General features: G+C 37.0%; 1 protein-coding gene across 1 annotated transcript; it reads left to right on the top strand.

Annotated features, from left to right (window-relative positions):
• The first annotated feature begins 37,456 nt into the window (after positions 1-37,456).
• Positions 37,457-131,741, top strand: ETV1 (ETS variant transcription factor 1). Its single transcript, XM_052638758.1, has 13 exons — positions 37,457-37,494; positions 37,629-37,760; positions 38,618-38,705; positions 40,061-40,108; positions 49,317-49,370; positions 88,743-88,872; positions 91,980-92,168; positions 96,527-96,774; positions 114,623-114,689; positions 116,238-116,308; positions 120,492-120,661; positions 126,526-126,627; positions 131,520-131,741. The coding sequence occupies exons 2-13, from the start codon at positions 37,716-37,718 to the stop codon at positions 131,739-131,741; spliced, it is 1,434 nt and encodes a 477-aa protein (XP_052494718.1). The 5' UTR covers positions 37,457-37,494; positions 37,629-37,715.
• The last annotated feature ends 12,438 nt before the right edge of the window (positions 131,742-144,179 follow it).

The raw sequence follows: 144,179 nt of genomic DNA, 5'->3' as shown, positions 1-144,179 counted from the left end.
CATTTAAAGAATATAAATTGTTGCCAGAAAACGAGGCAAACATTGGAAATAGAAAGCCATTTCATGAAAAAGGAAATTCACTTGTTTATTTTTGTAGGAAAAATCTAATTCAGATATTGAGTGGAATTGTGCTACATTTCTAGGATTCACTTGGAATGGATCAACATCTTTGGAGGAGGTGGTGGTATACTTGCTAAGTCATGTCCGGCTCTTGTGACCTCATGGACTGCAGCCTGCCAGACTCCCCTGTCCATAGGATTCTTCAAGCAAGAATGCCAGAATGGGTTGCTATTTCCTTCTCAGGGGATTTTTCCGACCCAGGAATCGAACCTAGTTCTCCTGCTTTGCAGGCAGATTCCTTACCAACTGAGCTACAAGGGAGGCTTGTATCAACATCTCTTCAATAGAGAATATTCACATCTGCTGTGTTTTCATTTCTACAAATGCTATATAAAAAGGTATTAATTTTCTAGTGATTTTTCTGTCTGTTTTTTAGGCTTACTAACTGGTATTTTAGGATTTATGCTTGCTAATTGGTATTTTATTTTTTGGTAGAAGTGGGGTATACTTTTTAGTCTCAATGTGTTTTTTAATTAAGAATATTTTTGATTTAGATGTATGTATTTAGTAACTTCTGTATTGATACATTTACATTGGCTTTAAATAGTTTCAGTTGATTCTCTTTGGTTTTCTAATAAATACTCATATCCTAAGTAAATAATTTTGCACCCTGCTGTCAGTCATCCATTTCTCAGGCTCTCTTCACATTATCAAGCAACGCAAAAATTTATACTGAAGTATAGACTAGAGGGGAGAAGGCAATGGCAACCCACTCCAGTACTCTTGCCTGGAAAATCTCATGGGAGAAGCTTGGTAGGCTGCAGTCCATGGGGTCACTAAGAGTCGGACATGACTGAGCAACTTCACTTTCATTTTTCACTTTCATGCATTGGAGAAGGAAATGGCAACCCACTCCAGTGTTCTTGCCTGGAGAATCCCAGAGATGAGGGAGCCTGGTGGGCTGCCGTCTGTGGGGTCGCACAGAGTTGGACACGACTGAAGTGACTTAGCAGCAGCAGCAGCATAGACTAGAGGACATATGCCAAATGGGATCTTGAAAGGCTGTCTGATACATCTTCAGTTCAGTTCAGTTCAGTCACTCAGTCATGTCTGACTCTGCAACCCCATGAATTGCAGCACGCCAGGCCTCCCTGTCCATCACCAACTCCCAGAGTCCACCCAAACCCATGTCCATTGAGTTGGTGATGCCATCCAACCATCTCATCCTCCATCGCCCCCTTCTCCTGCCTTCAACCTTTCCTAGAATCAGGGTCTTTTCAAATGAGTCCATTCTTTGCATCAGGTGGCCAAAGTATTGGAGTTTCAGCTTCAGCATCAATCCTTCCAAAGAATATTCAGGACTGATTTCCATTAGGATTGACTCGTTGGATCTCCTTGCAGTCCAAGGGACTCTCAAGAGTCTTCTCCGACACCATGGTTCAAAAGCATCAATTATTTGGCATTCAGCTTTCTTTACAGGCCAACTCTCACATCCATATATGACTACTGGAAAAACCATAGCTTTGACTAGACGGACCTTTGTTGGAAAAGTTAATGTCTCTGCTTTTTAATATGCTGTCTAGGTGGATCATAGCTTTTCTTTCAAGGAGCAAGCTTCTTTTAATTTCATGGCTGCAGTCACCATCTGCAGTGATTCTGGGGCCCAAGAAAATAAAGTCTGTCACTTCCTCCATCGTTTCCCCATCTATTTGCCATGAAGTGATGGGACCAGATGCCATGATCTTAGGTTTTTGAATTGACTATACTCCTATATAAAATAAGAAGCTTAAAGACAAGGCCCAGGAAAAATGATGAAAACTTTATAAATGGGCCTTGATTACTTAATCTGAAATTAAAAGGAACTTTTTTTTTAAACACTGTGCTCTACCCTTCCAGAGCAAAGGAACCACCAGAAAGAATATCACTGATAAGAAAAGCAAATAAAAATTCTGTTATCTGCTTAAAGTGACAACATATTGCCACTACCTTTTCTTAGTCACCATCTTCACAAACAAATAACAGTGAGCAGTTTTGGGGTTTAAAACTGGAAAATTACAACTGATGACAGATAACAGTTGCTTCTCCAACTCTGGAAATTTTTTGCATTCGTTTCTCCTTAATCTTTAGGAGGAAAAAATTAGCAATTCCATCTTTAGGCCTATTTCTCAGAGTGGGTTTGCAATATCTGTTCTGGGTTGGTTAGATTTTGAATAGTGGAGCATAGCATATTTAACTTATTTCCTTTTCTTCATGCATTGTAAGTTACTACTGCTTTCATAATCATAAGAAATGTGGATAAATGGCTGGCCCTTCAGTCTTAATAGAGGTTTGAGCCTACAGTGAAGAAGAATAAAGCTAAATCTGACATTCAGCATGTTTTATAGAGTACCATTCCTTTCAACAGTCAATGCATCAACTTCTAGATGATGAATTAATTTTGTGCTGTCAGTTTTAAGATAGTGAGAGAAAAATGTTCAAGGCAATGATAACGTCCCACTTTAAAGTTCTCGTGTGTCTGCTTAAATAGTTACAATAACACATGCTGTAGAAATTTCCTATATTTATTTTAGAATTACTGCTATGTGCATATGTATTATTCTTGGTAGGATGGGCATCTTCATATCTAGGGCATCCCACTATGATGACTGATTATGTTCCAGCTGGTCTTTCTCTACTTGGGAGTGAAAATTTTTACTGGAGTAAATTTAATCAGACAACCTTGTTAAATGTGGCACTCGTCCCAATCAGTTGAACGTGTCAAAAAGAGAAAGTACAAGAAGAAAGACAAAAGCTACAGTGTTTAATAACATGAACTTACCCAATGTGAGTTCTAAATTTGGACAGTCTTTGACTCACTTTCTGAATTCCTGGATAGCTCAGTTGGTAAAGAATCCACCTGCAATGCAGGACACCCTGGTTTGATTCCTGGGCAGGGAAGATCCCCTGGAGAAGGGATAGGCTACCCACTCCAGTCTTCTTGGGCTTCCTTTGTGGCTCAGCTGGTAAAGAATCGCCTGCAGTGTGGGAGACCTGGGTTCAATCCCTAGGTTGGGAAGATTCACTGGAGAAGGGAAAGGCTATCCACTCCAGTATTCTGGTCTGGAGAATTCCATGGACTGTGTAGTCCATGGGGTTGCAAAGAGCTGGATGTGACTGAGCAACTTTCACTTTGCCTCACTTCTCAATTTATGAGTTAGCTATATGATTTTCAAAGTGCTGTAAATCCCTCTTATTCTCCATTTTCAGTAACTTGGAGAAATATTATTAATAGCTAATTTTAGGCTTACAAAACAGTAAAATGAGATACTGTATGCCTGTATCTAGCCAAGTTGGCAATAAGTGTTTCCTTTTATTGTTACTATTATATTCTGAGAAGTGTCAAAGAATGATTTGCAATCACCTGCATTTTTATCAATTGAGATACTTATTAAACTGCAAACGTTGAGTTTCTCTCAGTACCAACTGTTTCAAGATCTCTAGGGCTGATGCTCAGAAATCTGTATTTTCCACAAGAACCCCAGGTGATTTTCATGTATATTAAAACTTTTTTTCCCATTCTTAATCATCTTTTTTTTTTAATTGAAATATAGCTGATTTACAATGTCATGTTAGTTTCAGGTGTAGACCCTAGTGACTCAATTATACATGCATACATACATTTATGGGCTTCCCGAGTGGCTTAGTGGTAAAGAATCTGCCTGGAATTCAAGAGATGTGAGTTCTATCCCTGAGCTCCCTGAGATCCCCTGGAGAAGGAAATGGCAACTCACTGCAGTTTTCTTGCCTGGGAAATTCCATGGACAGAGGAGCCTGGCAGGCTAGAGTCCAAGGGGTGGCAAAAGAGTCAGACACGACTTAGTGACTAAACAAGAACACACACAGACACAGATATACATACATATACTTATTTATTTACTTATTTATGCATCCCCCCTTTTCCCTTTAGGTAATTATAATTATTTTTTCTATGTTGGTTAGTGTATTTCTATTTTGTAAATAAGTTGATTCGTATCTTTTTTTTTTCCAGTTTCCACATACAAGTGGTATCATATTTGTCTTTCTCTGTTTGACTTACTTCACTTAGTATCATAATCTCTAGGTCCACTCATGTTGCTTCAAATGGCATTATTTCATTATTTTTATGGATGATTAATATCAATAACCTCAGATATGCAGATGACACCACCCTTATGGCAGAAAGTGAAGAGGAACTAAAAAGCCTCTTGATGAAAGTGAAAGAGGAGAGCGAAAAGGTTGGCTTAAAGCTCAGCATTCAGAAAACAAAGATCATGGCATCTGCTCCCATCACTTCGTGGGAAATAGATGGGGAAACAGTGGAAACAGTGTCAGACTTTATTTTTTGGGCTCCCAAATCACTGCAGATGGTGATTGCAGCCATGAAATTAAAAGATGCTTACTCCTTGGAAAGAAACTTATGATCAACCTAGATAGCATATTGAAAAGCAAAGACATTACTTTGCCAACAAAGGTCCATCTAGTCAAGGCTACGGCTTTTCCAGTAGTCATGTATGGATGTGAGAGTTGGATTGTGAACAAAGTGCTGAAGAATTGATGCTTTTGAACTGTGGTGTTGGAGAAGACTCTTGAGAGTCCCTTGGACTGCAAGGAGATCCAACCAGTCCATTCTAAAAGTGATCAGCCCTGGGTGTTCTTTGGAAGGAATGATGCTAAAGCTGAAACTCCAGTACTTTGGCCACCTCATGCGAAGAGTTGACTCATTGGAAAAGACTCTGATGCTGGGAGGGATTGGGCGCAGGAGGAGAAGGGGACAACAGAGGATGAGATGGCTGGATGGCATCACTGACTCGATGGACGTGAGTCTGAGTGAACTCTGGGAGTTGGTGATGGACAGGGAGGCCTGGCGTGCTGCGATTCATGTGGTCGCAAAGAGTCGGACACTACTGAGCGACTGAACTGAACTGAACTGCAAAAACCATAGCTTTTACTATCTAGACCTTTGTCAGCAAAGAGATGTCTCCATTTTTTAATATGCTGTCGAGGTTTGTCATAAGTTTTCTTCCAAAGAGCGAGTGTCTTTTAATTTCACGGCTTGAGCTCATGTCCCTTATGTCTCCTGCTTTGGTAGGTAGGTTCTTTACCACTATTGCCACCTGGGAGGCCCTCTCCATATCTTGGCTTTGTAAATGGTGCTGTTTTGCTGCTATGAACATTGAAGCACGTGTATCTTTTCTTCTTTTTTTAGAGTTTTATTGTAGTGTAGTTGATTTACAAACGTGTTAGATTTAGGTACAAGACAAAGTAATTCAGTTATACATATATTCATTCTTTTTCAGATTATTTTCCTTTATAGGTTATTATAGAATATTGAGTAGAGTTCCCTGTGCTATACAGTAGGTCCTTTTTTTTACATGTTATATATAAGAAAAAGGATATATGTATATATATAGAGAGAGTAGTGTGCATATATTAATCTCAAACCCCTTTGGGAATTATTAGTTTGTTTTCAGAATCTATGAGTCTATTTCTGTTTGTAAATAAGTTCAGTTCAGTTCAGTTGCTCAGTCGTGTCCGACTCTTTGCAACCCCATGAACCGCAGCACGCCAGGCCTCCCTGTCCATCACCAACTCCCAGAGTTTACTCAAACTCATGTTCATTGAGTTGGTGATGCCATCTAACCATCTCATCCTCTGTTGTCCCCTTCTCCTGCCTTCAATCTTTCCCAACATCAGGGTCTTTTAAAATCAGTCAGCACTTTGCCCGAAGTGGCCAAAATATTAGAGGTTCAGCTTCAACATCAGTCCTTCCAATGAACACCCAGGACTGATCTCCTTTAGAATGGACTGGTTGGATCTCCTTGCAGTCCAAGGGACTCTCAAGAGTTTTCTCCAACACCACAGTTCAAAAGCATCAATTCTTCTGCACTCTGCTTTCTTTATAGTCCAACTCTCACATCCATACATGACTACTGGAAAAGCCATAGCCTTGACTAGACAGACCTTTGTTGACAAAGTAATGTCTCTGCTTTTTAATATGCTATCCAGGTTGGTCAGAACTTTCCTTCCAAGGAGTCAGTGTCTTTTAATTTCATGGCTGCACTCACCATCTGCAGTGATTTTGGAGCCCAAAAAAATAAAGTCAGCAACTGTTTCCACCGTTTCCCCATCTATTTGCCATGAAGTGATGTAAGTTCATTATTTTTTAAATTAGATTCCACACATAAGTGATACATAGTATTTTTCTTTCTCTGTCAGACTTATTTCACTTAGTATGACAATCTCTGGGTCCTAGGTTCATCCACTTAACTACAACTGATTCAAATTAGGCTCTTTTTATGGTTGAGTAATAGTCCCTTGTATATATGTAGCAGATCTTTATCCAATGTTCTCTTGATGGACATTGAGCTTGCTTCCATGTCCTAGCTGTTGTAAATAGTGCTTCAATGAGCATTGGGGTGCATATATCTTTTTGAATTATGATTTCCTCTGGATATTGTCCATTAACAGGATTGCTGGATACTATGGTAGGTTTTTATTAGTTTTTAAAGTAACCTTCAAAAAAATATAAAGTAACCTTCATACTTTTCTCAATAGTGGTTGTACCAAATTACATTCCCAGCAATAGAGTTGGAGGGTTTTCTTTGCTCCACACCATTTCCACCAATTATTCTTTGTATACTTTTTGATGGTGGTCATTCTGACTGGTATGAGGTAATACCTCATTTCAGTTTTGATTTGCATTTTTCTACTAAGCAGTGATGTGGGACATCTTTTCATGTGTTTTTGATTACCCTGTATGTCCTCTTTGGAGAAATGTTTATTTTGATCTTTTGCCATTTTTCTGATTGGGTTGTTTGTTGTTTGTATATTTTGGAGATTAATACCTTGCATGGCTAATCAGTTCAGTTCAGTTCAGTCATTCAGTCATGTTCAACTCTTTGTGACCCCATGAACCGCAGCACGCCAGACCCCTCTTCTATCATCAACTCCCAGAGTCCACCCAAACCCAAGTCCATTGAGTTGGTGATGCCATCCAACCATCTCATCCTCTGTCGTCCCCTTCTCCTCCTGCCTTCAATCTTTCCCAACATCAGGGTCTTTTCAAATGAGTCAGCTCTTCTCATCAGGTGGACAAAGTATTGGAGTTTCAGCTTCAACATCAGTCCTTCCAATGAACACCCAGGACTGATCTCCCTTAGGATGGACTGGTTGGATCTCCTTGCAGTCCAAGGGACTCTCAAGAGTCTTCTCCAACACCATAGTTCAAAAGCATCAATTCTTCGGCACTCAGCTTTCTTTATAGTTCAACTCTCACATTCATACATGACTACTGGATAAACCATAGCCTTGACTAGATGGACCATTGTTGACAAAGTAATGTCTCTGCTTTTTAATATAGAGAACAAACAGGTGGTTGCCAGGTGTGAGGGAGGCTGGGGGAGGAGGCATAAATTTGAGCAAATTAACAGGTACAAACTTTCAGTTATAAAACAAATGAGTGATATGAAATGTGCAATGTTGGAAATATAGTCATTAATTTTGTAATATCATTGTATAATGACATATGATTACTACATTTATCATGGAGATCATTTTGCAAGTATAGAAATATCAAATCAATATAGTATGCACTAGGAACTAACAGTGTTGTAGGTCAATTGCACTTCAAAAACAAACACATAGAAAAAGTGATCAGATTTGTATTTACCAAAGGCTAGGGTTGTGGGTAATAGAGAAGGAAATGGCAACCCACTCCAGTGTTCTTGCCTGGAAAATCCCAGGGATGGCGGAGCCTGGTGGGCTGCCGTCTATGGGGTCGCACAGAGTCAGCCATGACTGAAGCGACTTAGTAGCAGCAGCAGGGTTGTAGGGAAGGGGAACTGGAGGAAGGAAGGTACCAACTCTCAGTTATAAGATAAATAAGTACTGGGGATGTAATGTACAACATAACAAAGATAATTAAGACTGCTGTATGTTATATATGAAAGTTTTCAAGAGAGTAAATCCTTGGAGCTCTTATGACAAGGAAATTTTTTAATATTTATTTAATATTTTATCCACATAAAATGATGGATGTTTACTAAATTTACTGTGGTAACCATTTTGTGATGTATGTAAGTTAGACCACTATGCTGTACCCCTTAAACTTACACAGAGCTGTAGACAATTATATCTCAATGAAAGTGTAAGAAAAAAATAAAAATGAAATGTCTGCTCTCTCCCCAACTCACTTTAGCTCAGGGGCATTGAAAACTGCTTCCAGCTCCCCCTTGGGTCTTCCTCAGCTCTTTTCTTCCTACTTATAACCAGCTGGAACTTTCTAGCACTAACCATGCATCTTCAAAACTTTTGGTTGTTAGCCATCTTCTATATTATAAAGTCTAAACTTCTGAACATAGAAATCGAAATCATCAAAATATGGCCCCTACCTCTTTTCAGCCATGTATCTACCCTATCCCTGACCTAGTATATTTTCCTGAAGGAAAAAAAAAATCTCAACATTTCACATAACTAGTTTTGCCCCATTTCAATGCCCTTCCATCAATCAACAATTGAATTTAAATTTCTTCCCATTGAAATCATCTCCTTCAAGATCCAGTGTGAATGCCACTTCCTCCCAAGAGCTTTTCCTAACCTTTCAGCTGCAAGAGATTGATGTCTTAAAGTCAGTAGCACTCTTAAAACACTTAGATTTTTTCTTGTTTTCTATTATGTCCCCCTATTAGATTTTTCATTTCTTACAGACAAAAATAACACATCATCTTCTCTTTCTATTCATCTCATGTTGTACTTGGCATAAGCTTTTGGACTCAGGATGGTTGTTTCAAAGGAACCACTGATGAATTAATGATAGCAACCTGTAAATTTAAATAATAGTTTTCTAGAGACATTCAAATTATGAAATATTTATCTTTGGCATTTTTAATTGTTCTTCAAATACAAAGGTGTCCTTGCTTTATTGACTATATATGAACTTTAAAAACTAACCCATCCAACACTAGAACTACAGTGGGGGATGCAAATAACACAATGACTTGCCCAAGTCATACTATTAAGGATGATACTGTGTCCAAAAGTGTGTTGGGCTAATTCTCTGTTCAAACATATTATATGTTAATTTCATTTGAATATATGTACACTTATATTTTTTGCCTTTTCATACTGTTCATGAGGTTCTTGAGACAAGAATACTGAAGTGGTTTGCCATTCCTTTCTCCAGTGGACCACGTTTTGTCCACTGGAGAAAGAAAGCGTTCCTCAGTGATCAATGCAAAGAAATAGAGGAAACAATAGAATGAGAAAGACTAGAGATCTCTTAAAAAAAAATTAGAGCTACCAAGGGAACATTTCATGCAAAGATAGGCACAATAAAGGACAGAAATGGTATGGACCTGACAGAAGCAGAAGAGATTAAGAAGAGATGGCAAGCATACACAGAAGAGCTATACCAAAAAAGATCTTCACAACCCAGATAACCATGATGGTGTGATCACTCACCTAGAGCCAGACATCCTGGAATGCAAAGTCAAGTGAGCCTTAGGAAGCATCACTATGAACAAAGCTAGTGGAGGCAATGGAATTCGAGTTGAACTATTTCAAATCCTAAAATATGATGCTGTGAAAGTAATGCACTCAATATGCCAGCTAGGGATGGTACAGGGAGGGAGGTGGGAGAGGGGGTTCAGGATGGGGAACATGTGTACATTAGTGGCAGATTCATGTTGATGTATGGCAAAACCAATACAATATTGTAAAGTAAAAATAAATAAATAAATAAAAGATACAACCAGGAAAAAAAAAATGCCAGTAAATTTGGAAAACTCAGCAGTGGCCACAGGACTGGAAAAGGTCAGTTTTCATTCCAATCCCAAAGAAGAGCAATGCCAAAGAATGTTCAAACTACTGCACAATTGCACTCATCTCACACACTAGCAAAGTAATGCTCAAAATTCTCCAAGCCAGGCTTCAACAGTACTTGAACCATGAACTTCCAGATTTTCAATCTGGATTAAAAAAAAGCAGAGGAACCAGAGGTCAAATTGCCAACATCCACTGGATCGTAGAAAAAGCAAGAGAATATATATATATATATTTCAGCTTTATTGATTACACCAAAGCCTTTGACTGCGCAGATCACAACAAACTGTGGAAAATTCTTCAAGAGATGGGAATACCAGACCATCTTACCTGCCTCCTGAGAAATCTATATGCAGGTCAAGAAGCAACAGTTAGAATTGAACAGGGAACAACAGATTGGTTCCAAATCAGGAAAGGAGTATGTAAAGGCTGTATATTGTCACCCTGCCAATTTAACTTATATGCAGAGTACATCATGCGAAATGCCAAGCTGGATGAAGCACAAACTGGAATCAAGGTTGTGGGAGAAATATCAAATAACCTCAGATATGCAGACGATTCCACCCTTATGGCAGAAAGTGAAGAGGAACTAAACAGCCTCTTGATGAAAGTGAAAGAGGAGAGTGAAAAAGCTGACTTAAAACTCAACATTCAAAAAAAAAAAGATCATGGCATCTGGTCCCATCATTTCACAGGAAAAAGATTGGACAACAATGGAAACAGTGACAGACTTTATTTTCTTGGGCTACAGAATCACTGCAGTCGATGAATGCAGCCAGGAAATTAAAAGAAGCTTGTTCCTTGGAAGTAAAACTATGACTAACCTGCTGCTAAGTCGCTTCAGTCGTGTCCGACTGTGTGACCCCATGGACTGCAGCCTACCAGGCTCCTCAGTCCCTGGGATTCTCCAGGCAAGAACACTGGAGTGGGTTGTCATTTCCTTCTCCAATGCATGAAAGTGAAAAGTGAAAAGTGAAAGTGAAGTCGCTCAGTCGTGTCTGACTCTTAGCGACCCCATGGACCGCAGCCTACCAGGCTTCTCCGTCCATGGGATTTTCCAGGCAAGAGTATTGGAGTGGGTTGCCATTGCCTTCTCCGATGACTAACCTAGACAACATATTAAAAAGCAGAGACATTACTCTGCCAACAAAGTTCCATCTAGTCAAAGCTATGGTTTTTCCAATAGTCATGTATGGATGTGATAGTTGGACTGTAAAGAAGTTGAGCACCGAAGAATTGTTGCTTTGAACTGTGGTGTTGGAGAAGACTCTTGAGAGTCCCTTGCATTGCAAGGAGATCAAAACAATCAATCCTAAAGGAAATCAGTCCTGAATATTCATTGGAAGGACTGATGCTGAAGCTGAAACTCCAGTACTTTGATCACCTGATGCAATGAACTGACTCGTTTGAAAAGACCCTGATGTTGGGAAAGACTGAAGGCAGGAGAAAAAGGGGGTGACAGAGGATGAGATCGTTAGATGGCATCACTGATTCAATGGGCATGAGTCTGAGCAATCTCTGGGAGTTGGTGACAGACAGGGAAACCGGGCATGCCACAGACCATGGGGCCACAAAGAGTTGGGCACGACTGAGCGACTGAACTGAACTGAACACTTATGTATTAGCATATTTATGTTTCACATTTGTCGAAGTTTCCTGCATAAACTTATTCTCTCGCTTCAACAATCCTGTATAATCATCAGAGTTCCATTGACAAGCAAGAAACATCAATCCTCATGTTAAGGAGACTGACATCCACAGTTTTTCAGCTGAAGTACGCTGATTTCTGGAATAAGCTACAGTTCAGCTGGGCTTAGCTACAGATTGATGACTGGGTTCAGGTTTTATCCATGTGTTTTTTTTTTCTGATATCCAAGCTAAAGGGGCAGCAGCTATCCAGGGCATACTGGTTTTTGCTTTTTTCTAAATTCTCACACGATCATTTCTGCCTACATTCCATTGGCCAAAGGAAATAATTTTTATTATGTTTCCATTTATATTTAATATCTGAAATATGAATGTATGTCAAAAAGGTTTATTTCTAAAGATACTATTATGTTCCTTGTAACAAGTTCAACATGTAAGAAAATAAATGAAAATTAACCCATGTGAAAGTTTAATTTCTCTGTCTCCATTATTTAACTGGAAATATGTATATATGTACTAGGTTTTGTCTCCATACTTGACAAAATATTTAATGACTGGTCCATACTTATTATTCTTTATTTGGTAATATTTCTACTATATGAAAAATTATAGCGATTTCATTTAAATGTTAGCAATTTAAATGAGTAAAGCTATGTTTTAAAATATCACACCACTATATCTAACATGGATAACCACCAAGGACCTACTGTATAGTACAGGGAACTCTGCTCAATGTTATGTGGCAGCCTGGATGGGAGAGGAGTTTGGGGCAGAATGGATACATGTATACATATGGTTGTGTCCCTTCGCTGTCCATCTGAAATGATCAAAACATTATTAATCAGCCATACTCCAATACAAAATAAAGAGCTTAATAAGAAAACAAAATCACTCAAAAATATTGAGGGACTTGTGTTTTCTGTTTGCATCAAATAGAACAATTAAAAGGTACAATTTTTAGTGGACAAAAATGAAATTCATGAGAAAATTGGTTAAGATCTGAATTTTCAGGATTTACTCTGGTTGATTCTGATACATGTTACCCCAAATCAGTTTCAGTCAACACTTCCTTAAAAGGGAAACATCATGGATCATGTTGATATAGATACACTGCAGAATCTTTTACACATTGAAATGGACTTCCTTGTGAAAATGATGTCATTAAACAAAATATTCAGCATTTTTTACTTTTTACTAAATCTCTGCCACCCTGAGTGATTACTAGTGATCCCCTATTGTCTAAATAATATATTATATATTATGCAATTTTATTTAAAAAATCCCACTACTTTGCCATGATACTTAGTATTATCTATCAATATGCATTTAGTTAAATTTTTTATTAATAATACTGAGATGGTCAGTAATACTGAAATTCCTTTATGTACTGAATGAGACAGTTTTAGACATCTCAAATTAATGATAATTTGGGGATTCAGTTCAGTTCAGTTCAGTCGCTCAGTCGTGTCTGACTCTTTGCAACCCCGTGAATTGCAGCACGCCAGGCCTCCCTGTCCATCACCAACTCCCAGAGTTCACTCAAACTCATGTCCATCGAGTCAGTGATGCCATCCAGCCATTTTATCATCTGTCGTCCACTTCTCCTGCCCTCAATCCCTCCCAGCATCAGGGTCTTTTCCAATGAGTCAACTCTTTGCATGAGGTGGCCAAAGTACTGGAGTTTCAGCTTTAGCATCAGTCCTTCCAATGAACACCCAGGACTCATCTCCTTTAGAATGGTTGGATCTCCTTGCAGTCCAAGGGACTCTCAAGAGTCCTCTCCAACACCACAGTTCAAAAGCATCAATTCTTTGGCGCTCAGCCTTCTTCACAGTCCAACTCTTACATCCATACATGACTACTGGAAAAGCCATAGCCTTGACTAGATGGACCTTTGTTGGCAAAGTAATGTCTCTGCTTTTCAATATGCTTTCTTCCAAGGAGTAAGCATCTTTTAATTTCATGACTGCAGTCACCATCTGCAGTGATTTTGGAGCCCCCAAAATAAAGTCTGACACTGTTTCACTGTTTCCCCATCTATTTCCCCATCTATTTCCCATGAACTGATGGGACCAGATGCCATGATCTTCGTTTTCTGAATGTTGAGCTTTCAGCCAACTTTTTCACTCTCCTGTTTCACTTTCATCAAGAAGCTTTTTAGTTCTTCTCCACTTTGTGCCATAAGGATGATGTTATCTGCATATCTGAGGTTATTGATATTTCTCCCAGCAATCTTGATTCCAGCTTGTGCTTCTTCCAGTCCAGTGTTTCTCATGATGTACTCTGCATAGAAGTTAAATAAGCAGGGTAACAGTATACTGCCTTGACGTACTCCTTTTCCTATTTGGAACCTGTCTATTGTTCCATGTCCAGTTCTGTTGCTTCCTGACCTGCATATAGGTTTCTCAAGAGGCAGGTCAGGTGGTCTGGTATTTCCATCTCTTTCAGAATTTTCCACAGTTTATTGTGATCCACACAGTCAAAGGCTTTGGCACAGTCAATAAAGCAGAAATAGATGATTTTCTGGAACTTTCTTGCTTTTTCCGTGATCCAGCGGATGTTGGCAATTTGATCTTTGGTTTCTCTGCCTTTTCCTTAGTTAACTGTTTTTTCCCTTTGGAAATTAATATGCAACTAGGAACTATTGTTCAACACTCATACTGAAGACCTTGGATATGAAAATTGAAGGTAAAAAGTTGTGTAAATGATGTTACTGTAGCAAATTTAAAGATTCAATACTGAAATCTCTCTAACTCTGTTATTTTATATTTGTTTGGGTTGACTATCTAACCCAAAACCCACTGGCCCAGTTTTATTAGAATTTCCATGTCAAAATAGGCCTAACAATTCTGAATTTTTCTCCCACAAACTGTTAAATAATTGTTATTCTCATTCTCTTTAGGAATTCTGAAAAGGGCAACCCCTCAGGTATGTTATTTGCGTCCAGTTGCCAGTTAGAGATCAGGTAAGACAGATTTCATAAGCAAGTGGGTCCCTAAACTATCATTACATCATTCCATCATAAATAAAAAATCATTTATTCCTGCCTAAACATTTTGATTTTCTGCTGTCTTGTAAGGTGGAGTGGAGAGGCAGGAAGAATGTTCTAATCTGAAACAATTTGTAATGAAATGAATTGTCCATTTCTATGCATTTACTGTTTTATTGATTGACTTCAACTAGGGTTTGTATCAGCCAAGACATATGTGCAAATTGCTCTGAAACTATAGTCATGTTTGGCAATGTTGGTGTTTTAAGAAATTCTTTGGTTTTCATTGGAATCATTTTCCCTACTCATAAGGTAAAGTGTTTGAATTTCTCTAACACAAAGTTCCTGGATTGGGAGTTAACACTAACTTTACCATAGTACATGATGGTAAGAATGAGGATGTCTCGCTCTGGATCTTATTTTCATTTCTATAAAATAAGGAATTGGTGCTGTCATGAGCTTCCAGGTCCCTTCTGATGATAGGATACTGGAGTAATAGACAGCTGTGCTTAGCCATTATTTTTATTTATCAGTATTTGTAATGATAAAAATACAATGTACATTGAAGGCAGAATGTGTGATAGGATAATTTATTGAAATATCAATTTGTGTGTTTTGTTTTCATTGTTATGGATAAATAATGTTGGCAAGGATGTGAGAAAAAGAGAACCATGTGCGTTGTTGTTGGAAATGTAAAGTGGCACAGCCACTAGGGAAAAACAGTGTGGAAGCTTCTAAAAAAGTTAGAAATAGAACTGCTGTATGATTCAGCAGTTGCACTGCTGGCATTTATTTAAAGAAAACAAAAACCCTACTTCTGAAAGATATATAGAGGCTCATGTTCACTGAAGTATTATTTACAATAGCTCAGATATGGAAAAAACTTACATGTCTATCAATGGATGAATGAATAAAAAGATACACACACACAATGTAATATTACTAATCCATAAAGTAAAATGAAATCATGCTATTTGCAACAATACGGATGGAACTCAAGGGCCTTATGCTAACTGAAATAAGTCAGAGAAAGACAAATACTGTATAGGTAGGTGTGTGTGTGTATACATTAAAAATATATCTATAAAACTAAGTTTAGAGGTACAAAGAAAAGAAGTGATTACCAGGGATAAATGGGAGAACCATTTTGTTTTAGTTTAAATAAATTGAGTAAAAAATTAAATTAAAATATGATTTTTTTTAAAAAATGTGAGGGATATTAAGCATATCATTAAAATCATGCTTGACTAAAGAACTGAGACCTTCTCCCATTATCCAGTTTTTCTGTAGAACTTGTGGATTTCTGTGTGGTCCTAGAAAGGCAGATGGATGTTGCCAAAATCATTGAATTTGGATCTCTTATCAACCAAACAAGAAGAGGCTTGGAGTCAGATTCAATTAGATTTAATGACAAGAAAGATAATGTTACATTTCTTGCTTGTGAGTTTTAGAAACTCAAAATTATGACAGCAAATATTGAGAAATAAAAATTCCTTTGAAAATTAACTATAACATAACTTCAGATAATTAAATTAGATTTACTTTCCTCTGTTACAAACATTGAAAGGCAAAGTTCAAACTATATATATCAAAGAGACATATATGTTCCAAGACAGTAATGGTTGTTAGAATGTATCATCATAGGTAAAACTTTCTAAGACCTTTTTTATGGAATAAAAGTGTATAATTTCAGCAATTGTAGATATGACTTACAGAGAAGCCAGTGCTTTAATATTTGTACTTAAAGCATGTCTTACACAATATAGAGAGGAATGATAAAACTAATGATAATTTAAAATGTTAATTTTTGTTTACTTAGAACAGCATTCTATAATATATGTACATATAAACACCATGGCAAATTGAGACAATAGATGAAATTTAAAAACTTTATATTTTAGTACCTTTAGTACTTTTTCCTGCTTTTTTAATTAAGCTTTTTATTTTGTACTGGAATATAGCCTATTAACGATATTGTGATAGTTTCAGGTGGAGAGCAAAGGGTCTCAGTCATACATAAACACGTATCCATTCTTCCCCAAACTTCCCTCCTATCTAGGCTACCACACAACATTGAGCAGAGTTCCCTGTGCTATACCATAGGTCCTTGTTGGCTATCCGTTTTAAATATAGCAGTGTGTACCTATCCATCCCAAACTCCCTAATTATCCCCCACTCACATCCTTCACCCCTGACAACCATAACTTCATTCTCTATTCTGTGAGTCTATTTCTGTTTCTAGGACTTTTCAATGCACAGAAAAATTTAAAGCTTTCAAATTTGTTTTTACAAACCCAAGGGGTGAAGCCTAACATAAAAAAATACAGCATTCTTTAGTCCTTATCTTTGTACATTACTATGCATTCAAGAGATTTGCCTCTACAAAGCTTAGTTATTTTGAGAGACAGCCCGGTGAACTTGTCACCATTCATGAAGCAGTGGTGGGAAAAAAAACTGTACTGTGTGTCAAGTATCCTAATTCTAGTCCTAGTTTCTAATTTGACATCTGTGTACTTGGTTAAATTGCTTAACTCTTTTCTCAAAAGTATTGTCTCTAGGTCATAATGAGATACTCCAAAGCTTCAGCCAGCTTGAGTTTGCTATTACAATGATTATTTTTTCCAAATACTTTATTTCCCTAGCCTTTAGCCAAATATGCAAAGAACTGCCATCTTGACTGCCATTCATGTATTAACGTTTACAGTTAAAGGAGTCACTACAAAGATTCTCTCATCAGCTAATACTTTTAGAATTTCGTTTTCTTATATCTTCAGAGTCCATCTGAGTTACACAACAAAGTGAATCTCACTACTGGTATGTATTGATGCTTTTGAACCGTCGTGTTGGAGAAGACTCTTGAGAGTCCCTTGGACTGCAAGGAGATCCAACCAGTCCATTCTGAAGGAGATCAGCCCTGGGATTTCTTTGGAAGGAATGATGCTAAAGCTGAAACTCCAGTACTTTGGCCACCTCATGAGAAGAATTGACTCATTGGAAAAGACTCTGATGCTGGGAGGGATTGGGGGCAGGAGGAGAAGGGGACAACAGAGGATGAGATGGCTGGATGGCATCACGGACTCGATGGACATGAGTCTGAGTGAACTCTGGGAGATGGTGATGGACAGAGAGGCCTGGCGTGCTGTGATTCATGGGGTCGCAAAGAGTCAGACATGACTGAGCGACTGAACTGAACTGAACTGAACTGAAACTCACAGCAGTGTTAGAAGAAAAGCAACATTATCAACTTTGTTTTAATCACAAGATGCCCTCCAAAAGATATAAGTTGTTTCAAAGAAAATCCACAATCTAAGACTCCCCTATATTAAAATTATTCAACAAGAATATGTTGCAGGCATTGATGCCAGCTACAAAGGATGAGATCTAAAAGTGTTTTAGGTGATAGCAATTATCTTTGAAATAAACAACATCCTTTAGTCTATATATTATATTTAATTCACTAAATATAAGGCCTGTATGTTTGCTTTATTTACTATTTTCTTCTAGAAATGTCCTTTTCTAGAGGCATCTGTTATGTCATGTGCCTACCACTAATAGAGAGCTGAAATATCAGGGCTCCAGCATTCTTTTGAATGGAAAGATCTAGAATGGTTGTTGGAACTCAGTTTGATAATAATACACTCAGAATGGGCACACTTTTTTTTTTTTGGCACATTAGCCTTTATCAAAGGGCTATTTGCAATACTTCAATGAGACTAAAATCAAAGGCATTCATTTGAAACTCTGAATACTCAGGTACACAGGATTTTAGGGCAGGAAAGAAAAACTATTGGTTCCATTTTATAGCTAGGTGGAGCAGAGACATAATTTGAAATCCAAAAGTTATGGAGGAGGCAATGTTAAATCTAGAGCATAATGAATTTTTTTTTAAGACATAGAGTCAGCTACAAACTGGCACTTGCCATCTACCTCTGCAAGGATTAAATCATGTGCTGCTGCAGCTGCTGACCTTTAACATTCCCTGAAGGAGTTCAGGGTGGAGAGCAGAAATGTGGCACTCTGTGCTCAGGGATGTGGGGGAGGGGCAAGAAACTAGCAGGACAGGTCTTCAGATAGTTAGATATATTCAGGAGCCAAATTAATGAGCCCAATTTTTACATCTCCCCATATCTAGAATGGCACTAAAATCTTTCATTGTAATGACTGTTCCTTGTGACTAAAACAGAAAGCTTCATGAGACTGGTAGAAACCTTCTGGAAAAATATGTGCTTGATTGCATGTATTCCTTCTCCCGAAAACTACATATATACTGACCTTGCACCCTGGCTCTTCAGAACAGTTTCTCAGAGCTATCTGAGGCATTGTCTCCCAGACTGCAGTCCTCATTTTGCCCCAAATTAAGTTTAACTCGCAATTCTCATGATGTACAGTTTTTTAAGTCAACATCAGTTTTATTCAGAAGAACCCTGCATGCATTTATCACTTATACTACCTTAACAGGTAGCCAGCAAGTCTTTTTTTTTTTTGAAAAATTGATAACTATCAAAGACACTTAAATTAATATAATATTGACAATGGCCTTCCTTTTCTTGTCTTTCTATTTGACTTGAAGATTGATGTCCCAATTCACCCTAAATAAAATCCATATAAGAACATTATGCTTGTGAGGCAAAAGCACTACATGTTCCACTGCCCTTCCTCTCAGTCAGAAGAGACTGTGGAATGATTGTCATCTAAAGTCCTCCCATTAAGACATTCTGGAGCCCTATTCATGTGTTAGAACCAAGATAGAAGTCTAGAAGGAAAAAAGAACAATCAATGCAGACTTCAGTTAACATGCAACATCAATAGAATTGGTGAAAATTTCCATGGCAACACCCCTGAAAATGTTGTATAGTAACTATATTGTTGTATAGCAACTATATACTTAAACATTTATCTTCCATTGGATGAAAAGAAAGTCGGATGGGTTAATTCTGTCGGTGAAGCATTCTGGCTGTCCTTTATATTTACCAAAGTACAAGAATATTTAGCAAATAAAGTTTGTGTCTACTTCTTAAAGACAAAGAATAAGAATAACTGACATGAAGTAGGTAATACAGGAGGTGGGAGGAATGCAGTCTGCATTGTGAAGTGTCTATGAAATTTTTACATCTAAACAGCAAAGAAATCTTATCTTTAGTTTCTTTAACCCACAGAAGATAAGCTAAGCACTCAAATTGTAAAAATTCATGTGATTAGACAAATATGACATAAATATTTTCCCCCATATTTATTTTATTTTTTAATATTTACTTAGTTATTTGGCTATGCCAGGTCTTAGTTGAGAGACATGGAATCTTAAGTTGAGTCATGTAAAGTCTTAGTTGCAGAATGTGGGATCTAGTTACCTGGCCAGGGATCAAACCAGGCCCCCTGCATTAAGAGCTCAGAGTCTTAGCCACCAGGGAAGTCCCTCATCCCATATTAAAAAATATATATATATATATATATATATATATATATATATATATATATATACACGTGTGTGTATGTGTGTGGCCACTCAGTTGTGTTTGACTCTTTGTGACTCCATGGACTGTATCCTGCAAGGCTCCTCTGTTCATGGGATTTTCCAGGCAGAACTAAAATGGGTTGCCATTCTCTTCTCGAGGGGATCTTCCTGACCCAGAAATCAAACCTGTGTCTCTTATGGTTCCTACATTGGCAGGAGGATTCTTTACCACTGAGCCACCTGGGAAGCTCCTATACACACATACTTACTTTAAATTACCCATATTTTCAAACCCTGATTTAAAATTCTCAACTTTTTCCTTTCTAGACTTAAGAATTATGCATGTATATATGACATCTTTTTGCCTTTTCACACTGTTCATGGGGTTCTCAAGGCAAGAATACTGAAGTGGTTTGCCATTCCTTCTCCAGTAGACCACGTTTTATCAGAACTCTCCACCATGACCCATCTGTCTTGGGTGGCCCTACGTGGCATGGCTCATAGCTTCATTGAGTTAGACAAGGCTGTGATCCTTGTGATCAGTTTGGTTAGTTTTCTGTGATTCCAGTTTTCATTCTGTCTGCCCTCTGATGGATAAGGATAAGAGGCTTGTGGAAGCTTCCTGATGGGAGGGACTGGCCTGGGGGAATCTGGGTCTTGTTCTGATGGGTGGGGGTGTACTCAGTAAATCTTTATTCCAATTTTCTGTTGATGAGCAGGGCTGTGTTCCCTCCCTGTTGTTTGGCCTGAAGCCAAACTATGGTAGAGATAATGGTGACCTCCTTCACAAGGGCTTATGCCAGCACTGTTGTATTCAGTACCCCGACCTTGCAGCAGGCCATTGTCAACCCACACCTCTGCCCAAGACTTCTGGACACTCACAGGCAAATCTAGCTCAGTCTCTTGTGGGGTCACTGATGCTTTCTCCTGGGTCCTGGTGTACCCAAGGTTTTATTTGTGCCCTCAAAGAGTCCTGTTTCCCCAGTCCTGTGGAAGTTCTGTAATCAAATCCCACTGGCCTCCAGAGTCAAATTCCCTCGGGGTTCTCAGTCCCTTCGCTGGATCCCCAGGTTGGGAAATCTGTTGTGGGTCCTAGAATTTGTGTAACAGTGCAAGAACTTCCTTGGTATAATTGCTGTCTAGTTTGTGGGTCATCTGCGGGGTGGGCTCTAAGGCGGGGCTCACATACTGTGACTCGCAGCTCTGCTGCAGCCAGAGGCCCTGTCCCTGTGTCAGGCCACTGCTGACCAGTGCCTCCACAGGAGACACTCAAACACTCAACAGCAGGTCTGGCTCAGTCTTTGTGGGGTCTCTGTGTCCTGGTGTGCACATGGTTTCGTTTGAGCCCTCCAAGCATCTCTGGTGCATATGGGGTTTGATTCTAGATGTGATTTCGCCTGTCCTACCATCTTGTTGGGACTTCTCCTTTGTTCTTGGACGTGGGGTATCTTTCCTTGGTGGGATCCAATATTCTCCTGTGGATGGTTGTTCAGGAGTGAGTTGCAATTTTGGAGTTCTTGCAGGAGAAGATGAGTGCATGTCCTTCTACTCTGTGTCTTATTCTCTCTCAAGTTGGGAAAGGAGTACATCAAGACTGTCTATTGTCACCCTGCTTATTTAACTTATATGCAGAGTACATATGCGAAATGCCAAGCTGGATGAAGCACACGCTGGAATCAATAATCTTAGATATGCAGATGACATCACCCTTATGGCAGAAAGTGAAGATGAACTAAAAAACTTCTTGATGAAAGTGAAAGAGCTGGCTTAAAATTCCACATTCAAAAAACAGATCATGGCATCCAGTCCCTTCACTTCATGGCAAAAAGTTGGGGAAACAATGGAAACAGTGACAGACTTTATTTTCATGGGCTCCACAGTAACTGCCGATGGTGATTGTAGCCATGAAATTAAAAGACACTTGCTCCTTGGAAGAAAAGCTATGACAAACCTAGATAGCATATTAAAAGTGAAAGTGAAAGTTGTTCAGTCATGTACGACTCTTGTGACCCCCTGAACCATACAGTCCATGGAATTCTCCAGGCCAAAATACTGGAGTGGGTAACCTTTCCCTTCTCCAGGGGATCTTCCCAACCCAGGGATCAAAACCCAAGTCTCCCACATTGCAGGCAGATTCTTTACCAGTTGAACCATAAGGGAAGCCCAGCATATTAAAAAGTAGAGACATTACTTTGCCGACAAAGGTCCGTCTAGTCAAAACTATGGTTTTTCCAGTAGTCATGTATGGATGTGAGAGTTGGACCATAATCAAAGCTGAGCACTGTAAAATTGATGCTTTCGAACTGTGGTGTTGGAGAAGACTCTTGAGAGTCCCTTGAACTGCAAGGAGTTCCAACCAGTCCATCCTAAAGGAAATTATTCCTGAATATTCATTTTAAGGACTGATGCTGAAGTTGAATCTCCAGTACTTCAGTATACTCCAATATTGATGTAAAGAACTGATTCATTAGAAAAGACCCTGATTCTTGGAAAGGTTGAAGGCAGGAGGAGAAGGTGATAACAGGGAATGAGATGGTTGGATGGTATCACTGACTTGATGGACAAGAGTTTGAGCACTCTCTGGGAAAGGAAGCCTGGTGTGCTGCTGTCCATGGGGTCACAAGGAGTCAGACATGACTGAACAATTGAACTGAACTGAACTATGATATCAGTTGGAAAAAAAACTCTCATAATAGCTTATAACTAACTCCTGACAATTATAGCAGTCATTTCCTAAATTCTATATATGTTATTCACTTTAGCAAAAAGGAAATGCCATTATCCTTCTTTATTATTCTTGCATTAAAGATACGCCACTTCACTGAGTTATAGAATTACGTTGAACATAAGTCAACCATTAGAATGAGATTATGAATACCAAATATACATATGTATGTTATCCTTTTCATTCTTAAAACTTTAGGAGAATATAAGGGAAATGTATGCATGCTTAGTTGCTCAGGCATGTCCGACTCTTTGCAACCCTATAGACTGCAGCCAGCCAGGCACCTCTGTCATTGGGGATTCTCCAGGAGAGAATACTGGAGTGGGTTGCCAAGCTCTCCTCCAGAGGATCTTTCTGATCCAGGGATTGAACCCATGACTACCGGATTGCAGGTGGATTCTTTAACACCTGAACCACCAGGGAAGCACAAATATACATATCTCTCCTACCCTTTTCATTCTTGAAAGTGTGGGAGAATAGAAGGTAATAGGAGAGACTTATAATGCCTCCAAGTAGTCCTGTCCTAGACAAGGGGCTCAGCATTTAACAAGGATCCATATACTTAAATAGACATTAACTTGTATTTTTGTCCCTAAATTTTATTTTGCCCTGAAAAGACTGATTGATTTGCATTTAAACATCATTTCAGTTGCTCTTAGTAATGATCTTTTATCAGAGATTCTTCTTTAGAACCAACAGTATAGACAGCAAATGTTGTTAGAAGTTACCCTTAATACTTCTCATTGCCTACACCCCAACATTTTATTATTTTAGTCACAGCTAAATTGATAATACAAATTAAGAAGGGATTTGTGCTTGTGGAGGTTAATGAGAAAATGGAGAGAAAGAATGTTTTTAATGATAAAATTATATTTATACTGTAGGATTTCCTTAGTTTCATAGTTCCTTATACAGTTTGGATCAGAGGATGAAGCAGAGGCCATTATGGTTTCCCCATCTATAGCTACATCTGTCACTCCATTGGAGCTGAGGCCAACATTCTCAGTGTCCACCTCTTCTCCCTTCTCTATGTTGAATGCAACCTATTTCCTTTTTTTGCTAATGTTTATTTATTAATTTGTCTGTACCAGGCCTTAGTTGTGGCATGTGAACTGCTAGTTGAAGCATGTGGGGTCTAGTTCTCTGACCAGGGATTGAACCCAGGTCCTCTGCATTGAGAGTGTGGAGTCTAAGCCACTGGGCCATCAGGGAAGTCCCAACATATTATTATTTGGCTTCCTAGGTAAGTGGAAGCCTATTTCCATTCAGAAGAACTTCAACTGTAATATCAGTTATTTTTAAGATGATAAAATAAATTGGTATAATCTGCTAGAAAATGAATGCGCCAAGCATTGATCTAGATAAGAGATAATTCCTTTTACCCTTTTATCATCTCTGTGGTGGAGGTATCTAATTATCCCAATTTTTCAAAAGAACAGATAAAGGTACAGAAAAGTAAAATAACTTGCCCAAGGTCACACAGATGCTAATTAGAGAAGCTAGGATTTGCAGCAAGTCAATCTGGCTCAAGATCTTATGTTCCTGAGTGAGCTGATTTCTCTATTAGGCACATAGACACAATGCCAAGGGCCTGCTGTATTTTAGAAATCATAAACATGCTTTAATCTGAGTTCCTTTTAAAATAAAAAATGGAAATAAAAATGAATTTAATAATATCAAGTATAGTAAGTATAATATCAAAATATAATACATATAATTAATGGTTTCCCAGGTGACTCAGTGTAAAGAATCTGCCTGTCAAGCAAGAGACCCAGGTTTGATCCCTGGGTCAGGAAGATCCCCTGGAAAAGGAAATGGCAACCCACTATAGTATTCTTGCCTGGGAAATCCCATGGACACAAGCCTGGTGGGCTATAGTCTATGGAGTTGAAAAGAGTTGGACATGGCTTAACAACTAAACAAAAACAACCCAACAATAATGCAGTAATTCTGAATATATAATAATGATTTCTTATGCCAACACAATCTTAAAATATAACAATATAATTATATATTTTATTAATAATATTTAAAGGAGGAAGGAGCCCATGAAAGCAAAGATGTTCAGGATCCACAGAAGTCAAATTTAGCCATGTTCTTAACCACTGTGCTATGATGCTTCTCATTATAAATAAAGTTCACAGTCAAACACTCTTCAGTTTATTTGTGGAAATAACTTTCCCCAGTAGTTATCTGCCTATTATTTAACATCCTTCATATTCATCAGGCAATGATATGTCATTATCTCTTCCCAACTAACACAAAATAAGAAATAAAAATCATCCTTTTCATGCAAATATCAGTCTTTCTAAACTACATACTGAAATCATTTTTAAAAAGCAGACACAGTTAAAGGTAGCTGAGGTCAATTTCACAAAGCCTAGGAGTAAAGTCAAACAAATCATTTTACTAGGTCTCATTAATTTAATGGAGATCCAGTTTTTTTTCGTTTGAGGGTGGATAGGTGATATAGGTTTGAAAATGTTCTGAAAACTAAAAAGTAGTTTATTAATATTATTTTTAAACTTTTCTTGAAGTATAGTTGATTTACAATGTTGTGTTAATTTCTACTGTAAAGCAAAGTGATTCAGTTGTCCATATCTATATTGTGCTTGTATTCTGGCTTTACAGCTTAAAAAGCTAAGAGGACTCAGTATCAGTTCAGTTCAGTTACTCAGTCGTGTCCGACCCTTTGAGACCCCATGGACTGCAGCACGCCAGGCCTCCCTGTCCTTCACCAACTCCTGGAGTTTACTCAGATTCATAGAGGATAGAAATCAGTGATCAGAATGCTGAAAGGTCAGAACTTAAGTGAAAGCATAAATAAAGGAAGTAGAATTTTAGGCCTTGTTATGGACAATATGTGAGAGAATTTATAGAAAAGCATAACAGATCTCATCTTGCCTTGAGCGTGCTTCTAGTTAACTATTTATTCAGTGTGTATCTGGTGAAGGCTCAGTGTGGGCCAAGTCCATTTCCAGGCAGACTTGTACATAAAATAATGAACAAGAACACCAGAACCCTCCCTACTCCAGGAAACTACTAAGCCCACCGACCACAACTAAGACCTAATGTAGCTAAATAAATAAATATTAAAAAAAACAGTCCATACTGCTTTCCTGGAGCTTGCGTCTTGGAGTGGGGAAGGAGGAATCAGGAAACAAATAAAAACTTGGGCATATATGTAAACAAGTGGGAACATCTTAGACAAGCTAAATGCTATGATGAATAAAGCAGATGAATATGCTGGAGAGATGAGGTAGGGGAAACACAGGGTGAGTCATGGAGGGCCCTTCTAAAAGGCTGTTTTACTGTGCTGTCTCTACTTCCAGCTTATGCTTTCCGTCTGGCGGGGGTGCTGTGTGATTTGTGTCTTCCTCATATAACACAGCGCCTGGCACACTGTGATGATGAGTGCTGAGACCTGCTGGTAGCAGCTGCACTTCTCCATTTGCTAAATAGAGAATTAACAAGAGGAAATAAGTTTTCACTTCAGCATGAGGGATTTAGTTTAGTTATTACTAAGCATATCCCAGTCCTGAAGTGTTAAATCCCTAAATGGTGTTGTAATTTGCACTTCTCAATTTCCTCTGGGTCTTAGCTTGCTCAGGCTGCCACAACAAAATACCACAGACTGGCTTAACAATGGAGACTCACTGTCTCACCATTGCGAAGACTGGAAATACAAGATGTGGGTGCCAACCTGGCTTCTCACTGTGCACTCGAGTGAAGTACCGTAAGTCCCCTACCCACAAATAAGCTTCATTCCAAAAGTGCATTTGTAAGTCCAATTTGTTCTTAAGTCCAACAAAGTTAGCCTACGTACCCAGTTAACACAGTCAGCTATGTAGAACTGTACTATCATAGGTTTATAATACTTTTCACATACAAAATAAAACATTTTTAATCTTACAGTACCTTGGGAAGTACAGTAGTACAGTACAACAGTTGACATACAGGGGCTGCCATTAACAGTCAAGAAGAGTTACTGATGAGCAGAAGAGGAGGTGGGAAATGACAAAGCTGAAGGATTGTCAGCAACAGGACACAGGGCAAACTACACTGTCATTCTGCCTGACATTGATGGCACAGGTTCTGGCTCCCTGGTGGAACCAGATGCACATTTCCATCTTTGAAATTTTGCAACTTGAATATTCGTCTGTAGGGCACTTATTGTAAAGAAAGTGGGAACGGGTAGGGGAGAGACAGAATGAGAGAGAATCCCTCTTTCTTGCCCTTCTTACTTTTTTTTACAAGGCCACTAAACTCATGCTCAGGAATCATCTAATCCTAATTACATCCTGATAACCATCAGATGGGGCTTCCCAGGTGGCGCTAGTGGTAAAGAATCTGCCTGCCAATGCAGGAGACTCAAGAGACGAGGGTTTGATCGCTGGAGGGGAAGATCCCCTGGAGGAGGGTATGGCAACCCACTCCAGCATTCTTGCCTGGAGCATCACCATGGACAAAGGAGCCTGACAGGCTACTGTCCATGAGATCTCAAAGAGTTGGACACGACTGAGCAATTTAGCATGCGCACATGCAGCATCAGATTAGGGGTTAGAGTTTCAACATACAAATTTTTTTTTCTTTTGGAAGGGGTGAACACAGATATTCAGTCCATATGCTTTGTTTTAGCATCTTTAACAATAGGATGTGTTTAGTAATTCCCTTAAGAGTCATTCCACAGCTAGGTGACAGGAATACAACCATGAGTAAGAGGAATTCCTGTCTCCTGGAGCCTTGCGTCTAATTGTGGCACAAATTTGAATGGCAAATAAATGGATTCAGTCTGTGATGGACTGGGCATCTGAAAAGAGAGAAGTTCTTACAGTCACCCGCTAAGATAGCCTCCAATGATCCCACCCTCCTGTTATTCTGCCACCTTCTGTATCATCCCTCTCTCACGAGCTATTAGTCTGTATGACCAGTAGCCTGTGGCAGAACTGTTGGTTAGTCACTTTCAAGATTAGATTGTAAAAGACAGATTTCCGTCTTGAGCTACCTCTCTTGGATTATTTGCACTGGGAAGCCATGTCATCAGCAGCTCTGGGGAGAGGAACACATGGTGAAAATCTGAGCTATGTGGCCAATAGTCCCAAGGAACTGAAATGGCCAGCCACCATATGAGTGGACTTAGATGCAAATTTCCTAGCTCCACATGTCTGCAGCTTGAATCTCAAGAGGGACCCTGAGCCAGAAACACTCGGCAAGTTTCCTCCCAGATTCCTGACTCACAGAAACTGTGAGATAATAAATGTGGATTAACTTAAGCCACTACATTTGGGATAGTTTGTAACTGTGTGATAGATAACTAATGCAGATCTTTCAGTGCAGATGATTTGAGAGACAATGACCTAGAGTGTTCTTGATCAATGGTCAGATATGGAAAGCTTAAGTGAGAATTGATAAGCTCTCAATAAGCTAGAAAAATAAGAAGAGTAGCAATGGCATTGATACCAAAATTGATGCACTACTGATGCCTGTTTGAGCTGTAAGGTTGAGTTACCCAGAATCCAAGCATTGATATCTCACATTTATGTCACGAATGAGTCAAGTAACAAGAGCTATTTATAATGAATGTCATGGCCTTTTCCTCTGTTTTAACTGATAACACTTATTATTTTAAGAATTCTGAGTTATCAGGAGTAGGTGTCAGAATGTGTATATGTAGAAGAAAGAATATCTTTGTCTCAACTCTAAATCCAAAATTATTTTAAATTCTCATTCATATATATACCTGCTTTCTGAATGTCTTTCTGATAATGCCTTCCTTTATGGACTCAAATGATATCTAGAGCAGCAGATACAAATCTTTCCTAACAAACGTAAGGCTCTCATCATAAAAAAACTTATTTTTTAGGGTAGACTATGTTGCTCCAAAATACATTTGATAAACCTATGAGCACTGATATTATTTGACACCAGAGAAACAGGTAGTAATTTCAATTTAGAACATAAAAATGAACCAAGAATAAAAACCCAAGTTGTATTTAGAGTGTGTCTTACAGATACAAAGAAGATTTGCAGCTTTCTTTGATGTGCTCACATGAAATGCCTGTAGTCAAAGGGCTATTTTTAAACTTGAGAAGAAATTCGGGACAAAAGGAACATTTTAAATATAAAAGAGAACTCTTGGGAAGATCACAGAGAAGTGAAATCACTATTACAAAGTTCAAAGACACATTGTTCTTCAAATACCAAGAAGCTGACTTAAGGATCATTGGTGACCCTCATTCTGGGACGGTTTTTCTAGGTTTTAAGGAAGTGATGGCCATGAAGCTGTTCTTTTGCCCCTTTTCAGAAATTGCTCTGTTTTGGACCACTTTTCCGCTTTACTTTTTTGAGACTAATCCCACTGTTGTCAGGCAACATTTTCTGTCTCCTTCAACTCCCAGGCTAGAGTTTTTGAACTCAGTGAGGAGATCCGAATTGCAGGTAATTAGCATGTCGTGCCAGGCATCAAGTTGGCTGATCACAAGAGGCTAGGGAAAGGAATCTGAGGTGTCAGTCCCTGGTTGGAGCAGGAAAAATATCAGAGACCAGGAGTTGCTCCCAAGCAGATAGGAAGCTGGAAAATTATTTTAAAACATGGGCAGGAAGCCAGGCGGACCAGTCCCATGTATTAAGGGCCATTCTAAAAGTCAGCCAGAAGGTCATAGGGATAGATCTGTGACCTCAGGCCAAGGAGGACTGACCCAGAGAGGCGGGATCTATTGTTTGATGTCAGAGAGAAGCTCTAACAAACAGGACGAGAAAGGCAACTTCTATGAGTACCAACTCTGAGAGGCAATTTAAATACATTAGCTCATTTCTTCCTCACAGCAATTTTGGAAGATAGGTTTTATATCCATTACGTAGATGTGGCAACTGAGACTCAGAGAGATGAAGCAACTTGGCCTTTGGAGCCACCATTCATGTCCATGACTGTCTGATGCCAAATCCTCTCTCACTACACCACTTTTTATCTTCCTATGAGTGATTTTATTTAACACAGTCATTGACTAAAAATAATAAACTTAGGGGACTTCTTTCATAAGGGATCTCAAGAGCATCAAGTACAAACCCTTCATTTAATGTGCTTAAAAATGAAAGAAAGGTCACAGTGGTACAGGTTATGATTCTGAATTATATAATTCAGATACTTTGCTGTTGGTCACATATTGGATCCTTAGAAATCACAAAGAATGTTTATCTGTGTCAAAAATGAAAGAAACCAATACATAGGAGAAATATATTTAGCTCAGTGCATCTTTTAATTTTCTTTTTGATGATAATTTTAAGAATTTTTATCTAAAAGCCATTTGTACGCAGGTAGTCAGTCCGTTTCAACTATCCAGTAAATTTTGGTTTGTTTTCAGAACAGTCACTGCCTACAACACTGCTTATGGAATATCTGAAATGCATTTATATTTGTAGAATAAGGTAATTCAGTAGCATGGTGTCCACTCACTGGTTCATTCATCCTAAAACACTTTCTATATGCCAATAGCTGAGAACGCAATTGTAGTCACAGTACTAAGGAGTTTATTGAATGAAGGATGGCAGTTAACATTTACACAGAATTTAGAGCTATCAAAAAATGCCAGCGCTGAGAGGCCACAGGAAGGAATGCTCCTAATTCTACCTCGGAGTGAAAAACAAGTTATACTTCCAGGAAGTACTTTGGAAAGCCTGTCTTGAAAGAGTCCTCCCAAGGTGTAATACATTGATAATAAAATGATTAACTTGTTAGTCATTCAGTTCAGTTCAGTCGCTCAGTCGTGTCCGACTCTTTGCAACCCCATGAATTGCAGCACGCCAGGCCTCCCTGTCCATCACCAACTCCCAGAGTTCACTCAAACTCATGTCCATCGAGTTGGTGATGCCATCCAGCCACCTCATCCTCTGTTGTCCCCTTCTCCTCCTGCCCCAATCTCTCCCAGCATCAGGGTCTTTTCCAATGAGTCAACTCTTCGCATGAGGTGGCCAAAGTACTGAAGTTTCAGCTTTAGCATCAGTCCTTCCAATGAACACCCAGAACTGATCTCCTTTAGAATGGACTGGTTGGATCTCCTTGCAGTCCAAGGGACTCTCAAGAGTCTTCTCCAACACCACAGTTCAAAAGCATCAATTCTTCGGCACTCAGCTTTCTTCACAGTCCAACTCTCACATCCATACATGACCACAGGAAAACCATAGCCTTGACTAGACGGACCTTTGTTGGTATTAGATTGTTCTAAATCAAGTTGTGTCCCAGGAGAATAAAATTCCATTTCTAAAATGGACCTTGAGAATCCCTTTTTCCCTTTTTCACTAACTTGTCTTTTATATTTGAGGAAAGCACCTCCACCACACCTGCATCTCCCACCATGGTCCAGAAAACATCTATGAAGATAGAGACTGGTGACCTCTGTTGACGTTTTACTGTTTAAAATTATCAGTGCCATGCCTTCAAATCTAGAGGAAATGCCAGTGGTCCTCTTTCTAAAGAAAGGTAAAAGATTTATGTTTTGCTCTTTGTTCATTATTTATTCCAAAATTTACAAGTCACTCAAAGTTAAGATTCATGACTATCTAGATATATTGTTATTCTATATGAAAAGTTCTGTGGTTCTTACAAAACTAACTATAAACTGCTAATGTGTTCATCCCTTAAATGGACTAAAAATGACCATGATATGTGCATTTTGTATTAAACCATTCCACTTGCTAAAAGAAAAATGTAATGATCTTTTATGTCACAACTCTAATCAGACTTCCTGTACGTACATGTAACTAATAGTAAGAGATAGGGTGTGTATTCTTTTAGATGATAAAAATCAGTATTTCTGGGTAAATTCAATACTTATAGAAAGAGAAAAATATAGGTATATACACTATACATTATACATTCGCAGTGGGGTTGATATTGCCCCAAGTGTTGAAAATTGGTTCTTGGAAGGATGGATGCTAGTATTACACTAATTTGTGATCTTACAAAGGACTACAGGATATAAACAGATAAACAGTGTATCCATAATATCAAAATTTAATAGGAAGGAAATTAGGAATAAAAAATGTCCACAAAGGCTCTTTGCGGGGTTAAAAAAAAATGTTGAGTAACACTGGTGTGTAAGTATATAAACACATATGTCTCATATATGTATATATAGGCATCTTTATGCTATTTTTCTTTTAGAACAAAACAGAATATATGATATTCTGTATCTGTCCCTTGCTTTTATTTTTCAATATGCTATATCACATATGACAAAGGATTGATGCTTTTGAACTGTGGTGTTGGAGAGGACTCTTGAGAGTCCTTTGGAATGCAAGGAGATCAAAGCAGTCAATCCTAAAGGAAATCAGTCCTGAATATTCATTGGAAGGACTGACGCTGAAGCTGAAGCTCCAATACTTTGGCCACCTGATATGAAGAGCCGACTCCTTAGAAAAGACCCTTACTCTGGGAGAGGTTGAAGGCACGAGGAGAAGGGGACAGCACAGGATGAGATGGTTGGGTGGCATCACACCTCAATGAATGTGAGTTTGAGCAAGCTCCGGGAGATGGTGAAGGACAGGGAGGAAAGCCTGGCTTGCTGCAGTCCATGGGGTCGCAAAGAGTTGGACACTGCTGAGCGACTAAACGACAACAGCATGTCACATGTGAAGCAGGATTTACACAGGCCAATACTTGCAGGGATCAGGTATGTAACATAAATAAGAAAAACAAGAATTAGGGAAGAGGTGTGGACAGCAGCAAAACTGATACCCATGCTCCTGTACACAAGGGGGAAGTGGGATTCACCTCCAGTTGATGGTTGCTATGTGGGAATTTGGTCTCAGTGTTATCATATCCTCTGATTTGCCAAGCAATAGTGGAAATACAAACTTTACATGTTGACACTGAATTTTCCAAGTGTGTCAACATTTTGTGGGTCAAGTGAAACATGTCCAAACTAGTAAACATCGCAGGTCTCCCTTTGGACTTCTGGTAGGGGTACAACCTGGGGTTTCCCCAGAATGATTCAGAAGCTAACTACAACAAAATTCCTTGCACAGAATTTTCATGTGATGTGCTTGCTGGGCTTCAGTTCAGGTCTACTGAAGTAGAAACTCTATGGATCCATCTAGGAATATGAATTTTTAACAAGGTATTTCTTATGTAATCTCAAGTTTGAGAACCAAGAGCACAGCATACTTTTTAACAGCTCTATTACCTCCATAATTGGATGCTAAAGTAAGAAATGATCATACTGTTTAACAACCACGTCCTTATTGGTGGGTATTGAAGTTGCTTCTACATTCCCCCCTCTATACATAATACTTCAGTAAATGTCCTTTTGCACATTGCTTTAATTTTTATAGATTTCTTAAATCAGGATTACTGGGTCTAATTAAGGTCTAATAGATATTGTACATTTTAGGGTCTAGTAGATACTGCAAGTTTACTTTAAAAAGGGTTCAGAAAGTTACATTCCAACCAGAAATATATACGAGTGTCCTAATCCCAACAGTAACATCACTGGACATTAGAATTGTTTTTCTTCTTGAATAAAGATTTAAAAATTTTCTTTTTGTAAATGAAAAATGTATGCAGTTAAGAATTTTTTTAGAAATAACGTTTACATTTTCTCTATTTGAGGAGTTTGGAGATATTTCCTTGTTGAGAATGGCAGGTTAGAGTGGAAGCTAACACCTTGTATACGGTGTCAATTTTATTGACACCTTTACCTGCTTCCTAGGGTCTACCCTTCTCTCAAATCGCTGCTTCTCTTCCCACAGGGAGTCCACTATAGCCACTAACTGTCTTTCACCATTCTGGTATATGTTTCTGAGTTTTACGTTTACTTGCTCATTCCTATCTCCACTTGGAGGCTAAAATAGGTAAGACTATTTTAATAGTCTATCTTTTCCTTATTTATTTGATGTAGCTCTGTGCAAACTAGGCCATTAGCAATTTACTATAAAAAGTATTTAAAGAATTATATAGGTTACTGTTTTACTTAATAATCAACCCAATTTGAACAAAATTTTACTTAATTTCAACTATATTAACCCATTGAATCAATCAGTACCCTTAGTTTCTCTTTTTGCTTTTAGAAATGTGCTCTATTTATGCATTTTCAGTATAATGCTATAATAAATCAACTCCAGAATAATAGTGATTGTTATTTTATTAAATAACAGCAGAGGAGCTATAAAGATTTAAATAGCTTTATATGCATGTTAAAAACTTTCCAACCTCAGAAATGGATTTTTATGGGGAGAGGAGGGAGAGAAATGGGCTTTCTCTCAAGAGTTTTAATTTCAAAACCCAAATGGAATTTCAAAATAGAAGTAAATAAATGTCAAAGCCTCTTGGCCTCTGCTCTGCCATTCTATGCCTGAAATCCTGCCAAAATGAAATTTTCCATTCAAGAAGAACTGGCATTTACTAAGCTGATTTTTAAAGACTCACTTTTAAAAGTAGTGGAAACTTTGTGCAACTTTGGACGTTTCTCTGTGAATAGAACAGTTGCCTCTGTAGACATTTTCCACAATGATAATGTTTTCTGAAAAACGAATTTTTAGCCCTTTCAATGTCTTCAGCCACTGGGTCTACTGGTTTTTCCCAGTGCCAAGCATAGAAGATAAACAGTAATCAAACTACAAGCTAGTGTCTCACTAAGTACCACGGCACAAAAAGGACAGGGAGAAAAAGGACAGAAGAGAAAGAGAGAGGAGGGAGAATAGTCTGATAGTCCATTTGCTATACAGAAAGATTTATCTCAAAACTGTGTGCTCTTTCAACAAAACTGAGCTGTAGACTGGCTTGAATATGTATCATCATATTCAATTGCTGTTAAGATCACACAGTTAAAAGCTGAGTTCGTTTAAAGAATCCATAGAGGGAATATGGAGCCCCTGCAATACGTAATCAAATCCGAGGATTAAGTCTCCGATTCTGTTTGTCAATCCAGCCAAGGTGGGGAGAAGCGGCAGTGCTTTGGGGTGCCTATGAAAGAGTGAAGTTTTGGGAAATGGAAACTAAAACTGTCAGCCAGTGAAAACCTGCAGTGTTCGTAAAGGAAGCTTTAAAAAAAATTAATAAACTATGGGATGCGTATAAGGTAGAAACGAACATTACAGAATGTTGTGAAAAAACTGAAATCCATTTTACTGTTTGTTAGTCTAAAAGCAGTGACTTGTAGCAGCAAGCAAAAGTTCCTAGTTTTTGTTTTTAACGCTTTCTCGCACCTCTCCTTAAATTCTCTTCCTTTCCTCTTTTGCAGCTCTTCTCATACGCAGTGTACCCTGGAATTAACCCTGTCTTCCTTTGATTTCTAACTCCCGCCCCCACCCCCACCTCCACCCCCGCCCTTTATGCTCCCAGACCCAAGCCTACTTTTCTTCATCTTCTAATATTTGCTGGTTGATGGGGCTTGGAGGAGGTAGCGAGGCAGAAAAAAGTTTTGTGGTTTGGAAAACTTGGGCCTTTGTTGTGTCATTTCCCCTACCGCTCCCCGCCCCCACCACGTGACCAAGACAGGACGGAATTTTGTGAATGGAGCTGAAAGGTGGGTGCAAGGGAGGGAGAGGCTCCGCCTCCTTCTCCGAAGAGGCCAATCTCCTAGCGGAGCGCTGCGGGGTCAGCAATAAACAACAATGGGCTGGGAACAGACGGTACGTTATTGGCTGCGGAGAGAACCTCGCGGGGCCTGAGTCCGAAGCTCCGCCCCCTCCTGTTACCCTGGTTACCCGTCCGGCTCCAGCCACCGAGAAGGTTTTTGGAAACTGTTGCCCAGATTAGAGCGGCTGGGCTATCCCGGGAGTGTTGGGCGGCGGGGTACGCTTGCCGCCTGATTGCACCCTCGGAAAATACCCGAGAGCCTCACCGTGCCGGCCTTGAAGCCAGGCTGCCCCCAGACCTGTCCCCGGCCGGGGTAACTGTGCGGTTCCTGCTTAAAATACTCTCAGGTGCGCGCCTTAGGACCGGCTAACTCTGATTTACTGCTTTTAAAGAACTCGCGGCGTGTGCCCTTGCTGTCCACAGTTATTGTGTCTCCCCAGTATTAAGGTTTTTAATATTATTAATAAAAAAATTGACACTTCCATGGGTCCGAAATTGAGTCTTGTTCGCTCATACTGCAGTTTAATATGGCTCCATAATGTTCCATTTAAGGAAAAACTTTCGATTAGAAATTGAGAATTGTAGCACGTTTCCCAACAGGCTGAACAGCTGCCGAAAACTTCCTTTGGTCTTTAGCTCTGGTCGCCACCAGGATCACAAATGAATTTTAACACCGCTGAGTCCCCGGTGCCATTCCGAGGCCTCTCAGCCCCGGTTGGGCCGAGGCTTTCTTAAGTGACTCTTTACAGCTCTAAGCCCAGTTGGAGGGTCAGGCAAGTGGTTTCAGAATTGCAGCCCTCCCTTTTTAACGTCCTAGTCATTGTCCTTGAAACCCGACTCCCCTTCTCCCCTCGCCACCAACTCCTGGCTCTAGCAGTTTAAAAACTGGAGAGGAAGTGAAAGCGTCAAGTACAGTAAGTGACACCCTCCGCCTCCGTGTATACATAACAAAAGCTCAGGAAACGTGCGAGTCCCTAGGATATCCGAGCCACCTCAACCCATCCCTGCCCCTCCCCACTTGCACCGGGGACTCGAAACACCTAGTTGCAGTGCACACGTGGGACACGTTTTTATTTTATACTTTTCCTCACTTAGATAGCTCTGTAGTTCTCTCAGTTCCCTCTCCCAACGCAACCCCTTCTAAAAAGCAATTCCTCTGCTTCTTCCAAGGGCTTTCTCCACAGATCTTACTGTCTCATGAAAGACTGACTTGAGGATGACGTTTAAAAAAAATGTTTTTGATACACCACAACGGTGATGATGGGCGTTGAAAAACGGGAAGAGAACTTGGGCCAAAAGCTTAGTAGGAACGAGGCTGTATTGCCAGGTGGGTTCCTTATCAGGTTCAAAGTGGAGGGACTGGAGATCTCGAGGGAGGTGAGGTAGGAGACTAAGGACGCGCGGTCTTGGAAGATCGCGTTTCAGAATATATATCTGACGCGAACGAAAGTGCTTTAGGAAAGTGCTTCAGCCGGATAGTGGACCAAACACACCAGTTAGGACAACTGGTGACTCGATACACATGGCTTCAGTGTCCCCAGGCGCCTTAACAATAAGCAGCGGGTTAGGACGGCAGCCGATTTGCTCTGTGGAGTTTCCAGGCTGCGGTCACAGCGCCGGCAGGCACAGCACCAGCTTGGGCAGAGGGGCGCGGGAGATTCACGAGAAGGGGCAACGAGCCTCCTGATTGACAGCCCGAAATCTGATCTTGTGAAAGAGACGTGGAGCCAATGGGAGGCAGCGATCCATCAGTTTGGATTGGAGGCCCCTGGAGGAGAAGTAGAGGAAAAACCACCGAATTGAGCTCTGTCAGAGGCGCTTTCGGCTTCCAAGGGGGAAGTGCTGGGCAATAATTAATGTTTTTATTAAAATTGGAGGGAATTTTTTGCAGCCGTTCGCCTAGCGTGGCTTTCAGGTGGGTCTTTCCTACAACTTTTTATGTCTCTCCAGATAATTGCATGGTTGTGGGTTGCAAAAACTATCCTTACGAAAGAGGTGTCTCCGTCTCTTTAGTCCCGTTAGGTGCAAAGCAAGTCTCGCTGATCGCCATTGCTAGTTTTGCACACGTTTGCGAATCAGAGCTGCCCGGGGTACACCGACCGCGCAGGGAAACATCGAGAGTGAAAATAAATACATCGACTCTTGTTCGAATTTTTGCTACTAAGGAAAATATGTAAATTGTGAACTCTCTTGGCTCTCTTTGGATCCAGGTGAAGGAGGCTGTGTAGGGAGGGTTATTTTTGTGAATGGGACTGTCGGAGGATAATTAGCTATGCAAATTCAAGAGCTTCATTCATGATTTTTTTTTTTTTTTAAGCCTAAAAGCCATCTTGTTCCCCTCTAGGTTGATAGAAGTCCAGATCCCGAGGAAATCTCCAGCTAAATGCTTAAAATATAAAACACTGAGCTGAGATTTGCGAAGAGCAGCAGAATGGATGGATTTTATGACCAGCAAGTGCCTTACATGGTCACCAATGTGAGTGATCAGTTCGAAAGTTGCTGTTTATAAACTTGACTCCGACGGAGGGGCGGGGGGGGGGGGAGGGGGGGGAAGAGGGCGAGTGAGAAGGGGGGGGAGCAAGGGGGTTGGGACTGCAGATACTTTATCTGCTTTGTTGCCACTGTAGGGCGACTCTGCTTCTAGAAGCCCAGTCTTCAAAATGAGCTTACCTTTCAGTGATTTGGATAAGGCATAGTTTTGTTTTTAAGACCCCCCCCCCTTTTTTTTTCTGTTTAAAGTGCTCAAGATGAGTGGAAGAGGAGAAGGAGGGCAGCAGCAGCTGCTGCACTCAAAGTTTTTGGCTGGGTTTGTCTGCCACATTGAAAAGAATGAAGTTGAGACAAATGCTGACACTTTTTTGTTTACATGGGTTTTGTTTCCTTTTTTTTTCTTTTCTTCTTTCTCATTGTCTCTCATATTTTCATTTCATCACTCTCTTTTTGTTCTTTTTTTACGGGATTATCTGAGAGAATAAACTTCAACTGTGTTTTAATCTAGCTTCGATCTAGCCTAAAAACGACTTTAAGTGTAATTGCTTAATGTTTTGATACATGAATCTATGACTGATACACAGTGTATTCAGATCGCACAGGGAAACAACTCTCCCTGGCTGTTGAATTCTCAGCATACGCTTTCACTGTCAAATGAATACAGAAAATGGATATTGGGATTGATACCATGGACTTTTATTTTTCTGTTTAAGGAGAGCATCCAGTAGACTTATGTATGCCTGTGTGTATGTGTGTGTGTATGTGTGTGTGTGTGTGTGTGTGTGTGTGTTTGACATCTGAGGTTTACATTCTTTTAAAAGAATTTTATCTTTCCCTTTGTAGAATCAGCGTGGGAGAAATTGTAACGAGAAACCAACAAATGTCAGGAAAAGAAAATTCATTAACAGAGATCTGGCTCATGATTCAGAAGGTGAGGTTTGATTTAGAGCTGAATTCCCCCTCTTTACCTGTACTTCCCACCCTCATAAAGAAGAGAAGCATTCAGTCTTACATTAAGAATAATAAACTTTCAAATGATTGCATTTAAGCCAAACTTGTATTTGGAGCAATTAATGTGATGTGACAGTTTGCTGTTTTATGGCCCTGTCACAAACTAATGAAAGAAGGAAATAATAACTTAAAAGTGACATCCTTCTTTTAACCATTTTGTGTTTAAATATGTTTGTCCATATGGCATATAAGTAATCCCATACACTAAGGTAACAATTTGAAAATATCCAACACAGAGGAACAAATTAGACAGCTTAATTACTCTTTTCTCCTGCGTTAGAAGTTGAGCAATATAAGTGACTGTTTGGTTTCCCATCTCCTTACACTAAACCATATCCTGTTACCAAACTTTTCAGAGATGGTTTTGATGACCGTATGGTGTGGTCATAATATCTTGTTTATAGGCCTTTTAAGTGGTCAGTGAATCATAATTAAGGCCTAATTAATAATTGTAATACATATTTAGGGAATTAAGTTGAAGATTCTTTCTATGAACTGTTGATAGGAGGTCAATATGTTATCAATTATTCCAGCCATATGGGGGCATTCATAATAAACTTAGATTTAATTATCAAAGTTCAGTTTGCCATTTAGATTAGGTATATTGAATTCTCGAACTTCTTCAGATCTTCATATAAATAGGAATAAGTTACACATACCTCTCCCTCCCCAGTGACAGAATACACAATTTCGGACTTGATAATAAGCAGGTGCCAGGGAGTTATCTATTTACTTTTGTAAACCTATTAGTGTAGAAATTTTCTTCTAAAATCTTGTATTTAATAGTTGTCCCTTTGAGTTCTGAAGCATTGAACCTCAAAACATATAGTGCTTTGAGAATTATACCATGTACTGTTAAATCTTTGATAGAAGATTTGGAAGACAGAAATAAAGTGTTATTTAGTCTTTCTGATTTTTCCCCTACCACTATTTTAGCAAGAATTGAATATGTTTAAAAAAAGTTTCTGAGGATAAGCACACCTTTATCTCAACATTTTTTGACTTCTACTGTAAGTGTGTTGTTTGAGGTCTCTAGGCTTATTTATTAAGCTGTGTGTTAAAAGGGGGTAAAAAAGATACTGAGAAGCATTGCTTAGTAGGCATCAAAATGGGCAGGATTATTGGTATAATTATGTTATGAACCCTCATTTCTTTATTGATGCCCCTCCCCAAATTAAATTGATCTATAGGACTAATTTCATGACAAACATTTCTATTTAATGTCGCCTAAAAGGTTTTCAAATCTTTTGTTTATGTCTTTGACTTGTTTTTTAGAACTCTTTCAAGATCTAAGTCAATTACAGGAAACATGGCTTGCAGAAGGTAAGGCAAAAAATTGCTTTCAAAGGAGGGGAAAAGCAACTCTAGAAGGGAAAGATTAAAAAAAAAAAAAAGTCCTGAACTTGCTGTCTTAATGTTCAGCCCAATTAATTGAGCTCTAAAAGAGCCACCTCATGTGTCATGCATACATTAGAGCCTCTGATGAGTTTGTCTTTGGGGAATCTGGGACTGCACTATCCAGTGTCATCACAAATTACCAGGAGAAATTGCTTCCAGCTCACAATCACATCTGCTTTTGGCAAGAACTAATGCACCAAGACTTCAAGTTCTAAGCCTCTGTTCAGATTTTAATTGCAATTGATCAGGTTTATATTATTGTACCTCGAGAGACCTCCTAGAGCCAGAACCCGGCTTGCTGTTTCCTTTAGAGCAGCGCATATCATTATTTGGTATTCTGGTGGAGGACTTTTCTGATGGCAGAAATTAGTTTCACTGGGTTCATCGGGACGGGATGCTTCAAGATTTAAGTGCAAGTGTCTTCTTTCCACCTTGCTCGCAACACAGAACGTTAGGTGTGTATCCAATGCTAAGGATATCTATGGCTTTAAAATAAACCTTAGGGGGATTGGAAGATTTTTAAAATGTTTTCTGTGTGTTACTATGATGTGATGTTTGTTGAAATTGACTTTTGCCATTTTATTGCTTGTATTAGGATTTATTTAATGTACAAGGAGACATTTAAAGGCATTGCTTTTAATTTTGATTGCTTTTTGATAACATTTTGTGTTGCCATCTATTGTATCTTTTATTGTGTGAAACTTTATTTTATAGGAACAAGGAAATACTGCTTCAGTACAGCTTTGTGCAACTTGAGATATGTCTAATGTTGAGGGACTTTTGTTGGTGTCTGTAATTTGAAATTTTTCCTTTGGATTTGTTATGCTAAATGTGAAATAATAGTTTTATTATATTATGTGTCTTGTGGGAAACACGAAGAGAAAATTATAGATATTTAAGCATTGAGTATAGTTGTATTATTTCTATCTTTACATTATATGGGAAACATGCAATTTTTGGGACAGATTTTTTTAAAGATGGTTCAAAGAAGAGAGAGGGTCTTTGAAATGGAATTGAGCATTGCTGTTGCTACTTTGAGGCAGACTGCTGTGTTTTTTCGGGTGGTCTTGCTTGTAGTTGATCAAATTGCTGTTAGCATGTAAAATAAGTTTCTTTGTGTTGCTGATATCCTAGTTTTTCCAAAGAGCTCTTACAATCTTTATGAAGCTTTTAAGTTAAATAATAGCTTTTCCAGAAGTCCTTTGAAAGAGTGATTGTACTTGTATGTTAATGAAAGTTTTAGTTATATTTAAAGGTCATTTTGCTTGTCTCTGTAAATGAAACTTACTGCAATAGATTACTTATTATTGCAACATAAACCATACATTCAAACATAACTTTCTCAACAAAAATCTGCACAGAGGCTCGTGCATGAACTTTAGTCTGTTAAGTTTTGCAGAGTTGAAGGTTGTAAGGACATTACATTTATGAGGGAATTTATTCGCTTTTCCAAAATACCTTCTAATATCTATTTTAATTGTTCTAAAAGGTTTGTTGGTTCTTAAGATGTTTGAGTCTCACTGATTCCAAATCAGTGCACTTGCTGGCAGATTTTGAATGTGCATAGCAACTCTGTTCCTGGAATTTAAAAATGTGGAACTGTGACAGACTCTTACCATTTTTAATCACTTTCAGTGCAGTGTTTCACTTTTGACTTGTTTTGTTTCTTTGTTACTCAGATAAGTGATTTGGTAATTTATCTGAGTTTATTTTAAAACTCGGCGCTGAATATTCTTACCTGTGATAATTAACCTGACCTATAAATTGGATCTGAAGATTTAGTTTTCTATAAAATAAACCTAGAAAGTGATTGATGTATTTGAAAGAACATGGACTTTTACTTGGAAAAGAATTTATAAGCTTAAATAAGTTCAGGGATTAATCCCTGGAGTGTTTTATTGAATAACCAGGTGGGCTCCTTTTACAAACCATGAATAAGACTGTATTTTAGAATAATTTAATTCTATGATGATATAAGCATTAACAGTAACTTGATTTTTAAAAAATCTAATAGTAAGAAGAAAGGTGAATTTTTCTTTTTATTATTTGTTAATGAGCTGCACATTTATTTTTATTTTTAGCAATTTTACATAATTATGATATTTGCATTAGCATTTTAACTTATTCTACATCTTGATCAACATTAGCTGAGATCTCAAAGTTACATTAGTTTATTCGTTTCTAGCTAGATCTGTTCATTTATGTCCTTCTGGACATCCAGAAATCAAACATTGCCAAGCTGTCAGACTGTGAACGGTTTACTTATTTCTTTTCATAATGTTTTATCTCTAAGAAGGATACCATAGAATTTAAGGCATCTTGACCCTTTAAAAAAAAGATCATTAGCAATTAACCAAGTTTCTCCCCTGAGTAAGAATCCCATTGGAAAGTTAAACAGGTCTAAAATTTATTAGACAGGAAAGTCAAGTTAGTTCTGATGTGTCATAGAAATTTTTAAAAAAATAATCAGAGTCCCTGAATACTTGGGAAATAATACATTATCTCAGGTTTAATTTGTTTTTTTCCTATAAGACTTTTTATAAAGTAGACCCAAAGTGCACCATGAATTAGTCATAAGTAAATTATTATACATTATGAAATGTGTTGTATGTCCAAGGAAAAATTTGGGGTAGATAAAGCAAGATTTGTATGAGGGTGAGGTTGGAACCATTCTTTTTGGTTCACTAAAGTGTTCTCCAAAAAATATACTTCCATTCCCTCCCACTCCCCCACCGCAATTTCTGAACAGGAATCAAAAATATGTTTTTGAAGAATATAACTTTATATTAGTATCACTTTTGAAGTACTAACATTGCAATTTCAAGGTTTATATTTTTTTTTAACATATATGCCACACTTTAATCACATCTCATTCTGAAGAAAATTGTAAAGGTAATGTCTTCATTACCACAGTAGCAGTTAAAAAATGGAGAATGTGCTTATTTAAAATTTTGCCAAAGCCACTTTCTTATGTTGTCATTTTCCATGTACAATACTTTATTGATTCTTTGACTTTTGAATTAGATTGCCATTGACAGAAAGGCAATTCCAATTATTTGATCCATGAAATAATGAGTTCAAATGTCCATTCTAATAACATCTTGGTAACATGCTTTTTTAGTGGTGCTTTAAGGAAAGATATCCTAGTAATTCATCATTAAAATGGAACCTTTTGTATGTGGAGGACAGAAATAGAAGGATGTAGAAGTGAGTTAAGAGGCTCACATTTTTAAAAGTTACTCATTAAAGCTTACCTGCTAACACAACTTAGAGCGAAATGATACATTTCATATGTAGCTGATATAAATTTATAGCAACTTTTGAGTGTTATTTTTGATATTGGTTTAGATGTCCGTGAGGTTTCCTTTCGTCAGTAGTTTTAAGGATAAATGTCAACAGTGATTGGCTCCTATCAGGGCAGATGTTTTTCAGTTGTGATGTAAGTTAAATTTCATGCTGCCATGACACTTGAGTCGAAGTTGTATCTCTAAAAATAACTTTTCTACACTAAAGGTTATTATTACCTCATGCCCTTGTGCAGATAAGCTTTTTCCTTTTGTCTTCTGTGACCTTCCATTAATAATCAGGTTTGCTGAAAAACAGAGATATCATCGTATCTCCTCAACTTTAGTGGTTGATACTAAATTTATATTCAAAATCATTTATCATGAATTTCCTTAAATGATATGTTGTTACTCAGTATGCATAGTGTCACCCACAATACAAAGCTATTACAATGCATTCATTTTTATTTTTCAAAAATTAGACTTTCTTTTTGAAATCGAACATAAATTGAATATGTACTCATAGATTTTTTTTTCCCTCCATGTCATGCAGTTAAGAGAAAAGGCTTAAAAACTTCATTATTTTGTGTGGTTTAAAAAAAAAAGAGGAATTGAGAATCAGACATTAAATTACAGAAGTCCATACTATTTCTTAGTGTTGAGTAAGAGTCATTGTGAGGGGGCAAGAGGGAGCTACTGCCCATCTTTTTCTCGTACCATGAAATACTCTAAACTATGAAACAAAGACTTCTTGTTTGGACCTGATTAAGGGATAGCAGTTGGAATAAACACATTCTATTTATCAGCATTTATTGACAATATATAAACGCATTTCATCTAGAATCTATTTGCAAAATAGAAATATTGGTTAAAAATAAAATTTGGATTTCGTATAGCCTAGATATAGTTTTTCCAGAAGGTCTTAATATATGCTAATGAAATTACTAAGCTAATTCAGTTACAGAAAATTGTACTTTCTTAAATTTCATAGGAAAACTTTATTCCCTTTGACTGGTGTGCAACATTGTAATTAAAATAATAATAATAACAATAATAATAGAAGTCAGCTCTCAGTACCTTACAGAAAATGTTTTGCTAACAGCAACAGCTCTGAGCTACGCTTAAGTTTTCAAACCTCTATAGAAGTTAAAGTTAGGAAACTGAAGTTGATTCGAGGCTAAAAACAACTGAAAGTTACTGTGTTCTTTCTCTTTGAGCATACAGAAAGCATGACTTTATCAATATTAAAGATTTTTCTGCCATGGAGGAATAGCCCCTTTTTTGTGCTGTTTAAATATATTTATACTTCTGCATTAATTAATGCTTATACATTGGTACAATCATTTTAATGTTAAAAGCGGATGTGGTGTAAAACCTGGCTTAGAGGTTTCATGATTATTTCGTTCCATGGCCTGAAGCTTCATTGTAGGATTAAGCAAAATACAACCGTGTGAAGGTTGATTTTCTTGTTGTTTTATTTAAAAGAAAATTTAAATTTCTTCAGAGAAACTTGTTTCTTACCCTGTGAGAGGGAAATGCTATGAAGTTAAGCAATAGACTATTATAATCTTAAAATAAAAAGAGCATTTGAAGAATAAGGAAGGAAAAAAAAGGCATTTCTTTAATGCTTTGTCATTTTTTCCCCTTTCTCTTTCCTTCCATTCTTCCTTCATCCATCCATCCATTCGTCTTTCCATCTTCTTAGTTTTATACATTCAAATTTCTGTGACAAGTTACCCTATAAAGCAGGATGGATTAAATATATGTAAATGTATATATGGATTTCATTTTGTCATTTATTTAAACATATACATTAATGGATCTGAACTGTATTTGAGATAGAGCAGTAAAATTGGTGTGTTTATATTGCAAGTTCAAGTTGACTTGCCTTAACTCTCTGGAAGGGTGTGACATGAAAAGATTGCGGTTGAGCCACATGGCTCATGCTGGACTGTGTTTTTGTGAATGGAGGCAGAACTCCAGTTCTGCCTGCTTGTCTGGAGGAATTGCCGAGGAGATCAGCTGTCTCATTCACGGGCAGAAAGAGTGACTCATACATCTTCCGCCTTGTTTGGCTCCAGGTCATTGTTACAGTGGATAGAACTGGTTTTAATTAAATATTAACCCCTTTTCAACTTGACATTTGTGTCATTTGTAAGTTTTCCACTTTTCCCCTAGCTTTAAAAGAAAACCCAACAGGCACCTAGTTTGTAAGAATAAGACGGTTTTTGCTTGTCTGCAGCCAAACTTGGAAAATATTTCAACATTCACCTTTTCTTAAGTAATGATTACTGCTTTATTTGAACGTTAAAAGCAAGCACAAAAGAGAGACAAACTGTTTAAAAATTGTCTGCTCTCCATCTCACCCCCCTGCCTAGGCAATGTTAGTTAAGAAAGTATATATTAAAATTCAAAATAAGGATTAATGATTCTGTGACATCAAGATTGTCGTTAATATTTTCATGATTTTCTTTCTCATAATATATATTGCAGTGTAATAAGAAAGACAAGGAGAGCGGGGGGAAGGAAAAAAACAACTTTCGATGATAATCTAGGTAAAGCAAATAGCTGAGAGTGCACATACTACGCTTTTAAAGCCGAAGTCCTGAGACTTGATGGCAGCTTGTCTATTAATGTGCAATGAACTGACAGAAGCGCTCCAGCTATTACCAATAAAATCCACATGCTTCATCTTCTTGAAAGCCTTTTATTGGTCTTTTGGTATATACTTTCTCTTCCCCTTTCTTATTCTTCCCCTTCCTCTTTAATTACAGTGTGGGAAAACATTTTCATTCCCCAAAGGTGATTATTCCAAGCATAGTTTATAATAGATAGTAGTAAAATAACTATATATATATATATGTATACATTTAGTTTGGCCTCTATTGTTAATTTTCCTCTTTGGAGTGGGTATGGCTTGCCACAAATTTTTAGGCAGCTGTAGTTTGCTACTTCATAGCATTTTCGTGAATGGAGGCAAAAAAGGAAATGTATAATATGAGTGTGGCAATACTTTGTCATATTTTCCTTGCCCAGATCCAACTTGTGTTTTTCGTTAACTGCTTTCCTTTGACTCTAACTTGAAGTTAGAGATAGACTGAAGCCTTTGTCTATTTAAGTGGCATGCTGCTTCATTTGGTCTATTCGGTTTCTTAAGATTAGCTTCTGTGAAAATGTGAGTCATATGTTTTTTGTTAAAATTCTGTAATATGTTCAGGCACAAGTGTGAAGTATTTATTCAGTATGTTAAGGAGTTAGACTAGAAATAGCAATTCTTATTCTTTTTACAAAATTGTTAGTATGTAGCTATTTTCTGTCTCTGTGAGGTATAACTTCTGACTCCTTCTCTTCCCAAAGTTTTGCCTCTGCCCCCCACCACTGTCAACAACCTTCCCCTCACCCGCACCCCACACATATGCCAACATACACTACTTACCCATCAGTTATTTTCATACCTTTCTTGTAGTGATATATATCATGGAGTTGCAAATTTGTCTTATGAAAGTAGAAAAAAAAAAAAAGTCTGGCCTTTAGGACATTCATACCAGCATATTCTGTTACAAATATATTTGTTACTCACTTGCTATTTTTAACTATTCCTGTAAAGGGGTATTACGTTTTTATTAGATTCTTGTAAATGTTGGCTTTTTAAAAGCATAGTAATCGCTGTGGTTGATAATTTTCCATCTCAATGGTTATCTCTGTTTAGCTATTAATTTAGAGCAAAAACCAAAACGTGTAGATACGATAGAAAAAGTGTATAGGATTTGATTCTGTCTGCCCACTGTCATTTATTAAATAAATATTTAAAACATTTTTGTGCTTTTTTTGGTGAAAACACTTTAAAGGACATTTGTCTACATAATTTGTGAGTCTTTGAGAAAAATGAGGCTTACTGCAATGTCAAAAAATGATTATAACTAAGCAAATACTAATGTACAAATTTTAGCTGTGATTTTTTTTCCATCTCCAATCTAATTCATTAGAAGTGAAAATACTAAACTTGCATTGTAGTAATTTTAGTAGTACTTGTGTATGAAAGGAAAAAAATGGTGGGTGGTGGAGTTTTGGAAAGAAGAAAATATGTAACATTTTTTGAGTATCTGGTATTGTGACTGGCATTGTGTTCAGACTATTTCATTTAGTCTTCATGAAAAATATGTATTATCACTGTTAAACTGATGACTAAAATGGAGTTCCAACACTGTTGCACAGTTTACACAGCAGAGCACAGAAAAATGATTTGAAAGTTGCTTGATTTGGTTAACCTTGGTATCAGATGTTAGTGGAACCTGAAGCAAATACACCTTTTCCTCCAGTACCGGCTGGTGAAATAGGCATCAGTTCTAATTTGGAAAAAAAGTTATTAATTTCTCTCATTTCCTTTAGTGGCAGGGAATGTAATTTATCTGTAATAAACTTAAGTATTGGTAAACAGAAGAAAGTTGTTAGAAAATAGTTGAATGTCCTGCTGCATATATTTTGGCAATTTGCAAGATTATCATTTATTCTGCTCTTGATATATAACAAATTTTTTTCAACAAATGTTTTTTTAAATCCTATTAAATAAGCTGACACACCAGACATTTAAATTGTGTGTATGTTGTGTTTCTTTCTTATATAGAACTTTTAAAATATCAAATTTCTCTTTATATGGATTTTTTCTTAACTCTATTACCAACCCCAAACTTTTTCAACAAAGACTGATTATTTTCATAAGAATTGCTCATACAGAATAGATACTTAAAAAAAATTACATCTGTTTTAATATGACTTGATTAGATAAGTTTCAGGATTAGGTAATATTAGTGAAATAATACTAGCCAATCAGATTATACCTAAAGTTAATTAGGATGGTAACTCATTATATTTTTGCCAAATTAAAAGTGACCCCACTTTTATGTAGTTTGTATGTGTGTAATTGTGCATATTTTTGTGTGTATATGGAAACTTGTTTTTGTGATATTATGTCAATTTGGAATAGGTTATTTTGATGCCTGAATTAACTGTGATAAAAATATTCTAGAAGTAAAAAATATACTTCTGTTTTGATTGCTGAATACATTAAGTTCTTGCTATTCATTGTTTTATTCCTTTACTAAAGACAGGGAAGTCATGTGACATTATGACTGATGAAATAGTGATATTCTTTTTGTTAGTCTTGAGTGGTCAGCTGGAAAATATTGTGAATGAAAATATGAGGTTTATTTTTATTAATTATTATTTTTATGATTGTAACCATGATCACTGAGATATAATATTTTATTCCATATGACCAAAATCAATGACTGTCTTTCATGTAAAAAACTTCATCACATATTTTGGCCAAATTTCGGGCAAATGTTAATTATGGTAGTCTAGCAGTAGGCCAAACACATCAAAAACAGACATTTCTAAAAGGCAGAGGGGTTTGTGTAATAACTACACATCGTTTGAAAGAATTCTGTGATAAATTTAAATGGGCTGCTTAAACATCGGCAATAGGCGAATTAAAATATTTCTTACTCCATTCTTGCCAAAAATACTGCAGCTAATAGAATTCCTATAGCTGCTTTTATTTTCATGTTTCTTTTATTTCCATGTGGCAAGTAAAATGCCGAGGAACTACAACTGCCACCATTTTATTTCTGATATATGTGTTTTCTGGTTGACATTGATGATTGCTTCTATTTCCCTTCTTGAATTTTGCTGTCAATACCATTTGAAATAGGAGCTCACTGGCAAATAATCGTAGGTTTGGTCTCAACCTAAAAAAAAATCTCCCATGAGAGATTTTACTTGACATTCTTTACACTTTGGCAGTTTCTCTCTTAATTTCTTTTTTCTTTTTTCTTTTTTTTCCCCTTCAGCTCAGGTACCTGACAATGATGAGCAGTTTGTGCCAGACTACCAGGCTGAAAGTTGTAAGTACCATGTGACTCATCGCTTGAATTTGTCTTTGTTTCCTCCTCTTATTCTTTCTCTGGGCTTGGTCTCCTCTTCCAGTGTCTGGTCTTGATTCTGTGTCCGTGCCTTTTCAGCTTACAATCATGAGGTAACTGTATTTGTCCGGTTGTGACCACAGAATTCCTCTGTGATCTGAACAGAGCTTGGGAAAACTGGCTGGGCTTAAAAGAGGATCCTGTTCCCTATTTGGTTAATATCCTTGGAGGAGAAGCAGGGTGCGAACCATGAATGCTCAGGTGTTTACTTTCAGCTTTTCAGTGGGTCCACCAGGAAAAGTCGGAATACTGATGGGAGACAGTCAGTAGTTAAAATCCTGACGAGATTTGTTGTATGACGTAAAAATCTTGGAACAAGCATTCTTTGGCTTACTGTATTATTTTACATTAATGAATATTCACTTGCTTGGATTTCATTTTTATCTTCATTATTTGCTTCCTGGACACAGTGACACAAATGAAAGTTGCCATTGGCTTCCCTTAGAATCCCTTCGGTGCTTCTTTCCCTGAGCCTCACTCCAGGGCCTTTCAGAGGATACAAGAGAAGTGATTCAGGGGTTCTACCCCTCTAATAGCCCAATGAGCATTTTGCCTGTGTAAACATGGTTGCCTCGGAGTTTACTTCTGATATTTATGGTTTGCCTCTATTAGCAAACTGCAGCTATTGGCCTGAGATATGAATAGTAAAGAAAAGGGTATAAATGCCATTCTGATTTTAAAACTGATCTAATATATTTTGTTCTCATTAATTTTTTATTAAAAAATTTTTTTAAATGAACATGGCGTACCCTGCCTTAGTTTTATTTATTTTACTTTTTATTTTTTTATCGTTTTTGGCTGTGCTGTGCCTCATGTGGGATTTTAGCTCCCTGACCAGGGATTGAACCCATATCCGTTGCATTGGAAACAGGAAGTCTTAACTGCTCGACTGCCACAAAAGTGTCATTTTTGTTCTTTTAGCACCATTTAAAGCTCTAACTTGTTTCCTTTTTCCAGACCATTGACAGTTTCACAGGAGGCAGTAGCAAGAGCAACAACAGATGCTTAATACCTTATAACTTATCAAACTCGTATTTTCACACCTAATATCATAAATCTAATACAAATACCGACGTTTCTTTGAGTAACAGATGTTTGTGTGCAGTGTTTTCAACTTTTATGTTTGAAATCTTCTGTTTCCCAGGTGTCAAGGGTTGTAAGAGGTTTCTTCCAGATTCTCTCCCATTTTACATAGTTTAGTTCAGCATCATTAAAGTTCTTTTTCATTTGTGGTAAAATATACGTATTCCAGAAAATTTCCCTTTTGAACCATTTTTAAGTGTGCAGTGTGGGGCTTCCCTGGTGGCTCAGATGGTAAAGAATCTGCCTGCATTGTGGGAGATGTGGGTTCAGTCCCTGGGTCAGGAAGATTCCCCTGGAGAAGGGCATGGCAACCCACTCCAGTACTCTTGCCTGGAGAATCCCATGGACAGAGGAGCCTGGTGGGCTGCAGTCCATGGGGTTGCAAAGAAGTGAACACAACTGAGTGAGTAACACTTGGGGGCAGTCACACTGTTGTGCAAACACGAACACTATTCATCTGAACTTTCTCATGATCTCTACTGAAACTCTCTACTGTACTTACTAAAAATTAACTCCCTACTTACCCTACCCCTAGCCCCTGATACCTGCTAGTCTATCAATTTAACTTCTAATCTGAGAAAATAATGTTATGTACTGCTTGGTGTCTGAACATAGTTATTAGACATAGGATTTCCAGAAATCTGTTCAGCTAAGATACAGACCTTTGTTAAAGACTCTCAGAAATTCCCAGAAAGATGATGGCTAAGGATAGCAGCCTAGCAAGGCTTCCCCTTCTTTGATAAAGTGTAGGGAGAGAATAGTCACATTTCTGCATGTCCTTTCCTGTTAGGAACCAGAGTTCTTTCTAAATACTCTACCTGTCATCTGAGAGGGAGAGTTAGTCTCATGGAGTCACTTTACATCTGAAAAAACTGGTAATTTTAATACTCTGCTCCCTGGTGGTTCAAACTGTAAAGAATCTGCCTGCAATACAGGAGACCCGGGTTCAATCCCTGGGTCAGGAAGATCCCCTGGAGAAGGGAATGGCAACCCACTCCAGTATTCTTGCCTGGAGAATTCCATGGACAGAGGAATCTGGTGGGCTACAGTCCATGGGGGTCGCAAAGAGTCAGATAGAGCAGAGCGATTAACCTTTCACCTTTCACAAATGCCTAAAGATAGCTGTTTACACCGTTTTTGCCCTCTCTGAGTTTTTCATATTCTTGGTTAATTCATCTTCTTGAACTCAGTTCTCTTGGTTCACAGCATATGATTATTTTTCTTTCTCTATTTACTCCTCTGATTACTCCTCGGAGAAGGCAATGGCACCCCACTCCAGCACTCTTGCCTGGAAAATCCCATGAACGGAGGAGCCTGGTGGACTGCAATCCATGGGGTCGCTAAAAGTTGGACCCGACTGAGCGACTTCACTTTTCACTCCTCACATCACGTATCTACCTTCTCTCTCTTGCCCAGGGTTTTGTCTGCAAGCCTTTCCTCTTCTTTTTCATATGCCGTGCCTGCACAGTTCCATAGACCAAGGGTCTATATCTGTACCATACAGTATAGTAACCACCCACCAAATTCGTTACTGAGCACTTGAAATGTGGCTAATGAGTCTGAAGAAATTAATATTTAGTTTATTTAATTTCTGTGATTTTAAATTTATGTGAACACGTGGCTATCGGCTACTGTAGTGGTCAGCACGGTTCTGTTGAAATAGGTCTCCTACAATGCTTATTGTAGGGTTGGTCTCCAGTCTGCTTCTGTCTATTGAATATCTGCCCCTGATCCCCCACTGGGGTCCTTGTGCAAATTAGAACTACGCAGCACCTCTGGACTCATCCCTTCCACCCTCAGCTGAGCATCAGCATAAAACACCGTTTATGCAACACCCCCTGTTTTCACTGTGAGGCTTCACTGCGAGTTCACATTCACTAAGGCCAACAGTGAAATCTTTCATTTTTTTCTGCCCAGCATCTCTCTTCAACTTCTGTTGCCTAAGTTGATGACATCACCAATCCAAGCGGAAAACCTTTAATTTATCTTCAGTCTCTCCCAGTTCTTTATCATCACTCCCTTTGGTTACCAAGTTGTTAATTCTACCTCTCCTCTCAGGAGTATCTTAATTTCATGGTCTCATTTCCATTTCTCTTTCACTACCTTAATTCACACCCATATTCTGCCCCCACTGAACTTGTGCATCAGCCTTTCTATGGGGGTCCTTGCCTTCAGATTTCCTTCCATTCTGCTCTCTGCAGTGATACTGATGCACAGCCATCTGACTCTGTTAATTTTCTTTGAACTTCTTTCAGCACAAAATTCTAATTTAGCTGTACAGAACATTATTCCATGTCCTGGGCCTTGGCTACCTTTTCGGTTTTAACTGTTGCTTTCCCAGTACCCTGTCCTTCCCCATTCTCTAAACTTGAAGCTTTCTAATTTTTCAGTTCCCTCAAAGAGTGAGCCCTTTTATGCCTCTTTACCTTTGCACATGTTCATTTTGTTTAAAATTTTTAAGACCTTTCTTTGCAGTCTCTGGCATCTCCAGCTTCAGATTCAGTGGAGACTTCATCATACTGAGATCTTTCTTGACCTTTCTTTGCATCTTTAGCCTGCAGAGTTAAGACTCATGACATCTTGTATGTTTCATTTATTATTATATCTTAGATACATGTCAGTAAGACTGTGAACTTCTTGAGGATTAGGAGCATGTCATATTTCGTATGCCTGGCCTGTTTTAGAAGCACAGGAAGTAAAATTGTCATAACCATGATCAGCGTCTTAGTGCTTATTTTCATTTAAGTATTTTCAAAGTCCCAATTCCTTTCTTAAGGTATAAACATATGATCATGCCTTAAAGAATATATATAGCTTTCATCTGGAAAACATGCCGAAACCATGAATGTGTATCCAGGCATTTTCAGAATGCTGAAATTTTCCTTCAATTAGTGAATATTTACAGTTTAACAAATATGGCTCTGGGACTTCTGAATAAAGAACGTCATTATAAAGGGAAACCTATAAACACGAGTAAAAATAAATCTGAAAGAGTCTACTAAAAAGAAAGTAGAAGTGCAATTTATTCAAGTTTCATTGAAATAAAGGACTATTGTTCTGATGATGGTGACCAGCTAATTTCAGTCTTTGCTGAGGATGGAATAAGAGGGATATAATTTTAAAAGAGGAATAAGGCATATGGATTAGATTCTAAAGAAGATTTCTGGGTGGAGAAGTTTATCAAATATTGGAACTGAAAGGCTATATTGTCTTCTAAATGCCCTTTATAAATGTTTGATACTTGTCTGTCTGGAGATTAGTGGGGCAGAGGGACCCTATCTCTAGGAGCAGAAAGAAGCTACATCCTCTCTGTGTGGCCCATCTATTAATTCTATGGAGCTATTTTTTTCCATTGTGAATAATCAGATTTCCTTACATACCTCAATCAAATAAAATGCTTCTGTTTTTGCTTTTATTGCTTTAGCTGTTTGGTAAATGTAGGCTAGATGAATGAAAGGCAAATTTCTGCCCAACTTTGTATTATAGAACATACGTTTGACTGTAACACATATAAACATATGTAGAAGAGTAGTGACCAGAGCATTCAAAAAATCTGAAAAATGAAATTCAACTGTAATACTTGGGTATTTTTCTAAAAATTTTCCTGAACGTTCCTTATTTTTGTTTATAAAGCATTTCACTCAGAAACCTGGAATTTTAATGATGTCATGCTATAGTCTGGTAACCTTTCAAGGATGCTGACTTTCGAATCATATATAGACATGAAAACAAGTGAAAACAAACAAAAAACCGCCTACAAGCCCATCCTAGGAAATGAATGGATGCTAAGAAAAACAATTACGTGGCTTGAACAAATTGTTTCTTAGAAATGAGTCCAGAATTCAGACATTGCTGACAAAAACAGAGTAACTATAGGATATACTTTCATCCAGATGAAGTGGAATTATACTCTTTAGAAAAGAGAATTGAAAGGGTATTTAGAATATAGATCAACCTTATGTTTCCGAAGTAGATACAAGTTTGTGTACACCTTGAATTTTTGTAAATCATGTGTTTTAAATATAATACATTGATAACCTTATATTTTAAATAAAATATTTTTATATAGCTAATCCTTTAAAATCTACCACCCCTCATTTTCTTCCTTTACAAAGTTGTGCTATTATTTTTCTAACCAGCTTGTTTCCATTTGATGACATTAGTTCTTTTTGTGCTTCTTCTACAGTGATTCACACAATAGATGATGTTCACATTTACATTTTACATTCTTCCAGAACATTCCCATGGGTATAGCCAGGATTAGGCACAATTCCCAGTAGCACAATTCCTTGTAACTATACTTCTTTCCTTTATATCCAAGAAAAAACACTGGAATGCAAGTCAATTAGAAGGATGTCATTAAAGGAATAATATTGCCTAGATTCTTCTCTGGTTTATTTATGAAAGTAAATATAAAAAGGTTGCAATTTTCTTTACTTTAACTGAAATTTGTAACACAATAGTACTAGTGACCTATTCAGAAAATGAAGACAAACCAGTGTGTGGGGACTTAACTTTAAAGTTATTATTATATGGGTGATACTTTGTGTATGTAAATTAAATTCATAGCTGCACTTCATTTTCTTAGAATTTTTTTTTTTAAGAATAGTACTTTGGATCCCTTTTGCAGTGAAGTAGAGATAAAAATACCTTAACAGATTCTTGTATAAATCTGCTTCTGAAAAAAGCTGAAGTTAGACAGGTCTATGCAGACCCTAACTGAATAATTCCTTTCATATTAACATGTATTTCCTAGATTGGAAAGTTCCATTTATGGTTTGTGTTTCTTAATTTTCTTTTCTACTAAGCTACCTTCCTGCATTCTGTTTCTTTCTATATAGACAGTGAGTACTTTATAAAGTTTACTTTTTGTGACGACTTTGGAAACCTTTCTTACCCAATCATTTTTTGGATGTGACTTGACAGGACGGTTTTGTCTTTCATTTCTCTTTTTCACCAGAGGTGCGTACATGTTCAGGCTTCCTGGTGGCTCAGTGGTAAGAACCCGCCTGCTGTTGTATGAGACAAGGGTTTTATACCCTGGGTTGGGAAGATCCCCTGGAGGAGGAAATGGCAGCCCACTCCAGTATTCTTGCCTGGAGAATCCCATGGACAGGAGAGGAGTCTGGCAGGCTACATCCATGGGGTCCCAAAGAGGTGAACATGCCTGAGCCACTGAACAGCAAGAACATGCACTCCCAGAGGAATTCCATTTCTGGGATCGGAGTGCATGATTTTGCAACTGTGTCTTGTCTTCTTTTTAAACATTTTCTGAGGAAAATTTGAGTATGTTGCTGTCATCAGACTCAAACTGTCCATTTGAAGGGTGAATCGTCTCCTGCTTTTTCATCTAAGATCATCTGTGCGCCTAAGATCTCGGCCGTCTCCAGCCCTTGAAGGCTGTTTGCTTTGTGTGTCCTTTTTGTTGTGGGTTTGGCTGTTCTTGGTCTGTTTGTTGCTTTGTTTTATGTCTTTTGCTTTTTTTATTTTAACAGTTTAAATATTTTATCAAAGCAGTATATTGATAGAGGAGGAGAAAAAGCACAAGTCAGATCATTCCCCGTTTTCACAGTCCTCTTCTGTAGAGGCAACCATTTTTTTTTTCCTTTGTAGTTAGCTCACATACTAAGTGATGTAATTGTACTGCAACTTATTGATTTATCAGCTTTATATTTTTTCCTTTTGCCCTGTTCAGATAGATGATTATTTGGGGTAAATTCTAAGTTATTTTCCTGAAAGTCATGTTATATAATTTTATATGAGTACAGTAATCTTATTCTCATTTTGAGTATAAACATGAATTACTTGGGAAGCTTGTTCAAATACAGCATCATGGTCCCAGTCCTGTGAGAGTTTGACCTTTTAAGTCTGGAACTGAGCCCTGGAATTTCTAATGAGCTGTTAGGTGATTCTGATACAGGCCTTCTATGGAAATAAGGTTAGACAATTTTTTATTCTGTCATTTACTTATTTGTAAAATAAAGGCAGCAACATCATTTTTTTTTGCAATTAAATTGTAAGGTGAACACAATTCATTATGTAATAGATATAGTTTCTGAAAATGTTAACAAGTAATATTTTACCATATTATTACTGAAAATACTAGGCAATTAAGTCTATATAAAAATGATATTATTGAAGTGGTTTCTTCATTTTTGCTTGAGTTATTTGTGTTTTCTATTTCCAAAGACTATTTTCTACTTATTTTCTCTTACCTTTAGCTGTAAGAGAGTCATTGCTGATTATTCATCCCTGTCATCCTAGAATCAATTCAATTAGAAGGCTACCTAGTGAACTTGGAATCTTCCCAATCTGGTTAGAAAAAAAACAAACACTGGGGGCCCTGTCCTGTTCCAAGCACCTCCATTAAGGTTTCTTACCAGAGAGCTCACTCTGACATTCGTAGTGCACATCTACCCTATATATGTCATTTTGGAGTCCAGCAGCCACATTTTCAGCAAAAACAATTTTTAGTTTGTTGATTATTTCATGCACTCAGTGTATTTAGTCACTCGGTCGTTTCCAACTCTTTGCAACCCCATGGACTGTAGCCCATCAGACTCTCCTGTCCTTGGAATTGTCCAGGCAAGAATACTGGAGAAGGTTGCCATTTCCTTCCCTGTGACTGTTTCATAAGGAACATATTTTTCAAATCAAAATAGAAACCCAATGGAAAATAAGCTGCATCTTGCAATAATTTTCATTTTAGATAACCCACCAGGAATCCACTGAATTCAAGAGAAGTAAAATCTAAATTATATCTAAATTATACACCTTGGCCCTATTTTTTTTTAAACCTTTATTTACTTAAACATAAAATGACAAAGAAATAATCTCTCAGACTCATGCCACATTATGATTCTGTGACATTTTTTTCTACACTCAAGGGAGAAAAAGGAAAAGTAACATCTAAATATGGTAAATGCTTGCTTGCATTAAAAAATGAACTTTAGAAAAAGCATAATTAATGGGGAAATGTATAAATAGAAATTATAGTAGATGACTATGGACTTACAAGTAAAAAGTTGCATCAGTTTTATTAAAATATACTCTAGTAGATAGATATTTTTAATTGTTTTTGGTTTTACCAGTTTATTCTTAGTAAGATAGATAGTTGAGACTCAATGCCAAAATGAAAGCCAAAATGAAAACCAAAATACAAAGCAAAACAACCCCCCTCCAAAAAAAATTGGGGTTTTTATAGCTGACAGCTAAAATTATATATCACAAGCCAAGATTTTTGCCTTTTGTTTCTGATTTTATTTATTCTTTAATTTGGCCTTCAGCATAACAAATTATCCTAGAAATTAACTTCAGAAACACGCTCAAAGGGACTATGTCAACAAATACTTTCCGGTCACCCTGCCTATAATTAGTAAAAAATTATTTCGAGAAAAGTGATCTGTGCCTTCTTTGGTTGAACTTTACTCAATATTAAATAAGTATACTGTTATGCAGTAACTGGACTTATTAGTCTAAGAGCCAAACCATATCTATTGGAAAATTTAGGTAAGGGATGAAGGTGGAAAATTATTTGTAGAACTAAGATTATGCTCTTTTTTCTAGTATTTTTAATATATGCAAGACACTTATATATAGTGATGAATAAAAAAGCAAAAAATACATTGATTAGTATTTACAAATAAAGCCAAAACGATGATGAAAGTAAGTACATTTTTGAGCCACCAAATTTTGTATGTAAATTTTATGTAATCAGATGTAAAGGAGACACGAAGAGAGAATCTGAGCTAAACTAGTCCATGTGAATCTTTCTGTTATAATTGTATGTTTAGTGTTTTTATGGAGTTTTATTTATATCATTCTTTTTCCATTTTTTCCCTTTTATAATGTTAAATGTCTGCTTAATATGCATAGTGCATATTTGCTTCTGTCTGTTATTGAATTTTCTCCTAATGAGAGTTTGTACTGTGTTTCACTAAGTAAAAGTGGTTGATTTAATGTAGTTGCTTTTTTAAATCTAATGAATTGTGCCCCAACAAGTATTACTGTGACTTGGTATTAGCTGAGGCTGTTGTTAACTCAAGAATGTATTTATTGAGAATTTTTCAGGAATGGCTAAGTTAAAAATCCTACTTATATAATGTCTGATTAAACTTTAAGAAAAACTACTTGTGGAATGGTTTTGTATGCCATCTTTAAAGCTTATTTAAATCTAAGTTTTAGCCAAACGTTCATTTTACTGTAGACGCTACATTGTTAAACCATTTAGGTTTGTTGCTGCTGCTGCTGCTAAGTCGCTTCAGTCGTGTCGTGTCCGACTCTGTGCGATCCCATGGATGGCAGCCCACCAGGCTCCGCAATCCCTGGGATACTCCAGGCAAGAACACTGGAGTGGGTTGCTATTTCCTTCTCCAATGCATGAAAGGGAAAAGTGAAAGTGAAGTCGCTCAGTCATGTCTGACTCTTAGCAACTCCATGGACTGCAGCCCACCAGGCTCCCCCGTCCATGGGGTTTTCCAGGCAAGAGTACTGGAGTGGGTGGCCATTGCCTTCTCCAAGGTTTGTTTCAGTTACTCCTGTTTGTTGGATTTACAGTCATGTTAAGAGTAATTATTAGATCCTGTGGAATAGGTTTTGAACTGTGATTGTTTCCTCGATGTGTATAGGAAAATATTATATTCATATTTCTGTTTGCAAAATTGGAGTGCTTGTATATGCTTACAAATGTGAGCCGTATCCATTATATTCATTTTTATGAATTGAAATATGAATAATAAATCTTAGTGGTAAACATTTTAATTTTTCTTATGAGATTTTAACTTAGTTATTGGTACACATGTCTATATAGTTTTATATTAAAACTGAGCTTGATAGGTTTCGTGCTTGTGCTCAGTTGCGTCCACACTCTTGTGACCCCATGGCCTGTAGCCCGCCAGGCTCCTCTCTCCATGAGATTCTTCAGGCAAGAATACTGGAGTAGGTTGCCATTTCCGCCTTTAGGAGATCTTCCCAACCCAGGGGTTGAATATGCGTCTCCTGCATTGGAAGGTGGAATCTTTACCACTGAGCCACCTGGGAAGCCCATTTAGTAAGTTTGTAAGGCACCAAAGATTTATTCATTCAACAAATGTGTTTTAAGCCTATTATATGCCATGCTTTGATCCAGACACTGGTGATAACAGTGATGGGAAAACCAGAAAAAAATTACTTCTACTCTCATGACGCTTTTGTTCTTACCAAGTGTACTAATATAAAGTCTCACTCATCTCATGTTGAGGGATGTGCAGTTGTATCAGGGGTCAGTGTGTATGCACAATCATTGTGTGTGTTCTGAAGAAAATATCCTTGGGTGTGTTTTCAAACTTTATTTCCACAAAAAGCACTCTGCTTAAAGTGGTAGCCACTGGATTTCCCAGAGGATGACTCTGTGTTCACACCTCTTTATTTTTAAACCTAAATTCCTGTGATGGTTGACTAAAAGAAGATATTTTTATGACTTTTTAAAGTTTATGTACCCTCATGTTAATAATATACATTGTATATTACCGTATACAATGTATTAACCTTTACTTTTTAAGATCATACTCATTCTCTAAGATTCAGTTCATTTGTCCTTTATTCCTTAATTATCTTAGAATTGATGACTTCTGTGTGCCCTTAGATGCTTTGTATACATCTCAATTTAAACATGATTTCAATTGACTTGTAGAGACTGGATCATGTCCTACTCATCCTTGTATAATTCACATGTTGTGGGTATTCACTGAATATTGAACTGAATGACTAGCTTCTTGGGTGCTTAGACTCTTTAAAAACATTCATTCAGAGGTAGCTTGCATTGTTTAAAATCTTGTACAAATATCTGCTTTTATTTTCCTGTGTTTCATTTTTCTTTGAGGGATAATGGAAAGCTGTTTCCACTTAAGTAACATTAGAACTAAGTCTCAGTTATCAGATAAGAGTGCTCTGATAAATATTACTTAAGACATATCTCACAATACATTTCTCAGTAATCTTTATTTAGCACAAATAATCTTAACTAACTTGGTATTGTTCCCATTTTATACAGAGAGAAATCGAGGATGTGAAATAATCTGGTAACCAAGGTACATGATTGAGATTCGATAGGTCAGACACCCTCATTCTGGCCCTCTCTGTGGAGATCTCCTTCCCCGAGAGCCCAAACTTAGCCCACTGATAAAGATTTTGAAATTATTATTAATCTTGGAAAAAACATGCATCGCAAACAATGAATGTTCTTCATAGGGAACATCAATATTGTTTGCAAATTCTCCTTATCAAGGTGTGATAAGCTGAGGGAGACAAAGAGAACCTTTTTTATAGGGATTTGCCCCAAGAAAGATATTCTGTGAGCTGATGTGAGGTAATAGCCGGAAAGCATGGTGGGAGGGCTTGGTATTTGGGAACTATACCAGTTCTTATCTAGGTTACAGTGATTTTTTTTTCCTCTTCCTCAAATATTTTATCTTACTTATCTAGCATTTGAGAGATTCACGACAATATATTTTCATGTTTATGTGCAGGTTTTGACTTCAGAAATGTTTCAGACCTGGCATGTTTTCCTTATTGGGGGAGGGTGGATGGGGAAGAATGGCTTGGGTAATTCAGACAGTAGTTGTAGTTAGCAGCTGCCGAGTTAGCAGAAGTACTACTAGCCACAGTAGTAGTATTGATGGAATTGCCAAAATAGTAGTAAATGTTCATGAAGATCCCAAAGCTGCAGCTTGTGGGTTAGTGATATTAGCAGTCTTATTTTAAAGATGAAAAACTGAAAAAAATGTTATTGGGCTGTCTCTGGTTTTAAAAAGAAAGTGTATGCTCATACTTGTGCCAAAGTGGGAAAACAGCAAGTAAAAATTATACGAACCCAGGCACTTTCACTTATTGGAGAATTTTTCTTTATCGAATTCTCTGTAACATTGGAGTAGAAAATATTTTTTTCTCAACCGTTTTCTTATTAAAGAAGGTACTTTTAAATTCTGCAGACTTAGCACAAATATTTATTTGTTGGATGGAAGAATGAATTTAATTACAGTATCTCTATACCAGGCTTTTGTGTATCTGCACTAATTTTAGTGTGTGTGTGGTGGTGGTGGTTTAGTTGCTCAGTCCTGCCTGACTCTTTGCGACCCATGGACTGCAGCCCACCAGGCTCCTCTGTCTATGGGATTCTCCAGGCAAGAGTACTGGAGTGGGGTGCCATTTCCTTCTCCTTTTAGTTTACTATTACTTAGGCTTTTCACATTAAATAAGTATAATCAAGAATCTATAAACCACTATAAAATTCTGGAAATGTTTTGATCAAAAAAAATATAGACTCCCCCCCTCCCCCGCTTTGTCCACTTTTCCCTCTGAACTTTTTAACACTGACATTTAATCCTAAAGCATGATATGCTCTTCTTAGATTGTCTTCCAGCCACAGAGCTGCCAGCAGAAGTTCTGCCAAATCCTCCAAAGGCCACTGGACTTGGTTAAAAGTGGCTCTTTCCTAACAAGATGTATGGATAACATTGAAGTAAACCCTTCAGTAGTGTGAGCTTTTCCCTTTGAAATAGTGGACGTGCAAAGAAGTTTGAGCTTTTACTGCTGTTTGAGCTTGTTTTTCTCTGAGTTTATGGATACAACAGCCTATTATGTTGATTTGATTTGATTCTCTAGTCTTTGGCACTGGGGCTATAGCATCAGGTGATGACTCAGTTATCTCTGCTCATGGGACTGCAGGGAAAGCCAAGTAACTGGATGTTACTGCTCCATCTTTCAGGATGTTTTTGCCTTCTTCAGTAGCCCCACATTCTTGTTTCCTTCTTGGGCAACCAAACCTTGTTTTCCTTTCTGAAAGCTCTACTTTCATTCACAGTTTTATGTCAGATTAAAGCCTGGTGCATTAGAAGGTTATCAGCTAATCAATAAACTTCAGTCATCCCATCTAGTGATAAACCTGTTTCATTGATCAAAGTGGAAATTTAGGCCCTTAGCTTTTAAATGGCAATTTCAGAAGGTTTGAAGAATGTGCTTGTGGAAAGTATAGCCCTATCTTCTTACGTGTATTGAGAGGCACTTATTAGAGTTTATGAAGTGTGTCTGATGTACGCATAAGATCCACATATAAAAATGTCTATCTGGATTTTATCTATAATATTTTTCTGATTTTTCTTACTTTTTTTCCAAATTCTAATCAGTAACTCTTTCTCTCTTTCTCTCTAAATGTATAAAACCTGTATTTGTCAGAACTGGTATTATGATGTCTTCTAAACTTCTAAGGTGAATTTTCAATAAATGCACACACAGAAATAAAAAAAAGGTTCAAATGCTGTAATTGTGATATCAGAAAAAAACCTCTTATTTTCCTATTAAGTTATTAAATGGATAATAGCTTAAGAATCTTAAGATTTGGCATCTTTACCGTTTTCTCTTGATTGAGTTCCTACCATTGCTTTTTTTCTCCATAATGAAAAATAAGTGTAGCCAACAAATATTCATACTGTCAGGCATTATGCTAGATGCTAAAGAATGAAATTTAAAAGCAATATTAGTGATAATACTAATCTCTATTTGTTTAGCAATTTAGAATTCATAGATTATTTTCACACCCACATCTCATTTGTACCTCGCAAAAGCCCTGGGGTTTAGGCAGAGCAGACAACTTCATGCAGGTTTAATGAAATTCCCAGTCTCTTAGATAGTGAATGGCAGAACCAAAATTTATCTTGTACTGTTTTCTCTTATACTCATCAGACAAATTGCAATAACCCATCATTCATTGAAATGATACCACTGGGCAAGTGAATTAAAAACATATAAGTATTTTGGTAATATGAATATATACATACATAAATTTGTTTATATAATAAATTAAAGGAAATATGAAAACATCCAAAAGTTTCTTATTGTGTATGGGTGTCTTCTAATTTATAACTTAATATCCAAAATAAATCATATATGGAAAACAAAGGTGGAATAGACAGCCGTTTAAGTTCCGTATTACCCTATGAAAATCACTCTCATACTTTGAATTGTAGAAGTGTGGTTAAGTCCTGTGTCTACATAAGCCTGCAGCTTCCGGAATCCTGGATGTTTGATTAACAAAATAATGAAGCGCTCCAAAGAGAATTTTTAAATTTTGATTTGGAACACTATATCTCTTTGGACATTGTGTAATTTGGCCAGAAAAATGTTCCAATATTGTCCTGAAATTAATTGAACACTACATTTGGCATTTTGTCTGGTACAACTCTTTTTTTTATATTTATTCAGCTCTTTTATAGTATTAATGCTGAAGACACTAAATACTTATACATGGTATATGTATTACCCCATGTAATATAAATATAGAATCTTTTCAACGAACCAAGTGCAGTGTACTACATAAGAGCAAGGAATTGGACCTAGGATGCTTGGTTTCAGATCTCTGTTTACTTGGTGTGTGCTTTGTATAAGTAACGCAAAATAAAACCAGGATAATAATGTTCTCATCCCCTAGGGTAACTTGAGTTTTAGGATAACTTGTGTATTTTTACATAAAATATGTAAGTAATAATCAGTGAGTGATAAACTACTGTGCCCTTTTATATAAGGGACTTGGGTATTAGGATTTTGGTATTCACAAGTGGGAGGAGATCCTAGATCTAATACCCTGAGGATACCTACAGAATGATTATAATATGACTAACACAGAGAAGGCCCTAGGTATGGCTTTATTCTATATACACACAACTATATATGAAATACACGAAACACACAATTCATATTATTGTTCATTTGCTAAGTCGTGTCTGATTCTTTGCGAATCCACAGACTGCGGCACACTGGGCTTCCCTGTCCTTCACTATCTTCCGAAATTTGCTCAAAATCATTGCAATATTTCATGAATGTACTCATTTTGAATAACTTACCTTTATGTATTGTGTGTTTTGTCTTTGCCATATTCGGAAATTATATCTATACCTCCTTACTTAAATGTTTATTGAAACATACTGTAAATTTGTATAAGAGCAATTTGGTCTTTTAGTATGGGTTACACTAACAATTCAGTGTATATCCACAGTGATGCTGTCAGGAGACACTTGGAAGTACTCATACAAACCTATTGTCATTTTGACCATAAAGATTCATAAACAGAAGGTTGAATGGGAAACATTTGATACTTGAAAAAAAGGCCTGGTTATAGGATCAGTTAACATCTTATGTTTAAGATTATGGGTTATGCACTCTGGTTGATCAAGGACACCCTAATCTGTGGGTCTAGGAAAATTGCCTGCATTTCAGTGTTTTTGTTGTTTTTGAAGTTGATGTATTCATTGAAAGGGAAAAAAGTGTTGATTTTTCAATTAAGATGCAACCTTTACAATGCAAAGCAATAATAATTATAGTGTTCACTCAGCCTGAAGAAAATATTTCACCAGTTAAATAGCAATAATCAAGATGAGAACTATATTAGAAGGGTGCTAATTTTATGATCATCTCTTATTTAAATAATAAAAATTAACCCCCAGGACCTTTGCTGTAACACACTGCTTGCAGTGAAAGCCATATCGGATTTAGATAAGGCCTGGGGAAGCACATTTAAAAGTTAATTGGTTGCTTAAGTTGGGAATAACCTAAGGTCCTCCTTATAAAATAGAATGAATGAATTAGCTAGGGAATGACTGAACTTCTACCAGTCCAGTAGTGTCTGACCCAGCAATCGGGCTCTGCGTGCTAAATCTAAGAAAAGTAGATTCTAGCTGTATTAAAAAAAAAAAAAACCTGAAATTATTAACATAAAATGATTTTCAAGCACTAAGTAAAGTAAACATCTTAAACAGTAGATGTAATTTCACAAGGTGACACAATGACTTTGAAGCCCAAATGTCTAGGTTCAAATCTTAAGTTGCACAGTTCAGTTCAGTCACTCAGTCGTGTCCGACTCCTTGCGACTCCATGAATTGCAGCACGCCAGGCCTCCCTGTCCATCACCAACTCCCAGAGTTTACCCAAACTCATTTCCATAGAGTCGGTGCTGCCATTCAGCCATCTCATCCTCTGTCGTCCCCTTCTCCTGCCCCCAGTCCCTCCCAGCATCAGGGTTTTTATCAATGAATCAACTCTGCATGAGGTGGCCAAAGTATTGGAGTTTCAGCTTCAACATCAGTCCTTCCAATGAATACCAAGGACTGATCTCTTTTAGGATGGACTGGTTGGACCTCCTTGCTGTCCAAGGGACTCTCAAGTGTCTTCTCCAACACCACAGTTCAAAAGCATCAATTCTTCGGCACTCAGCTTTCTTCACAGTCCAACTCTCACATCCATACATGACCACAGGAAAAACCATAGCCTTGACTAGACAGACTTTTGTTGGCAAAGTAATGTCTCTGCTTTTGAATATGCTATCTAGGTTGGTCATAACTTTCCTTCCAAGGAGTAAGCGTCTTTTAATTTCATGGCTGCAATCACCATCTGCAGTGATTTTAGAGCCCAAAAAAATAGTCTGCCACTGTTTCCACTGTTTCCCCATCTATTTCCCATGAACTGATGGGACCAGGTGCCATGATCTTCGTTTTTGTTTTCTGAATGTTGAGCTTTAAGCCAACTTTTTCACTCTCCTTTTTCACTTTAATCAAGAGGCTTTTTAGTTCCTCTTCATTTTCTGCCATAAGGGTGGCGTCATCTGCATATCTGAGGTTATTGATATTTCTCCCAGCAACCTTGATTCCACCTTGTGTTTCTTCCAGTCCAGCATTTCTCATGATGTACTCTGCATAGAAGTTAAATAAGCAAGGTGACAAGATACAGCCTTGACCTACTCCTTTTCCTATTTGGAACCAGTCTGTTGTTCCATGTCCAGTTCTAACTGTTGCTTCCTGACCTGCATACCGATTTCTCAAGAGGCAGGTCAGGTGGTCTGGTATTCCCATCTCTCTCAGAATTTTCCACAGTTTATTTTGATCTACACAGTCAAAGGCTTTGGCATAGTCAATAAAGCAGAAATAGAAGTTTTTCTGGAACTCTCTTGCTTTTTCAGTGATCCAGCAGATGTTGCCAATTTGATCTCTGGTTCCTCTGCCTTTTCTAAAACCGGCTTGAACATCAGGAAGTTCACGGTTCACGTATTGCTGAAGCCTGGCTTGGAGAATTTTGAGCATTACTTTACTAGCATGTGAGATGAGTGCAATTGTGCGGTAGTCTGAGCATTCTTTGGCATTGCCTTTCTTTGGGATTGGAATGAAAACTGACCTTTTCTAGTCCTGTGCCACTGCTGAGTTTTTCAAATTTGCTGGCACATTGAGTGCAGCATTTTCACAGCATCATCTTTTAGGATTTGAAATAGCTCAACTGGAATTCTATCACCTCCACTAGTTTGTAGTGATGCTTTCTATGGCCCACTTGACTTCACATTCCAAGATGTCTGGCTCTAGGTGAGTGATCACACCATCATGATTATCTGGGTCGTGAAGATCTTTTTTGTACAGTTCTTCCGTGTATTCTTGCTACCTCTTCTTAATATAGTCTGCTTCCGTTAAGTCCATACCTTTCTGTCCTTTATCGAGCCCATCTTTACAAGAAATGTTCCCTTGGTATCTCTAATTTTCTTGAAGAGGTCTCCAGTCTTTCCCATTCTGTTGTTTTCCTCTATTTATTTGCATTGATCACTGAGGAAGTTGCCCAGTTTACCATATTTGGGATCTTGGGCCAGTTACCTTTTTTAAGCCTTGTATGTAAAGGGGAAAGTAAATGGATTGATGTAATAATTAAATGAGGTATCTTATGTCAAGGTTTTGGTATACGGGTTAGTATTTGATAACTCACTATCTGTTTAGAAGGAAGACATTATCAGTGTCTATATTCTTTTGAGGCCAGAGGATTTGTTAAGCTACCAGTGACAGTTTCAGGATCGTAGGACTAATAATATAGTTCAAAATAATTGAAAATGACTGCATTTGGTTGATCTAGTGGTGAAGAAATTTGGTTTGTTTTGTCATTCCTGCTGCCTACCACCGGCTGGTAACATACTCATCCTAGATAGAGACCATGAATAGACTGTTCTGTAAAAAGTAAAGATCTCACCCTTTTTCCCATTACCAACCCAGAAGGAGGGAGCGCTACAGATGTAGTATTGTTATCTTACAAAATTGTGAAAGATCCCGTACTTTCTCTCGTTTGTGTGGTAGGTTGTCTATGCCCAGTGCTTGAAGTATTTCTTCTAAGAAAGATAAACAGTGTATTTATGACTCATAATTGGAAAAAAGGTGGTGGGACAGATGAAACCATTTTTTTTCTTAATAGATTATTTTACTAAGATATAGTTGACTTATAATGTTGCAGGGACACAGCAAGGAGATTCAGTTATACGTATACACATACATTATTTTTGAAATTATTTTCCATCATAGGTTATTAAAGATATTGACTATAGTTCCCTGTGCGATATGTAGATGGAACCATTTTTAAACCATGGTTAAGAGTCATCCTGTTTTAGAAATCGTGTGAATTATTTGCACAGATATGGTGCCAAGATAAAGACAGACAAATATTTAACTCTTTCTTTATGTGGAATACAGTTTTTGTTCATGTAAAGGTATGTTAAAAAACAAAACAAAACTGTGATCCTTGAATTCAAAAAAACATACTAGGAAATTTAGAAGAAGAGGGTGAAATATGTCTGGGATGGTTAAGATACAGTACAGTGAGAAGTTAACATAGCCACTAAGAGTGTACTGTAGCTTCTGGGATCCTAACTAGTTAGGCTCAGTACCTCAATCTACTACTTTTAGCTGAGTGACCTGGGCAAGTCACTTAATCTCCCAATACTTCCACTCCAGTGCTTCCTGGAGCTTACAAAAAGGCTCTCAGTGGTAAAGATGCTATAGATGTGGAACAAGAATAAAACTAAATAGGTATTCATAATTAACATCATTATTATTATAAAATTAAGAAAAGTCCTGTATGACTAACAATAAAAAGAATGCTACATAAATTCTATAGCTTTTTTAAAAGTAAGAGATTATTGTAAATTGGAATAGTTAAGAATGCCTGCGTGAAGAAAATGAAACATGACCTGGAACTAGAAATCAGATCCTTAGAATAAAATGACCCATGAAATGCAGTGAACCTGGAGATTATCCACCCTTCACGGGGTGTAGTGAATACTTGCTCGGTGCTCCATATGTGCTGGGTACTTTTCTAAGCACTTTATATGTATATCCATGTATTATTCTATGTTTACAACAACCTTGTGTATTGTGTGCTATTATCTCCTTTTATTCAGGTGGGAAAATTGAGACACAGAAGGGTTAGGTGGCTTGTTTATCATCATAGAGTGACCAGGTTACAGATCTGACTCTCAAGTTTACACTCATAACCACTTTCCTACACTGTTCCAGATGGAGCTTTGTGCCTGGACTAAGGTTACTGGGGCAAGAGAATTTGCCACGGTGACTAGAAGTTGATGCCCAAGTCGTTAGGCACTTAATCCTCCTTAGTGCCTAATTTTCAATATTTCTGTGCATCTAGCACCCCAGTTGGCTCTTCATGATGTGTATGATTTCCCCAGTCATTATGGGAGGACCCATTAGGTTAGATTAAGGCCAGGTGTTAATTTCTCTGCAGGAAATTTGAACATTCTCCGTCCCTTGGGAAGAAAGGCAGTTGTATTTGGAGATTAGGTGTCATTGGATAGCAGGAGAGATGGAGTTTGAAGGTCAAAGTAAGTCAACATTTGTGAGGCAACAGAAATCAATCAGGTATATTTGGGGTTTATTCCTAAGGAAAAACAGGCCAACTTGGAAATTTCTAAGCATGCAATTAGATGTCACATTATTGAGGAAGAGAAAGTAGAAAGAAAAAGGCCAAGGGGCATACATAATATATATATTTTGTACATATGTTTCAGCAGATAGGTACACTGTCATTAACCATATTTTAAAAACATACATACTAAGTAATGCACCTCTATCAGAATTGTTTTAATCCTATCAGTGGAATCTAATGTGGTAAATCTAAGAAATGTGCAGTGGCTAAGAATTTAAATGCAAGCATTGTAACAGGAGAGGGGAATCAAGCTTTATCTGACTTAATATTTATCCTCTGCACACCCTCCGTTTACAAGGCTCCTGTTAACTTCAAAGGGGTGAGGTGGAGAATGCAAACCAGGCCTGTTGTGTTTGTGATCACACAGTTGTTTTGCAGGTGGTGTCCATGTGTTTTTCCAAAGCTCATCTTTTCTATTTGCACACATGGAAAGAGTACTGAGTCCTCTTTGATCTGCATATTTTTGTAGTTTCTTGGAGCTATCCATTACAAAAAAGGGCTAGATAAATTCTTTGTGTGTTTCGGTGCTAATATAAGCTGCCAAATGTATTAGCTGGTGACAGTATTTGACACACCTTATCGTCACTTTACACCTGCAGTTATAACAGATGCATTGACAGAGCTCTGTGTACTAAAGAATGAGGTTATATTTCAGAACACAACATAAAATGGAAATCTAAAGAAGTTCATTCTGCTTGTGAGTTTCTTACATTGTATTATGTTGGTAAATAGTTCAGGGGCTTGAAAAAAAATGCTGTTTGTTGTCAGTGTTTGTCATCCTCTTTGATCACTAAGTGGTAGAAAAATGATCATTCTTGTATAATTTGTGATCAGCAGCAGACATTATAATATTCATTTATATTCACATGGGCTTGCTGTTAACATCTAAGCGTCTCAAAAGGCAAATTTTAAAGAGATGGTTCAGGGTGACATAGCAGCAGACATAGTTTTGACAGTTTTCAAAGAAAGCAGTTAAACATTAGAATATGTTGATTGTTTGGCTATACCACCTCATTTAAGCAAGGAGATCCATTTATATAGACCTTACATCTTTAATTGTTAAAATCTACAAGGATTAGTAGATAATATTTAAGTGAAATTTATGGGAAAATTCAATCTAGTGGATAATTTATTAACTGGTTAGTGCATCTACATATTGTAACATAAAGACTTGCATTGTGCAAGGATTAGTATGATTTGATATGTATTTTAATGATGTGCTTCCCTGGTGCCTCTAATGGTAAAGAATCTGCCTGCAGTGCAGAAGACCCAGGTTCAATCCTTGAGTTGGAGAGATCCCCTGGAGAAAGGAATGACTACCCACTCCAGTATTATTGTCTGGAGAATTCCATGGACAAAGGAACCTGGTGGGCTACAGTCCATGGGGTTGCAAAGAGTCGGACATGACTGAGCAACTAACACTTTCATTTTTCTTTGATGTTACCACAGAATGCTTTGCCCAAAATAGATGTAAAAAGATTTTTAATATTGAAATATTATTGCTTCCATGCTATGATTTTCTATTTCCAATAATACCTGTATTATACTGCTGTCCAGTTATGCTCAACGTGTTATGTTTAACATGATAATCTAATTTCCCCTTATTTGCAGTTAGCAAGTCAAAGTAAAAAAATATATGTTGGAAAGTTGCCATGACATTATTGGCTCTGGAGCCAAATTTAGTAACTGGTGAGAAATCTTGGTTCTGTCAGATGGGGTGGTTTCCTGAAGGACCAGAACAATCATATTTCATGGCGTTTTCCCCTGTAATGTGGCTTCCAGGATGCACTTGTGGGATCCTGCAGTAGAAAGGCTTTAGAGTAGGAAATAAAGGTACAGACGTTCTTCGAGCTAGCAAGCTGGGAAGTTATAGCAACAACTCTATGAAGTGTAATAGAAATTGGGGGATAATTTTCAACACATTTAAGAAGCTCTTCTGGAATACTGTGAAGAAGATGAAAATTAAGGAAATGTCTTAGGTGTTCAGCGTGTGTAAATAGTTGCATAATATTTGATTTCATAATTTTAGCTATTCTAACAATTATATATCCCTGTATGTGTTAGTTGCTCAGTCGTGTCCAATCTCTGTGACCCCATGGCCTCTGTCCATGGATTTCTCCAGGCAAGAATACTAGAGTGGGTTGCTATTTCCTTTTCCAGGCTATCTTCCCAACCCAGGGATCAAACCCAAGTCTCCTGCATTGCAAGCAGACTGTTTACTGTCTGAGCCACCAAGGAAGCTTCTTATATATCTCTAGATCATATCAACTAAGTCATATTTAATTGTAAATTTATATAAATATGTCTCAAAATAAATTGGGTTGTGGGGCATAAAAATCAGATTTAGGAAATTGATATCCATGGATAAAGTCATTCTCAGTAACTGTTCATTGTGAAGACTGTGAAAGTGTACAAGAGTAGCCTCTTAAACTCCTTATGTAATTTTGTGTACTGACTTGGTTCATTTGTGATTCATAACTACCAACTGTTACACTGATTAAAAATTAAAGATGTGTTCCTCTAGAAAAAAAAATTATAATCTATCATGTAATACATTTTTGTAAGAAAAACATATTCAAAGGAAGTTATCTATAAAAAATGAGTATGTTAAAAAAATTACCGAAATCACTTATAAAATGCTAATATAATTCTGAAACTCTATTCCAATAACTGTTTTCTTGGGATTATATTCTTTATTTGTGGAAATGAGATATGTGTATATACTGATCCTTTACATTTGATTCCTGCAACATTTGAAAGTAAAATCAGCTCCTCATATACAGTATTTTATGTGGTATCTCTTGATTATTTATTCCATGACCTTGAGTAGGCCTATCCAAGGCTTTCTTGGTTGGTTTTCTTTACTAGCCTTTGACTGGTTTGTTTATTGTATTGATGAAGGCTGGGCCTGTGTCAGTAGAGACTTTTACAGTTATTGTTTTGATATCACTCTTATGCTACCCACTTTTAAAAATTATTTATTTTTTATTTCTGCTCTGCCAAGTCTTCGTTGCTGGGTGGGCTTTTCCCTACTGGTGGCAGGTGGGGGCTACTCTTCACTGTGGTGTGCAGGCTTCTTATGGCAGTGGCCTCTCCTGTCGTGGAGCACAGGCTCTAGGGCACGTGGGTTCAGTAGTTGTGGCCCGTGGGTTTTAGTTGCTCCAAGGCATATGGAATTTTCCCACACCAGGGATCTGACCCATGTCCCCTGCATTGACAGGTGGCTTCTTATCTGCTGCACCCCCAGGGAAGTCTCTGTACTATAGATTATTTTAAGTTGATATTTGTTGTTAAAAAATGGAAAAAAGGGCTCGATTGGCATCTGGAGATGCTGATGATCTTGTCACAGTTTTGAAAACAGACACTGCTACTTAGCTATGCTTCTTATTTTTAAAGAAAAATCTTCATGGATTTACATAAGGAAATTTGATCAACAATATTATCTGCTGTATGAAAAATAATATGTAGTTTTCTAAAGGTTTCTACATAATAATTAAACAATGTTTTCTTCCTAAAGATTATTTTGAGGTTAAAAAATGTGACTCCCAAATCCTAGTATTTACTTTTATCTCTCATGCATCTCCCTTTCTTGGGGAGCATTCTTAATCTGGTGCAGTTACATAAATATTTTTCACGGTAGGCAAGATAGTTTGAGTGCAAGCTTTTCTGTAAAAATGGTCATTTCTTATGGAAAATGCTCTAGAATACATTGAATTAAATATTACAGAGCAAGTTTAAAGAAAATCTCCAAATTTATTTTGGGGGAGAAGTTATAAAAATTTTGAGCTACATACTGGTTGGTTTAAGTAAAATGTGTCTGTGGGATTTACCCTCATTAGTATTAACAGCTATAACCATTGAGGCCAACTGACAGATGATTTCTTCCTAAGAAGGTGTTTATTGTCAGGAAAATTGCAAAGTTGCCTTTGTAATTTCTCTATCTTTGTTATTTTGGCAGCCTGTAAGTTTTATTGGCATTTACTGAAAGGTAATTTTTTTTTGGCTCTAGCCAGCTGCCTTTCTTTTTTTGGGCAAACTTTCCTAGCTCTGGTATTCAGACCATATTTTCAACTTTTTCTGCCGATGGGGTCGTTTTGAACAAGGAGCCAAATGGCAAATAATGTCTGAATTGTTCTCAATCATGTTTTCAGGAGAGTGACATCAGAATACTGCAGGTGTACGTCAGTCATTTGAGTCTTGCCTCCTGCTTATCTGGTGTATCATTTTGGTACTTAAGTGGTCAATTTAAGACCATGCAAATTACAGACTCTCTGACTGTTTTCACATACAGCCTGGAGGAAAAGTATGTTGAAATTATGAATCAAAAGTGAGGATTCGCTAACTTGAAACAAAATCGAATCTTTCAAGCAATACAGGGTCATCAAATCAAAATGGAAAGATTCTTTTCAGGAGGTTAGTATTAGAAGTAAGGGCCAAACATTTGAAGAAACAGAGCTATGATATAATTTTTTAGACTTGTGGCTGTGAAATATAGGTTTGGAATTTCAGTTGTCTTCTTGGGGATATTCACTTTATAGATTGTGTACCACTTTTCATAACTCTGGGCTTATTTAAAGACTTTTCTAGTTCATACTATTACATGTGAGATGAATTCTAAATTTAGAATTATACTGCCCTAGTTTTGAAGACTATGACAATAAATTCATTTAAGCAAATCTTTGCATCACTAATTATTTATTTCATTGCTTAAAAAAAGACTGGAGAAAAGTGGTTATATCAACACTTAATTTCATAAAAGCTTATTTATTTGACTACACGTTCTTAGTGAGTAAAACTTACAAATTATAGAAAACTGCTGGTCTTTTTAGTAATTATTATTCTAAATTGATGACAGGCATATTAGTAATTGGCAGTCTTCTTTGGCAATGAAATATCATCTTACTTTTTTTTTTATGTCACTATGGTCTGTAGAGTAATTAATGTAAGTCGCTCAGTTGTGTCTGACTCTGTGCGACCCCATGGACTGTAGCCCACCAGGCTCCTCCATCCATGGGATTCTCCAGGCAAGAGTGCTGGAGTGGGATGCCATTGCCTTCATTCTTTTCTATTGTCTATTGTCTGCTTCCTTTGTTTAATCAGTAGATTTCAAAGAATATATTAACCCCATTTTGAACCACTTGTTAGAGATCTAGTCTGCAGGGACTGGCACTCTGGGGGTTGTTCTGGAGAGATGGAGGAGGCAGCAGTGCAGGATGGAAAGAGCCCACCCTTTTCTGTCCCTCCTATGAGAAGGACCTGTCTTCATGATCGCACCGTAGTGAGGACAGAGCACCCTTGGCGTCTGGATATTCTGGCCATCTGTCATGGCCACCCTCAGGACTTCTTCATGCTAGACTGAGAAGCACCAGGTAGTGTGGGCATCTTCCAACTCAGCTAGGAATAATAATAGATCCTGCTCAGCCTTTTCCAAAAAAAGTGTGGTCCATTATTTGAAAGAAATCACAGAATTACAAGGTAGGGAAGTAATATTTATTTTTGTGATTTTATAGGGCTTAATGAGTAACCATATCAAAGCATAGTGGAACAATTTCTGCACAAGAGGTGTCCTCCATATTTATAAAGGTTTTAATTTGGTAATTGATGAAGGAGGGTGGTTTTTGAGGGGTGCAGGTTTGGGTGGGTATCTTGATTCAGAATGCCATTTCAATTTATTAGATCTGTTTCTCAAATAGCTGCAGCTTGTTCAGGTTTGATTCCTGCCAGCTGGATATGAAGTACTCTCTGTTTGGGCTCACTATATGGAATCTGTTTCCAAAAAAATAGTGTCGTGCTGCTTTCCATCTACTGGACCAGTAGGGGTAGGAAGATCTGATTTGAAGCCAGTGCAGAAAGCAAAACTGATTAGATTTGGATTGTTCTAACAGGAGGCCTTCTTTTCCCTGTTCTTACCCTTTTCCAGATGGAAGAACCAGTTTCCTTCCAGGGCACTTTCTCCTGGCAATTAGACTATGAAGATGAGGTTCGTTTAGCACTGCTACTGCTCAAGTACTATTGTTTTAGGATTAGGCTTTAAAATTTAGAGAATGAATCAAAGCTGTTTGTCCGAGCCTTGTTTGTCTTTAATTTTCAATTAATGGTGCTTGTAATGCTTTTAAATTAGGAATATAACTTTTTATCTTTTGATCCTGCTTTTTGTTTTATCAATATATTAATAATAGCATTACTTTCCATCATCAGCTGGAAAGTAGGTGGTCCATGAAATGCCTTTTAAAGCATCAGGCTTTTTAAAATGTTAACCATATGTTCACCTTTCTAATGTGCATTATGTACCCTCCCTTGAATATAGTAGATTACACCCAATTTTGCTTTTCATAGTGATTAAGGCCCATTATGAATTCCAGTGACCACCGTTTGCTAAAATGCAGTAATGCCCTCAGTTATTATTGAGGTACTTAGAGCTGTGTGGCCTCAGAATTTTATGCCCTCTGAATTCTTATATCAAATCTTTAGATTTTTCTTAGATATTAGTGAACAGTTACTTATATCCAGAGTTACATTTTAGAACTACAAGGTTGCTTAGTTTGATACTTTCATTTGGAGATGAGGAACTGAAGCTCAGAGAGGTTGCAAAGTCTGCCTGGAATCACACAGCTAGCTAGCAGTGGGGTGGGAACTAGGTCCAGATTACTTGATTCCTCATCCAGTGCTCATTCTACCAGGCCATGCTGTTTGCTTTTTCCTTCTCTCAAGGTACCTTCCTCACAGATTCTCTTCCATGTACACATTTTTGCACTTAGTGAGTGGTTGACTTAATGTGAAATTGAAAACAAGATGAAATAGAAAAAGTAGTGCAGTAACACTCTGATGGCTGAAGTCCTGCTCCTGTCATTAGTCACTTTACTTCCTTGAGTTTCAGTTTATCCTCTGTGAAAGGAAGTGGTTGGAGTCATAATGGTAATAACTAACATTTCCTGAGTGCCTACCATTGCCAGGTACTATTTGAAATTCTCCTGCGCATTACCTCATTGAATTCTCACACAAACTCCACGTAGCAGGTCTACGATAAGCCTCATACTTACATAGGGATAAACCAAATCTTGTAGTAGCTTCCTGGTTGACCAGAAGTCTTTCAACTAGTAAGTAGCAGAGCCAAGGTTCCACTCCATGCTCTTAGCCACCGCTGCTATGTTTCTGGATGATCTACGTGCTCTCTTAGCTGTCGTGCCTTTGAATAATAACTATACCAACAGCAGATATTACTGAGTACTTACTGGCACCCCACTCCAGTACTCTTGCCTGGAAAATCCCGTGGACGGAGGAGCCTGGTAGGCTGCAGTCCATGGGGTCGCTAAGAGTCAGACATGACTGAGCGCCTTCACTTTCACTTTTCGCTTTTGCATTGGAGAAGGAAAGGGCAACCCACTGCAGTGTTCTTGCCTGGAGAATCCCAGGGACGGGGGAGCCTGGTGGGCTGCCGTCTATGGGGTCGCACAGAGTCGGACACGACTGAAGCGACTTAGCAGCAGTAGCAGTACACACACTGTACATACTGTGTCCTATTTATTTAATCCTATCAGCAACTCCACGAGTCAGTTGCTGTTATCATGCCCATTTTTTATAGGAGAGTAAAGTGAAGCTCAGAGAAGCTTGCTCAGTTTTACTACTGGTAAGTCAAAGTGGTGGCAAACTTTGACACCTGACAGATTGAAGTACCTGCTACCTTTGCCGCCATGCCTTATTGCCTGAGAAGGGTACTTGACTACCTAAGCCTGAACATGGTATGAGTTTTATATTATTTTTGCTGATTAGAGGTAATGTGTACGTGTCTGAGCACGTGCACATCCACATGTAGAAACACACTCACTAATGATTTCTTAGTTATGTGTTTGGTGAGGTGTAGAAAACACTCATGCCCAGTGTAGAAATGAGGGAAGTGAATTTAGTGCAGGAGATAATGGAGTGTGGAGTGGGAGCTATAGTGAGGACTGTGGCAAAGAGGAAAACACAGGTTCTGGCTGAAGAGAAAGCTGATAATGAGCTCAGTCAACTTTTGAGGCTGGAAAGTAGAATCAGTGTTGCTGGATATTGTGTATTCTTTTTTTTCTAGAGAAGCCAGAGTTTTGGATTTTTAAACCAGAAGGAGATTTTGAAGCTGATTTTTAAATGATCTCAACTAACTGAAATTATCGGAAGCTCCTATGTGAATCAAATAGAAACCCTCTGGTGTAGACCATTAGTACTGCTCGGTAGATGAGTGATCTTCAGGTGAGAGAGAGTTGACTGCATCACAGTATCACCACGAATTTTAGAAGAGAGGATGGGTCCCATATCCAGAATACTTGTCCATCCTCTTCTGTCTGTTAAAATGGCATGATGGTACACTGTGATGTAGAGAGAGTTGAATTATGAACTGCACTTCTAAGAAATAACTGTCTTGTGAGGCTGTGGAAGCTTGTCAGAAGGCTTTACTCTGCAGACCCCCAGGATTCCTGGCTTCTGAGGATTCAGTCCTCAGCACTGGTTTTCACGTCTGTAAACACCACACCTGATTCTGGAAGGGGCCTTGAGGTGTGTGGAATGACTTCAGGGACTTTTATACACTCTGTCCTCTCTTTTGTTCAGATACGTACACCCCCTGGCAGGACCATTTAGGAATCCCTGCAGTGGAGTGTGTAGTCCCTATAACTGCTTGGAGTTTGTATTTAGGAGAAAAAAAAAAAAAAATCTGATTGTCCCCTTCTAAGAAATGTGTGGCTTCTCTGAGATTCAGTTCTGGTTTCCAAACTGCCCAGGAAGTTCCTTGCAGGTACTGAGTATTTACTTTCGGTAGCAATATAGGGATAGGTTAATGACTGTTTGTCTTCCTCCAGTGTGCTCCTCTTAGCACAGCAAGGCTTCTAGGTGATTTGCTCACTTCTTGTCTCTGTTACATTTTGGTAATTTTCATAATATTTCTAACGGTTTTTTAATTACTATATTTGTTATGGTGATCTGTGATCAGTGATCTTTGATGTTACTATTGTAATTGCTTTGGCATTCTGTTTTTTAGCAAAAAAAAAAAAAGTATTTTTGTAATAAAAAAAGTAGGTCCTCTTTTTTATCTTTTTACCCATTTCTGTAATTTAGTCACTAAGTTGTGTCCAGCTCTTTGTGACTCCATGGTCAGCAGCAAGCCAGGTTTCCCTGTCCTTTACTGGTTCCCAGAGTTTGCTCAGATTCATATCCGTTGAGTCGATGATACTGTCTAACTATCTCGTCTTCTGCCACCCTCTTCTCCTTTTGCGTTCAATCTTTCCCAGCCTCAGGATCGTTTCCAGTGAATCAGCTGTTCGGAAAAAAGTCATACCCATTGGGCATTCACTTATGATTCCTTTAGCACCGAGGTTTCTGGTAGAAATATCAGCTCAGTCCCTAAAACTTGATCACATATAATGTTTTCAATTCAATAATTCTGGGATCCATAACAAAGGGTGAAAATCTCCCTTAGTTCACCTTTGTGATTGTTACTGCCCAGAGTTCTGTGTGCTGCCAGTAACATCAAAGGACCAACTAGATATGGTGTCTAACCCCACTGATAATATTCCTTTTTAAAAACAGAAAAAATACACATCAACTTGCTGTTCTATGGTCTAAATTTTTGTCTCGGAAGTATTATAGGTGAATCTATTTCCAGATGCTGCAAATAACGGAAAATAATGGAAAACGGGAATCAGGGTCTCTGTCCTTAAAATGTGTTTCAGTTTGCATTTTGATAGCGGTTTAGAAATGTTATCGCTTGTTTTGTCACAGACATAATTCACATCTTTCTTCGGGTACTGTAAACAAGAGAAATGGTTTAATGGCCCCATAAAGGCACTCTGCTGATAGCTGAGATTAGGCCCTTTAGTAATGGATGTCAGTGTGTGTATGTGTGAGTGGTATGTGTCCGCAGTGGGGGTAGGGCGAGCTTGAAAGAGGTAAATGTACTGGAAAAGAATCTATGAGAGGCTTAGATGCAGCCGAAGTGCCTGCCGATTTTCTGTAAGTCTTGGAAGATGGATTTATTAAGCATGTAACACTATTGTCTTTATTTGTACACAAACGTTCGCCTTTGCTTCTGGAATTTAACCCTGTACTAATTGAGGTCATTGCCACCCATTTATCACTTGGAATTGGAGTGATATTAACTTAAAGTGAATGCTTTTCATCTGGTGAGTGTATTCCCAACTACATATATTTATATAAAAGGCTACATGCATTTTTCATGCCATACTTGTACCTGGCCTTAAATAACCTAATTTATGTATACCATTTACTTTTTCCCCTTTTTACAGAGACTTTTTTAAAATTCACTGCCATAACCAAGTGAAATTTTTTTACAAGTGCTTTAGTGTCCACAGAATGATTTGTTTTGACTTTCTCAGTTATATTTTGTAAACAAGTATAGAAAACTCTCTGCATTATACATAACCATGGTCTAAGTAAATGCTTTGAAATTCCTCAAAGCACATAAATTTCCAGTGTTTTAGAGCCTCAATAATATGTTGTTTTTTTCACTGTCATGTTTGTGTATATCCCTGTAAATTGGCCACACAGGGCTGTTTATCTGATTTGGAGAGTCAGAGTAAACACAGGGTTAAAAAAGCAAACTCAAATGTCCCTTGTGAACTAACTTAGTGTACCCTAACACTAGGAGGTGTCACTATGCTATCCATCCACTTTTATATTTTCTTTTTCTTTGCAGACCATAATCTAGAATAGGGATCAGCAACTTTTTTTTTTTTTTTTCCTGTAAAGGATCAGATGATAAATATTTTAGATTTGGTGGGTCAAAGTGTTTCTGTCACATTGTTACTCAATGTAGTCCTAGACTCTACATAAATGAATGGGTGGAAAAGTGTTCCAATAAAACTTTATATTCCAGAACAGGTGGGAAACTGGATTGACCCATGGGCTGTGTGATTTGCCAACTCCTGTTCTAGAATACTGTTTTTTTCTTTTTGTTCAGTCGCCAAGTTGTATCTAACTCTGCCACTTAAGCGCACTGGGCCTCCCTGTCCTTCACTATCTCCTGGAGTTTGCCCAAGTTCAAGTCCATTGAATTGGTGATGCCATCCAACCATCTCATCCTTTATCATCCTCTTTTCCTTCTGCCTTCACTCTTTCCCAGCATCAGGGTCTTTTCCAATGAGTTGGCTCTTTGCATCAGGTGCCCAAAGTATTGGAGCTTCAGCCTCAGTATCAGTCCTTCCAGTGAATACTCAGGGTTGATTTACTTTAAGATGGATTGGTTTGATCTCCTTGCTGTCTGAGGGACTCTCAAGAAATTTGTTCAGTAGATCATTCTAAAAGAGATTTTTTTGAGCAGCCCAGAAATCTCACCATCAAAATCAAGAGATTCTCATCAAGGCTCTAAACTCCCAGCTAATATTGATTCAAAAACTACAGATGTGATTCAAAGATGTAGTTTTATTTAGATAAGTATTTTAAAATGTGATGTGTTTCTCTTCCCAGGGTAATTGTGTTGTACTCACAGAAATTACTGCTGTATTTCACTTGCATATATGATAAGAGTTGGGAGGAAAGCAAAGTGAAAGGTCACAGCTGAGACAACTTATCATTGTATTTGTGCTCACTGTCCACATAGAGAAGGGGACCCATCATTTGTGACATTTTGGTTATCAGAGTCACAGGGAAGCTTTAGTTGTTGGATAGCAATATTTTTCCTTCAGTGGAATATGAGTGGTGTGAATTTTTAAATGCCTTTGGTCCCAGCAATAAATTGAAAGAAGGCAGAATGCCTAAAAGCAAGCATGAATGCTCTGAGAATTGTTTTCATTTAGATGCAAGTGCCAAGAATATATTATTAAGGTTATGTATATAGAAATATGCATTGCATACACATGCATTAATCAAACTTGAAGACTGGCTAATATACTTATTAGAACTTTTTTTAAAATAAAAAGCAACGTTGTGAAGCTCTAATTGGACTTCTATGAGCTCTTGATGGTAGGACTTACTGTTCAACTTCTTCTGTAACGCCACATGTCCTGTCCCTCGGCAAATGGCATAATGTCTAGGCCAGTAAATGGATGAATTAATGAAGAAATATATGGATAAAGAAACAACTGATATAATGTTACAATGGTTCGCATGCATGGTGGAAATCTTAAGTGTGCCTACACAAAGTAAATTTGAATTGTATGGTCAAGGGTTCAAGAGTTGCTGCCCAAAGCCCGAGGCTTTAATTCCTACCTGTAATAAATTAGTCCTAGGCTTTCAGTTAGGCATGAAGCTTAGCTTCTTTATGCCTCTTTAAATTTTTTTTTTCAAAATTGGAATGCTAATGTCCTTCTTGTCTTGAATGATGAGAATCCAGAGTTGTTGAAGATTCTTTGAAAACTTTATAATACTGTGTAAATTTGAGTGTTTTTAGGCTTTGTAAGAGTGTTTTCTTGGAGAAGGCAATGGCACCTCACTCCAGTACTCTTGCCTGGAAAATCCCATGGACGGAGGAGCCTGGTAGGCTGCAGTCTATGGGGTTGCTAAGGGTCAGACACGACTGAGCAACTTCACTTTCACGCATTGGAGAAGGAAATGGCAACCCACTGCAGTGTTCTTGCCTGGAGAATCCCAGGGACAGGGGAGCCTGATGGGCTGCCATCTATGGGGTTGCACAGAATTGGACACAACTGAAGTGACTTAGCAGCAGCAGCAGCAGCAGCAGCAGCAGCAGGAGTGTTTTCTATCACTGTTCCAAACTCAATGAGAGTTCAATATATTAAGATTAACACCAAAGTTAAGCATATTATCTTTCTTAAATTTACTTCATGTTCACTATAGAAATATAAATAAAAGCTGAATTCATAGATTTCGTTGTTTATTGTCTGAACTAACATGAACCAGTCAATCATAACATGGTCTGTTTTCAGTTTAGTAGTACCAAAAAAAAAAAAAATACTTCAGGGTCATGATTGTTTAGGAAATTATTCTTCTATGAGCAAATAGTTAAATTCATTTTCTACATCAATATTGTAGATGTTCACATATGACTTATCATATGTCTACCCTGAACCAAGGAACTCCATGATGGCTTAGTGGTAAAGAATCCGGCTGCCAATTCAGGAGACTCAGGTTCAGTCCTGGAGTCAGGAAAATCCCCTGGAGAAGGAAATAGCAACCCACTCGAGTATTCTTGTCTGGGAAATCCTATGGACAGAGAAGCCTGGTGAGCTTTACAGTCCATGGGGTCACAAAAGGGTCGGACACAACTTTGTGACTAAACAACACCCTGAACCAAAGACTTGGTTGTATGCCAGCATTGTTGCATTTGGAGAGCCAAGGGCCCCACATTCTGTGCTCCAGGAGAATGATGACAGGAGTGTGCCTCTGGTCTAAAATGTGGGCAGGAAAAAAAATGGAAGCCAAGATGATGCCTCAGAGTACATTGTTCCAAAATGAAAACAATCGCTAATCTAGCAAATACTTTATGATGAATACCATAACCCCAAGTAAACTTTGTGAATTAAGAAGTGGTTAAGTTTATTTTGGAAGTGCATTTTTTAATGTCTTGGTATTTTGGAGCTCTTAAATTTAACCATTAGAGGAACTCAGTCATTGTAAGTCAGCCTTAAGATGTGGTTTTAAAGGTCAAGCCTCCATCAAAGCAAAAATGCAAGATGCATCTCTTGAGAGTTCTCTTGGCTTCTCCTCCTAAAAATCTGATTGTCCGGAGGAGTTGCAGGTCATAAAAGTTTGCATGGAAATGTGGTTGAGGAAGTCGGCAGATGAATGATATGAATTGTCTGAAGTCAGGGATACATTGGGAGCCATCACTGGTTTGTAAATGAAGTGAGGGAGTTAACTCTGTTGATTTGATACACTTGAAGAAGGAAAGATTCACTGTAATTAAAACTACAAACAATGATGATGCCTGTAGCCCTCTGTTGCCGACACAGGCAGGACAGTACAGTAAGCGAGATGAAATGTACCTAGCAGCCTCGGCAGCAGGCTGGAGCCATGTTCAGCGAAAGTAATTTAATTAGTGTTGATCATGACTCCAGATGATGGTGATTTGATAAGGAATAATTTAGTACTTAACAGCCTTTTACATGCACCAACTCCATGTGGGAAGGTAAAGCAAATTGCACAAAATGAATGTGCTGCTTCCACTTGTGCCCGTGCCAATGAGCTGGAAAACTGCCTGTTCGCAGACTCTCCGACTCTCAGCCTTGAGATGAAATACCCAAACCCGGTCCCCCTCTGGAAGGAATCTCTGTACTACCCTTACCGAAGAATAAAGAAGTCATTTTTGAGATCTGAGATCTCCAGGAAGCAGAAGACTGAAAATGAGGAAAATAAAGTTGCTTTGGTTCTTGTGCAAAAGATTGAAGATCTCAGGTTAGCTTCTTTTTTCCTCCTCAACGCAGCAATTAAAAAAAAAAAAAAAACCCTAGCATTTGGCTTATGATTAGAATAAAAAGTCATGGTTCCAAGAGCCCACAGCGATTTAAGAGGCCCACACACGGAGAGAGTACAGGAGCCCTAAACCTCTTGGAGAACCTGTGAGAATCCTTGAGTGTTGGCATCTAACAAAAAGGAAGACATTGTTTGACTTCATTTTTTTAAAAATCTTTTCAAGTCTTGGACCTGTTTCAGGGCAGCGTACACTGGATCCAAGTGTTGCTGAGATCATTGTGGATCTGAAATTTGTCTGGTTATGAGAATCACCTAGGAAATTTTCAAAGATAATGCTGATCTGTATACCAGCTGTAGTGAAGCAGAGTTCCTGGGAACGGTGTATGAGTTTGCTAGAGTCACCGTTTTCGTCGTTGTTTAATCACTGAGTCATGTCTGATTCTTTTGTGACCCCATGGACTGTAGCCCACCAGGCTCCTCTGTCCATTGGATTTCCTAGGCAAGAATACTGGAGTGGGTTGCTATTTCCTATTCCTGGGGATCTTCCCCACCCAGGGGTCCAACCCGCATCTCCTGCTGGGCAGGGAGATTCGTTTCCACTGAGCTCCCAGTGAAGCCCAGGGCTGCCATTACGAAGTATCATAAACTAGGTGGCTTAAAAAGTGGAAATTTATTGTCTCACAACTCTGGAAACCAGGAGTCTGAGATGAAAGTGTTTTCAGGGTTCTGATGGCTATGAGAGAGAGAGTGTTCTTTGCCTCTTCCCTAGATTATGGCAGTTTGCAGGCAATTTTGGCAATTCTTGGCTTGAAGAAGCATCAGTCTAAACTCTGCCTTCATTTTGCATGGTATTTTCACTGTGTTTCTCTGTCCTAATGCCCTGTTTGTATGAGGACACCAGTAATGCTAGATTAGATTCCACTCTAAGGACCCTATCTTAACTAGTTTTCCAAATAAGGTCATGTCTGAGATAGGACTTCAAGTTAAAATTTGGAGGAGACACAGTTGAACTAATGACATATGGAATATTAGAATCCCTGTTTTTGTTTTGTTTCAAAATTTCCCTGAGTACTTTGATGATTGGCCACCTTTGGGGATCCTCTGTTTAGGGATCAGCTTCCCTCTGAGTACACGTTGGGTGTCCTTATGTTCTTTCTTCTATGATCACTCCAAGAAGTTCTTGGGGCCAGCCTGAAAGCTCCAGATGGTGTATCTACAAGGATGAGTTATGCTTTTTTGCTTCTAGGTTGATATTAATGGACATTTTGATAGAAGGCTACTGTCCTGCTAGGAATCTTTCCTGATGGTACCCCAGAGTTGTCATCCCTCCTCTGATTCATCTGGAATTATTTATCCTGTGAAGTTCAAGCGCATTATCAGATGTCTCTACTGGAACAGGAGGCCGGGCATTTTCAAACATCTCAATTTGTAGAGCGTTGCTTGATGTTTCTCATATTTTTAAACCTTTTTCTGGAGCAAAACATTTATCTCAATGTAAAAATCGTAAGTGTATAACTTGGTGAATTTTACATATGTATATACTCGTAATCACTGCACACAGCAAATATAAAATATTTACAGCTCTGTAGAGAATCCACCTGCTAGTGCAGGAGATGCAGATTTAATTCCCGGGTGGGAGAGAACCCTGGAAAAGGGAATGGCAGCCCACTCTAGTATTCTTTCCTGGAAAGCTCCACGGACACAGGGGCCAGGCAGGATATATTCCATGGGGTTGAGAAGCAATCGGACATGACTTAGTGACTAAACATCAACATTAGATTACTAGATCCCTCTCCGTCGTTAATACTCCCATCCACCAGCGGAAGATTCTTTCGCTATCAGGGTGGTCTGTTCTTCAAATTCCTTAACTATGTACTCTTGTACTTACTTGTCTTCTTTTACTCAGCTTACCATCTGAGAGATGTTCTATGTGTCACCAGTGTGTTCCTTGTTATTCTTGCAGAGTATTTCACTGTATGAATAAGCCACACATTATTTATCCATTTTTCTGCTAATGAACTTTGGAATTTTTCCAGTTTTGATAGTATGAGTAAAGCTGCTATGAATATGTCCTTTTGGTGAACATATTCAGTCCTTTCTCTTTGATATCCACCTAAGAGAGTCATTACTAGATCATAGGGGAGGTTTATATAAAGACTTGGTTGATACTGCCAAAAAGTTTTCCAGAGTGTTTGTATGTGTGTACGTGTGAGTTTATACTCTCAGTAGCATATATTTAAAAGTTCTTATTGCTTTAGGTCTTCTTCATGTCAATGTCAATGCCAATCTTTAGCCATCCTAGTCGGTATATAGTATAACCTGATGTGACTTTATTTGCAATTCCTTGATGAGTAAAGATGAATACCTTTTCATATATGTTCATTTTGTTGCTCATTTATTTTGCTATTTGGATATCTTCTTTTACAAACTGCCTGTTTGAATCTTTTGCCCAATTTTAATTGAGTTGTTTCTTTTCTCTCTTTGTAACAATTTTTATTAGGTTGAGTATGATATCTTTGATCTTTCTATAGCAAGTAATTTCTTGGTGCGTGTAGCTTAGTGTCTTGAGGAAGAGAAGTTCTTAATTTCAATGACGCCTGACTCATAGATTATTTTCTTTTATGGTTAATGCCTTTGCATCCTGTTCACTAATCCTTTCCTACCTCGTGGTTCCAAAGACTTTTAAAACATAGTAATGTTGAATATAGTAGTCTCTGATAATGTCTGATATTTTGATAAATATGATCAACTTTGCATTGTACTGCTAATTTATTAGCTTTTGAGATCTTATCCATTTTATTCATACAAATTAGTTCTGATCTCTCAGGTATGATTTGAATTCCTTTGTTGGTACTGTTTTTTCTTAGGAAAATATAAAACCCAATACTTAATCTAAAGTGCTGAACTTAAGGTATGCACATTTTGTTGTACATGTTCAAGTAAGTCATAAAGAGTTGAAAACTATTTGTTAAGAAAGAAGCAAATGTGTGATTAATATACTACAAGATTTCATTATGTAGTATGTGTCATTCTAAGAAGTAGCATGTACACACACACATACACATGCAGAGGGAAAAAAATTTCTTAAAGGATGCTACTTTCAATCCTTTGTGTTTTTGTTTCATAATTTAAGAACATTTTATCTTATAAATTTAGAATTTAGATAAAAGTAAAGAGAATAATGTAATGAACTCCCACTGACCCATCAGTCTGCTTTTAACATTTATCAACATTTTTCTATTTGATTCTTCCCCTACACATCTTTTTCTAGATTATTTTAATGAAATTCCAGGACTTATTTTTTTATCTGTATATATTATATGAAGCTTTAGCGTTAAACCTTTTTTTTTTGGAACAACTGCCATTTCATTATCACATTCAACAAAATTAACAATAATTTCTTACCTAGTCCACATTAAAATGTCTTACTCATTGGAAAGTTGTCTCTTTTAGTTGTTCAAATCAGAATCCAAGCGAGTCCTCATGTTATGAAGTGATTCCTGAGGTTGTTAAGGCTCTTTCATCCTAGCATTTTATAAATTATATCTTTCTGACTTGGTAAAGTTAATGAACATTTGCATATGAAAACATACATAATTTTCCCTTTGTTTCTGTTCCTCTGACTCTACTCTGAGTAGGTATATTAAACACACATTAAATTAGAAAAAATACTTTGAAGTAGATCACTCAGTGAAATAATTGTATTATTATTTATTAAGTTTTCCTTAGACAACTAATTTAGGTGACAAATTTGTTTTCCACAGTGCTTCAGATGTTTCTTTAATATCACTGAACATTTCAGTCAAAATTATGTGCTTATCTTAACAAATTTATTTTCTTGGAGCTTGATAGTTCTTGATATCAAATTCTTATATTAAAATTATATGACATTCAAGCTAGTACAAGTTTATAATGCTGTGATATTATGATCAAGATTGAATGGCATCATAAACCAGAGTTTCTCTTCTCTTCTCTTCATTTATAGTATATGTACTTAATATTTTGTATTTTAATCTCAGGTTTTACAGAGTTGGGATAACTATCCACAGTGCGTCTTTCTTGGGCTTATCCTTGATTATTCATGCCTGTGTATATTGTATGAAACTAAAATTCATTCTCATGTCTGTTTTTCCTCTTATCTTTTAATTTATTTTGCCATTTTTACTAAAACTTCAGTTATTCTGGGGATCTCTAGTATATTTTTTCAGCTTCATTTAAAATAACAAAAATATATATTTTTGTTTTCATTTTTATTTTATTTTTTGGTTTGAGAGATATGATTCCAACCTAAATATACATATTTCTGGATATTTTATGATATTATCTTTATATTATATTGAACAGTAATGACATGACAATGTCATATGAAAAAGAAAAAGCTATCATTTCATATAGAATAATTGCTTTATGGTCATAATATACAAAAAATAACTTTAATGTATTTCTCACAATGTATCTTCACACTTCTCTTAAGTAGTTAGACAAGTACTTTTATCTGTAGTTTAATATATAAGCACTGGCCACAGAGATGTGGAGTTTTTATCCTTTTGTCCAAAGTATCATCAGTTACCCTAAGAACGGCAGCTGGGGTTTCTTCGTCATAGTTCAGTTTTTATTCCATTAAACCATTACTATTAATACACTTGAAATATTTTCCTTTCAGTTAATTCTTAAAATTATGCTCCTATTTTCAGTTAATTCTTGAGTAATCAGTTGTGTGTGTGTGTGTGTTTTTCCTGCTTGGTAAACTTGCTGAAATATTTTCAAGCTTATTTTCTGAAAACTGAACTTCTCATTTTGTAGTGTCAGCTAAGCCAGTTACAAGTAGTTCATTTCACTTTAAGTAATGAGAAAGTTTAAGCATGTATTTTGTTATATAATAAAAGCAAACAATGAGTATATGGAGAAAATATAAGATTCTCCAGAATCTTTTCTTGCATGAAACTTGTCCAGTGTGATTTTTCTTATGTATGAGAGTTAATATGAAATGTTAGTGACATTTTAACCAAGAGGGATAGAACAGGTTAGTGTACTTAATTCCTAACAGGATTTCATTTTTGTGGGTATTTTTGTTTTGTTTTCTAGTGGCTTTTCATGGCCTCCCACTGAAAATCAAGAAAGAACCCCACAGTCCATGTTCAGAACTCGGCTCTGCCTGCAGTCAAGAACAGCCCTTTAAATTCAGCTATGGAGAAAAGTGCCTGTACAATGTCAGGTAAAGTAATTGAGTGTATAGCGAGCACCTGATGGTTCTTACTGAAACACAAATTTACCATAATATAAAATCTCAAGTCGTATTTTATAAGAGTTACATCTTCAGCATGCAACAAACTAATTAGGTCACGTGTTGAGCAGAACTCAAAAGGACCATTTACTGTCTGATCATATACTTCTAGAATCATTTTAAAGCAGTAATTTTTATCCAGATCATGAGCTGCTTTTCCACAACTGTTAGGGGATGCATCCTGAGATTGTGAAAAGGGTCTTAGGTGGCATGAGCAGGTACCGAAAGTTCAGTTCTCATTAGAAAGAATGCATTATGCACTTTAGAGTTTGTAGGGGGAAAACAATGAAGCATTTGGCAGGTCTGAACAGTACATTAGTTATCTGACAGGCTTTGCAGATGATCTCGAAGATGCATTCATGGAGAGTTGCAGTAAAGTTAGAATTTTATAAGGCTTAGCAGAGGCTATTATCTGTTTAAAACCCAGTTGTTCCTTTTGATGATAATAAAGGGTGGAGCAGTAGAAGTACATTGTTCCTCTGTTGGAAAATTTGATAACATGTATGTTCATTAAAAACCCTTCACAGTAAATTGCATTCTGCTACTTTTCATATTGGCCCCTAATTGCATAAGGAAAAAGTTGGCTCTGTATATTGTAAGTTATTAGTCTCAATTACAGTAGAGACTTAGTCCTTTAAAGGAGTTAGTTTAGAAACGTATAAAAATGATTACAAGTATTTGCGGTCTTATAAATTATGTTGATTCAAGTTCATAATGCATTATGATTCAGAGGAGTCTTGTGTTTCCTCAGATGATTTTTTTTTACCTATACTCTGTTGTTTCCTTCTGCAGGATAATTTTATTTTTTTTCCATTCTTTAAATCGAAGGATAGCTGAAGGTTAGAGGTGTACAATATAGTGATTCACAATATTTAAAGTTATTCTCCACTTATAGTTATTATAAAATACTGGCTACCCTGCCAGTGTTGTAGAGTATGTTCTTATAGATTATTTTACTCCTAGTAATTTGTACCTCTTAATCTCCTACCCTATATTGCTCTTCCTGCTTCCTTCTACCCACTGGAAAGCATTCACTTGTTCTTTGCATCTGTGAGTCTACTTCCTTTTTGTTACATTCACTAGTTTGTTTTTTAAGATATTTAAGATAAAAAAAAACTTTGATTCGTATACAGTTTCATGGTACCTGACCAGTGCTTGGATATTTCATTACTGTTTGTTCTTGCAAACTTGTCTTCTACATCCTCTTTCCTAGATGGTTCACCAGAGTCTGAAATGACGACGGTGGTTCAGTTGAACTGCAAAGCTTTTATAAGATATATCTCTTATAGAAGCCTACTATTAAAAGCATACTGAGTTCAGATAAAACAGTATTGATCAATCTGAGTTTTATTTTATCACATTTTTAATTTTTGCATTTTCCCCTTATGAATACTATGTATCCACAGAATAATTACTGAACATATTGGAGAATTTTTAATTAATAAACCAAAAAGGTATAGAATTGTCATTGCATTTTAGCATTGATCAGAAGTGTGATTATAGAAGAACTACTGCTTTATAGACATATTTAAAAAAACACGACATCTGACTTTCATAAATTAATGGTAGAATTACCTGTATATTTTGAGATTCTTCTTGAAGGCCAATAATTCCTACAGTGATTTATTGGATTAATTCTGTTTTTTTCCATTTCTATATGAACAGTGTAACTCAGTATAGCATTTTATGAGAAAAAAGTAATATCCTAGGACAGAAGATGATTCCTTATTTTTCACATGGGAATGAGACAGGTGAACCATTTTATAACAGAAGTACATTCTCGTTCAGAAATATTGGTAAAGGAAACAGGTGGAACCAAATAGTATGAGTTTGTGGACTTTGCTGTAAAGGAAGAAAGACTTATGGAGCCCATACTCCTCTACTTCTGTAGTTTCATGCGTGGATGTAATTCTTTTGTATGGATGGAGCAACAGGATAAATTACATAAGTCAATTTTTTTTTAGTTTCTTTTTTAAAGAAAAAATATACTGGTGAATGCTTTTTATCTTAAAAGGAAGCCGAGTATTTTAACCTAGATATTTTTTTGTTCAGAAACTTAAATATAATTTGTTTTCAATAAAGTATTTTTAGATTAGAAGAATTAGTTAAATCATATCCCTGAGAACCATGCTAAAGACTGGAACTTAAATTCATAATGTGTATAAAAACAAGCTTACTCATTTTATTCTTTTGTAATTATGTTTAGAAGTTAGACTGTGATAACAGGATTTTATTCTTAAGAACATTATCTTGTGCCTATTCTTATGCTCCAAGAAGGTTTAAATATATCAGAGACATTTTAATTTGCCTCATAAATCTTTATTATCTCATGTGAGGAAGTTAATGCCAGGCATCATTTATTTTACACTAAAAGAATGAAAATAAGGCAAAACCATCGGCTTCTTAGAATTCTACAACAAATAAAGGTGAGTCAGGTATGATCTGCATCTCGTTAAACTGATACAACTTCTTATTCTAAAGTCTTCTGTATTGTAGAAGAATTGTAATATCAGAAATATTTAATGATCTAGAAAAGATCTGTGAAACTTGCTTAAGGAGACATGTTAAGAACAGATGGTAATAGCGACTTCCCTGATAGTTCCGTGGTTAAAACTCCACAGTTTCAATGCAGGGAGCATAAGTTTGATCCCTCCTAGGAGCCTGCATGTCTCACAGTGTGGTCAAAAAAAAAAAAAAAAAAAAAAACACCAACAACGAAGAATAGATGGAAACATTGTCACTGCTTTTGCTGACAGAGATTTTCCTTATGTTATGTTGTTTGTATATGTATTAAAAATAGATGTTTTATATTTATGCTGTTTCCAAGTGATACATTATCCTATTTTCTGTTTAAGTGTGTGGCTGTTTTGATGATTACATGTTTTTGAACTGCAAAAACCAAAAGCCATACCATTCTGAGCTTCCTTAGGACTTTAGCCTGAAATATTTTTTTCTTTCCTTGAACTGTTTGGCGGGGGGACGGAGTTTTAGTTTTTCCCAAGAAACACACGTTCTCTTTTCTCTTGTCTTCTGGGTAGTGCCTATGATCAGAAGCCACAAGTGGGAATGAGGCCCTCCAACCCCCCAACACCATCCAGCACTCCAGTGTCCCCCCTGCACCATGCATCTCCCAACTCAGCTCATGCTTCAAAGCCTGACCGCGCCTTCCCAGCTCACCTCCCTCCATCGCAGCCCATCCAAGACAGCAGCTACCCCATGGATCACAGGTAAAGTGCAAGTACCTTATAAAAAAAGTTTATTGGAATATAGTTGATTTACAATGTGTGTGTTAGTTTCTGCTATACAGCAAAGTGAATCAGTTCTACGTGTATCTGCTCTTTTTTAGATTCTTTTCCCGTAGAGGTCACTACAGAATATTGAGTAGAGTTTCCTGTGCTATGAAATATATCCTTATTAATTATCTGTTTTGTCAATGGTAGTGTGCATATGTCAATCCCAATCTCCCAATTTATTCCTCCCTACCCCTTATCCCTTGGTAACTGCAAGTACCATTTAAAAAAAAAAAAACACAAAGCAAAACTGTTTTTAGCATTCTTGGAAGAAATTCCTTTTACTGCTTCCTAGAACCTATAGTAAATTCAAGGCAAGTGTATTAATTTTGCACATCTGTGCAAAATATTTTTAGAGTTTGCTCTGTCTTTAGCTATAAATGATTTGTGGAGAAGGTCATTTGTAAACATTCCTTTATAAACATTTAAATTGGTTGCTAAAATGGAAAATTAATCTATATACTGACATTTGAACATTTCCCTTTCTCTTTGCTTGAATTAAATTGCTTCACTTAAACTTTAAATCAGATCATCCCATTTTTATGAGCATATGTGTGTACTTGTAAAATAAAGTTAGGAGACTAATTTTAGTAGATGGCTTATGGAATTAGGTTCTTTACCTTAGACTGACTGGTTTAGCTGTACATAGTTTTGCAGAAGAGAACTTATATGATAGAACTCTCTTCCCTGCTTTCCGAGTGCTGGATATTTAATGTCAGTAGACGCATGACCCTGAACACTGAGAATATAACATTCAAGTGATAGAGACTGAATTAGTGTTACTTAGAAAGGAGCAAGGCGAGACACAACCTAGAGCTAGAGAATGTGCTATGTCAGGTAATTCTCAACTCTTAGAGATTTAAACATTTGTGTTTAAATAAAATATTGAAGGACCGTTAGAGGCCTTAATAATACAGCTTAAAAACACAGTTCAGTTGTATACAGCATTTATTTGTTTTCCCCTTCTACCCTGTACTTACGTTGAACGAGTGGTGTGTTGGTGAATGGTTAACAATAGGATCTATGGAAGAAAACCCAAAAGACTTTGATCTGTAGCATTTGATGAGTCTGTGATGTAAATATTGCCCCCATGGCAGATTCCAAGCTATCAATATGACCACCCTGAATGTGGAATTGGAAAGAGATGTATAGTAACATGCCATGAAATAGTAGTATTTCTACCAAACAGATAAAACAGGCATAATCTCAAGAGCATGATTAGTATGATGTTGTTCAGTTGCTCAGTTCTGTTTGACTCTTTGCGACCCCATGGGCTGCAGCACACCAGGCTCCTCTGTCCATGGAATTCTCCAGGCAAGAATACTGGAGTGGGTTGCCACTCCCTTTCCCAGGGGATCTTCCCAACCGAGGGGCCGAACCCAGGTCTCCTGCATTGCAGGCAGATTCTTTACCTTCTGAGCCACCATAGAACCCCCAATTTAACAGTAAGCCTGTGCAAAGGGGTTCTGACACAGCATTTTAAAAATAACTCAGCCAAAGGAATCCTCCAGATCAGCAAAGGAAACCCAAAGATGGGCCACTGGCAACTTTCTGAAAATAAGGGAATCCTCAGATCTGCTTTTTATAGATTATTTAATGGGACTCAATCTCAAATTCAGTCACTCTTCTGATATGGAAGGATAAGATGAAAGCATTCTTTCCAGCATGAAACCAAGTAATAATGTTTCTACCTTGGTTTCCATCCCTGTGTCCTCTTGTGCTTTGGTTATGAAACGCTGTCCATTATCTTTTTCTTCTCACCCTGTGGACCTGAGACTTTCTCAGAGTGTAATGGTATGAGCATCTGTGTAAACAGTTTTGTAAATACAGATGAAAGAAATCTTATTGCCGGGTGGGCCATTAAACAGATGCACATTGTGTAGGACTGATGGGGGGATAGAGAGGACGATGTAGAAAAAAGCAAGTTTTGTTTTGTCTACTTCTGGAGACTTCCCAGGGTTCTTGGTACCAAGCCTCTCACCCCTCAGACGAGGGTCAGAATTAGAGGCGGTACGGTTGGCGCTCTCTGAAGTTCTCTCTTACGGAAGGCGACTGCTGAACAAGCAGTGTGGCTGTTTTTAGGTGACCTAACTAGAGATGCCATAGCCAAATCCATTTGAGTTTCTCTACTTGAAGTCAAATATTTGAGACTGTGAACAGCCGGCCCGGAACAAGGAGAGGGAAGCTCAGGTCTTTTCCCAGTGTCCCCCGCGGAGCGTGGAGGCCAGTACCAGCTGGCCCATCCCAGGAAAATCTCTGAAGCCGTATGTTTCTGAGGAGGATTTCTCGGAGAGCTCTCGCCAACAAATGACAGTCCCTCAGTTATAAATGGCAAATTTGCTCTGGAAACAGATCCTGTCCCCAAATAGCCCCCTCCAGCCCTGCACCCAACCTCTCTCAGGGAATGCTTCATGGCCAACTGGGCTGCACCCCACTTCCTCTCCTCAGCCTCTCTCTGCTCCTCAGTCCAGCCCTTTGGCACGTTTCCCTGAACCCACTGTGCAGCAGTCCTGTCTCTTTTTCTCTGTTTCCCACCACTTAGACACTGTTTTTCTATACCCAAGAGTTCATCAGCGTGCTCTCCTTACCCATGCACTCTCTTCCAGAAGCTTCTGAGTCCGTTTCTCTTTACCATCAGTCATTAGAATGTCGCCACAAACTTGTAGTTTCTTAGGAAGCATACGTGTGTTGATATACACATGGTCCTCAGTGAGTACCAACTGGAATCATGTTGACTTCTGCAAACAAATGGCTTGACTTTTTTTTTTTTAAAAACAAAGCTTTTAGCAGAAGTATTATTAACTTCCTTGTATGGCTTCCCAAGTGAGCAAGAGTTCTTATTTTAACTTCAAGTTACAATTTTCTGATTCACTCCTTGACAGTTCTTAATGATAATTTCTGTTTCTTTTTTTGGCTAATGAAATAAGCAAGAGAAGGAAAATGAATGCAGTGCCAGTCAACCTAACTGTTTGGCGATATCTGAGTTTCTGAGTTGGTTTTCTGCAGGTGTAGTTGGAATTTCAGTGCTTTTCCCGGCAGCTGGTGAGGGTAGAGTTAAATCCCAGGGTGGAGTGTTCTGAGAAACACTAAAGCAATCGCTCCGCCATTCTTTTGCTCTTCCCTTGTTTTCGTTTAACGTTACCAAAATTAAATGTTAACTCTCCAAATTAAAGTCACAGGAATGCTTTTAGAAGGGTGCAGGGGAATTAATAGGCATACATTTGCTCATAGAAATGTTGGATAGGTTATTTTTAAACACTCCTGGGCATTTTAGAGCACTTTAAAATCTTTAATTAATCCACATCTTTGTGGTGGGTCAATGGTATTAGGATGAATCACGCAGAACTGAATGAAGATGTGATGAGCCGGTCAGTACAGTAGATAACCAAGAAGGAAGGAGTGTAGAAACTCACCCTCAGCCTCTGCCAAGGCCTCAGAGCTTCCACGTGACCTAACATCCTGACGTGTTGCAATGCTACGTGATGCATGCATGTTCTTTCCATCTTCAGAGGGCTGCTGTAATATTTTATGCTTATTTTTATCAACCTGATATTTTGTCTGAAGCTCTCGGAAGCCAGTGTGTTCTGTGTTGCTGTTTTGACAGTAAAGAAGTGGTCTAAAAACTAGGTTGGATTTCATTCTCTATAATATTGCCCAGTTTAATTTCTCATTAGAATACAGTGTTCTTTAGGACATTGTTGAAGATGTAAGAGTCCCACCCATTTGAAAAGAAAGCCATTCCTTTCTTCTTTCCTCAGTAGCTGATGATAAGAAACGGAAAACCATTCAGAAGGTTTTTATTTGGTTGATTCTTTGTTGATTAGCTTGATAACAATTGAAAGAAAGAGGATGCAGTTTGAGATTAGATTCTTTCCAGAGTCTCTGTTTTGCTTGTTTTCCCTTGTCTATAATTATTTGAACTCAATTCATAAGGAAATTTGGTGAGCATTTGAGTTGATTTCTCACTGGGCATTTTAACTGTCAGGGTATGTATTTCTTGCAAATGCTACATTGCTCTCCTTAGCCTTACTTAAGGGACACCTTTAACTTCTTGTAATTTACTGAAATGGTGCTGAATGGAACTAATTAGAAGAGGAACACAAGGTGTATTATGATTGGAAAGCTTATTGCTACTGACCCAGGAAGGAGAAATCTCATCTTCATTGAAGATTTACACTTTGGGTCAGTCAGCTGGTGTCACGTTCACTAACTAAGTGGTTAAAAATTGTGCCAGTATTTTTAAAGGGTATTTCTTGTTACCTTTTTATTTGAAATATGCTCTCTTTATTTCCCAGATTTCGCCGCCAACTTTCTGAACCCTGTAATTCCTTTCCTCCTTTGCCAACAATGCCAAGGGAAGGACGTCCCATGTACCAACGGCAGATGTCTGAGCCAAACATCCCCTTCCCACCTCAAGGCTTTAAGCAGGAGTACCACGACCCAGTGTATGAACACAACACCATGGTTGGTGGTGCAGCCAGCCAAAGCTTCCCCCCTCCTCTGATGATTAAACAGGAGCCCAGAGATTTTGCATATGATTCAGGTAGGCCTATGCTTTAAGTTACATTTATGATATCTTTTCACTTGCTTGTTACTTTCATTAGTGTTGACTGCAGGTTAGGTGGCTCCTGACTATTTTTTGGTGGAAACTTTCTGATTTATTCCTTCTTTGAATCTTTCTCTTTATGTGAAGGGTTGGACTATCAAACCATTTTGGCAAGAGTCGATGGTTGAAATAATGTCTAGAAATGAAACTTGTTTGAGGAAAAGTACAATTTGTAAAATTAAGCTCTCCTATCTCAGGCCAGGAGAGTAACAAGGTTGTTCTTTTCTAATTTCTGGGCTTTTTTTTTCCATTTGCTCCTGTGGCATTATTTAAAATTATTTACAGTGTGACAATATTTACAGAAAGTAATATTCTATACTAACTTATTGCTTATTAACTATTTTTTTCTTTATTGGTATGGCAAGATTCCAAGGGTTCATAAATAAGAATTCTTCCATATTGGACAAAGAATAGCAAAAATAGCAATAATAGAGCTTAGCTGTTGTCTCACTGAGCCAAAAAGGCCCTGCTAAGTATGTCAAGGTAGAGAATTGGGTTACCTGGAAATAAAGAACATTTTTGTCTATTGTCAATGTTGCCAAAAACTTTGCCAATATTCAAGCTTGAGAACTCAGAAAAATTACTTAATCTGTGTTCATTTTATTTTACAAAATGAATTGAATACATTCAAAATGAATCACACTCAAAATACACTTACGAAATGAATTGTCTTACATTCAAACGAAATGAATTTGTTTTACAAAATGAATACATTTTTCAAAATCAAGACACCTGCCTTTTAGAAATCTTGGAAACTTTGAAAAATAGTGTGAAATAAAGGCTAATGCTTCTAAGAATGGCACCAGGCAAAAAAATTGCTAACATTATTGTAAGCATAATCAATAGATGGTTGTAGACTTAAAAATATTGGAAAGCAAAGTGACTTCCTTTCATGTGGATAAAAGTTACAGATATTCTTTATGAAGGAACAACTGCTCCTCTAGGCATGACTCTGCTGAGTTTTTCTGTCAGTTCCACTTGATGAAGGAAAACTGTCTCCGGTCTTGCTTCCTTGTCTTAAGTTAACTTGTATAAAGTTACCTGTTTTATTATAAACTGATCTTAAAGGTCAGCAAGAAGGAGCCCTACTGAGAGCCTCCTTCTGGCTCTCCTTTCTCATTGGACAACAAGTTCAAGGAACTAAGAGGAATTTCTGCTGAGAGACTCGGGCTCTACTTCTAGACGGTACACTAGCTACCCAGGACCCATGCCTTTCCTGCCCAGTCAGCCCTGAGTCTACTTCTAGGACTGGAGCAAGCTCATCTGAGGCCTGGTTTTCCAGGCAGAGCACGTTGCTCCTGTGTATACCTCTTAAGTCCAAGGAGGTGGCCAAGGGGCCGCTGTTTGTGAGGGGATGAGGATGGAGCCTGGTTGTACCCATAGGTTTAGTGTGTGAGGCCCCTGTGGTGTGGAACCGTGAGGGCTTGAGGGATATAGGAAGTGAGGCAGGAAATGGGGTGGGCTGGGGTCTGAACACTGAAAACGGGCTCCATACCATTTTCTCTTTCAGATCTCATCCTAGAAATTTCCCCAAAGTCGAGGTTTGACCTGGCCTTCCAAGTTGCTATGTTATCACATTTTCAAATAGGAGGAGAGAACATATTTATTTATAAGTTTGTTTGATTCATAGTTTTAGATTTTTTTTTAAAGATGTTTTTGATATGGACCATTTTTAAAATCTCTTTTGAATTTGTTACGAGATTGCTTTTGTTTCATGTTTTGGTTTCTTGGCTGCTAGGCATCTGGGATCTTAGTTCCCCAACCAGGGATCAAACCTGTACCCCTTGCACTGAAAGGCAAAGTCTTAACCATTGGACCACCAGGGAAATCCCCATATGGTTCTAAAAATTTAAACATATGGTGTAAAGGACTTTATTTGAATGCTTGTCCCAGACCATGTAATTTCAAGACCATCCTAAAATGTACCATGGTGGTTATAGTTTAGAACCTTTTATATTTGTCCATGATTTATGTGCATAATTAAGAACCCTCCACGGCTGCTGCTGCTGCTAAGTCACTTCAGTCGTGTCCGACTCTCTGCTATCCCATAGACGGCAGCCCACCAGGCTCTGCTGTCACTGGGATTCTCCAGGCAAGAGTGCTGGAGTGGGTTGCCATTGCCTTCTCCAAAATCATTTAAACTAACCCAAATAATTGGTTCAGAAGGAACTGCAGGGCATAGCATTTTTAGAAATTTCTTCATGTTTTCTAGAAATGATTTTATATTTCAGAAAGATTAAAATTGGAATCATTTTCTTGATTCTTTGATTTTCCATATATTTATATTATTATATATAAATATGCATATATTTATATTAATACAACATTCTCCTTATATTTATATCATATATAAAATCATAATATAACATGGTATTGAGAATGTGTAACTTTTCTTAAGAAGATGTGAACCAAATAAAAAGATTTAAGTAATCCAATGAGAAAAAAAAAAAAAAGAACTGATACTGTGAGGTTTAATTGCTTTAGTTTTGGGCCATATGTAATAGAGTTCTAAGTCAGTTGCTGTCTGGCCCTCAGAGGCACAGATTCAGTTACTTATAACCAAAAAAGGATAGTCCATGCTTTAGCTCAGCCTGCTATAATCAGATACCATCAATTGGAAAGCTTAAACAGCAGACATTTAACTCTCACAGTTCTATAGGCTGGAAAGTCCAAGATCAAAACTGCCAGCAGATTCATTTCCTGATGAGTCTTCTCTTCCTGGCTTGCAGATTGCTACTTACTCACTGTGTCATCATGTAACAGAGAAAGACAGAGCTATCCTCTCTTTCTCTACTTATAATGATACTAATTCCACCATGAGGGCCCCACCCTCACGACCTGGTCTTATTCTAACTACCTCTCAAAGCTGTCCTCTTCAAATACCATCATGTTAAGCATTAAGGCTTCACAATGAATTTTAGGGGACTTGATCATTCGGTCCATAAAGAGTGCAGTATCCTATTTTAAAGGTACATAGGGCATCTGTTTTGTAAGTTACCATATACTTTGCCAATGACTTGCGGAATATTTAAGAAGTTGTTAGTGTATGTTACTTCTCCTCTCTAAATTATATTTCAAGTTGTTAAAGTTGGATGGTACCTTTGAATTCTAATTCAATATTGCCAATAAGATATAGTTCAGTTTTGCTTGAATAGTTAAATAGTAAAGTTACATCTTCTGAATGGATGAGGTCTAAAGAACTGTAGTAACTCTGTAACCAGGGCTGATGAAAAATTAACCTGTGCATTTCAAAATGTGTTATGCTGACCACCCACTTGCTACAATTAGGTTGACACATCTGCGTATGTCCTTCATGCTGTCACAAGTATGATCTCCAGATATTTTGTTTCATTGTCTTGAGTTCTTTCGTCCTTGCTGTCAATTTATTAATCTTTTTTTAGAAAATATAATGTATTTATCACGGAATCATTGAGTGCTTAGTTCACTTAGTGATGTTGAACAAATAGCACATTAGAAAATACTGTATGTGATCTAAAGACAATGCGAGAAACATTTTATAATCCTTTTATTCAGCATCTATGATCCACAGATTGTCCTTTAAGAAGGCCTCTAGAACTCTTCATTGCTTAATTCAATATAACATAAATGTTGTGAAAATAAAAGAAGCTTTGTAAGTGAAAAGGCAACATGATTATGCTCTAATAAAGCCTGACATTAATTATGACATGGGAAATGGAAGGTCTATTAGTCATAATTATAATTACAGGAATGCAATTTCAACTGCTGAGTATTTAAACTAAAAATTACAAAATATTATGTTAGTCAAGTAGAAATTTTTTAAAACTTAGATCAGAGGACTCTGAAAAGATAAAAAACAATTGATGTTTAGGGCCAATGTGGTGAACCAGTACAATATGATCATGATTATAATATTAAGTTCTCAACAGTCCAGTACAATAATAGATGTAATTATCTATTATTATTGTTTTCCTTCTCTGTTTCTCTAGCCTAATACTGCTGCACAAAGCAGGGACACAGGCTTTTTTGTTGGTTGGTTGGGTTTTACTGAATCCAATCTGATTTCTTCTCTTTTTGCCCCTGTGGCCAAGTTCAAAAGAATTGAATAAGCCCTGTGTGCTTCATATGGATACAGTGCTCTATTTAAATAAAACTGTGGCTGTTTTCCCGTTTTCATACTCACAAAGGAGGTTTTGCAGATTCTGAATGCCCAATGAGGTAAATAGTTTAGATATTCGCAACGACATATTTTGCTAGAATTTATGTGTTCATTGATTGGTCTTTTGGTTTGGTTTTGGATAGCTAAGGGTATTTTTAGGATAGTGGTGAACACATGAAACTAAAGTTTAACTCAAGAAAATATCAGCACAAAATGCTCACACACTTTGATCAAGTATTTTCACTGTCAGTAAATTACCTTAGGGAAGGGGAGACCCATGATGAATATTTAGTGGTGGAGGAATATCGTAGAGTAATTGGTAATGTAAGTTATGGCTATCAATAGCAAATATTATGCAGTCATTAGAAGTCAGACTTTTAATACTATTTAATGAAATGAGACTACTGAGTAAAAAAATTATACAAGTGTGGCTCAGGCAAAAATAAGACCCAGTATAGAAAGACTGTAGGGCTATATATGCTGTGATATTATAGTCAGTACCTACTTTGTCTATGAAGTGCTTTGTCTTTTAATTGTGCTTAGTACAGCTTTTCTAATCAGACAGAGCAAGTATTGTCAAGTATCAACCAATTTAGAGTTGAAGAAAAGTGTCCAAGTTAATCACATCAGTCCTATAAGTAAAAAGAACACTAAATAAAGAAGGACATAGTCTCATTTGTTGCAAACCTGGCTTTGTATTCCTTTGTTTCCAGGGCTGCCTTAGAGAGGGAGGAGAATGAATATGATACTTGGTCCATTTCAGGTTCATCCCTGCACTGTGCTTGCAGCCCCATTATTTAATGCTGTTATGTTACTTTGCATTTGGGGGTGGTTTTGAAAACCTTAACCCAGTAGTTGATTGAAGAAGTGATACATTAATAAAGTGTTTTTAACACTCAGGGCCTATTCTGTTACCTTAATTAATTTGAAAAGCTGCCTCCCCACCATGTGGTGGAGTAGTTTTAGCCAGGAGCTGGGAATGAAGAAGGGAAAGAACTTTCAGAGACATGAAGAAGTGTTTCTGAAATAAGAAAATGGGGGAAAGTGCATGCTTATAGCTGTAGGAGGGAAGGAAGTAGTTCTAAAGGGTAGGGGGAAAAGCTGGGATCATGTTTTCTAAAGAAAATGTTTCTGTATTTTGTCATTGTTTTTTAGGGTCATTGTGTTTTTTAGGGTCATTCTTTCTGGTACTGATGAGGCCTTCTTTCAGTTTGGAGGCATGTCACATGTATGTGTTGGCAAATGCAGCATTATTTTCAATTGGGATATTGACACAAATAGCTGTTTCATAGAATCATAAGTCTTTAAGCTCATGAAAACTCTTGGGGATCACCTCATTGAAATTCCTTCTTTACACTCCACTGTAGAGATAAAATGTCCAAGGCTCATTCAAGTTAACTTGCCATCAGTTGCACAGTTCTGTGAAATAGCCAAAACTAGAACTATGGTTTTCTATTTCTTAGTGTACAGTTCACAGTCTTTCTATATAATTGTCCAAAGTAAAATTCTTTAATTCATAATTTTTTAGATGCATTATTTATTCTTTTCTCTAATTTTAGCCTGAATATTTGCATATGATTTTATAAAGCTCTACATGATGCAGGGTAATGAAAGCATTTGCATTAAAACCTAAGGTATGCTTTTTCTAATTTGAAGGTATTCATTTCATGTTAGACAGTCCTCAAATTTTATTCTGATTATTAGGTACTCACTGTTGTAAGACAGGAAAATATAAAACCTCAAATGATATTTTGGATTAAAATGTGTTCTGTCTTCTTTTTAAAAATACACCATAAACATTATCAAAATTTGAGATTGTCAGATAAGTGACTTTTCCTAATAGTTCTTCTGAAAAAGGATGAATGATAATTAGAAGGAAAAGTAACAAATCAGTGTCATAGCCAGCTCTAAAATTCTTTGATTATGTAAACTTTGAGTTTGTCTGAGTCTTCTTTCTTATTGCACTTCACTCTTTGTTAAAAACACTTGATCACTTGATGCCTTAAAATACAAGAGTCATTTTCAAACTGGTGTCAGCTCAATCTATTTTTTTAGTAGAAAACTTATGAAGAACTGCAATATGTAAAGAAAGCTTACATTTGGAAAAGTAAGATGGGCCTTTTCTCACTTTCATTTTTAAATCCAAGCAACCCTTTCTACATTCTCCATATATATTTCTTCATCATCTAAGGACTTTAATGAAGGCCAGTAGACAAACCTTCAAATTTAGAGAATAATTATATGTTCTTAGCATGTAGAAAAATTATATGTAGGCAGAGAAATGATAAAATAAATTAAAAATATTTAGCTCATGTTAAATACGTTAAAAACTAGAAATGTGTTTAACTTTCAACTGTCAGAACTGACAAATATATCTGGTACTCACATAGGCTCAAGCTGGCACTGCAGTCATCAGAGTTAAATAGTCTTGGGTTTCTGAAATGGTGAGAGAAAATTTTTATGTTGTAAATGTTATTCTATGTTTTGCTGTGTTGATGGGTACACATCTTAAATAGCAAAGAAATTAGTGAAGTAATTCTTAACACTGCTCTTAGTGAGCATTCTTGGAATTTTTCTTGTAAAATTTAGAATATGATTTTAAATTTATGGGATGAAATCAATAGCTAGCAGAGCAAGAAAAAGATAATTATTTTCTGCAGCTACATAGAAATATGAGTACATAGTGCTTTATTTTGGGTTGAAGATGATTTGTCAGGGCCTCATCAGCTGGTTCAACTTGCTCAAAATGAAAAACAGACAATTCAGAAGGCTAAATTTACTCAGTAGTTTATTTCTAAATTATTACTATTACGATTGTTACTACTACTACACTGCTGCTGCTAAGTCGCTTCAGTCGTGTCTGACTCTGTGCGACCCCATAGACGGCAGCCCACCAGGCTCCCCCGTCCCTGGGATTCTCCAGGCAAGAACACTGGAGTGGGTTGCCATTTCCTTCTCCAGTGCATGAAAGTGAAAAGTGAAAGTGAAGTTGCTCAGTCGTGTGTGACTCTTAGCGACCCCATGGACTGCAGCCTTCCAGGCTCCTCCGTCCATGGGATTTTCCAGGCAAGAGTACTGGAGTGGGGTACCATTGGCTTCTCTGACTACTACTACTGTAGTAATATCTCAGGAATTCTGTCATCAGGATATCTTTTTCATTTTTAAATGATTCTTTATTATTTACTTTGTAAGAGGAGATATGCATTTTAGGGAAATTGGCCTCGTATGTGTGTTATGACAAATATTCTTACATGCTTAATGAACAGTTGATCCATATGTAAGGAAACAACCAAAAATATTATTCAAGAAATAACAAGGAGTGGAGTGAAGGCAAAAGAAAACTGTTGAATATGCTAATTAGGTTTCGATGGAACAGTGAAAATAGAAGTAAGGGCTCCTGATACTTATTTTATACTTTCAGGTCTGCCATAAAGCTTTGTCATTTCCAAAATGGAAGGCCTCAAGACAAATAATTATAATTTTAATTTTTAAAAATATGAAATATGACATTTGTAAATATTCAGCTTTACTTCATTTTTACTTACCTATCTTTGAACCACCATGAAAACTAGTTCTAGATACTGAAGTTTTTTTTAAGCCTTGAAAAAAAAATGTTATTCAAGAATTAGTAATTGAATATATATTGACTCTTCAGCAGTCTTGTTCTGTTCTGTATTTTCTGTGGATGACATGTTGTAGGTTTCCTTATCACCTCTCCTCCTGGCTATGTCAAGTATTCTAATTTTAGTTCAAAGTTAAATATGCTGGTAACTTTATTTTCTATCATTTTATTTGGTAGATATTAGAAATTAGAAGAGAAATATTAAATTATTATAACATCATATTAGCAAATCGTGCACACATTTAAAACCAAAGACCATGCATTTTTCGTATTTCTTCTCTCTTCTTCTGTAAGCATAGTGAAGATTCCTTGAGAAATCAGTTAAAGATCTATTCAGGGATTGTTGACTGCAATCATTTCACAAGATGGCTTCAGGTCACTGGGAGAAAGAAGTATTTTCTTCCCTTCAGGGTCAAGGACCAAGTTACAGATGGCTGGTAAAACCCATGATATGTTTTGACAGTATTTGGTAGTGGACTGAGTCTTTACAAATTGTTCCCATAATTGCTCATAAATAGCTTTTTTCCCTCCTAAAAACTCTAGATATTTTTAAGTATTACCATCTTTAGTAATTTCCAGTGTAGTGATGATTATGGTTCCATGAACTTTGGCTTTTTGTACCTGATATTTAACACTCCCAAAGGCCAAGCCTTGGCCTTACTCCATGACAGAGCATCGTTTGCTTATGGTCACATTTTCTCCTGAAACAAAGCAACTGATTTTTTTTCCTCTTAACATTAAAATTGTCACTTGAAGAATCGGAGAATCACTTGGGAATTTAAAGGAATGAGTTATTGGATCATTCAGAAAATGGTACCATCTTTCTTACCTGTTTCTCTGACATCCAAAGATAATTGTCTTTTATTCAGCCAGTAATTTGTGGATTAGTAGGTCACATAATCTCTGATTTTTAGGTGCTTCAAATGTGAAAAGTCATGGTGATGTCTTCCTAATTGAGCTTGTTATTATAAGAGAGGCCATGGATTGGCCTTACAACTTGACATTGCCTTTTTTTGCTTATCAGATCTCGTATGAGTTTTCCTATTTCAGTTCTGAGTGAAAATAGCAAATCTCTCCAAGATTTGGTCCACTCTGTCAGTTTTTCTAAGAAATACTTCAATATGCTCTAAATCTACAGTTACAGTAAGTGGCATTGGCTAGTGATTTGATTTGAGAATTGAGACCATGGTCTGGGTTTACTCTTTATGCATTAACACAGGTCAAATGGACAGGGACTGCATTTTAAGTCAGTAATGGAAGGCTGAAGGCTGTTTTAAACCAATCATATCAGTTTTACCCATGACTGATTGATCCCTAGAGGCAGAGCCCTGTAAGCATTTCTCCTACATGAATGGACTCTATAGAGCCTGGAGTTTCATTCATAAAATGGAGACTGAAAGGAAAACATACAGACACACACACACACACACACTGACTCTCTGGAATGTCCATTTATACAGAGCTGAAGGCTGTAGTGTTCCATCAGCTGCTGCTTTCGCCAGTTGACTGGAAGTAGTGATTAATGCTCATTGGTCCTGCCTGCATGTAACCTGACACTATTTATGGCTGTGCAGTGTTCATAATGTATAGTGAACGGAGAAGACAGCATTCTCAAATCAGAAACATAAACAGGAACTGGTGGGTCTGAATTCCATTCAAATATGTCATTTCAGCCACACAGTGTTTGTCTAACTTGGATTTTACAGGCAGGAAAGGGGGAAGGGAGGGATAGTTGGCTTGTGAGCTGTACTAGCATGAAAAAAGGGAATTAGAATGGGGAGGGGAGTGCACTTTTTTAGGGTGGGATTTTTAGTTTCTTTTTCAAGAAAATGACCACGATGCTTAGGCCCAGAAATGCTTATTCCAAGTGGGTGAAATGAATATACAACTGTCTTCATGTGTGCAACTTAAGATTTGCAATTAAATGAGACAGTTTAAGGATGTACATTTGAATCTCTCCCTGTGTGTGTGCTTCCTAAAAGTGAATAAGGGAGGAAAGATAAATATTTTTTTTTACGAGTGTATATATCTGAGTACATATTTTTAGGTTTAGAATATTGTTATAGAATTTTTTATACTCTATCCTTTAGGGACTTAATTACTTAATAGTTTAGAGAAAAAGGAGACTTTATATTTCATAAAACGTTTTTACCTAACGTGTGTAACTTAATGGAAATGTTTTCAAGGAATTTCTGTCAAATTAAATAGCTGATTATTTTTGTTATCTTGTATGTGCATTTTCTATTGAATTGCTTCTAATACCGTCTTGGAAATTTTACAAAGACAGCCATTCAAAGGCACATGTGAAAAACAGAGCAAGGCAAAACTAAAAGAACGGCATGCATGTGTCATTGTGATGGATTTAGTGGTCTCTGAAGTTTAGAAAAGTATCCTTAAACGTTCCATTCTGCTAACACTTCCACTCAGTGTGGGCGCTCACAGCTCACTGTTTTCATTCACTTGTTTTTATTATTCTTAGTGTTAAAAAATAAAACCACCCACTTTGTATGACACTGGAAACATTCTACTAAACCCTGGACCTGTTATCTGTTTACTACTGGTGTCATTTTGTTACCTCCTTTGTCCTCAGTTGCGTCACTCATAGAAAGGGACAAATGATCCCTATACCTTTTGTGTTTTTGTGCAGCAGTCCATGGGGCCGCAAAGAGTTGAGCGACTGAGCGGCTGAACTGAACTGACTGAAGGATTCAATATGACTATGCTTGTAAAATGTTAAACTATTAAGGGTCCAGGCAATTATACTAAGGATTTCTATTGGTATGATTTTTATCTTCTAGAGATTTCCTCAAAGATTGTTGCTAGTCCTTGAATGAAATGCCACTGTTATATCTAACATTTACAAATACACGTTGGTGCTAAAGGATAAGACAGAATAGAGATGTTCTTATGTTAAAACAATCATGTTGTGTATGGCCAATAAGATACTGTAGTATTAGGGTGTTTCTAATGTAGTGAAACAATCCTACTCAACTTATTACTAGGACTACCTGTGTTCAAAGCAAATAGACAAAATCATCTGAATATTGTGGTGATCCAAGGAGAAATGAAAGTGAGAGGACAATTCATGGTGTATTTGTCTCAGATCACGTGGATTCCAGAAAGGGAACAATTCAGTATTGAAGCTCATCATAAAAAATTCCCCCACCTCAGAAACTTTTTTGTGGCTTGTTTGGGCAACTAATGGTATCTTTTCTTTTAAACTTCTACTAGTTGTCAGAGTACAGTAATATATAATATTATAAATAGTCAAAGTTAAAATTGTACTTATTTGATGTAACTGTATTTCCTATCATTTCAGCTTTATTTTCAACTCTTAACAACGAAACCTCCACAGGCTTGTAAAACTTGTAAAACAGTGAGCCAACTAAATCACAATAAGCCAATCCTGTTTGAATGTGGTTGTTATTTGTGTAGGATATTGTCTTCACCCTAAAATCAGGTGCTTCCAGGAGAAGTTTGTGGTAAAAGTCTATGCTGTTATTTAAGATGATGTTGTTATTGTTCAGTCACTCAGTCATGTCCTACTCTTTGCAACCCCATGGACTGCAGCATACCAGGCTTCCCTGTCCTTTAGTTCTTTTAAATTATGTAGCCTTTAAGTTTTAAAAGCATCTGACTGCAGATAACTGCTTTATGCTTTTTTTTTTTCTTTTTTAAAGCTTTGTAAACACTATTCTGGGCATACAAAGACTGACATAGTTCTCTTTCTGTCCTCAAAGTATGTCATCAATAGATTTGATACATCTGAACTGTGACAAAAGAAATATCTCTGCAGATTTTACATTATTTATTTTTACAGTTTACTAAAAATCCTAATGACAAATTTCCCATCTAAGAGTGAATGAAGTAAAACTCCAGCCTTTCTGCCTTCTTCACATGAGTTTCAATGACTAAGTTGTTACATTCACATACAGATTTTTTGAGTGACAACAGATACCTCTTATAAAACTTGACTTTCTAGCCATTACAGTTGATTTCGCCACACTTTAATTCAAACATACTGATACTGGGCCTTATTTTTAGAACTAATTATTTTCAGGTTTGTTCCATAATAGAAAGATTGTATGGGTGTAAAAAAAAAAAAAATTCTCACATTAGCATCTTTTTCAGGGAACTTCATAAAATATGGTTTCTTGATCACCTATAAAAATCTATTCATGTGGCAAGTGGATATGCAGAGTCAAAGGATGATACACTAGTATGTATGTGAATAGTTTTGCTTTTAAATACATCCTTACGAAGTTTATGTTATTTACGTACCCTGGAAAACCTTTGGATTTTAAATGTTAAACTGTGAGTTTGCCAGGAAATGAGTAGAAACAAAAAAATTAAATTTAAGACAGACAAAACTTAGGCAGGATCTGTCATAATACTCATGTTTCTTGGATGAAATTGATGCCATTAGTTCTTGGTACAACTCAATATTTTTTTGGTAAATGTTTTTACAAAACTTATTGGAACTCCTATGTATACATTGAAATACGCACACACACAAACATATTTCTCACCAAGTACCTGTTAATTTCTGATGTATGTCAATATACTCATTTTGGCCCTTTGCTTTTAATGTGCCAAATTTTTCACTGTCATCATTATACATTAAACAAATTTAGGTGGACTTGATTTTCTCACACCACCTCCTCAAGGAGTTAGTTAAGTGTGTAAACAATCCATCCTTGCATTGCACACTGATATGAAAGTAAAAATCACATTAAAATACAAGATCCAATGTATTCCTATTTTACTGAGATTTCTCATTTACTCTTTGAAATTTGTATGCTTAATTAAGTTATCACACCAATTATTTTTTTCAGGAATTTAACTACAAGCATCAAATGAAAGCAAGGTGCTTTCCCCTCTTAAATAGAATTTGCAATCTGGAGTGTTTTCAGGTTTGTACACTGCTGCTGCTGCTGCTAAGTCGCTTCAGTCGTGTCTGACTCTGTGTGACCCCATAGATGGCAGCCCACCAGGCTCGCCCATCCCAGGGATTCTCCAGGCAAGAACACTGGAGTGGGTTGCCATTTCCTTCTCCAATGCATACACTATTTGATAACAAACAGTTTCAACACATTGTAGGGATATCTCATACAAATGTGGAAGATAGTTGCTCTCTGATCTGGCCTGTTCAGCTCCTAGAAATTTTAGGCAAACCATGCCCTGAAGAGGAAGCTTCATTCTGGGCTACAGGGTAGCACTTAGGCAAACCAGAAAAGTGCCTGGCAAATGCCAACTGCACTTTGCGAGCAGGTCTTCGGCAAAGCCTCCCAAATCAGTATTATATTTCCCACTACAGCTGTAAAATGCAAGTCAAGAAACAGAAACGGAGTTTTTAGTTTCGTACCTTAGCATCCTTATTAAAGGAAATTTTACCAGTATTAATAAAGGGGAAGATTAATCAAATGAGGTAGTTTAGGGTGTTAGTTTACTCTTAACTTCCCCCCACAGTGTTTAGGGCATTAAAATAACAACCATGTTTTGCTGCTTTGAGTTTTTGCAGCATATTAGATCAGCTTTCATCACCACGAACTCATCTGTGACAAATTTTAAGCAATTTAGTTTCTGCAAGCTGATTTGGCTGTGTCTTTATGACATGCTCTTTGATCCATAAGTTTCAAAATTTAAAAAAATTATTTATCCTAAATTAAATAGACATGATTCAATTTACAGACTGAATTTAAAATTTTTTAAATGGAAGTCCAAATGTAGCAACAAATATTGGGGTATAATACTGTAAAAAGGAAGCTTAAAAGAAGTACCTCCAAATATTTTGAAAATATAATGGAGCATCTCACTTAAACCTTATACATCATAAATTTATAATGAATTTAAATCAATATTTTAAATATCACAGGTTAATATATTTATGAAGAATATTATGAGTAAGCATGTGAATAAGCAGTGTCAGCCATCTCAGTAGATACCTTCTATAAGAATAGAAAATTAAGATACAAAAATAATTTTGATACATAATTACTTTTTGTTGTAAGTACTGTGGTTCCCATACTTTAAATACTTATGAGAGTCACTTAAAAATAGATTCTGTTAATAATAAGTACCTTGTATTAAATTCTTAGTGTTCTCAGAAACTGGGCATAATGTTACCCATGTTGCTGCTGCTAAGTCGCTTCAGTCGTGTCTGACTCTGTGCGGCCCCATAAATGGCAGCCCACCAGGCTCCGCCATCCCTGGGATTCTCCAGGCAAGAACACTGGAGTGGGTTGCCATTTCCTCCTCCAATGCGGGAAAGTGAAAAGTGAAAGTGAAGTCACTGAGTCATATCCAACTCTCAGCGACCCCATGGACTGCAGCACACCAGGCTCCTCCGTCCGTCCGTGGGATTTTCCAGGCAAGAGTACTGGAGTGGGATACCATTGCCTTCTCCTAATGTTACCCATGGCTTGTTCATATAGTCTTATCTTTGAAGGAAATCACTGTGATTCCCATTTTACAGATGTGGAGGTTGAGAGAGATGTTAAATAACTAACAAAACATTATGCTCCCACAAAACATCAGAATTAAGATTTCAAAACCAGGTCTCTTAGATGACAAGGTATATGTTTGTAATCACTGCCATACTAATGGTCCTAAGATTATAATTATAGATGCATATCCAGACTGTAAATATGCAGTCATCTTAACATTTGTACATAGGCTAAACTGCAGCTTATGATTGTCACTGAATTATAGAAGCTTTACTTCATGAATAAATATAAATGAATATGTATGAAATGCCTCCATTCCCTGCTACAAAACATTTGCCTTTGAAGTCGCCACTTGGCTAGTTTGGATCTGAGTTGAGCATTTAGCAAAAGTTAAAATGTAATGCCAAACTTCATTGGTTGGATTTTTTATTAGATAAGGTAGAAATGAAAGCAGCAGGCAATTTAATTAGCAGTAATTTTTCTGGGCAAGTCATTACTTTGATGAACTTCAGAGCAATGTTTATGGCTCCTAATTAACCATGTTAGTCATTTGATTGAATAATCACTTTGGAAATGTTTCTACAATTTGATTAGAGTCTGACCCACTCTGATGGTCATAAATTAACTGATATCACTTTAGGATAACATGACTTTAGTTACTTTAGGGAAATAAACTCCTCTTAACCATATATTTTCAGGCTTCTCTTTTCTGTATAAAGGATGCTGAATTTAAAGACAGGCCGAATTTAGACAATGCAGCCAAGTGTCTCAATTTCAAGAGCTAGATGTTAATTTTATTTACCCTGAGGTATAATAAATAGTATAAGAACTGGCATAAACACAAATATATTCTTACAGATACATTTTTTTTCTAAATTGCTGTTTGATGCTTTTTTTTAGAACTTAGATTATAAGTTGAGCTTTTGGAAATGTAATGGAAGCCTGGCATCAGGTGTATTTTATGTCATTAATTTATGGTGAATTTTAAATTAGTATACTTTAAACATCATAGATTAATAAGGAGAATTTATGAAGAATATTAAAGCACAGCAGAAAACAATAAATTGTCCAGTTCGGTAAATACCTGAGTGTTAGTGAAATTACACATTGAATCCTATCTTTGATGTCCAATGTCTAGTTTTCCAGAATATGCTTATTTTGTGTGATATTGGAGTACTTTTATAAACTGGCCTTTCAACTTTCTCAGAAATGCTTAAACTTCTTTTCTCCTCCTCTGGGGAGGAAGGGCTACATTTAATCCCTCTTATGTATAATAGAGTTTAACCTGTATGTTTTCTAGCTGCCTCCAGAGCCAGCCAGCTGTTTTGCAGCCACACTCCAGCTGTGCAGCAGTCAGTAAAAGTTATTTTGTGGCAGGGTGTCAACATCAGTTCAACAAAATGCTTGCCTCTAAACAGCTGCTGAACTGATGGCAGAGTCATTAACACAGTCCCTTCCAGGCCCAGCTGCATGAGGGACCTTATGCCTTGGCAATAAATCAAAATAACATTAAACATTAATTTGAAGTACCATTGGTTAAGAAGTTGGGATAAAATGGATTGCTAATTATTTGGTGACCCAGAAGATCAGCTCCATTGCAACTCTATTATAAGCACTGATATCAGAAAACAAGGTTTAACCTTGCCTTTCATAGGGTTGGAACTATAAACTACATAATACTTTAAAGAAGGCACAGCACAATAAAATGTTTGAAAATGAGTTTGACACTATTTTCAGCTTGTAAACTATTGATTGCTAGATGCTTTTCAATGTTATTGCTATTAGGGATCGCCATTAAGATGTTTTTGACTAAGATCTTATAATGTATGCTTTTTTTCTGTGAAATGATATCTCATATTTTGGTTGACATTTATCACCAGGCAAATTTTTAGAAAATCAGATAGACTTTACAAATGGAACATTCCAGACCTAAAAAGAATGACATGTGGGCTAAATAATAGTCATTATCTATTATAGCATGAAAGTTTATAGACTGATAAGAGCCTTTAGATTCCAGTTCACTTAAATGCTATTACTTGTTCAGAATTACTACAAGGGGTGGATGGATGTATTCTTATATTAAATAGCAACCTGTCATATATTTTAAACATCTAATTTTGTATGTGCTTAGTTGCTCTGTCATGTCTGACTATTTGTGACCCCATGGAGCCCGCCAGGCTCTTCTGTCCCATGGGGATTCTCCAAGTAAGAATCCTGGAGTGGGTTGCCATGCCCTCCTCCAGGGGGTCTTCCCAACCCAGGGATAGAACTCAGGTCTCCCACATTGCAGGCAGAGCCACGAGGGAAGCCCCCCCCTTTTTTGTATATGTTTATTTTTGTAGATGTTGCTTTAAAATCTTTAGTAATTCATACAGAAGATAGAATCAATGTAATCATGTTTATGCATTTCTATGGAAACTGTATATGTTATATTCAGATTTGGACCCAGGTTTTAGGTACCTAAAAACTTATAAAATGTGGAACCTGAAAGAAAAAGTAAATGAAATGGCATATACAAAATTAGGCTTAAGGTCTCAGCAGCACTTTTGCAAGTGGAGGGTCTTGAGGTTGAACCTTCAGTCTTCACCCTGAATTGACCTCTGTTTATGTGAGTGAGCTTCCAAATTCAGAGTCAAAGAAGAGCAGACTCAGATAACATGTGACCCAGTCCTCTATTTTATATAAATTTAGAAAATGGCTCATCTAAAGTCATATAGCTTTATTAGTAGTAAATGAAGGACCTGAATTTTTATCTTTTGTCTCTTAAATCTGTATTTCTTTCCTTTTCTCCATATCTAGGCTGCTAAACACATTAGATACACAGCCATCACTATGACTCAAGTTTAACCATTAACCAAATTTTATTTTCTCAGGAATGAATTAAGTTGGTCATACAAGTAAGGCCTCGCTCTTCAGATAGCAGTGGTGTTTGCTGTTGGATTTCTGCTGTTGGATTTGTTGCTGTTGAATTTGTTGCTGTTGAATTTGTTGCTGTTGGATTTCTCTTTTATAGCCTCACTGGCTTTGAATATGGCCCGTGGGCTTAACAAAATGAAAAGTCAATCTTGTTTTTGTCTGAAGAAAAAAAAATAGCAGTCATCTTACTAGGCTGAAGTAATTATAAGAGACATAACAATTTTGTCTTTTCACCATGATTTCTAGCCAATGTTCATGAAATAAACTATGAACGAGTCTTTTATTGATCTTTGCTTTGGTTGCCAATGGGTAAGCAAATTTATCCCATACATATCCTGAAATGTCTTTTAACTCATGACGCTATTTGTTTTGAGGACTCCATCACATTTACGTGCTGTTGCACAGCCAACCTTTAGTTTAGTCAGGTTGGTGTGGGTAAAACTTCGAATTCACACACCTGTTCAGGAGAATCACTGTTCACCATGGTTCTCAACCTTACGTCTCTTATGCAGGCCCTACCTGCAATGTTAACTATGTGTTGACAAGTTCCCCTCAGGAGACTCGTGTCTGTTTCTGTTACTTTCCTATCTGCACTCTGTCCACTGATAACAACATGTTTTCAGCTCCAGACTTCTCTTTGACCGATGTTGTTTCCTCTTTCAGAAGTGCCTAGCTGCCACTCCATTTATATGAGGCAAGAAGGCTTCCTGACTCATCCCAGCAGAACAGAAGTTAAGTTTTTCATTATTGAAATTCTTATAAATACTTGTCAACATAATCAGCCATCCTCAGGATGCTGTCACATTATCATGGTATATGGGAAAAATCACTTAGGTCCACTAAACCATTGTTTTAAAATTTTTGAAGTAAAAGGAAGATTTTTCAGGTCATGATCTCTTATATTTTGTTAACATGAGTCATGTGCATATAAACAGCTGATAAATGAATTTCTCTGTTCTTTTTTGCCAACAACCATATCCTTTTAAAATAGAACATGTGCTTTATAGATCACCCACCTTACTGCTGTCTGCCGAAATGTATCTTCAAGGAATTTTCAGTTTTGCTTGAGAGAGCTAAGTCATTGTGTTGAGATAAAATGCAGTTGATTTAAATACATTCACATTTAAATATCCTGGATTTTACATTTTGGGACAAGTAATTGTTAAGCCTCACATAAGAGGCTTAGAAAAGATGTTTTTCTCATGGATGTGTTATAGTAACTGCGGTGGGAAAGTTTTGTTCTAATGGGCATGATATTTGCAAGATCATGTATGAAAGTTCTTTTATCGTGATAGACTAACCTTTAAAGTATTTCCTGAATTATGTGCACAGTCCTTGATGTCAACAGTCTGCGTTTTCAGTGAAATGACTTGGATCCATCTTCTAGGTTGAGTCTAACATTGTTTGTTTTGCATAAATGATATCAATAGAAGTTAACCGCTGTGTTTAAAGGATAGTAAACTGAGATGGAAAATCCAGAATATATGAGACCAAAATAATTCACAAATGCAATTTAATTGTTGTTGTTGTTATTATTATGTACCTACCACAGAGACCAATACTTATGAGAAATAAAACTGTGACTAAATTATGTGAAATTTCTTCCTAGTAATTAAAGATAATAGCAATTAAATGAAAGTCCCACAGTCAAGGATATTTGGGGGAGAAAATGATTGTAGAAAGCCATCAATTTATTTTGCATTTTTCCTAAGGATTTAGCAATAAAGGAAAATTCTTTTTTTTTTTTTTAATCTGACTTGTCTATTGAAGATGAAATCATGAGAAGGTTAATGCAACTCAATATTTCTGTAAAGGAGTGAGGGGGTAAACTGTATTTGTTTCAGTTCATCAGGATCATAATGCAATATAAATGTTAGTAATTCTCATCTGTTTGAATAAGGAAACTTGGAAGAAAACAAAAAAGAAGATAATCTGTTTTACATAGCAGGTTTGCCAGTGTTTACATGAGCATTATTGGGTTAGTAATAATATATATAGCTAACTTTCATGTATTACCATGTGCCAGTCACTGTTCTGAAGTTGCATATATTGAACCATTCAATCCTTACAACAGCCCTATAAGATAGGTGGTTTATTATCATTCCCATTTTATAGATGAGGAAACTGAGGCACAGAGGTTAAATAATCTGTCCAAGGTCACAGAGTGGAAAAGCAGAGAAGTCCTTTTCTGCCTCCATTTTTGCATTTGTGGTTATATTTTGAATTGTTTGTGAGTTTTATTTCTATTATGAATAAATGTATCCCATTTCCCCTCCACAGGCTGCATGTTTGAAAAGGGCCCCAGGCAGTTTTATGATGATACCTGTGTCGTCCCAGAGAAATTCGATGGTAGGTTTTTCGTCGTGTATCAAGTTTTGATTTCTGTAAGAGGCTGTGGAGAGATCACCCTCGCCTCTCCTGAAAGCAGTCAACATTGCTACTTAAAGATTTTCGTGCTCATCACTTACAGTGCACTCAAGTCTCGCTAAACTTTACCTCTTATAAATTCCCTTTCCTTTTCCCATTAAGAAGCTTTTCTCTTTTGTCCTATGAGAGATCCCATTTTTAAAGACAGTATCGTTCTTGCTGAGCTTTATGTAGAATAAGAGAGGGCCCTTTCCATTGCCCGACTGAGTACATGCAGCTTGTTGTTTGAGACGTATTGAAAGCTGATCCTATAATTAACAAAGCGGAGCAGAAAGCTTGCTACTGTGGACGCACAGATGACTAATGTAGCCTCTTGCCTTTTATTGTTCATGAAAAGATGCATTATGGAACACAGGAGCAACATAGCTGCCCATTTAGTTAGTGATTGTGCAGACTCTTTTTTTTTTTTTCCTTTGGAAGATGTTCATTACTAATGCGACATTAGTTTGTAATTGCTCCAAATGGATTTAGGAGAGCACTACCTTTTTAATATCACTTGCTGTGGCAATGAAAATGAAAACATCACCCCCACATGTTAGAGAGGGGTATGGGGTGTCAAGTTAGAGAGACTCCTCTTCTCTTGACAAAGCGCAACAGTCGGCATCTAGAAGGAGGCTTGGGTAAAAAGCGAACAGTTGATTGACTTAGTGGTTCTTCGGAGTGGTCCCATATTTCCTGCTTTGATTGTTTAACAGGAAATGAGCAGGGGCCTTCTGATTAGCTGATTGCACAAACTTTCAGGATCATGGCTGTAATGACTTGGTAGCTCTTGGGAGTTTTAATTGTCATTATTTAAACAGCAAAGGGTATGCGCAGATTGCTCCTCTATCTCTAATTAGTTGCTTGAAGACTACTTTGTTCTTGATGCTTTTGCTACTCTTAGACTTAGCAGACAGAATGACCAGTCTTGGGAATATCTGTTTCCTTAGCCTCCCTTTAAACTGCTAAATTCATGCCAAGGTCATGGGTTAAATGGATCACCTTTTCAGTCTTATTCTATAATAAATGTTAGGTTTAACCTTTGAGTTTCAGAGGTTTGATGTGGGTTATTGTATTTAGCACCATTAGCAGAGGATCAGAATGCTTACAATCTAGTTTTTTTCTCTTGAAATAAAGCAGAAAGTCTATTTTTTGGAATGACCTTCATCAGTTCCTTTCATAGTTAACTTTTTAAGAAATGACGATAATTAGTATGGGCATGTAAGGAAGAAAAACAGTTCAGAATATAGACAAGATCAGGGTATAATCTAACAGGGCAAAGACAGAGTCACACTTGTGTTTGGGAAAGCTAATTCTCTTGATTATTTTTTCCCTTTGATTTTTAAATACTTCTCAGCTTTATACTAAGAAAATATTTTGGGCAAAATAGTGTATTGGGCTTACATTTTATAAAGAACAGAGAACAAGAAGAAAGAAAATCAAAGAATTTTTTTTTTTCTTGTGCAAGGCAAATATGATCAGTCAGTTTTATAGGCAGAAGCAATCTAAAGGTTAGAACATTTGACAGTGTTTCATTCCATCTGCAAAATTATTCATTCGCCCCCATGAAAATTTCTAAATCTCAGAAGGAAAAACTAAGATAAATAAAACTTATCACTGAACAATTTGAAGAGACACTTCCATATTCTATAGCTTAGACTAAAACAGCATAATGATTTTTAGCAGCTATTGAGTGAAAAATTTTACTTTGATTTTTTTAAAGTATTTTTTTCTATCATAATTTCAAGAAGTGTATTTCTGTCTTCCAACCAAAGGAAAGTTTTAAAAAGCTTGTGATTTGGGCTGTTTTATAATTCACTCTTTGGGTTAGTATATCACCTTAAATATATTCTGTCTAAATTGTTTCTAAGCAATTTCCCTCTGCATGAAGGAGAGAAATTCATGCATTAATAGTGATATGCTTATAGGGCCTTAGACATTCAATTCCCAATGTGACTGGTTCCACATATTTTTGAGACAGTTTGCTGGAGCTGGAAGTGTATAATCAGTAGTCATGAAACTGAGTTGTGTTTGTGTTTTCTTTTGTTCGTTTGTTTGCTTTTGGTAAAACCAAAATATCTGACCAGATTTATACCAAAGAATTGGAAACTGACACCTTTATTGCTATAATCTATTTAATAGACTTTAACAGTTTGTATGTAGCACGAACAATCCTTTCTTGTTTAAAAATACAGATTTACAGAAAACTCTGGTGTGTTCATTTTTATGTGTATATGCATTTTTGAATTGGAGTTTCAGAAAAAGAATAACAAGCTAAACTCAAATAAGTGCAATGTAAACAAGAGATAAGGAAAAATGAGAGAATTTTCATTTGCTGCCAGCTGAGAAAAGCATGGTGGCAATATGAAGGTGTAGAAAGATGGCATGATGGTAATCCAGTATGCCTTGCATTACGCATGATATTTTCCTGATTTTTACTTAGCTCACAGAGTTTAAGCTGCTATTAAATTTGCTTTGAAACATTTGCATTTAAATGTTCAATAGTTTGTCACATGCAAATCAATTAGGTATTTATAAATTGTAGTTTGCAAATTTTAATTTGTATAAATAAAGTGCCTGGAGCTTAAAATTGATTACTCCCTCTCCACTGTTGCTTAGAGGTGTGTGTGTGTGTGTGTGTTAGTCACTCAGTCATGTCTGATTCTGTGACTCCATGGACTGTATAGCCTGCCAGGCTTCTCTGTCCATGGACTTCTCTAGGCAAGAATACTGGAGTGGGTAGCCATTCCCTTCTCCAGGGGATCTTTCTATCTCAGGAACTGAACCTGGATCTCCCACATTGCAGGCAGATTCTTTACCATCTGAGCCACCAGGGAAGCCCTGCTTAGAGTAGTAAGAGATGGCATTAGCAGTGAAGTAAAGAAGTAGGATTAGGTACTATCGTTTTTAAAATGTATCTGAAGAAAAAAAAGATACAGCCTTTTTATAAGTCAGTGACATCTGTGCATTTATTTTGCCCTGTGTGCATTTATATTGAAATGTGTATGAAATTCCTATGTGTAGTTAACTGTAAGTTTGCAGATTCCTGGTTTGTATTCAACCATTTAACTGTGTTAAATCCCTATTTCAGTTCAGTTTAGTTCAGTCGCTCAGTCGTGTCTGACTCTTTGTGACCCCATAAATTGCAGCATGCCAGGCCTCCCTGTCCATCACCAATTCCCGGAGTTCACTCAAACTCACGTCCATGAGTCAGTGATGCCATCCAGCCATCTCATTATCTGTTGTCCCCTCTCCTCCTTCCCCCAATCCCTCCCAGCATCAGAGGCTTTTCCAGTGAGTCAACTCTTCACATGAGGTGGCCAAAGTACTGGAGTTTCAGCTTTAGCATCATTCCTTCCAAAGAAATCCCAGGGCCAATCTCCTTCAGAATGGACTGGTTGGATCTCCTTGCAGTCCAAGGGACTCTCAAGAGTCTTCTCCAACACCACAGTTCAAAAGCATCAATTCTTCGGCACTCAGCTTTCTTCACAGTCCAACTCTCACATCCATACATGACTCCTGGAAAAACCATAGCCTTGACTAGACAGACCTTAGTCGGCAAAGTAATGTGTCTGCTTTTCAATATGCTATCTAGGTTGGTCATAACTTTTCTTCCAAGAAATAAGCGTCTTTTAATTTCATGGCTGCAGTCACCATCTGCAGTGATTTTGTAGCCCCCAAAAATAAAGTCTGACACTGTTTCCCCATCTATTTCCCATGAAGTGATGGTACCAGATGCCATGATCTTCATTTTCTGAATGTTGAGCTTTAAGCCAACTTTTTCACTCTCCTCTTTCATTTTCATCAAGAGGCTCTTTAGATCCTCTTCACTTTCTGCCATAAGGGTGGTGTCATCTGCATATCTGAGGTTATTGATATTTCTCCCAGCAATCTTGATTCTAGCTTGTGCTTCTTCCAGCCCAGCGTTTCTCATGATGTACTCTGCATATAAATTAAATAAGCAGGGTGACAATATACAGCCTTGATGTACTCCTTTTCCTATTTGGTATTTCATAGAAACTCTTTTAGTTGTGGTTTAATCATTTTTAGTGATTATTTTAATATAAATTTTATATTAATGTCATAATAATGCTAATCATAGAAACTTAAAATGTTTTTAATTTAGGAGACATAAAACAAGAGCCAGGGATGTATCGGGAAGGACCCACATACCAGCGGCGGGGATCACTTCAGCTCTGGCAGTTTTTGGTAGCTCTTCTAGACGACCCCTCAAATTCCCATTTTATTGCCTGGACTGGGAGAGGCATGGAATTTAAACTGATTGAGCCTGAAGAGGTGAGTTTCATAGATTCTATTTAGGGAAATCAGCTATGTCATAATAGAAAGACATATACTTGATTAATATACCAAAAATTCATTTTTTAATTTTAAAACTTTAAGGGAACATTTTGAATGAAAAGGTAGTCCAAAGGGAAAAAAAAAGCAGGCATACATGTAAAATAAGAAATGAACATGTTCCAGGCTTGTTCCAGTTGAATACCATCCTATAGAATTGATGTTGAAGAAAATCAACAAGAACTTCACTGTGCATGCGTGCTAAGTCACTTCATTTGTATCTGACTCTGTAGGGCAGGGCCTGGGCCTTCTCTAAAGGTGCATCTGAGTTGGGCATGTTGGATGGTCTTTGAGAAAGAGAGGAATGTGCATCAAGTTCAACTCCTTTTAGGGAGAGAGGAATTGTTCTTGAGATTTAGCAGTTATTAATTTGACAATCTTGATTTTTGGTAGGAGGGTCGGAGAGAAACATTTAGAGAACTAAGTCGTGTAAGAGGGCTGTAGGGGAGACACAGCTGTGGGAATAAAGGCGCTCAAAGGTCACAGTGGGAAATTCTCACTCCTTAGGTGTCTCTTAGGAGACACAGACCTACAGGAATATTGTTTCCCTTTGATTAATGGTGATACCTGTTTCAGATCAGCTGGGCAGTATACACTCCATTGGAAGGTAAGAATAAAGTTTAAAATGTCACCATGATACCTAAGAAATGGCCAAAATGAGAGGACTCTGGATAGAGATACTTGGGTAAATGGAATTCCTTTCAGTCTGTTCAGTTGTCTTACCCCCTTCCAACCTGCCCTTGTGTACATACAAATGGAGTATTTTCCTATAAAACTTCTCAGTTCAATGTTTATTCTTCCTGGGAGTAGCTTTAGATTTAAGCCTACTATTATTGTTACAGTGTAACCTACCAAATAGCATTTGGACCTCAGGAGAAAGGTGACATTTTATATTTATTTACACTTTTTTTTTTTAAATTTTACTTTATTTTACTTTACAACACTGTATTGATTTTGCCATACACTTTTAAAAGAATTTTGTCTGTGCTGGGTCTTGGTGGCAGTGCGAGTCTTCTCATGTGGTAGCTTGTCTTGTTGTGGAGCAGGGTCTCTAAAGCACAGGATCAGTGGTTGTTTGTGACACGCCGGCTTTAGCTGTCCCTCAGCAGGTAGAATCTTCCCAGACCAGGAATCGAACCCAGGTGCCCCACATTGGCAGGCAGACTCTCAACCACTATGCCAGCAGGGAAGTTTAAAGGGCAAACTTTCATGAAAAGTTTGTGTCTTTTCATGACAGATGCTTTCTCTCCTTACATTAGCTGAGAAAGCATTGGGAGACTTTAAGCTAACATGGCTATGATGCATATTGGCTGTTGTATCTAAACACCCCAGAAAAGTAAAAAAAAAATATCAGAGATATCTATTTTTTTAAACTCAAATTAATTCGTTTCATGTAGATTTGACATCTACAACCTAGGCTAATGGACCTATATACATCTTACGTTATCTGTGTGTCTGTGTATTCAGTTATAATCAGATAATATGTCCTAATTTGATATCCAGAAGATAAGATGATATACTTGTAAAGATTTAAGGGATTATCTGATTTGAATATGGATTGAACAAAGTATGAAATGAGAAGAACTGATGAGCACAATTAAGTCTACTCCAGGTTATATCAATGAGAGGTTATGTTTCCATTTTCTTTAGCCCCACACCAAGTATACACAGATACATGCATACATACCTACCCACATACAGAGGGCTCAGGTTCAAAACCGTAAGTATCCATTATCAAGTATGGGCTAAATGTTTGGGTAGTTGAATTTTGTATTGTGTCTAAAACTTAATTTGGCTGTCAAAGCAAATTCATTTTTATGTAGATGTACTTAAATAATGTAGGTGAAAGAACCACAAAAATGTGAAGCACTAAAGATTGAGGCTAGAATCACTTAACATAAAGTAATTTGAAAGCCCGTTAAGTAATGATGAGAATATGAGCTCTTCATCTCATGAAAGATGTTAATAATCACTGCAAGAGTTGGTTCATACTAGACCTTAAGGACATCCAGCAGGGATTTATGTCAGTTACTTCTGTCCATCTGTGATTAAAGTGAGCAGAAACAGAATTTTTTTTATTGTTACCATGGGCTTCCCTGATAGCTCAGTTGGTAAAGAATCTGCCTTAAATGCAGGAGACCACAGTTCGATTCCTGGGTCAGGAAGATCCCCTGGAGAAGGGAAAGGCTACTCACTCCAATATTCTGGCCTGGAGAATTCCACGGACTGTATTGTCCATGAGGTTGCAAAGAGTCGGATGGCCTTCACTTCCACTTTCATTTGTTAGGATGGGGGTATGACTGAATTACATCATACTGATCCACTTAGAAGTGTAAAAATTCTTAGCCAAGTGATTAAATTCTTTATGTGTAGATTTTTAAGCTGATCGTGTTGAAACAACTAACATAGGAGACTTGACCAGGGGACCATTATGTTACATCAGCTTGTGAATAATCTCTGTGACTTTTTAATTTTTTTAGCCTAGAAGGAATACAATTTTATCTGTTCTTATGACAAACTAACATTTAGATACCTTTTCTAAGCAGACTCTGAAAGTAAAAAAAGAGCTGAGGAATTCAGTGTCCGCAGACCATTTCCAAATAGTAACTAACTCCCTGGTAATAGCTAAGTAAGCACTGAACGTCTCCGAAGGCCTTTTGTTCAAAATGAAACATTCCATTTCTGATTGCTGCATTGCTCGCTGCTGCAGTTGCTTCCATCAGGCAATGACTCTGCTGTTTATGTTTAAATTTCTTCTTTGGGAAGTGTTTGTGAAATTCCTTTAGTCTCCGTGGCTCCCGGTCACCCTCTTCTTTCAATCACACAGCAGTTCTTTGAGGGTCTGTGACAGCGCAGCTCATGAAAGGTGGCTGTGAAACCATCCTTGTTGGAATGACTTTAAGTTCCACTTCTGTGTATTCCATCTTGCAGTTTAAAATGATACCGAGTGAGACTTCAGTCTTGCACTGATCATCTGCTCCATGTGTTTAGGATAACTTCACCAAGCGTATAATCTTTACCTTCTCTCTCTTTGAGATATTTGAAATTATGGGATCTTATTTTTGAATTAATCATGGGTGTCCGGCTCTTTGCAACCCCATGAACTATAGCCTACCAGGCTACCTTGTCCATGGGGATTCTGCAGGCAAGAATACTGGAGTGGGTTGCCATTTCCTCCTCTGGGGGACCTTCCTGACCCAGAGATCAAACCCACGTCTCTTACATCTCCTTTATTCACAGGTGGGTTTTTACTACTAACGCCACCTAAGTAGAAGTCTTTTGGTAATATTCAAGATTGTTGAGCTAGAAGACTTATCGAGAAGTCTGAGAGCCAGGCCCAAGTTGTGGTTTCTAGGTTTACTGTTGCATATTCAAGCATGATTTTAAAAAATAAATTGAATAATATTAATAATTGAACAATAACATTGTCCTATTTAATTCATTTGACAATAAGGGTAACTGCTATAGTGCTACAGAGGTCTTTCCACTCTCCTCATTGACAGCCAACGTTTTCATTTGAAAGAATGTTATATAGAAGTTACTAAAAGTATTGTCACCGTTGTACACGCTCCATGTTGAAAATGGTCCTTTGGCCGGATGTAGTGGTGATTGTGATGGATCATTCGTGAGGGCTGGATGGACTTTCTTAGTTGTTGGATGGTCTAACCTGTCCTGGAAGTTTTTATGTTATCTGTTCATTTTAAGTTTCAGTCTTTTAAAACAATTTTATTATGATAGGAACACAACACGGGATGTATCTTCTTATCCAGTTTTTAAGTGCTTGGTCCAGTATTGTAAACTAGAGGCACAGTGTTAAAGCAGATTTCTAGATCTCATTCCTTTATCTCCCATAACGTGTCTGCATCTCCTAGGCATATGGGTATGTCTCCTTTTCCTCAACTTTATGATAAATGTGATATCGAAATAGCTCTAAAAATAAATATGATTGTTTTAATATGTCTACTGATACCCACAGTGCTGTGAATTAGCTGGCATCATAAAAGTCAAACTCTGCTTATGATACTAAAAAAAAGACATCTTTTTCTCCTTAAAGACTTTCTTTGGGGAGAGAGAAAGTTGTTGTTAAGTTTGTTGTTGTTAAGTTTGTCACAGGTTATTTTGCTTTCTAGGTACATCCTGGTGAGCGTCTAGAAAAAAATTATTAACAAATGCCAAAGTATTCAGAAATTGTTGTTCAGTTTAAGGAGATACTGATAATTTATTTTCACATCCCCTTCAGGTTCGAGGGCTCTTTAGTTGTCCTGTCTGTTAAAGATTCACTGATGTCCATTGTTAGCTGTTAAGATGTTTTATTTAGAAAGTATTTCTTTCACTTATTATTGCCACTTGCCCATCACACTATTGCTCCCAACATTTACATTAAAATTAAGTTTATCTTAGTTAATGAAATTAATTAATGGATTGATTAATATTAATGGAATCCATTAGTTAATTAATCCATTAATTAATGGAATATTAATGTGTGCCTGTCACTGTGACTTTCTATTTGGGGATACATAGTCACAGGGATTTGACATCACATATTTTGCTTTTAAAAAGTATACTGATGTACGTGACTAAATTACATTGTATCTTCATTCAGGAAATAGAAATCAGAGAGAAAATAGAAAAGATCAGTGTTTTTTAAAGAAAAAAAAACACAGAGAAAGGTTATTGCTAATAAAATAGAGTATTTCTGCAAAGCATTCTGTAAGATCTTGGTATATGACACACAACAACAACTTGGAATTCTGTGAACTTGAAGGAAAATGTTAACCCTATTAGAAAATGCTCTCTCCAGGTTAACAAAGTATACACGGGAGCTGCAATTTTTGCTCAGATGAAGCAAAAGTGGAAATCAGTGAGGATGTGACTTTGACTAGGGTCACAAAAGCAGGCCACCCTGTCCTGGATCCTCTACAGCTAGCCCAGGGTAGTGGGGAGGGAGAGGGAGGGGATACAGATTCGTTGAGGAAGGAAGTTTTACTAAAGCTCTATTGAAGAACTTTGTCTTTGCCAGAAAAGTTGCGCTTCCAAAGCCGTATTATAAAAAGCTCAGAGATCGTTCACAAAACCACAAAGTGGATATTCTGCTTTAGAGATTTTTGTTTGTGGACTCATATACATGGTGACCTTTTTTGCCTCCTTCTTATTTTTAGCATCCAATTACTGTTCTTTAAATGAATGCTTAATTCCCCCAGTTTAGTATTGACTGTACTTTTTTTATTTTCTGATGCTGCTTCAGGCAATAAAAATTATGTACAGTTCAGCTTACTAATTTGTGCATACTATGCCACTTGTCTTTTAGCCAGTGTGTTTTAGCCAGCGTCAAGCAGGGTATCTTTTTTCCTTTGATTTATCATAACCTCAAAAACACCTTTACCAAGAGATCTTTATTTATAGATAAAGTTGCTCTTGATCTTTAGTTTTTAAAATGAAAAAGAAATAAGGAAAAAGCAGAAAGGGGACCTCAGAATGGGAAATATGCCTCATTTTGGTGAATTGCAGCCTTTTCATTCCTGTTGTAAACACATTCCCTTATTTCCATTTAATTTTGTATCCAAAACAATAGTGACAATGAATTCTATTGTGATGTTTCAGAATGATCACTTAGTGCCTGGTTGAAAAAGCAAACCAAGACCCAGGAAATACAGATCATGATAGCTTTTGCCTCCTGTATGTATGCCATCGATTTGGATATGTTTTAGATGGTTTGGAAGTAATTAATGAATTAACTTAATTTTTATGAAATATGTTGATAAGATAATACTTAACACAAAAATGTGATTCTGTCTCAATGGCAGGTGGCCAGGCGTTGGGGCATTCAGAAAAACAGGCCAGCTATGAACTATGATAAACTTAGCCGTTCACTCCGCTATTATTATGAGAAAGGAATCATGCAAAAGGTGAGCAGCTAACACAGCATTAAAATTTATTGAAATGTTTCATATTCATTCGCATGTCATACTTCAAATCACATATCATTACATTGCTGAAGCAAGGTTTTTGCTCACTTTAACGTATGCTTAGCTGTTGGTTTTCCTATTACAAGACCTCTGTTTATAAATTTATGAGCATTATAGGCAAATGTGTAATACAAAATTGGAGATTTTCTCGAAGTCCCCACTTTGCTGTGTTTCATAAAAAAAAATCCTGCTTTAGTACTAATATGGCAATATATGTCCCCAAAAGTTGTTGACATTTTGCTCATTCTCCACAATTATACAATTTTGAATATTAGCTGAATGTTTCCTTGTCCCCTCTTTTTCTGATTCTTAAAACATTCAGAGCATTTCTTGTTCTCATTCTGAAAAACATCTTTTCTTGGCTGATTTCATTACTTGACAGTTTAACATCTTAAACAGTTGATTTGAAATGAGTATTTAATCTTATCTTGTTGGCGTAATGATATTAAATATGCTTTATTTCAAATGAGTGCGTCTTTATATTTCAAGGTAGCTTGTTTAAAAAGTGTGAAATAAAACAAATGAATTACACTTGGGACAAAATTAATATTTTTGAAGAAGGTAATGAATAAATAAAGATAAAACATTTGGGTATTTGTTATTATTAACATCCTTCAGCCTTTCATGTGTATTCAATCTATTAGTCTTGACAGTGAACGGAGTTTTAGCCTTTATACATTGTGAGCGTTACATTATAGTTTCATTATGTGTCCTTTGTTCATTTGTGGAGACATGAACATAGTTACATATTACAGATTATGGCATAGTTTTATGTTATGCCAAGAAAAACTATACCAGTTGGTCCCTGACAATGGTAAAAGAAGAGGGGGAAATAGCTTCATTTGGGCTTTCTAGACCAAAGGCAATCTGCTGTCTGGTTAGCCAGCCAGTAAGTTAGAACTTCAAAGAACCTTAAAAGATAAGGCTGAATTGGATTCTTAATTGCTTCCTGTTTCCCTGAATCTCACTCTCAAATTGTAAAGTTACTATCTGCTCTATCTTCTCCATCTCAGTCCTGGAGTGTTTTTTTAATTCTTCCCTTTCATTCACCAACCACTCCCGTTTACAGCCAACCTTTTTCAGATACATACCATTCTTTCAGTTTTCATCACCATCTTCGTAGTCAGGCATAGCAAGTAAACTGGCACAGTAGGTCCTCTGCAGGCCCCCTGAGCAGTGTTACACAGCAGTAACAAAGGCAGTCATGACTTTGGTTTGCATGTTAGCATCCTGTTACATTACTGTTTTTGAACAGATTCTTCTGCTAGTAAGAAGCAATATTCTTTCCTCATGAAGCTGCTGTGATCGTTAAATGAAATAATATACTTGAGACACTTGCCTTGTACCTGGTGCAGTGAAAGTCTTCAGCAGATGGTATCTGTGAATAAATCTTGCACCTTGAAGCCAAGACATATATAGCTTGTATATCTTGACTAGTAAGCCCCTTACTAAAGGGAGCAGTCACAGAAAGCTAAAAAGTATCTCAAAATATCTAATCATACCTCAACTTTTACACAGTGTTTAAAGGGGTATCTACAGGATGTTATGTCTGGTCTTAGATATTCTCAAAGGTATTCAAACTTAGGCTTATTACTGATATCATTACTACCATATTCCCATTTATTTATCCAGTTATCACACATCCCATTTGTATACCTCTTATTTTAAAAAAAATAATAAGGCAAGATGCTTTCAAATGATCAAATGATAGCATAGATGTTGGAATATAGAGAAAAATGTTGTGGCTCCTCAAATTTTCCCTATTAGGCTGTAATTGCCAAGATAAACCGTTAGCAACTATTTATCAGCCAATAAAGGATAGCAAAATGTGTACTTAACAGGCCTTTTGGGGTATCACATATGATATAAGGAAGAATAGGTCGTTTAAAGGTGAAAATGCAAAAGTTGAAGTGTACTTACAACTAGCACGACAATTAAGACTTTTGACAGTTTATGCAGACATAACATATTTACTCCTCATTACACGTGTTGAGCCAGTCTGCTTGCTACCCTCTGATACACCTGTGGCTTTCTCATTGCTTCATTTTCTCCCTGATAACATAATGGATAAGTAAGTCCTAATGTAATCATTCAGAGGAAAACTGTGCAGTCCTTTAAAAAACATGAGGTAGAATTAGATATTTTAATGTGTAGGGGAAAATGTTTATCTGATGATGCTTGTATATGAACTTAAAACTCTGTGTATATGTAGTGTATGTCAAAGAATATTAAGTGAAAAAATTAAAAAATACAACCAAAGTGTATCAAAACATGAAAGAAACCCTGATTATTTCAGTAGCGATGAAGGAAGAAATGGTGAAGTAATGATTATTATACATTATAGATGATACATGTATGTGCTTTTGCTTCAAAATTTAGAAGTGCCTAAATAAAAATATTTATAGATATATAAGTATTGGTTATTTCTGAATGATATAATTAAATTATTATTTCTTTTGGCTTAATCTGTAATTTCAAGTTTTCCTCCAATATTACTGTACTATTTTTGAAGTTTTAAGAGTTAACACATAATTTAAATAGCTAGCCTTTCAAAGCACAGTTCAAAAGATAACCTCCTTGTTTAATTCTGATTCATCTCTCTTGCCAAATTAATGTTTTACCTAAGCATTACTATTTATATATACTCAATGTATAACATCCATATTGTAATTGTATTACTAATAAGAGGATTCATTATGTTCCTTGGTTGTTTATCAGTCCTTGTTCTAAACTCGTGGTAACATAATCCAATAAATAGAGTCGTAGCTCTAAATATGTTTACTGAAAGAAAAAGTAAAACAGTGTATCAAGGCAGGGTGCTTAAGAGATTTTATAATGCTGATTGCATATCATACATTTTAATTCCCCACAATGATTTATTAAATAATTTATAATTATAACCAATAGCAACAGGTTATACATTCCAGTAGTCTAAAGCAAACCAAATGCCTCCTTCTCAGTGTCCACAAACAAAACAAAGCCAGTTATTAAATGCTCTGAGATATGCTGGCCAATTACTTCATTTTTTTCTCAAAATACTTTGAACAAAGGAATAACGTGAAAACTGGGATTTAGTATTGTTGAGCTTTGTTTTTGATAGGGCCTATTTTTACTTTTATGGCAGTTTCACCATTTCACCTTTATGAACTTAATTTCCTTTTTATAAAGGGCTAAAGTGAATAAACTTATTCCAGACTCCTCTGTTTGCATGCCCTGTGCTAGAAACTTCCATCTCAGTCTTGCAACAGGCTTTCCAAGAAGCCATCCCTGCCTCCATTTCATCAAAAAAAAAAAAAAGGGGGGGGGGAGGGGAACTGAGAGCGGTTTAAGAAACTTGTCCAAAATCTAAGTGTTGGCTGTTTTCAAGCCTAAGAATATTCACAGTATTTGAATTATCTTGAATTCTCTAAATTGGTTTCATTTACAGGGTAAAAAAAAAAAGAAATCCAGGGCAAAAAACATTCTAAATCTGAGTCTAGAACAACAGTGCTTGCTCTTTGGTAGTTTTTTTCCCACAAACATGCACAGATAGTTTATAAACCATGAATTCACCATTCCCGCATGGTACAAAGCGACTAGTAGAGGTGTTGAGTAATTTTCACCTTTCTAAAATTACCGAACTCAACATACACACAAAAAGTTAGCATCAAACTTAATACAAAGAGCTGTATTCATCCACTCCCACCCCCTACCCCAACCCTCTGGGGTTTTGAGAAGCTCAGCATTGTCTATTAATGGCAGCGGGGGAGGGCTGTATTTTTTTCGCTCAATTGTTTATAATTTCCTAGAGAAGCATTACTCTTCAAAATTTAAGTTTGGGACGTGTCATTTCCTACAAATTAGGCTACTTCTCCTTTATTTCAGGCAGCTGTCACATTTCTTTTTCTCATTTCCTCCCTATGTATTGTATATTTTAAATTCCTTCCACTTTTTTTACACCTCTTAATTCAATTTGACACTATATACACATCCTTAACGTCTGTCTAAGGCATCTTGCTTTCATTTTTAAAAGTGATGTACCCAGGATAATACTGCCCTGTTGATCCATCCTTCATTTAAATAAGGCTATGCATCTTTCTTTTTTCAGATGAGAATATACGGTGCAAAAGAAAAAAATTAAAGGAAAGAAAAAGAATAGTTCACCCCTCGAATCAGTGAAGCACTAGTCTAGTCTTATTAGAAACACAATGCATTTTTTTTCTTTTAAGGTTTGAAAGTTTTGCTTTTATACAATTTCAGAAATATAATGTTAAAAGGGAAACACTACATTTTAAAGGTCTTGTTATTTTATAAGTACAAAAGCTATTACCTTTTCAAACAGGGGAAAATAATTTAATGTGAGATGCCTGGATGAAATCATTGATTTTTTTCCCCAAATAATAATGTAAGTTTACATTTATATTAAAACAACAAACTGCTTAGTTTCTAGTTTTATCTAAAATGAATGTAATTATCACTCAAGGTCAGCATTTTGCATTTCCCTAGCTTGAACTGTAATTTATCCCACAAAGTGAGGAATTTTTTTTTTTCCTGTATCTGTTAATACTCGATTGCCTTTTCTTTTGCTATCCGTACTTTCTGGAGCATTAAACCATGTTTTGTTCATTTCTCTCCCCGAATTCCCCACTTGGGAATGGTGAAGATGAGGTTGTGTTTTTTTTGTGTGTGTTTTAATTGAGGTGTAATTGACGTAACAACCTTGTGTTAGCTTCCAGTGTAAAATATAATGATTGGATATTTGTTATCTCTTGCAAAACGCTCACTACTCTAAGTTTAGGTACCATCCCGACATCCCACATAAGGATGGGCTTTTTCTTCCATGTTTCCCTCAGGTGGCTGGAGAGAGATATGTCTACAAATTTGTGTGTGATCCAGAAGCCCTCTTCTCCATGGCCTTTCCGGATAATCAGCGCCCACTGCTGAAGACAGACATGGAACGTCACATCAATGAAGAGGACACTGTGCCTCTGTCCCACTTTGACGAGAGCATGGCCTACATGCCGGAAGGGGGCTGCTGCAACCCCCACCCCTATAACGAAGGCTACGTGTATTAACACAGTGACAGTCAAGGGCCTCCTCGCGCTTCTGCTCTTTTGCAAGATGAAGAGAATTTCTGAATTCTCTTCAATATTTGATTTTTGTCATTTGTATTTTATTTTTAAATAATAATACACAACAAGGGGCTTTCCTGTTGCATTATTCGATGGTCTGCAATGGACTACGCACTTTATTTGAGGGTGGGTGGGGGTAATCTAAACATTTATTCTGTGTAACAGGAAGATAATGGGTGAATGGGAGGGGGGATTGGGGTATTACTTTTTACTTAGGCTTGGGATGGGGTCCTACAAGTTTTAAGTATGATGAAGCTATATCATGTTGATTTGATTTCATAACAACCTAGAAAATGTTCATTTCCTCTGGGTATCTATGGTACAGTTAATTCACATTGTGTAAATATCCACTTGGAGACTATCTGCCTTGGGCATTTTTCCCTATCATTTCTGTGTCTCCGCAAGGTGTACAAAAAAAAAAAAAAAAACTACTGTAAAAGGCAGTTTAATTGTTAGAAATGACTGTTTTTGCACCTCTTGTAAAAAGTTATTTAGAGATTGCATTTACTGTTTTTTTTGTTTTGTTTTGCTTTATATATGACTCACAGAGGAAAACCATACAATGGGTATTCTCTCTGAAGCTGAGTATCACCATGACTGTAAATGAGGGGCACAATTTTGGACTCTGGCTCCAAACTGAGTCACAGGCCAGTAGCGGTATAAGTATTTGGTGCCACCTTGCTATTTAGATACAAATAATACTGTCCTTTAAATATTTTGAAACCCATTTCAGTTACATGATACTTTTCATGGTCTTTTGAGATCTTCATTTAAATGTTAAATCTGGGATCGCAATGAAGCAAAAAATATCTGTCTCCATTCACTTCCTTCAGTACATAAAAACATTATTTAATCAATAAGAATTAACTGTACTAAATCACATAATATGCTGTTCTAGATACAGCAAGCACTTCTAAAAAAAATATCCAATACACTAAATAGGTACTATAGTAATTTTTAGACATGGTACCCATTGATATGCATTTAAACCTTTTACTGCTGTGTTATGTTGATAACATATATAAATATTAGATAATGCTAATGCTTCTGCTGCTGTCTTTTCTGTAATATTCTCTTTCATGCTGAATTTACTATGACCATTTATAAGCAATGCAGTTAACTACAGATAGCATTTCAGGACAAAATAGATGACTCAAACCATTTATTGCTTAAAAAATAGCTTCTGCCATGCTATGCTATAAGCAGCTTTTATGCACATTGACAAAATGAAGAGTAAGCTTCAGCTTGCTAAGGGAAATTGTGGAAACTTTGGTGAAATGGAAAATTATTTACAAACTGTTAAAGAATATGAGGAAGTTGCTGTATGACAGAGTGCTGGCACTGATATTATCCATAGTCTTGTTTTGGACACTTGTGTAAATGTGATTGGATTGTTTGAAAGAAGATTTAAAGATTTAAAGTTTCAAAGGTTTTTGTTTTGGTTTTGTTTTGCATTTGGAGGAAACAGAGAAAGCAGGGTATGTTCTGTTTACCTTGACAAAACCATAAGTAATTGGTGTTATAGTATCTCTGATTAGGTTGCTTAAATGATTCAAGCAAAAAACATAAATTTTGTTCACTATCTCAGAGGAAAAAAAATTTTAGAGAGTCAATACCAAAATCTTTTTTAAAAAAAAGTCCTAAACACAAAGCCAAAATCAACTTACAAAAGATTTTCATGATGAACACAGGAAAAATTGTTGAAAGATGATCTGCTGGCTGCCCACTTTCCAACGTGACATTGATCATAGTTCATGTCTCTAAACTCAACAGTTATTGGGAAACCCACATAACATAACCTATACTACTCACATTTATTCCTACCAAAAAAATTCTAATTTCAACATATCTATGTAACCTGTGATTTCAATGGTTGTTCTACATTTACATTATATATCATTAGGCCCATTATGGGTTAACAAATATGCCTTAAAAATCAGAATTCCCGCCCCCACCCCCCCCCCCCCCCCACTATCCTCATGTGGCCATTTACAGTACTTAGAATAAAAATGGATTTTGAAATATTCAGCTAAAATTTTATTGGAAAGAGAATTGACACATTTGGAGAAATTGAAAGTAGGTCTTTAAAATATGATCCAAGTGAAAATTATATTGAGAATACTTTTTCTTTTTTCTCTCATTTTCTTTTATTCTTTTAAAAATTCTAGTTTGATAGTGAAAAAGAATCGGACTATGAGCTATTTTAAAGAATCAAGGAAGAATTGGTATTGATTATATAGTATTTAAGGACAAATTATATATTTTGCTGTTTATGGTAGTAACTCACTGAATAAGTAATTGGCCAACATTAAGTATATTTCCAACACAGAAGGGTTCAAAACATTGCATTATAAACTCTTTTGGGAAATGTATCTAAAGGGTTTTTTTTTTAAGTTCTGTTCTTATTCTACTTTTTATTTGGTTGTATTTTTATTTTCAGATAGATTAATAAATCTGGCAGCTGATTTCTGCAAGATTCTTGTGTTTTGAATTTCTAATTGAATTGGCTATTCAAACATAGAAATCAATAATGTAACATTTTCCTTCCACTTGGTAAAAGAAACTAAAGAAATATCTTCCTTCATGTTTGCTGCCTCTCGATGCCAATACTCAACGGGCTAATTACAATAAAGAATGGTACCTCTCCAATAAGTAATGAAAAGTGACTTCCCTTAAGTTATGTGTATAAAAATGCATAAAAATAAAAATTCACACAGCTGACAGTGCAGAGCAGTTTCCTCAAATTATAAAAAGATCTTGGAAGTCATATACTTGAAGCTTCTTTTTTACAGATTTTATCAGTTTCATGTTGATGTCATAACAAATTGCCACAAATTTAATTACTCAAAGCAACCCAGATTTATCCTCTTATCGTTCTAGAGATCAGAAGTCCACAGTGAGTCTAATGGGGCTATAGAAAGATTCAGGGGACAACCCCACCCTGTTGTCATTTCTGTCTCCTGGCTTTGTCACTCCAGTTTCTGCTTTTGTGGTGACACTTCTTTCTCCTCTGCTGTAGTCAAATCTCCCTCAGCCTATCTCTTGTAAGGACACCTGTGATTACATTTAAGGTCCACCCAGACAACCCAGGGTAATCTCCCTATCTCAAGATCTTTAACTTAATCACATTTTTCAAATCCCTTTTGCCAGGTAAGTTATTCACAGGGATCAGGGGGCAGATAAGGGATATGAGGGGAAAAGGTGGCTGTTATTCACTTTACTACACAGAAGAAGACGTGGTGTATTAAAAATACTGATTGACAACATATGGACAAAAATGTTTTATTGATGGATCTAGGATTAGAAATTACTAAAGATCATTGTTTTTCTTTTTACCATTGAGACAGTCTCACTATACTCTTCATAAAAGATAATGAGAACATCTTAGGTTAAAGTTCACCTACTCTACTAAAGTGTCTGGTAATCACATAGAGCTTTTAGATTATTTAATCCCCTCTTGTGTAAACATTATGTAATGAGAAAGAAAAATTAAAAAGTGATAATTACAGAGTCATAGCAGAATGAATTAGATTGCCCAAGCCAGATCATATTTTTTAATATAAACTTCTTTTGGTGAGATTATGAGTTATTACTGTACAATCTTAACATTTACAAGTAATTACTATTTAAGAAAGAATAATATGTAGAATGTATCTGTTACTCAAAAGGCCAGTTCTAAAATATGAGTCAACTAATGTTTATTTGACAAGGAAGAAAATCTATTTACCTGGTGTATAGCCTTTGGCCAGATCATAGATGTTTCTAAAATGCATATCTTTATCAGGCAGCATTTTCAGAGCTTATAATGACAAAACATTACAGAAAGGAAGACCACTTGAATGTTTCTTGGTATCTTAAAAGAGAAAAACTTGAATTTGAAAATAAGAAATAAGTGATATTTGCCAGTTGCAGTTTGATATGAGGAAGGGGAAAAACAGAATTGTAAGAAAAAAGGAAAGGTTAAAAATAATAAAAGGAAGTTAAAAAAGGCGAATGAACATATTAAGCAATTGTGATAAGAATTGCATAAAAACTAAGTTTTCCTAAGACACCAGTGTTGGACGTGATACTGAGGAATTTGGTTCAATTTATTCAGAACTTAACTAGTACTTGTAGGACTTAGCTGGTTTTTTTTTTTTTTTCCTTTAATGTGAGATTACTTTAGAAAAATGTATTTATTTTAAAAACCCAGTTTATAGAAACATATAGTTTAAGAAAAGGAGAATTTGAACAGGGTAGTGGATGCCTGTATAGCAAAAAAAAAAATTGATGATTTTAGAATGTTCTATTAAAAGTACATATAAAATAGCTATGGTTTATAAACCCATGTAAAATAGGATTGTTTTCTGTTTTTGCATATAGACTCCAATATTCTTATTTAGTTCTATTCTAAAACCATGTTTCTATGGAGAAGAAAATTTTAATTCACTTGGGTGTATTAAAATTACACGCACAGCTTGAGAAAACATTCTATGAAATTTATGTGATTATAGCAAATAAATGTGCTCAAATTTTAAGTCTAAAATAAAAGCCCAGAAACTGAAAATATTGCACTATCGTGATCACTCTGGAAGGTGGCATATGTAAAACTGATAAATATCATCTACATGTTTGAGTTGCTTTTGAATCATTTTAATCATTTAATTTATGGCCACAACACTGGAATTCTGTAGCTTCAGTTCTGTCCAACTCTTTGCAACCCCATGGACTATAGCCCGTCAGGCTCCTCAGTCAATGGAGTTTCCCAGGCAAGAATACTGGAGCGGGTTGTTATTTCCTCCTGCAGGGGATCTTCCTGACCCAGGGGTTGAAGCAGATTCTCCTGCATCTCTTGCATCGCAGGTGGAGACCAGAGAAGCCCTTAGGTCCTAGGACACCTGATAAATCTTTTTCTGGTACTGTGTTCTATCTCTTTAAATGCATTTTTTTCTCTTAATCTGTTCAACTATATCAGGAAGAAATTCCCGAAAAGGAGCTATCTAAATTATTTCAGTGACTCTCATGTGCCAACCAGCATACATGCATGACACATGTTACAGCTTTCATCACATTGGCTTTGTCTGAGAAGCTGAGGCTAATGACAAAACCAGAGTCTTTGTGTTAAGACAAGGCAAGTGATCACAGGCAAGTTTATAAACCTTTCTTTCTTCTGTAATCTTTTAACCTAGCTACTTTCTTGATTTAAACTTTAAATAACAAAAACGTATGTAACAATGATTCACATTTTGCTGAAACAGGTTTATTTAAAATGTATTTCATAAAACATTTTTCATTAGTCTTCATTAGAAATCTGAAAAATAAGTCAAGTACTACTTAAACAATAGCAATATCAAAACATGAATTTTTTTTGAGTCTTTAAGCATTTAGAAATCAAAATGATTGAAGTATCACTTTGGTTTTTCCACTGGAGAAGGGTACAGCTTAATGATTCCAAAAGAGACAGGTCAACTTCTTCATAATGTTGTAAACACTGCCCCCATAACTAATGCTGTTAGACATAACTTCTGAAAGTAATAAATTTCCCAGAAAACTTTTAAAGCGTGGTAAAAGTCATGTGATTTGGAGTCACGTGATTCAGAAGAAGCAACAAATGAGTGGAATGAATTGGGAGATTGAGACTGTAACATACACAATACTATGCATAAAATAGGTAACCAATGAGAACCTACTGTATAGCGCAGGGAACTCTACTCATTGCTCCACGGTGGACTAAACGGAAAGGAAAGCCGAGAAGGAGGGGATATCTGTATAGGTATGGCTGACTCGGTTTGCTGTGCAATAGAAACTAGCATCACACTGTAAAGCAACTATGAGAAATGAAAGTGTTAATCGCTCAGTCATGTCTGACTCTTTGTGACCCCATGGACCCCCCTGCCAGGTTCCTCTGTCCATGGAATTCTTCAGGCATGAATACTGGAGTGAGTAGCCATTCCCTTCTCCAGGGGATCTTTCCAACCCAGGGATCAAACTCGCGTCTCCTGTGTTGCAGGCTGATTCTTTACCATCTGAGGCACCAGAGAAGCCCTAGACTCCAATAAAAACAAAATAAAGTAAATCAATACAGCACAATTAAAAAATCAAATAGTAAGTAGAACTGAAATCACAGCAATGATTTTTTCAAAGAAATCTGAATTTTTAAAAACTATCATATTGTTTCAGAGGGGCCTATGACATCTTATGTGTGTTTAAATTTTATGACCAGCCCATAAAACTGTTTGTCCTGTAGAAAAGAAAGAAGAAAAATATGGCATCAAAAAAATGTGGACAAAATAAGGTAGTACATGTGGTATTGCAGTTTAAACTGAAAAATGCTAATTCTCAAGAAACACTTCACTTTATGCTTGAAAATATTTTAAAATTTAAAAATTCTTTAAACTTTTCCCATTTAAAAAAGTTATAGTAAAATATATGTAACATAAAATTGGCCATTTTGAGTATCCACTTCAGTGATATTAATTGCATTCACAGTGTCGTGCAATCATCACCGCTAGTATTTCCAATCCATTTAGATTATTTTATTCCTAAAACATTTTAAAAAACTATAGGAAATACTTTGTTAGAAATGTAAAAATGCAATCTTATGCTTTCTAATAATGTACATGTTATAGTTCTTTTATTAATATGTTGGCCTTGATTTCATACTGTGGTTTAATTATTAAAGAAAAAATATTTATGTATAAAGACTATTTCTAGTAGCCAGGACATAGAAGCAACCTAAATGTCCATTAACAGAGGAATTGATAAAGAAGATGGAATGAAGAGGGGATAAATGTATACACCTAGCTGATTCACTTTGCTGTAGAGCAGAAACTAATACAACACTGTAAATAAATATATTCCAATAAAAAATACTATGTCTACAAATTCTCTATGATTTCAGGGAAAAAAGTTCACTTAGATACTGAGTTTACTAAATGTTTGAAAAAACTCAATAATTTATCTCTATATTAACAAGTAAAACAGCCCAGCATTTTAAAACAAACCACCTCAAACAGAACTGACAGGTTGCACTCAAGTTTCTTTAGTTTGAATGGACAGATCTGATTAACATCATAAAAACACAAAGATACAAAAGTTACACTTAAACTCTTTAATACAGTAATAGTTTCAGATAACAATTTTTAAGGAAAAAAATCCCAAACAGAAACATGATAGATTTAATAAAAATGTATTTTATTAATGTAAAATCAGACTAAAACAATACATTGGGCACCATGCCACCATCCCTCATAATATTTTAGTTTAAACACTAAGAACTTGCTAAATTAAAATGGAAATTGAATATTTTTCTGTGACTTTTCAAATCTCATAGATTCCTTTCTTAACTTGTCCTCTGAAATATGGTACTTAATCACAAGATGACTTGTTTAGAATCATTCACTTATGGAGTAAATTTTGGTTTATTATTGAAAGGACAGCATCTGAAGAGATAAGATTCTATTATTCATTTTTTCTCAGATATATAATATCAGGCCCAAATGTGATAACATTCCAAATTTGTTAGTTGATTTTTGTTTCCTGAAGAGCTTGCCTTGCTGATTTATTCATTGAGTGAATATTCATTCATTAGAACAGATTTTGAGTTATTCATTTCAATTTGTTCTTTGTTGGGAAATATATTGATTTAATCCCTCAAAATTACCAACTATGGATCTTATACAAATTGATATTAAACATTGCTATCAAATCAGTTGGGCTTCCCTGGTGGCTCAGTGTTAAAGAATCCACCTGCCAGCGCAGAAGACACAGGTTCAATCCCTGGAGGAGGAAATGGCACCCCACTCCAGTATTCTTGCTGGGATAATCCCATGGCTACAGCCCATGGGGTCACAAAGAGTCAGATTCAACTGAACACACATGCACACATAAAATCAGCTGGTTTCCTCCTTTGTCGTTATGGTTATTCAGTGGTTAAGTCTTGTCCGACTCGTTGTGACTGCATGGACTGCAGCACAGCAGGCTTCCCTGTCCTTCACTGTTTCCTGGAGTTTGCTCAAACTCATGTCCATTGTGTCAGTGGTGCCATTCAACCATCTCATTTTCTACCACATGCAATTTAGGTATACCTCCCCACAGGAAGACTCTATAGAAGATATAGTAGGTTTATAAAAGTGATCCTTTATCTCAAACTAAATAAGACTAACCCATGTGAATCCAACCCATCCTTAGAGAACTGTATACGGTGTATCAGTTAAGCTTAAATAATCCCCTATTTAATGCCTACACTCTATGGAAAAGGAGTATGATTAAAAAAAAAAGTGAACTTAAGAATGCTAGTGACAGTAGAAGCAGGTTTACTTTTATTCAAATATAATGTGTGCATGCATGCATGATAAGTCGCTTCAGTTGTATCCGTCTCTTTGTGACTGTGGACTGTAACCCCACCAAGGTTCTCTGTCCACAGGAATCTCCAGGCGAGAACACTGGAGCGAGTTGCTATACCCTCCTCCGGAGGCTCTTCCCGACCCAGGAATCAAACCCGTGTCTCCTGTAGCTCCTGCATTGCAAGCAGATTCTTTACCACTGAGCCACTGGGGAAGCCCAAAGTATAATGAGTGTTTCAGGTCAATAGCGCCTGTTACTATAAAATGAAGCATTCAATTACTCATAGACTTGCATGCAGTCTGTGTGGCCCATCATGGAGAAGAATACTGAACATTTAACTAAAATCAAGGCAGACCAGACAACTGATTTCATTAACTTCTGGGCTTCCTTGACCCTGAACATCTTGATTAACAGCCTTTATTATCAAATGCCCACTTGCTGTTTTATGTGTACATTCCTAGTAGCAAGAAATAATCATCAATCTATTCAGGTCACCATTGCTAAAATCCATGATTACCAACTGTCTGTCCATTCCTGCATTACTTTAGCCAAGATTCAGAGTCCAGGAGAGTGCTAGGGTTTGCCCTTGGATTGCATCCTCACTCCTTGCCTATAAATGGGCATAGATCATACAGTTTCATCAAGCCCCTGAATGCTGGATGAGAAGTAAGACCCTCAAGTAACTGGCAACTTAAGTGAAATTGCCTACTGGTGTCGTCTTTCTCAAAGTCCCCCCAAATAATATTATCATCCATCTTCAGAATGAGAAAACTGCTGAATATAGATTGTCCTTTTTGTTCTTCCATTTCCTTCAAGAGTATTTTGATTCCTATGTGTCTTGTACTTTGGCCACCTCATGCGAAGAGTTGACTCATTGGAAAAGACTCTGATGCTGGGAGGGACTGGGGGCAGGAGGAGAAGGGGATGACAGAGGATGAGATGGCTGGTTGGCATCACCGACTCGATGGACGTAAGTTTGAGTGAACTCCGGGAGTTGGTGATGGACAGGGAGGCCTGGCGTACTGGGATTCATGGGGTTGCAAATAGTTGGACATGGCTGAGCGACTGAACTGAACTGAACTGATGGGTCTTTAAAGCCTGCTGACATGGTAATGTGCATAAAAACAATGAGTAACAGTTACTGGATGTCTTTACCAAGTTCTATAAGAGTATACTCTAAGAGGAATAATGATGAGAGCAAAACAATATGAGTTTAGGATGGGTACTAGTTTACTGGAGCCACCTGAACAAAGTATTTAGTACCAACAGGGTGGTTTAAAGTGCAGAAACCTATTGTCTCAAGTTCTGAGGCTAGACGTCCCAAATCAAGGGTTTTTGCAGGATTGGTACCTAGGGCTCTATCTGTTCCAGGTCCCTTTCCTTGGCTTGTAGCTGTTCTTCTTTTTCCCATTTTTCTTAATCTTTCCTTTGAATCTACCTCTGTGTTCACTTTCTCCTTTTTCATAAGGATACTGATCACGTTGAGTTAGGGCTAACCCTGACGACATTATTACTTACCTCTGTAAAGACCCTGAAACCATGATTAAATCCATTTCACCTTCCTTCACCAATCAAGGTTCATTTTTAAATTTGCATGTTCTCCAAGCTGCAAATGGCCTAAACAATAAGATGTGTTCCCAAGTTGTTATCTAGGAACTTGGAGTCAGCTCTGCCTAGATCAAACTGCTTTTTTTAAAGCCTGATTAGGACCACTGACCCTACAACTAGGCATGCGCTAGCAGCAGACGCCTTAGCTTAGTTACACCTGTGCAGAACCACACACCTTTCCTCCAATCACCTCTCCTTGCTTTCCTGTAGGGCCTCAAACCATCCTGCTTTCTTATTTGTTATCCTCTCAGTACCCAGGACCCCTTGTGTTGGGGAAGGTGGCTTTGATACTTTTCTCCTGCCTCCTCACTGGGCTGCCTTGCACGTAAGTCCTCTCTTACCTGCAAACCTGGGCGTCTCCCCTGCTTTGACTTGACAGGAAAGGCAAGCCTGGGTCAGCAGCAACCTCATCCAAATAAGGTCACTTTCTGAGCTGTTGCAGTTAGGACTTCAGGTATCTTTTTCGGGGAAGACACAGTTAAACCCATAGCAGTTACTTAAGTTAGGCTCAAAGGAAAGAATCCATTAAAATGAAATGATTATTATCCATTACGTGTGAGATTTAAGCTTGAGAGAAATTACAACTGTATGTGTCTTATATTACATGACTAATGTAGACAAAGATATTGCATAAATATAACTGAGGCATTGCTCTTTATTCTTAATGATAATGTTTAAAATAAATTTTATTCTCATAGTCCTCTTCCTTCTACCAATGAACACTTTTCCTAAAAAGATGTTAGAGGGAAATAGAAATGAAGGGGTTACTCACATAATATAATGAAAATCTAATCAGGGATTGTAGGGATAATAAATGGGAAAAAGAAATCATATAAAAACAAAAAGAAAATGTGGCAACCCTAATAATATCAGTACACTGTTTCTGGTCTCTGTTTTTTAGGACCTATGAACTTCCTATGTGCTAGGAGAAAAATCCATGAACAAAAACACTATAGGCTTTTCTGAGCTAAAATGAGAAGTTAGATGAGGAAATTTGCATTGAGCACTACTTATCATTTAAGCACCATTGAGCAATAAGCAGCCTGGGTTTACAAAGAACAAATCATGCCAAACAAACCTGATTGCTTTTTTTATTGAATTACAAGATTAGTGGATGAATGCAATGTGGGAGATGTAATACATTTGGGTTTTAGAAAAACATTTGATAGAGTATCTCATGAACTCTAAAATGAATTTAAAGAGTCAGGAATATTAACACCACGATAAGGAATGGAAATTAATGAAGGATTGCAAAGAAAAAGAAGTAATAATCAACCATGAAATAGCAGCCTGGGAACACATCATCAGAAGGTGCTACAGTGATCACAGGATTTATTCAGGCCATATTAACATACACACAGCTTTCTCAGGCTTGATAAAAAGAAATGGAATGAAGAATTCAGAATGCACCTTTTGGTTTCAGGCTGTATATAAAGTCAATGCAGATTTAGGGGAAGGAGAAGAGAGACTAGAACTCACGTATTTTTGATGGCTTTAAAAATATGTCACTGGATCATTGAATTCACTTAGTGCTCTGAGATTTTGTCATGATGCTGTTCTTTGATCTTTTTTCTGTGTCTCAAGACTAGCCCATTTTTTATGTCATCCATCTTCTTATATGGGGTAAATCATACTATAATTTACTGTAAGTCTGCCTGGCCTTATACTAAAGATCACTGAAGACAACACAAGCTCTCAGTTGCCCAACTTTTTAGTGTTCAAGTGACTTGAATCCCACCACTCTGTCTGGACTTCTTGGTAGATACTGCCCTTAAGGTGCAAGTTCAAAGGATACCTATTAAATAAATAGAAAGTAGTAGAAGCATTCCCTCTTCCTGTGGGAAGCTGGCTGGTTGGTCTACAGGGTACGATTCTTGCCTGAGGCAACAAGAGGTCCCAGGTTCAGGTCCCAGATGAGCCCTTTCCTTTGGGGCTTCCCTGGTGGCTCAGACAGTGAAGAATCTGCCTGCAATGCAAGAGACCTAGGTTTGGTCCCTGGGTTGGGAAGATCCTCTGGCAAAGGGCATGGCAACCCACTCCAGTATTCTTGCTTGAAGAATTCCAGGGACAGGTGACCCTGGAGGCTACTGCCCATGGGGTTGCAAAGGGTCCAACTCATCCAAGTGAGTAACATGGGGCCTAGCAGTAAAGAACCAACCTGCCAATGCAGGAGACAGAAGAGACGCATGTTGGATCCCTGGGTCAGGAATATCCCCTGGAGAAGGAAATGCAATTCACTCCAGTATTCTTTCCTGAAAAATCCCATGGACAAAGGAGCCTGACAGGCTGCAGTCCACAGGGTTGCATAGAGTCAGACACGACTGAGTGACTTAGCACACACAGAAACATTCCAATAAAATCCGCAGTTGATACTAAATCGGGAGGTGCTGCTAAAAAGCAGTAAGACCAGTAAAATTATAACTGGTGCCCTGGCACAACTGAGAAATG

Source organism: Budorcas taxicolor, chromosome 4, assembly GCF_023091745.1.
Source record: "Budorcas taxicolor isolate Tak-1 chromosome 4, Takin1.1, whole genome shotgun sequence".
NCBI classification, from domain to species: domain Eukaryota; kingdom Metazoa; phylum Chordata; class Mammalia; order Artiodactyla; family Bovidae; genus Budorcas; species Budorcas taxicolor.
This window is presented reverse-complemented; position numbering and strand designations above follow the sequence as displayed.

Bases quoted from the DNA above. Each gene is read 5' to 3' on its own strand.
- ETV1 (XM_052638758.1), top strand. From the start codon at position 37,716: ATGGATGGATTTTATGACCAGCAAGTGCCTTACATGGTCACCAAT. The intron at 92,169-96,526 runs GTAAAGTGCAAG...TTTATTTCCCAG, and splicing joins AGCTACCCCATGGATCACAG to ATTTCGCCGCCAACTTTCTG. The intron at 114,690-116,237 runs AGTTAAGTTTTT...TTTCCCCTCCAC, and splicing joins ACTCATCCCAGCAGAACAGA to AGGCTGCATGTTTGAAAAGG.